At 35.0% G+C, this 144179-nt stretch overlaps 6 protein-coding genes across 14 annotated transcripts; 4 read left to right on the top strand and 2 right to left on the bottom strand.

Annotated features, from left to right (window-relative positions):
• The first annotated feature begins 2197 nt into the window (after positions 1–2197).
• On the top strand, positions 2198–12209 carry LOC130052803 (uncharacterized). The gene is made up of 4 exons (XM_056158836.1): positions 2198–2340; positions 5300–5346; positions 5722–5871; positions 11150–12209. Exons 1-4 carry the CDS (start codon positions 2252–2254, stop codon positions 11437–11439), a joined length of 576 nt encoding a protein of 191 aa, XP_056014811.1. The 5' UTR covers positions 2198–2251; the 3' UTR covers positions 11440–12209.
• Positions 12210–27821: 15612 nt separating this feature from the next.
• LOC130052802 (uncharacterized) lies at positions 27822–52819 on the bottom strand. Of its 8 annotated transcripts, none has more exons than XM_056158828.1 (9): positions 48605–49108; positions 44958–45073; positions 41711–41863; positions 40957–41043; positions 40261–40420; positions 35019–35229; positions 28460–28573; positions 28201–28330; positions 27822–28092 (listed from the first exon to the last, which is right to left on the bottom strand). In XM_056158828.1, exons 5-9 carry the CDS (start codon positions 40402–40404, stop codon positions 27930–27932), a joined length of 762 nt encoding a protein of 253 aa, XP_056014803.1. In that variant the 5' UTR covers positions 40405–40420; positions 40957–41043; positions 41711–41863; positions 44958–45073; positions 48605–49108; the 3' UTR covers positions 27822–27929. The 8 variants fall into 8 exon arrangements, with proteins under 8 accessions (XP_056014803.1, XP_056014804.1, XP_056014807.1 ...); XM_056158829.1 differs by having other exon boundaries at positions 49052–49106; XM_056158832.1 differs by lacking the exon at positions 41711–41863 and having other exon boundaries at positions 49052–49106.
• A 9752-nt stretch (positions 52820–62571) lies between these two features.
• On the top strand, positions 62572–66080 carry LOC130052801 (P2X purinoceptor 7-like). The gene is made up of 4 exons (XM_056158827.1): positions 62572–64019; positions 64885–65106; positions 65198–65351; positions 65843–66080. Exons 1-3 carry the CDS (start codon positions 63802–63804, stop codon positions 65349–65351), a joined length of 594 nt encoding a protein of 197 aa, XP_056014802.1. The 5' UTR covers positions 62572–63801; the 3' UTR covers positions 65843–66080.
• Positions 65103–70641, bottom strand: LOC125672425 (uncharacterized). Its single transcript, XM_056158826.1, has 9 exons — positions 70491–70641; positions 69993–70083; positions 69541–69760; positions 68753–69290; positions 68385–68571; positions 67970–68227; positions 66789–66960; positions 66201–66349; positions 65103–65977 (listed from the first exon to the last, which is right to left on the bottom strand). The coding sequence occupies exons 2-9, from the start codon at positions 70063–70065 to the stop codon at positions 65778–65780; spliced, it is 1797 nt and encodes a 598-aa protein (XP_056014801.1). The 5' UTR covers positions 70066–70083; positions 70491–70641; the 3' UTR covers positions 65103–65777.
• Positions 70642–74943: 4302 nt separating this feature from the next.
• LOC130052800 (uncharacterized) lies at positions 74944–108514 on the top strand. The gene is made up of 10 exons (XM_056158825.1): positions 74944–74977; positions 82283–82359; positions 91316–91523; positions 96210–96317; positions 99856–99949; positions 102580–102767; positions 103120–103173; positions 104502–104567; positions 104843–105013; positions 105353–108514. Exons 2-10 carry the CDS (start codon positions 82291–82293, stop codon positions 105508–105510), a joined length of 1116 nt encoding a protein of 371 aa, XP_056014800.1. The 5' UTR covers positions 74944–74977; positions 82283–82290; the 3' UTR covers positions 105511–108514.
• Positions 108515–114470: 5956 nt separating this feature from the next.
• On the top strand, positions 114471–137190 carry LOC125675837 (cell death abnormality protein 1-like). 2 transcript variants are annotated; one of them, XM_056158824.1, is made up of 5 exons: positions 114471–114619; positions 134212–134267; positions 134562–134711; positions 136319–136434; positions 136596–137190. In XM_056158824.1, the coding sequence occupies exons 1-5, from the start codon at positions 114495–114497 to the stop codon at positions 136635–136637; spliced, it is 489 nt and encodes a 162-aa protein (XP_056014799.1). In that variant the 5' UTR covers positions 114471–114494; the 3' UTR covers positions 136638–137190. The 2 variants fall into 2 exon arrangements, with proteins under 2 accessions (XP_056014799.1, XP_056014798.1); XM_056158823.1 differs by having other exon boundaries at positions 136319–137190.
• The last annotated feature ends 6989 nt before the right edge of the window (positions 137191–144179 follow it).

Below are 144179 nucleotides of genomic sequence, written 5' to 3'. Positions count from 1 at the left end.
TGTCAGTAGTCTGTCTCGGTTTTCAAATTGATCACTCGCAGATCATGCTTTTGCATATCGACTCATTTGAAAAACATAAACACCATATGCAGGTGATAATTCATTATTGCTACGCAAATATAGGAAATTGACGATGTCATTTAAAGACAAGTATATTATCTTATCCAAATCGGAAAAAACCCCACAAGGTTGGAAAAGTCCAAGACATTAAAAAATAGTAACTGGTGAAATGCATCTGGTATTTTTTGTGTGTGTCACATATATATTTCGCCACATGACACACTTGTACTCTATATTTATTAAGGTACCAGAAAAGCTACCATCCTTTCATGCACATACATGTACAGACAGCATTTCACCCAATGACAGGCTATCCATTCTTGCTTTTTAAAAGAAAATGTATCATTTTTCAAAAGTCATTCAGCAATAAAATATACAGCATTGTTTATTTACACACGTCACTACAATGATTTGAATTATATGTTTATCATAGTAACGTATTCCTACTTGTTCGTGCACCCACGTGTGACTCAATAGATATTGCTTAAACACACAAATATGCAATAAAATCATACAAATAGGAAATAACTCATCACAAGTTTAGAAAACAGGACGGAAACAAAAGCAGCAAATTAATGGGTTTCCATGTAGTGATTGATGCAAGTGTCCCGTGGTATTTCCGTATTTATACGAGAGTAAGTAGAACAAACAAATATAAATATGGTAAAGTATACTCTCTCTCTCAGGGTACGTTTTATTGTCGTTCTGTATTGTGTAGCGTGTTAAGCATAAGTTTGTATCAGTTTTCCCGATGACATTTACCTGTAATCAAGATGTAAAATCAACATCAGAACCATTATTAGGTGAGAGAGAGAGAGAGAGAGAGAGAGAGAGAGAGAGAGAGAGAGAGAGAGAGTAATTGGTCTGTAAAATTGTTAAGTTTATACTAACACTTTAGTAATAAAAATAAGCTAGATCTAATACTGCACCATGTTGTTTGAAATTATCTCCAAAATCAAATTAAGTGTATCTCTGTTTTGATTATTCATCTCGTTTAATTTCATATCAATGCAATATATTTTAAAAGTTTCTAGGAATTTATTTTGGATCCCATTTTCTTTGGGGGCAAGGGGGGATGGGGCTTGCCTAAAAGGAAATATTAACTTGACCATTCATCGAGACAAAATGTTAAACAATTCAATATATGAAGCAAGTTATTTGACACACAAGGACGTTTGATCACAAATTCAAAGTTATAGGAAAGAATATGCATACATTTTGAAAGCAAACTACTTGAAAATACTTAACATGATCACTCAATTGGAAAATATAGGTCAACTGCATCAAACATTGGTAAGCTGTGCAGCATCTGAATAAAGTATGTTGTTTAACAGGGTTTCTGTACTCTCTTCTAAGATTATTATTCTTTTTGTTTTTTAACAATAAGTACTAGAATATACATGTAATTATCTGTATCGCTTTCTGTAATATGTGTGAGAGTGTGAGAAAAAGGTGTATATGTATTGGTGTTGAAAATGATGAAAACAAAACAAATGATAATTTTAAAACATCAAGTTACTTAGAACTGGATATTCTAAAAATATTCTATGTCACATATCATAATAGATCAATTTCAACATCCAAAAACACAGTAGATATCTACAGATTAAACACAGTCATTTTATCATAAGATCATAGTCCTAAAACCTTTACTGTATAATGATTTTCATTGATAAAACATCGTAAGAATTCGTCTTTGTCTGATCTTCATTCGGACTTTCAGGACCTACTTCCAAGTATTTTTAAAAACGTTACTGTAGATCTTCACAACATGTTCAGTGATCTGAGAACACTATACCCATGGAGAATGATTGACAATGACGTGTAACAGATGGACGAGTGTGAACATTAAGCATACTGGGTACATCAACGTACTAATGAAATATATGTAAAAATAGTGTGAAATACCTCAATATAATATTACTGCATTTTTCAATGAAAATAGAAAAGATAATTAATAGTGATCAATCTCATAAATCCTATAAATATACAAGCTTAAAAGTATTTTGAAATTATCAGATAACACTTGTCGATAGTTTCCTGTTCATAATTTCGAATAATTGGGTTTCAAAGTGACTACATATGGTTTTACTTCCTTTAGTACATTACACATTATTATTTTTACACAGATCAGGTGACTGATACATGTGCCTTTTCGCGTTCATTGATCTGTTAGTGGGAATTTGGAATAATGGATGTTTTTGTCGCATCACTTTTTATGGCAATTTTACTAAATGGTATATGTCACAGTAAGAAATGCACTGGACTTGCACCAGGAATGTGAGTACATTTTCCATCCACGTGGGATAACAAAACGTTTGTTTGAATCAGCAATTTTGTAGCATTACTTACACAATCATTGTACAAAATGCTTTTGTCAAATTACAAATATATGCAAGGTGAAGATAACGAACAGTGATCAATCTCATAACTCCGATAAGCAATACAAAATAGATAGTTGGGCAAACACGGACCCCTGGACACACCAGAGGTGGGATCAGGTGCCTAGGAGGAGTAAGCATCCCCTGTTGACCGGTCACACCCGCCGTGAGCCCTATATCCTGATCAGGTAAACGGAGTTATCCGCAGTCAAAATCAGTGTGCCAGGAACGGCTTAACAATCGGTATGAAACATGTCAGACAGCATTTGACCCAATGCGAGGTTTTATTGACGAACTAGATCGTTATAGCGACCATAAAATTTGCGAAATGCTGACTTCTATCGAGACTGTTGAAACCCCTGCACCATCAACTTGTTTATCAGTAGCTTACCTCGATTTAAAAACTGACTATACGCTGAACAAGCTCTTGCATATCGAATCAGTTGAGATATATAAACACCATATGCAGGTGATAATGGAATATTGCTACATAAATATGGGAAGTTGACGATGGAGTATAAAAAAAAATGTTAGTACAATTGTGTACCTGTAGAATATTAGTTTGAAATACACTGATCAGAAAACGCTATTGTGTCTCATTATGCATATTTTTGACGAATCTTCAAAGCGTCGGCGGACCCTTTCTAAACAATGCTTGAAACACATGTTTAATTTTCACGAAAACAACCGTGGAAGTACATATATCATTAAATATATACTTCAGAAAGGTTTATGTTTGCAATGGGTGGCTCTCACAATAATTCTCAATGAAATGCTGGAAAATTATTTCTCTATTGTAAATTAACGAGATTACAAATGCCGGTTGGTGCTGGGTGAGAAAAATAATTTATATGGCACACAAATATTTCCGGCCGTATTACACCGCAATTCGTCGCCCGTCCCAAATCGTCACCAGCGACGATTTGGGCATAACCTCATACCCCAAATTGTCGGTTCTATTGCTGCAACTATTTGGAAACATAATTTACATACAAACTGACCCTGTTTGTTAACTCCTTTTTCTTCCCCTCCTCTTTCTTTCTCTTGTTGGTTTTGTTGGTAGTGGTTTTATTACTAACAATTGGTAGTGATTTTATTATTAACAAATTAAAATAAAACCTATGTACCTCTGTTTAACTTGTTGCTCTCTCTCTCTCTCTCTCTCTCTCTCTCTCTCTCTCTCTCTCTCTCTCTCTCAATAAGTAAATGAACAAACAAACAGATAAATTAAACCTATGTGTTTAGTTCAATTTAACCTACATACAAAATTTCACCTCAATCGGTTCACAAACACCAGAGTGACAGTCAAAAATAGCTCGCGGCGCTTTGAGCTATCAAGAGAGTTCATGTTATGAGAAGCACATACCAGGAACACATGAACCCATATATCCGTTCACAAACACCAGATATATTACAGATTGCTGAAAAGTGTGCACTGTTTGTGGCGCTTTAAGCTTTCATTCCAGAATTCTCATTTTTGGGGAGGTATGTCAGAGAGTCACTTGTAATCGACATACAAAATTGCATCCAATAGGTCGACAAACACCAGAAATATGGGTGTGGAGAGACAGACAAACAGACCAAGTGAAACCTATGTAATCCCATATAAGAGGGTGTACAATAAAATAACTTCTGTGTAATCTATCCAAAAACGTCAATAAAATAATATATAGCGGGCGACGATTTGAGGTGTTCAATAGTACATCCTAAATTGTCGCCCCTAATGATAGTGCAGTCTTGTCCCAAATCGTCACCGGAGCGACGATTTGGCATGCGGAGTGACGATTGGGATGTAACAGGCCGCAGCCTTATGAATATCTGGGGGTCGCCAAAACATATCCAACGCCGTAAAAACTTGTTTCTGTGGCAGTCGTCAAATAATTATGTGACGTCCGACAGATATTCATAGAACTGTCGGCACATACTTTTATACATAAATATCTTACGGTTGCCGGATGAAACATTATTTCTCATCAACTGCCTTCCACACGAAATCCTTTGTGAACAATGAATGAAAGATCTCCTGAAAAATCGTTTGGAAATTTTCATATCTCAAATTTTTCAATCTCAACTTTTTTCAAAAGTCTCACCAAAGCCTCGTGAATAAATCTGGAGCACCGTAACCCTTAAACGTAAAATGGATATGCATTGCATAATACCCGCATATTTGGGAGGAATTATATCTTAAGCGGAAGATTATGTTGAAAGCCTACAGCATAATTTATCCCTACTGAATTTTTCAGCATTATTTAAACTTAAAAGAGTAATTATCTCATAATTACTAAAAGGAATACAAAATGAAGAGTTGGGTAAACACGGATCCCTATATATACTGTACCAGAGGTGAGATCAAGTGCCTGGGAGGAGTTAGTATCCCTTGTTGACATGTCACATCTGCTGTGAGCCCTATATCTTCATGCGGTATACGAAGTGATCCGTAATCAAAATCGGGGTGTAAAGAACGACCTAATAATTGGTATGAACAAGTCAGACAGCATTTGACCTAATGACAGGTTCTATTGGCAAACTAGATCGTTATAACGACCATATAATTTGTGAAATACTGACTTTAAACGGGGCTTTTGAAACCCCTCTAATGTTGCAGGTCTTTGTTAGATTTCAACATTGAATATCTCATAAAGTACAGTAATCGTTTTTATATCAGAATGAAACTCGCCTCTTATGCACATTAATTCTTCAAACTACAATAACAAATATCAATGAAATTATTGCATTGAATATTAAAGACAATTCTAAGCGCATTCCATTAGTAGCACACATCATAATTTTTTCGTATCTTTGGGTTATTAATCCACTGTATTGCGATTATTAATTTACATTCTAACGAACTTATTCAGGTGCTGTTCGGGACAGGTATGGGACAATATTTCTAAGACTTGCAAATGTAAGTATAAAATCAATTCTAAAGTATATTTATCCATTTCATTTTCATTTTTAACGTCATTTCCGGGCGATTTCGCATAACTCAGTTTTATTGTCAGCTGCCTGACGAAAGAATTGTTATTATCTATTTCACTTTGTGTCTCATTTTCTTTATGAATGATCGTACAGCATGTGATAGTATGGCGCTAGGCCTAAACTCATCATCATTCGAAAATAAGTTTTATAAATTACTTAGATGATCTAAAGGTCTAGCGGGCAATGGTTGCCTGCATTGATTATAATTATCCCAGTGTTACTGAGCAAGAATGAACGTCTTTACCGAAGGGTGTAATGGTTGTTTTTCGTTTATTTATTTCTTTATTTTTTTTTTTGTCAGATTGTCCTCCTGGTTACTTTGGGAATACTTGCAGCACTCTCTGTAAGCAGTCGTACTATGGAATGCGCTGTATGAATAAATGTAATTGTTCCGAAAGCGAGTGCAATCCTATTTCTGGCTGCAACGATTCAGTTACGTCACCAATTCCAGGTATTACATTACTCCGCATATTTCATCATATTGATTCAGGTTTAACTATCAATCGTGTATGCTACATACACAGTGGAATAAATTGTCAATGAGTAACCATTGTCACAGAAATATCCAGTCTTTACGCATATCATAACAGGCAATGCCATAATTTATAAAAAGACAAAGTGTACCATCTTAATACCTGTCCAACTTGTACCTCTAAGGTCTCAATAGGTATACCAATTCTACTTTCATCAACTCTAATGTGAACAACAAAAACGTAGAACGTGATTCCCTATCTTAACTATTTAAAACAGTATACGTACACGTAAATTGTGAGATGTTTGTGTCAGTTGAATATTTGCTGATCCAAAATTGAACTGGTTCAGTCCCAGTGACACTACACATGAAAACATTACATTGCGTCCAATGGATAACAAGTCTTCAATCCTTTGGTCTCCCTACCCATGCGTTCTTTTATTTGGAGAATTACCATTTCTCATTCGGTGAATAAAAGGTGAAGGTAACAAACAATGATCAATCGCATAACTCCTTTAAGCAAAATAAAATAGAGTTGCACAAACGCAGACCCCTGGACACACCAGATGTGGGATTATGTGCTTAGGAGGAATAAGCATTCCCTATCGACCAGTCACTCAAACCGCGAGCCCTATTGTAATCGGAGTTATCCGTAGTCAAAATCACTGTGCTAAGAACGGCCTAACAATCGGTATCAAACACGTTAGACAGTATTTGACATAGGTTCCCTGTCCATCAAAGTCTGGTGAAATCCGTTCTAGTGGAAAATTTTGAACAAGTTCAAACTTCGGAACATACCCTACTTGATTTATCATCTTCTATTCCAATTCTGCTGTAATGGTAGTGTACAAACTAACAGAATCAAACGTTATCAGATTAGTGTTATAATTGATGTTGGTTGGTAAATAAGACAGCAAATCCTGATTATCCCTGGTAAACTAGATACAGTAACACAAAATCGTTTATGTAAGATGTCCAAAGAATGGTTTGGTCAGTGCTTGAGTAAATCAGTTCGTTCCTCGTATAACACATCTAAAAAGGGGATGCTTTAGATGAGAATTTAATTTATAACCGATCCATTGCTATATTAGAATTATCATTAGAAGGGGACGCTAATAATATGATAGGTACGATGTCTTTTTCATCAATATACATTATTAATTCCATCCCTCTGACTATGAACATAAAATACGCAACACCATTCTGCGCAAGATCATGACTGTTATATAATTCCCTTATAAATGTGAAATCCTCACACTAAGGGTGTTTATGGCTAACTTCATACCTCTACAATTAAATACTAAAAGTGAAAAAGTGAAGAGTAATGAACAGTGATCAATATCATAAACATAGGAGCCTAGGAGAAGTAAACATGCACTGTTGACCGGTCACACCCACTTTGACCCTTATATGTGGTAATTATAGCACATATGAAAATTTCTACATTTCTACATGCAGAAGTAGATAAAACCTCACTATCCCTTAATTTCCATACAGCATACAAACATAAATATACATGACAAATACAAATATCTACATCTATTGAACTCTTTATTTTGTATTCCTTATAGGACTTCTGAGATTGATAGCTGTTCGTTATTTTCACCTCTTCATATTAGATAATTGTGTGTTAACATCATATTATCATTATATGTTTACCAATCGAGGTATGGGACTCAAGACGGACGTGACCGGTCCGCAGGGTGCTTACTTCTCCTAGACATATCTGGTGTGTCAAGGAGCCTGTGTTTGTCCTGCTCTTATATTTGTAGTCTATATAGCATTCATAAGATTGATCACTGTTCGTTATCTTCACATTTTCATTATCGATGAGGCGCATTTTATGAATCCTGTGGAATACGTTAGGTCATTTTCAATGACCTGTCATAAGCAAGCAGTAAGTACAATCATCCACATGCAAGTATAGGAGTTGATTCACCCTATAAACTAGACGTTATCAGATAACAGCATTGTTTTTTATAATAACTGCATGATGTAATGTTTTAACTTTTAAATGTATTTCAATTCATCAGTCTGGATAATTGACTCTGACAAGAGAAACATTAACTCCGCACAGACTCTGAGTAAATGGACATTGCTTATAATAGTTTAGGTCATGTATGCCAATTATTCTTCAGTGCTGTCAACCCAGAGCCTGGGTATTGCTTAAGTATCATTAATAGATTTGTAGTGTACGGAAGCCCATTAGTGCAAACCAAAGCTAAATAAAAAGCGAAATTGTTAAATAAAAAACGAAATTATTATATAAAAAACAAAAACTAATTAAAAAACGAAATTATTATATAAAAAACGAAATTATTAAATAAAAAACGAAATTAATAAATAAAAGCGAAAATATTAAATAAAAAACGTAATTAATATATAAAAAAAAAAATTAAATAAAAAAACGAAATTATTAAATAAAAAATGAAAACTAAATAAAAAACGAAATTATTAAATAAAAAACAAAATCAAGAGCAGTTTTTGAGAATATAATGTGTGTGTGTCAGTGGAGCTTAACAAGGAAGGAAATATGGCTCCTAATTCTTTGATTTACTGCGATTTCAGCATCGCTAATGGAGTTTTACAGAAATCTAATGACATTACAAATTAGCCAATTTATCCATTCACTACACGTTTATCTACTATGTTCGCTGAAAGATCCCAAACCTCGTGTATCAGATTACAGGATTTCTCCAAAATTACTTCAACACTAGCCCCCATAAATCTAGTATGAATATATATGGCTCCCATCAGCCACATACCTCAACAATCACTTGACTCTACACTAATTAAGTGTTTCGGCGGTGTGAAAATTGAGCAAATTGATTGGATTGATCGATAGATTGAAGTTTAGCTGCATGCAGATCCACCTCATCAGAAGTCTATTTGCACTTCACAATTATCATGCAGGTTGATTATTCTGAAATGAAGGTGTGAGCATATCCCTTAAATTTTTATTGCGTTGGTATGAACCACACTATAGGTACAATGTAGAACAGAGAAAACGACTTTGTCTCTCTGGAGGATGTACCATTAATTTAAAAGCTTTTGCTTCATGGGTTGTATTTGGTGATAAAAACAAGGGGTATACCCGGTGTTTTGTTTTTTTTTTGCTTTTATTTACACCCGATAACAGAGGTGGCTCGATCGTAGTTATCAAGTACCACTTGTACTTTTTTCTATTGATTTAATTATCACTATAGCCCCTCTTTAGAGGGTTTGTTTTGAAATCTTTAAGAATTTCTTCAATCAATTCAATTAATTTATTCACTCAAATCATTCATACAATGGTACACGAGGTACATAAATATATAAGTTAGTATTTAAACAACATTGCCAAGGGTACAAGTATATAACTAATACATACACATGTATGTGCATTAGCACAATATAAAGGTGGAGGACATAATGCATATAATTTAATATATATACATCTTAGGAAGGACAGCAAACTAACTAATGGATATACATAGCTGTTTTTTTTAAAAACTGTTTTAGGTTTCATGTTGTCATTAACTCTCCACATTTCAGTGTATTTGGTACATGACAATATCTAGGAACCCAAAATTCTTTCCGTAGAGCGGATAGTAATTTACATTCTAAGATAAAGTGGTATATTCGTCGGCTAATTTACCAGTAAATATGGCAAATGGTTTCACCTTTTATAAATCCCTTATAAACTGAAGGATTATGTGCACTTTTTCGTTCCAATTTGTAGGTTTGATGTACGTTTTCAAATCTAGAATGTGAGTTGCCTCAAACAATTTCCTTTATACACCGTACTGCCCAAGAAATGCATTTTATTTACAGATATTTCACACGTGAATTTAAGCAGTTGATGAGCAGAATTTGCTATAGCGAATAAAGCATGGCCGGATTTCTTTTTCTTCACCATGAACATAATAAAATAAAGCCATCGTCATGATAACGCACTTGTACGTTATGCGATGTTTACCTGGAAATCCTTGGTTATCTGATGTAGTCGGATATCGCATACAGATGGGGAGCATTTAGACCCTTATAACACATCCAAATATCTGTTTATAAACTTTTGAATTAAATTTAAAAGCATTATTTCCCAAAATTAATCTGAAGAGAAGGCTCAGATCGCCAGTGAATGATGTATTTTGTCCGATTTACTGTAGTATGTTTCTACTGCAGTCATTAATTCCTCAAATTGCATGTTTGTGTAGAGCGGTGTGATATCATAGGCTAGCTGACCGTGTATAAGTAAGAAAATATATGGCTCCCATCAGTCAGGTACCTCAACAATCACTTGATTTTACACTAATTAAGTTTCGGTGGTGTGATACGGTACCAGTGTGGCTGCTAAAACTGGTGCCAGGCGGCCTTCGTTTATGCCAAGTACTGAATACTTTGCCCTGTCATGTATAATTAATGACTTACATGTATCAGTTCACATCAGTACAGTACGTTCCTTTTCTTATTTAATAATTTCGTATTTTATATAATAATTTCATTTTTTATATAATAATTTCGTTTTTTATATAATAATTTCGTTTTTTATATAATAATTTCGTTTTTTATTTAGTATTGGTTTTTTATTTAATATTTTCGTTTTTTATTTAATAATTTCGTTTTTTATATAATAATTTCGTTTTTTATATAATAATTTCGTTTTTTATTTAGTTTTGGTTTTTCATTTAATATTTTCGTTTTTTATATAATAATTTCGATTTTTATATAATAATTTCGTTTTTTATTTAATAATTTCGTTTTTTATATAATAATTTCGTTTTTTATATAATAATTTCGTTTTTTATTTAGTTTTGGTTTTCATTAATGGGCTTCCGTAGTAGTGCAAGCAATCACACGTGTTGTTTTTCCTTTTGAGAAACAAGGAACATTATACATATCATGCCCAAGATTATGATTTTTTTTTTTTTGCATAATCAATCATGCAAGTTACTGGCTGGATTCTGAATGTTAATGTTTGATACATATTTTATACTATATAGTATGTAGTTATGAAAATGCAAAACTTAGTCATAAACAGTTTTAAAGTGACAAAAAGCAATGATTAGATGATAATTTTTATTTTCAGGGAAGATGTTAAGTGTTTCTGTGTATCAAAAAATAACAGTGAAATTAGAAATATGCTGATCTTGTGTACAAGTAGCATGAACAGGATTGTAAAAAAAAATGTACCTGTTGTGATACCAAATGGCATGTTTAACATTGGCACGCTATCAAAAAACCAATTTACGTGTAATATCAGGATTTATATTTTCAGATGCACGTTCTCTCCGAACAGAACAGACGTCTAATGACATCAAAAGTGCCTCGGAGTCACTCCCAGTGTTTGCACGAGATTCATCATCAGTCACGGCTACCAGCTCGCCACTGGAGATCATAGTTACCGGCCTAAGCGTTATTCTTTGTCTCGGACTTATCGCTTACGTTGGAATGGCCATATTCGAAAAAACTGTTCACATTCGAAACGCATTGCACATGGGAAACACAGAAAGAAATGTGCACTATGAAAATGCGTACGGTGCAACAGATCCCATTAACTTCTACTGAAGTTAATAACATTACCGTTCACATATTTTGATGATGTTATATGTATACTTTGTAAATCATTTTAAATCATCACACTTACGTATCTATAAGCTGTACGACATGTCATACATTATTTCACTGTTTTACTCAGAATCATTTTGTTTTGAATAGATGTTTACAAACAACTGTCATTTGACCATTCCTAATACATAGTCAGACGATTAAAGGACATTCAGGTGTCCTTTTCATACTTTCAGAGGTAAGATCATCGGTGGTCTTATCTCTGTAAAGCTGTGTAACTTGTTACTACAGTACCGTGCCATACGTTTGACAAAAACAAAATATCAAATATATCTTAATGATTCCTTTTACGCTTTTTCAAACCAAAATTTAGAGAGTTGTGTCTAAGTTATATACAACATTTTGGTATTCCCCTCATGCGCATGGGGTTATTTATAGACGCCGAATGGACTTACGAACAGTAGATGTATTCATCTCCCACTAAATTTACTTTTCAAATAATCTTTGCACTGTTTTCTTTTACATGCAAACATTTTTAATCATGTAAATTAAGGGGAAATTAACTTTAAAAAGCTTATCCATCTGCTTTAAAATAATTATGTACAAAAAATGATCATACGCCTTTAATGTTCTTCTAATGCAGAACACAACAAAATCAACATTAGAGATATATATTTAGACATAGATATAATTAAACATAGATTCAATGAACAACACCAAAATAGTTTTAGATAAACTGTATTTTATTTACTTAATGATTATGTCATCTGTGAAGCAAAATAAATTCGTTTCATGACAGCCTCTTGATCACTCAAGACAACCAAGTCTATCATAATAGAGGTGCATGTGCTTAGTATTGCTTTCCTCCCTTTGGATTAACCAAATAATCCCTGATTTTACGGAAGACTGATTTATCAGACAGCAATATTTCTAATTAAAATGTAGCTCATTTATCATACGAATGTGATAAATTAGAATTCATAAACAATTTTGGTGCATGTGATATTGTGAATAATATTGATTAGATCTGTTTCACTAGTGGATGCATATCGTGCTACAGAGAGTCATGAAACAAATATAATTCTTACCCAAACTGTGTATATATGAAAATGCAGTGAAATTCACTATATAATTCATCGGCACGATGTGTGCTCCTTTGTTAGCTGGCCTGTTTCTGAATTCTTATGAACCAGGGTTTACACTTATACATGACAAGAAAATAAATCTTGATGTTGCTTTCAACTCGACATTTAGATATATCGACGACGTTTTACCTATCAACAAAGCTGTCACATGCTCCACACGGTCATTGAAAATGGAAATGGGATGCATTAATTTGACATAAATTGAAGGCATACTATAAAACCTGGCCTGGCCTCATTGGCCTGGCCTGGCCTCATCATGCACACTGCGTTTCAAATATTTTATAACTCTAAAATAAACAGAACTGCTCAAGGTGATGAAATATTGAATATAAAACACAGAGAAATTCACTTTATACATTGTATGGATACCCATCTCCGTCGTTGCCCAGGGACTGCACTCAGGACCTCTTACCATGAAACATTAATCATCAATAGTGCAATCATACAAGCGAACAATTAATGAACAACTGCAAAAAATGATTATCATTTTTTTATGGAAGTTTTAATACTTGTAAGGAGAAAGAATTAACTCCCAAAAAGGGAAAGAGCAAGTATTAGCAGGTGTTTGGAAGATTCAACTCCGTATAAAGGATAAATGGTGTTTGTGTGCATAATTAATGTAAAATTTCTGGACTTTGTGTCTTCACGAAAATATTTATAGGTTATAGACTTTGTATGGTAAAATATGACGACCGAGTTTTTTGGCGCGTAGACGGACCGAGCTTGCGAGGTCCGTCCGCGACAAAAAAATGAGGTCGTCATATTCCTCATACAAAGTCTGTAACCTTTTTATCATATACTTTCAACTTCATTTAGAAACTAACAACAATTTTATTTTTAACAATAACTTTATCGGTTTAACTGAGTAAAAGATGAAAAACACGAAAAATTTGAAAATTAACGGCGTAGAAATTTTATTGTGACGTAATGTTTGCGGGCCGGAATGTTTGCGGGCATATATCGTGTGATATATGCCCGCAAACTTTTAAAGAAAAAAGAAGGGATGAAATTGAAAGTATATAATATATATATATATATATATATATATATATATATATATATATATATATATATACGGTGTGACCGAAGGGCCGAGCGAAGCATGAAAGGGTCATTGGCGTTCATCATTCGATGAAAGTGGTTCACACCTAATATTTGGAGTAATGTCAATTTTGGGGTAATTGTATTTTTGATTGCTACATTGAAGGAGAATTAGGAAATTAAAATGAAAAACTGAAGTCGCAATGCTTGTTATTGAGCTACAGTGTTTTAAACATGACCTTTTTGCACTCTAAATTGACAGTAGATATATTCAATCAACCTTGATTTGTCTGTTGCTGTCATATACCGCACAATCATTACATAGAATGGATACATAATCATGTCTTCTAACAATACAGATAAAAAAGGTTGAATACAAGTAATGGAAATAAATAATGACCATTTTGCACTTTTCATGATATCAAATTTTAGAGTTTAAAAAGACATATTAATACTTTGTTACTAGCTTGAAAGTGTGGATGTATATTTAATTGCTGAGATAAAATTTAGAAATTCATTTCAAATTTAAGGATTATCTCTCTCATGCATAGCTCTTATCATTGGACGAATTTGGCTCTATTTTTAGCACATACAAGATGATTGCTTTTTTTCGAATTTCCAAAATTTTGGCTTGATCATCACTGAAGAGACATTATTTGTCGAAATGCGTATCTGGTGCATCAAAATTGGTACCGTATAAATTTTCCATTAGGAGTAATGTCAATTGATAAAATTTCACATAACTTTCAAGGCCTTGTCTTAAAATTTAAATTGGAACTAACAAAAATAAGGGTTGGATATCAAATTGTTAAATTATTAGCAAAAATGTTAAATTTTCATACAAAGTAAGTAAATTTAGACTTTTTTAAGAATATGTGTTCTATTTGGAAAAAAATGTATTAACCAATTCAATAAATTTCAACATTTGAACTAATTTTATCATAAATTATAAAACCGAAATACACGTATAGGTATGGAACGCCGTTTCTGCCTTATAGTGTAATTCAGCCGTACGTTATGTCGATACATCTTTATGGTATGTGGTTACATCATTATGTTATGTGGTTACATCATTATGTTATGGTACTCAAATAATTGTATTCTACTGAAGAAATCGTTTTGTGTTATTGTTATACCAGGCACGTTAAAACAGGGGGTTGGGGTGGGCTATCCCCTTTTTACAATTTACTTTTTCGTTATTTTAACACACAAATCCCATATTTTCTACATGCAAAGTTCGATTGATTTGCTGCCTCCTACCTATTTTTTTAAAGTAGTAATGAAAGGCAGTTGATGTTTGAAGTGCTGGATTGATTTATGAATTAAATATATTGTTTAGCGTTCCTCTCGAGAATATTTCACTGAATATGGAGCTCGACGTCACCATTGTTGGTGCAGGGCTGCAAAATTTAGGCCTATGTTCGGCGCTTACGGCCTATGAGCAGGGGAGGGGGGGATCTTTTTTCGTGCCACACCTGCTGTGACACGGGACTTCGGATTTTGCGGTGTCAACCGAAGGACTGCCCCATTATGACAAGCAAGGGCTACTGAGTACCTATTCTAACCCGGATCCTCACGGGAAGTGCTGAATTGAAGAATACGTGTAGTGAACTAATCTTTGCCCCCCCCCCCCCCCCCCCCCCCCCCTCTCTCCCTACGATTTATAAGACAATGAGATTTCGACAGAAGTACTTCATTGCTTGTCAACAATTTTAATGCTAGTGCGAAGTAAATCCGGCTGACCCTTCCCCTACTTTGAAAAACCATGCTACGTGCCTGTATATCACAATATCAAGAAGGAATTGTTAAACTTAGAGTTTCGTGCAACTTGAGAGACTTTTAGTACTTTACAATTTAATTTTTTTATGTTCAAACCCAAACTATTAATTACAAAAAAAATTCTATTTGATTTCAAATATGAACACCGATGTCACTCATTACGAAAGCCGGCTAGGCTCATTTTGAAAGAGTAAAAAAAAATATTTTAATTCGTTATAACGAGTTAATTATCTCGTTATAACGAGTTAGTATCTCGTTATAACGAGATAATTATCTCGTTATATCGAGTTAGTATCTCGTTATAACGAGTTAGTATCTCGTTATAACGAGTTAGTATCTCGTTATAACGAGTTAATTATCTCGTTATAACGAGTTAATTATCTCATTATAACGAGATAATGATCTCGTTATAACGAGTTAGTATCTCGTTATAACGAGTTAATTATCTCGTTATAACGAGTTAATTATCTCATTATAACGAGATAATGATCTCGTTATAACGAGTTAGTATCTCGTTATAACGAGTTAATTATCTCATTATAACTAGTTAGTACCTTTGGAAATGTTATGGGCCTGTTCAAAATTTAATCATAACGAGTATGAATTAACAAAATCCGCAAAATTGAATATATCATATTATGATAACTACATGTATTACATAACAATTTTATTCGTCGTGAAGATGACAAGAAAATGTTTATTTCTAGCTGCAAACAAATGAATAGGTGACGATATATTTTCTTCTATTCAACAAAAATACTTATTTTCCATTGTCATGAATAAATTTAGGTTTTATTGTTTTTTATACCACAATGGTTTGACAACATGTTCGAGCTAACTCGATATTTGAGCAACAAATCAGCCAGCCTAGATGTAGATTATTTTATTGAGAATATAGACAGGCCCCTTAAAGGGGGAGTAATCACGATAATAAGAATTTAATGAATCTAAAAACCTCTCAAGAACCAGTTGGCTTGAAAATTTGTATCTAAATGAAAGCTTTCTCACATAGTGCGGATTCACGTTTGCTTAAATTATGGCCCCCAGAAATAAGGTGGGGGTCACAATAGGGAATCAAAGTTCTACATGCAAATATAAAGGGATAATCTTTTAAAATATTCTTTCCAAAGAACCACTGCGTCAGAAAAGTTGAAACTTGAAAGTTCCCTGATATAGAGTAGATTCTAATTTGTTCAAATCGTGGTCCCCGGGGTTAGGGTGGGCCACAATAAGGGATCAAAGTTTACATTTAGATGTATAGGGAAAATTTGGAATAATCTTCTCAAGAACCACTGGGTCAAAAAAGTGGTAATTTACTTGAAAGCTTCCTTACATAGAATAGAGTCCAGATTGTTCAATCCATGGTCCCCGGGGTTTAGGATGGGGGTTACAATAGGGGGATCAAAGTTTTGTATGCTGATATATTTAGGAAAAATCATTACAACTCTCTTGAACTACATGTATTTAAGCTAGGTCTTTTATATTTTGTATATACATTCTTTACAGAAAGACCTTTCATGTGATTTCATTGTGTGTGGTCTTATGACATTGAAATGGAAGTCTGACTTCCTTTTAATAAAATTCTGACCTATACAATATGCCCTGATCTATTCAAGATTGATCTTTCATATCTTATATACACATTTCTTATGGCAAGACCTTTCATTTCATATCATGTCCTTTGATCTTGTGACATTGAACTCTTAGTTTGACTTACTTTTTAGAAAACATATTTTGTGTATATATTCTTTGACAAGACCTTGTGACACAATGGTGTTTGATCTTTTGACCTTGGAGTTTGACTTATGTTTGAAAAAAAAACTAGTTAATTTCTCCTGAACTATTTAAGATAGGGCTTTCATATTTTGTATGTATACCTTGTTATACTTTGTTGTTTGACCTAATGACCTTGAACAACGGCAGGGCTAAGATGGCTTCTAGGTGAGAGATGTGGCCCATTGGCCTCCTGTTTGACAGCGTACATTTCCCATTAATTTTTACATTAAAAACTATCTTTACAATTCAAAGTAAAATATATTGGGTTATATTGGGTTATAATCCCCCTCTTTTCAAAGTAGTATCGACTGTTAAGGATGTAAGCTTGTGGCGAGCGTTGACAGTCGCACCCCGCGGTAAGCCCATGTCTTGATCAGTCAATCGGAGTAATCCGTAGTCAAAAATAGTATATAAAGAACGTCCTCACAATTGGCATGCACTGTAACTCGTCAGGTAGCATTTTACTCTATTAATTGAACCCGAGTAGAGGAGGACGAACACTTGCTACCCCCCCCCCCTTCCCCGACCCTTTACGATTTAAGATTGTGAAGTATGAGTTTTGAGTAAAAATCGTTGTTTACTTGGTGTGTGCGTGCGGGCTTTTCCTTGCCCCTCCCTCCCCCCCTCCAGGATTTTGGAGGTTGGGTTTATTTAGATTTTTAAATTTTTATGGATTTTTATTTATTTATCTATTTGTAAAGAATTATAGAGAACCGTGAAGTCAACTTCTCATAACACTATCCTCTCCATTACTTTGAAAAACAGGGTTACGAGCCTATAATGCCAATGCACCAATAAAGTAAACTATCACTGAAAAATATCATTCAATGTACTTCATTTCTTTTATATAATAAATGTAAACACAGGCTGACCAAGCTAACAGCAGCTGGAATTTATTTCTGTTGTTAAATATCACGAAAAAATATTCTAATATTACCGGTAAGATATATAAACTTACAAACATCTGCAAATTTGATATACTTTGATGATTTAATTTATAAGATATGCATTTTTACAAACACTTACGAAGTTGACGTGGGGTCTTTTTTAATCTTAGAAAATTCTAGATTAAGAAAACATTTTGTTTATTTGTTTAAGTACATGGAAATGTATCAATGCTACTACTTGAATTGTTTTCAAACTAATCTTAGATTTCGGGAATAAAAGAAGGTCTTACAACGTTTCCGTAAAATATATCATTTTAACGATTTAGCTATCTCGTTATAACGATATAGCTAATTCATTATAACGAGATACTCAATTCGTTATAACGAGTTAATCATCTCGTTATAACGAGATGATTAACTCGTTATAATGAGATACTAATTCGTTATAACGAGATAATTAACTCGTTATAACCAGATACTAACTCGTTATGACGAGATAATTAACTCGTTATAACGAGATAATTAACTCGTTATAACGAGATACTAACTCGTTATAACGAGATAATTAAGTCGTTGTAACGAGATAAATGTAACTAACTCGTTATAACGAGATAATTAACTCGTTATAACGAGATAACTAAATCGTTATAACGAGATACTAACTCGTTATTACGAGTTAGATATTTTTTTCACTTTTCAAAAATGAGCCTATCCGGCTTTCGTAACTCATCTAAGATTGTAAATTTTAAAAAAATTAAATAGTTGAAATTCATGAATGCGTGTAAGCTAACATTTAGTGATCAGTGTTCTTTCCTCCTGTCGAATGACATTGTACATTGAAATATGACATATCTCTCTCTATCTCTCTCTCTCTCTCTCTCTCTCTCTCTCTCTCTCTCTCTCTCTCTCTCTCTCTCGCATGTATGTACATGCAAAGTGACGGTAAGTAATTGTCAATCCCGAAGAGACAACAAAGTTTGAATGTTGCACTATATTCCCTCTTATATACATGTATATATTTTTTGTGTAATCAAATGTCTATTTTGGATAGTGCATGTCATACCCGTATCACTCCCAACATGTATGTTATCGATTATTAATCTTGCTTGTATATGATTATCTATAAATATTGAACTGTGGATGCAATTTATCCAAATAGATGCACTGTGTACATGCGTATGCATGATCAGAAACTGCTGCAAAAAACCTTGAGCGGTCAAGTATTGAATAAGAGAAAAATATTCGACTTTGATATTTCCCGATTCAACTGGAGACATCCTTATTGGCACGGGTTCAGTCACAGGCACCTAAAGTATGGACACTACTACTCACCTACCACCACCACCACCCCACCCCCCCACCCCTCCCTCACATACACACTTCTGATTTTTCTTTGCAGCGACAATATCTCCGAAATCTGTGGACTCCCTGTCTATCCCATGTGTAATCTTTTCACACGTTTTGCAAGTTTCTACCGTTATTTTATTATACCGATAGAACGCCAATCTCTAAAGCTTACAAAAAGCGTGAAACGATTACATGAATCGAAATTGGGATGGGATAGACACGGAATCCACACATTTCGGAGAAATTATCACCGCAAAAAAAATCAGAAAGGAGGGGTGGGGGGTGGGGGGGGGGGGGTAATAGTGTCCATAATTCAGATCCTTGTGGGTTCAGTGTGTCGCAATCTGTATAATAGAATCACAACTGTCGAGATAAAAACGGATTTTATGATTTTGTTTCGTAGATTTATCAGCAGAACGAGGATCTAACATTTTAAAAGTACACATACATGTAAATAGCTGTCTGCGTTTTCTAGGTAAGCATGCTATGTGCATTACTTATGTGTATGTACTGTATTTTGCAAGCATTGAATGTGTTGTATGATTACGATGCTCTTTGTGTATTTCTTTCTGTCAGTATGCAATTGGCAAATAATTTCTTCGCTTTTATTTCATGTTATTTACATGATACAGTCGCTTTCATTTTGTCGTCTTTTCGCCTCGAAATATATATTGAAAAACCTGGCCGGAATGGACCGAGCTCGACAAAAATACTACTCTAAAACTGATGGAATAGACTCGTTGAACTCGCACTATCTCCTCAAATACTTTGTGTATTTTCATTCGGTAAAGTTTTCGCACATCTGTGAAACCAGGGCTATTAGAATATATAAAAATATTGGAAATAAATTAATGAGGTATATTGAAAAACCTGGTCGGAATGGAACGAGCTCGACAAAAATAGGGTTAGGGTTAGGGTTGCAGTTAGGGTTAGGGTTACAGTTAATGAAGATTGAATTATATCAATGTTGTCTATTTGTGTTTGAATGCATGATGGTGATGATTGTACATTGATAAAGTGGCTTTTTATAGGATCCGAAACAGTGACATGTGAGAAAGTTGGTTGCCGGGGATTTCTACTTTCACTTTTGAGGATGCAGTAAACGGACGAGAGGAGGGGAAGCTGCGCATTTCCTCGTTGGATGATTTGTGTACATGTGTGGACGTGGATGTCATTTCAGTGAGTTCACTTGGATTTGAGAGGCTGAGCAAAGGCACAAAGAAATTGTTTCCTGAGTATAGAGTCTGAACAGAGGATATTGCATCATTCCTGATCAGGCAAGTCTGGCTTGTTCATTTATTTTATTTATCATTTCTTTTCTTTTTTGAATTATTTTTTATTCATTTATTGGTTTACAATATTACAGAAGGTGAAATGTACATGTTTAACTCTTTATGTGTATCATGTATGTGTATTTGTTTTAATTTTCTTTGGGGGGGGGGGGGTGTTATCAGTTTGTGTAAAGTATCAATTTTGTGTATTGCTTAAAGATCAGTACCAGTGTCCTACTGTTGAACATTGGGCAGATATGTAAATTGGCACTTGGTTGATTTATGCAGTGCTCCCTGACATTGACAGGGCTTTCCCATAGAGACTGTTTTCCAAGTTATGCGTAGAATGTCAGTCATCTGTCTGTGTCTCGCAAGTACTTGGTGCAGACAGCTATCATGCTGAATCCCGTGAAGGAAGGGGATATAGACTTCCTTTGGAATGACGTACATACTCAATGTTGCGTCGCTTGTGGAGACCCGCATCTTGAAAAGTGACCTTGACTTTTGACCTTGACCCCATTTTTAAAGGTCAACCACCTAAGACCTTGTGGAGGAGAAAGTGATATTGACCTTTGACCTTGACCCACTTTCAAGGTCATTCAAGGTCACCAATCCTAGAATATCATGTGACTACTCCTAAAGATGTAGATGGAGCTTTATGATAGAAAACGTCATTTTTCGGCCCCTATTTACCCCCTGGGGCCAATATGAAAATTCCAAAACCTTATTCCACATCTACAGGACATTACTATTCAGCTCCTTGAACATCATGTGACTATTCCTAAAGATGTAGATGGAGTTAAAGTGACAAGCTTTGTGATAGAAAACGTCATTTTTCGGCCCCTATTTGCCCCCTGGGTCCAATATCAAAATTCCAAAACCTTATTGCACATCTACAGGACATGACTATTCGGCTCCCTCAATATCATGTGACTATTCCTAAAGATGTAGATGGAGTTTAAGTGACAAGCTTTATGTTAGAAAATGTCATTGTTCAGGCCCTATTAGCCCCCTGGGGCCAATATGAACATTCTGAAACCTTATTGCACGTCTACAGGACTTTGCTATTCAGCTCCTAGAATATCATTTGGATTGCGCTGTAAATGTGGACACAGTTTTAGTGACAACAACCGGGACGGATGGACGGACGGACCGGGATAAAAACAATATACCCGAACTTTCTTTAGAAAGTGCGGGTATAATGAATTTCCCTAAAATAGCTGTAGCAAGTTTATCGTTATTTCGGATTTCAAACATTTCGGTTAAGCATAACTGAAGATACATTATTTGTCACATTTTTGGCGTACAGAAATTTGACTAATTTAAGGACATAGTGCTACATTTCTGTGAAATTATTTTTTCAGCTCCTTGATATGAAAAGTTCTTGCATGATTTACAAAATAATTTCAAAGGGGCATTAGTTGTCATTTTGTCACCATTAAATTAATTCAATGAAAAATGTAACATATATACAAAATAGATAGTTTGGCAATATATATTATTTGTTGAAATGCGCATCTGGTGCATCAAAAGTGGTACCGTATAAGTAATATATATATATATACGGCGGGTGTGACTGGTCGACAGGGAAAACTTACTCCTCCTAGGCACCTGATCCCACCTCTGGTGTGTCCAGGGGCCCGTGTTTGCCCATCTATCTATTTTGCATTGCTTATGGGAGTTGTGAGATTGATCACTGTTCGCTATCTTCAACATTCATATATATATATATATATATATATATATATATATATATATATATATTGTGGTAGTTTGGGTTTTACTTTTACTTTTATTTCTGAATTTCGATCCCAATGTAAATTATTCACCCGTTGTATTTGACCACGCCCACTTTATCTTTTAGCCAATAACTTTAATGACAGTTTCTATTGTTTAATTTGCTATATAAAGCCATGCAGCTTACTATTCGTCGAAGCGAGATAGCTGGCCTTGCTAGCTACTCTTCTCCTTCCATTATTCCTATTTTGGTATTACGTTTTGTTCGTCTACTTTGCCCTTTTTACTTACTAAATTATTACATTACCTTTGGGTTGGGAAATTTCTTGATAGTTTCTAGGCTACGTTCTAGGCTTTAGGAGTGTGTATTTGTCGCATCCATACTGGTAATAAATTCGTAAAGTGTTATTTATCTTATTTTCATTTCTATTTGAATTTCTTTTCAAGTTTAAAATCATAGTGTAGTTGGGTCGTTTCGAAGTCGCCACTATCAAAATAAAATAAAACAAACACAACGCGAAGTACAGACTATACGAACGCCAGACCTGCTACATTATTTGGTGGACCGTGACCAGGATAGGATTTTCATTCTTGTGGGGGGAAGTGGTTGTTAAAGACACGTGCTTCACGCAGTGAGTCCTATTCAGCGATACGAACTGCTACATTATTTGGTGGACCGTGACCAGGATAGGATTTTCATTGTTGTGGGGGAAGTGGTTGTTAAAGACACGTACTTCACGCAGTGAGTCATATTCAGCGATACGAACTGCTACTTTATTTGTTCGACCGCGACAACTCGGGATATAACTTCTATTGTTATTGGGCAGTGACTGTTATAGACACGTGCTTCACGCAGTGAGTTCTGTTTAGCGATTCGGACTTGGCTGAATTCTTTTGTCATATTTTTAGTCAGGTTTTTTTCTCTTGACATTTACCTTTATATTTTTTGGGATATATATTCAACGGTGAAGTATTTTTGCTCACCATGCAGTTATGCAAAGGGGTTTCAAACCTTTATCAGATTTAGACCATAGGATAGATCTCTTAACGGCGAAATGTGCTTTGTTAGAAAGCCAAATCAAAGTTAAGTTAGGACAGAATGGGGGTTGTTTTCGAGAGAGAGGATTTTTGTATGAATCGTTCAATTTTGGGAAAGAAATTAATCCACCATTGTTTGATGGGAATTACGATATTCGAGAATTTTTCATTCAGTTTGAACATGCTGCTAAGTGGAATGGCTGGAGTGAGAGAGAGTGTGCCAGTCAGCTTCTCATGTGTTTACGTGACTCAGCAAGAACATTATATCTGAAATTCCTTTAGCCGTATCCTTAGACTTTCAAACATTGAAAGATATTTTACGGAATCGTTTTTGTCCATCAGCATTTCGGGATTTTTACAGAATTCAATTCAAGAACAGGGTTAGAGAAGGAGAAACTATTTCAGACTTCGGTCATTCCTTGCGGAGACTTGCATTAAAGGCGTATTCTTGTTCTTTTAGCTCGATAGAAACTCACGTTATTGACCAGTTTGTATTTGGGTTAAGAGATGCCGACTTAATGAAACATGTTTACTTTAGTCGCCCTGCATCTTTAGATGAAGCCATTGCATCTGCTGTCGAGTTTGAAGATTTCATTGAGCAAAATGCCTATGTTAAACAGAACATTGCATGTGATTCCGACACACCAGTTAATACATATTCAGTAAGAGCCATTATTCGTAGAGAAATCCAAGCCGCTCTTGATTTGTATACGGTCGATGAAAAGAACAAAGTACTGGAAACAAATGCCATATCTCAGATTAAGAATGATCCTGACTGTGCGTCAAAGTCAACCCAAAATATCGGGAAACTCACAAGTTCTGATGCTGGGGCCGTGTCATCAGATCTAGAACGTTCAAACATTACCGAACACAGTAGGCCACCCGACATCTTGACGAGTAATGCACAGAACGAACTCGCTGAAAACCATATCGATGGAGAGTCATTTCATTCGGATGACGAAGTTCCTATTTGTAACTCAAATGATATTCACGATATTTGCGAGTCGGAGTTGAAATCAGTTTGTGTTGCGACTTATTTGAATCCTGAGGCAAACGAATTCATTCCTAGATCGAAATTTTATTTATGCTAGAGTTCCTCATTGACAATATCTTCGTGGTCTTTGGTGATCAGGTCTTCCAACAATCTGTTGGAATTCCCTTGGGCACGAATTATGCTCCTTTGTTAGCTGACCTGTTTTTATATTCATATGAAGCAGAATTTATTCAAAAACTTCTACGTGAGAAGAAAAAATCTCTCGCTGTGACCTTCAATTCGACTTTTAGATATATCGATGACGTTTTGTCTATTAACAATGATAGCTTTCATTCATATGTCGATTTGATATATCCCTGTGAGCTGGAAATAAAGGACACCACAGAGTCGTCCACTTCTGCTTCATACTTAGATATTTTATTGAAAGTAGACATTAACGGCAAACTAACAACTCAACTGTATGACAAACGGGATGATTTCAGCTTCTCCATCGTCAACTTCCCACAATTATGTAGCAATATTCCATTATCACCTGCATATGGTGTTTATATGTCTCAACTGATTCGATATGCAAGAGCTTGTTCTGGGTATAGTCAGTTTTTAAATCGAGGTAAGCTACTGACAAACAAGTTGATGGTACAGGGATTTCAACAGTCTCGATTGAAGTCAGCATTTCGCAAATTCTATGGTCGCTATAACGATCTAGTTCGTCAATACAACCTCGCATTGGGTCAAATGCTGTCTGACGTGTTTCATACCGATTGTTAAGCCGTTCTTGGCACACTGATTTTGACTTCGGATAACTCCGTTTACCTGATCAGGATATGGGGCTCACGGCGGGTGTGACCGGTAAACAGGGGATGCTTACTCCTCCTAGGCACCTGATCCCACCTCTGGTGTGTCCAGGGGTCCGTGTTTGCCCAACTATCTATTTTGTATTGCTTGTAGGAGTTATGAGATTGATCACTGTTCGTTATCTTCACCTCGCATTTGTCTTTAAGGGGGAGGAATGTGGTAGTTTGGGTTTTACTTTTACTTTTATTTCTGAATTTCGATCCCAATGTAAATTATTCACCCGTTGTATTTGACCACACCCACTTTATCTTTTAGCCAATAACTTCAATGACAGTTTCTATTGTTTAATTTGCTATATAAAACCATGTAGCTTACTATTCGTCGAAGCGAGACAGCTGGCCTTGCTAGCTACTCTTCTCCTTCCATTATTCCTATTTTGGTATTACGTTTTGTTCGTCTACTTTGCCCTTTTTACTTATTAAATTATTATATTACCTTTGGGTTGGGAAATTTCTTGATAGTTTCTAGGCTAAGTTCTAGGCTTTAGGAGTGTGTATTTGTCACATTCATACTGGTAATAAATTCGTAAAGTGTTATTTATCTTATTTTCATTTCTATTTGAATTTATTTTCAAGTTTAAAACCATACTGTAGTTGGGTCGTTTCGAAGTCGCCACTTAGTCTATCAAAATAAAATAAAACAAACACAACGCGAAGTACAGACTATACGAACGTCAGACCTGCTACAATATATATATATATGTATATATATATATATATATATATATATATATATATATATATATATATATGGATTTCAATCACATAATATCATTTATTTCCCTACAGGCTGTTTTGTAAGGAGATAGTTTTCCTTCACTCGTCAGGAGAAAAATGACACCTAACCAAAAACACCTACATGACTGGGTACATGTTACACAGAAACATACTGAATAGTTGCTAAGCATGATTACACACATGATTGAGTAAACAGAATTTACGGGAATGACGGCAAGTAATGACAAGTTCTGAACGCTTATTCAATGAAGATTTTTCGGGATATATATATATATATATATATATATATATATATATATAAATGATTTACATTCAACAAATTCTGTGTTTTGTGTTTTCTATTATCCTCAAACCTTGGCGAGGGGATAGAAAACACACAAACAATTGAGTATAAATCAAATTAAACCATAGGAGTTTCTTTTTATCACATGCTAACCCCCACGGTTATTCATTTACGTTACTGTATTGATAGAAATTTTGCTTTGCTCTTATTTTGTAACAAACTACGTAAAATTGTAAGAATACATAGTTTGATTCTCTCCTTCTTATTTATACAACTTACTGCAGTACATGTTAGCTGACTTTCCATTTTTATTTCCCACAACCAGGAATCATCAAAATATGTTAACTCTAAATCTAAAAAGAAACCTGAGAATATAACCCGGGGTGTTTTGTAGGAACACAATAGCATGCAAGTGAAATGTAACCGAAATGTCACAAAAAATATACACTACTGAGAAACGCGTATGTTCTCAAATGAAACTGACCACAATACATTCTTGGTTAAAGAGTATTTATTTATGTTTTCAAAAGAAGGACCAAGCTCATAATGGGTAGTGAAGAAATACTAAAGTGAAGATGGGGTCATTTAAAATCGTTTTATCAATATGGACTCTTGGGTTTTTTATTATTAAAATTAGAAATTGTAGGTAATACTTGCTGATATCTTCCAAGATATGGTGTAGATAAATACACAATAAAATCAGTATTATCACAATTTTACAGTTCATCTAACTAACAAGCGTGTTACATGTATTTTTCAAGGCTCGTGTATTTCAATTACAGTTTAATGACATTTGTTTGAATCAATGTAAAAACTTATATTCTTTAGGTCTATGGGTACAACGCTGTAATGGCCTGAAAACGAGAAGTGCTCATCCGTCATTACTATGATTGTGTAAAAGGACGAGCATAGGAATGATTCGAAAATATATGCCAGGACTGAGAATACAACCCAAAACCTGTAGTCTGGTACTCTTCCGCGTCTGCTCAACTATCTATTTTGTATTGCTTATAAGAGTTATGAAATTGATAATGAGCTCACGGCGGGTGTGACCGGTCGACAGGGGATGCTTACTCCTCCTAGGCACCTGATCCCACCTCTGGTGTGTCCAGGGGTCCGTATTTGCCCAACTATCTATTTTGTATTGCTTATAGGAGTTACATGCATGAGATTGATCACTGTTCGTTATCTTCACCTTTCATTGATCACTCACTGTTCGTTGTCTTCACCTTTCATATATATATACATATATATATGTATATATATACATATACATATATATATATATTAAAAGAAATAGAATAAACAGTACACAAAGTTAAAAATTTAACGCAAGCGCTTTCATTTTATAATCCTCAGGCGTTACATTTTAAAATAGTTTGGAAACCATTTCAAAACTATTTTAAAATGTAACGCCTGAGGATTATAAAATGAAAGCGCTTGCGTTAAATTTTTAACTTTGTGTACTGTTTATTCTATTTCTTTTAATATTTTATACCGGACACTGTGATTTTTTTTAAAAACACAATTTGGACATATATATATATATATATATACAACGCCAAAGAGATATTGTTTCTGATGTAGTTGTGCTAGTTTATCATTCATTTTTGTTACACAATGCAAATGCTTCCGATGGCTGGTGTTCTTGGTGGTCATTTCTGTGTCGTTTTTTAATTCGAATAAAGAAAAATACCATGGCACTGATTATCATTATCATTATGGCTACAGAAATGACTATTAGAATCTTCCAAAATGTTCCTCTGAAAAAAAAAATTTATAAAGAATTCATTGGGGTAATCACCTAATAGTATGTATCTTATCTATATATCAAGTAAATTCATGATAATTATATTGCAATACAATCTCACGTTTTATCTAGATCCGGCAAAGGTGAAATGATGGATGTAAAAGGTGTCGATTGAGTTATTTCTATAACTGACTCCTTGGATGATGATGACGTGGAGGAATCGTTCTTCACGTTTGTATAGCATTCTTGATCTAAATAATATTGTGATCTCATGAAGTATATATGTATATACATATATATATAAATAGATAGATAGATAGATAGATAGATAGATAGTGACAATGAAAAAGAATTGCTTTACAATAAATAGTCAAACTTACATTGATGAGCATCAGATGAGGCATACATGAACGGACATCTTGAACAATTCACTGGTGTAGTGTAATGTTCTTGCACAAACTCTCCTCCTTTATTAAACTCTGCGCACACATTGCCTAAACAAGAGGCCCATGGTCCACATCGTTCACCTGAGTCACCTTGGCCCATATCTGAAGACTTTCCATATATACCTTGGTCCCTATTATGGCCCAAACTACCCTTTGCAAACTTGAATCTACACTATGTCAGAAAGCATTCATGTAAATGTCAACTTCTTTGGCCCAATGGTTCTTTTAAAGCTTTTTTCTATATTTGTATGCAAAACTTTCACCCCCCCCCCCCCACTTGTGGCCCCATCCTACCCCCTGGGGACCATGATTTGAACAAACTTGAATCTGCACTATGTCAGAAAGTTTTCTTGTAAATATCAGCTTTTCTGACTCAGTGGTTATTGAGAAAAAGATTTTAACTATATATTTGTATGTAATACTTTGATCCCCCTTGTGGCCCCATCCTACCCCCGGAGCCCATGATTTGAAGAAACTTGAATATGCACTATGTCAGAAAGTTTTCATGTAAAAATCAGCTTTTCTGGCTCAGTGGTTCTTGAGAAGAAGATTTTTCCTATATATTTGTATGTAAAACTTTGATCCCCTATTGTGGCCCCATCCAACCCCCGTAGCCCATGATTTGAACAAACTTGAATCTGCATTATGTCAGGAAGCTTTCATGTAAATCTCAACTTTTCTGGCTCAGTGGTTCTTGAGAAGAAGATTTTTAAAGTTTTTCCATATATATTTGTGTGTAAAACTTTGATCCCCCCTTGGGGCCCCATCTTATCCCCGGGGGCCATGATTTGAACAAACTTGAATCTGCATTATGTCAGAAAGTTTTCATGTAAAAATCAGCTTTTCTGGCTTAGTGGTTCTTGAGAAGAAGATTTTTAAAGTTTCTCCCTATATATTTGTATGTAAAACTTTTATCCCCCCTTGGGGCCCCATCTTATCCCCGGGGCCCATGATTTGAACAAACTTGAATCTGCACTATGTCAGAAAGTTTTCATGTAAAATTCAGCTTTTCTGGCTTAGTGGTTCTTGAAAAGATTTTTAAAGATTTTTCCTATATATTTGTATGTAAAACTTTGATCCCCTATTGTGGACCCATCCAACCCCCGGGGCCCATGATTTGAAGAAACTTGAATCTGCATTATGTCAGGAAGCTTTCATGTAAATCTCAGCTTTTCTGGCTTAGTGGTTCTTGAGAAGAAGATTTTTAAAGTTTTTCCCTATATATTTGTGTGCAAAACTTTGATCCACCCCTTGGGGCCCCATCTTGTCCCCGGGGCCCATGATTTGAACAAACTTGAATCTGCACTATGTCAGAAAGTTTTCGTGTAAAAATCAGCTTTTCTGGCTTAGTGGTTCTTGAGAAGAAGATTTTTAAAGATTTTTCCTATATATTTGTATGTAAAACTTTGATCCCCTATTGTGGCCCCATCCAACCCCCGGAGCCCATGATTTGAACAAACTTGAATCTGCATTATGTCAGGAAGCTTTCATGTAAATCTCAGCTTTTCTGGCTTAGTGGTTCTTGAGAAGAAGATTTTTAAAGTTTTTCCCTATATATTTGTATGTAAAACTTTGATTCCCCCCTTGTGGCCCCATCCTACCACCGGGGGCCATGATTTGAACAAACTTGAATCTGCAATATGTCAGGAAGCTTTCAGGTAAATTTCAGCTCTTCTGGCCCAGTGGTTCTTGAGAAGAAGATTTTTAAATGACCCCACCCTATTTTTGCATTTTTGTGATTATCTCCCCTTTGAAAGGGACATGGCCCTTCATTTGAACAAACTTGAAAGCCCTTCACCCAAGGATGCTTTTGGCCAAGTTAGGTTGAAATTGGCCCAGTGGTTCTGGAGAAGAAGTCGAAAATGTGAAAAGTTTACAGACAGACGGACAGACGGACAGACAGACGGACGGACGCCGGACAAAATGTGATCAGAATAGCTCACTTGAACCTTCGGTTCAGGTGAGCTAAAAATCGTTTTCATTTTTTGTTTCCTTTAATAAGGTCGTTCCAAAGATTAAAAGTACTAGCATACACTCATCTATACATATTTCCTTCTTCCAATACATTTACCTTTATGTGTTAACAGTAATCTATTTACGCTAGACACATATATGTACATGTATCAAGTGTAGTTTTATTTGGTGTGATACTTGTTGTAGAATACCGCCTTGCCTGTAGACAACCTTGTTTGCATTACATTACGTCACTGTGGGAACTTTTAACCTCACCAACGTTTTAATTGATGTTCATGGGACAATCACAACATGTGCTTCTTTACTCTTTCCTAATAACTAAATTGACGTTTAGTGAACAGTTACTGAATAGCGACCCTTTATTCACAACGCACACCCCTAACCCTAACATCTAATAATTGATCGAGAAGTTATTTTGGAACTATTTTATTAACAGAATATTATACGTCTTTCATATTCTTAAAATTTAGTCTCATTCTTGCCAATTGGATCATACAGTGGAGAATCTACATGCATAATGCATAAAGACTCGTTCACATCGAAGTGACGTATTGTGTAGTCTTATGGTTAAAGAAAATGTACTTTTCACAGACCTAAGAAAACCTCGAACCCTTACGACGACCCCGCCTTGATCTAAATGCGTGAATCTATGCATGAATTTGAATAATAGTATTCATGCATGTGGATTTTCTGAATATTTTCAGATCAATACGGAATTATTTTAAAAAAGACGAAAAGTCGTGGCTCTGCCTAGACCTTGACTACTTGCATATTAATATGACAAACTTATTTTCTCTGGGATATTTCTTATAAATATTTCGCCTGAAGTAAAAAATGAAATTCCCACCAGGACACTGGATAAATGGGATGATTGATTGTGCATTGTTTAACGTCCTTCTCTAGTATTTTTCATTCATATGGAGACGTCACCATTGCCGATGAAGGGCTGCAAAGTGGGGTTTTTGGTGTTTTTTTTTTGTAATTCTGTTTATTTTTTGCTTTCACAATAAATAAACATTTACATATTAACAATACATGATATTGTAGTATATACATATTTCAAGCAAGAGCAAACATATATGTGTATATTTAGGAGTGCATATGTACATGTATAATGTGAAAGGTATTTAATTTCGAAAAGATGGGGAGAGAGAAGGAGAGAGGTAAGGGGGGAGAATTTTGCCTGGTCTACTGGGCTGCAACATTTTGGTCTATGCTCGGCGCCTTTGACCTTTGAGCGGGGAGGGATCTTTATCGTGCCACACCTGGTGACACGGGCCTAGGCTGATGCGGTCTCATCCGAAGGACCGCCCCATTTAATCGCCTTTTACGACAAACAAGGGATATTGAGGAGCATGGATAATGGTTTGAACTTGAATCTTAAAATATATATTTCAAGAAATATATACTTTAAAATCTAGTTATGAGTTTTTCTGATCTAGTTATTTTAACCACTCCACTCTAATGTAACTACATCTTAGATATACAGTGAAACTTCTCCAAACCGGTCCCTCAGAAAACCCACTCTCCTTGAATATCGGCCGATTTTTAAAGTCTTTACAGAAATCTTAACATTGCCTTGCAAAGAAATTCTTACAAAAAGGGCCACCCCTGAAAACCGGACACCGGCCATTTTTTAAAGAACATTTGTTAACAAACATGTGTAATTTACCCTTAAATGTGTGGTCAAGCAATGAAGATATTATTTCTGATACTCAAGTTTGGATTTAAATCTGGTTTTAGTACAACAGATGCAATTTTTGTTTTACATGCATTAATTAATCAAAACATTGCTAAGGGTAAGAATTATATTGTTGCTTCGTAGATTATCAAACAGCCTTTGATAAAATAGACAGGAAAATGTTATTTTTCAAATTAGCGAATCATGATATTGACTGTCAAATGTTAAAAATTATCAAGTATATGTACTTTATCATTAAATCATGTGTAAGACACAAACAAGTTATCAGAACTCTTCAATTGTAATAATGGCTTGATGCAAGGGGAATCACTCTCACCGTTTCTTTTCTCTCTGTATGTGAATGATTTCGAGATGGAATTTATTGAAAACATGTGTATCCCAGTTGAAATCAAAGATATTATTTTGTTTTTAATTATGTATGCTGATGATACGGTACTTTTTTTCAGAGACAGAACAAGGTTTACAAGATATGTTGAATTGTTTACAATATACCTCAAAGTGGAATATAAAGGCTAATGCGGACAAAACAAAAATAGTTATATTAAGAAAAGGTGGGAAATTAAAAAATTATTATTGTTGGAAGTATGATAACAAGTTGGTTAGTATTGTTGAAAATTTTAATTATTTGGGTATAACATTAAATTTTAATGTAAAATTTCACAAAACACAAAATGTTTTAGCAGCGCAATGTAGAAAAAGTTTAAGTAGCCTATTAACCAAAATGAGAAAAAAATGCATTTAAATGTAAGTACACAGTTGTCATTGTTTGATACGTACATTGGAAGTCTAGCAATGAAATCATGGTTGTGAAGTTTGGGGCTCACATCCAGCAAATGATTTGGAAAATGTTCATTTGCATTTTTGTAAAAAAGTTTTCTGTGTCAAGAAGTCTACTATGTCTATAATGGTCTACAATGAATTAGGACGGACACCTCTACACGTGCTAAAAAAGTATAGAATATTGAAATATTGGTTAACACTAAAAAAGACAAATAATTGTATTTTAAAGAGTATTTATCAGGAAATGTTACATGTTTGTGACTCAAATTCCTATACTTGTTGGTTGACATATGTAAGAAATTTATTATATTCTTTAGGATTTGGATATGTATGGAATTGTACTTATGATAAAAATGAAAACAATTTTTTATCTGAAGTAAAACAAAGACTACAAGATGTGTTTATACAAGAAATGTATAGTGTTTTTGAGACGTCACCAAAATGTAACTTATATAAATATGTCAATGAAGGTTTTAAATTACAATTGTATCTTACAAAATCTGTTCCAAGTATGTATGTTCAAAATATTAGTAAATACCGATTATCCTCACATAGATTAGAAATTGAACAAGGTAGATTTAGCAATATTCCAAGAAACGAAAGAAAATGTAAATTATGTTCAGATAGTATTGAAGATGAATATCATTTTATATTAATATGTCCTTTTTATAATGATTGTAGAAAACAGTATTTAAAGAAATATTATTAAAAACACCCCTCCACTTTCAAGCTTATCCAACTATTATCAACTGGAAATATTACGGAATTATGTAAATTTGGTAAATACCTATATAAATGTTCATCTGTTAAATCTCAGTTATTATAAGATTATCCTCAGTATCTATTCTATCCTGTCCATGTACATCAGTATGATATATTACGTTTTGTTACTATTTTATTGTATAAGTTGTTGTATATACTTTATACCTATGAACTGTATGGTTCTTGGTCAATAAACAATACAATACAGTACCCTTATAATATCGGCCACTTTTTGAAAAAAAATGAAAATTTAACCAGATGGTGTTCAAGATCGGTCAGATATGGAAAATGACTGACCAACTGGCCAGGTGGGAAATTATCGAGCGGAGGTGTGAAATACACAAATGGCCTCTATAATTTCGGTACTTTACCTGTACAGTCAAGAGTGTTACTGGACACTTGACTAATCCAAGCGACTCTTCCAAATTTCGTACAAAATGTAATAAACAGATATGAACATATTGAATGAATACAGTATCAAACGCCATATTGTTGCACCATAGTATAATATTGATATAAGCGCTAATTAATAAAGAACAAACCCATGACTGTTAATGATATTTATCAAAATATAAGTTGATTTTCTTGGTTTCCATAGACTTAAAATTCCCAAGAAATATTAGAATTACAATTTCCTATAAATTTACTACTGTACTTTTCAAAAACGTCAAAACAAATGTGTTAATGACATAAGCGATGGATGTAAAAGGAGTTTTTATAGGTACGAAGGATTTCAATAAAAGGCCTCAGTATTTTCTTCATGTATCCTGTTATAGATTTTCAGTTTAAAATTAGATAATTTCAGCGAGAATATTTCTTGTAATAATTACCTGTAGGTATAAGCGGAATAATTTGATCTTCACCGATAATTGATCATAGATCACCAGATAAAAGTGAACAACACCTACTTTGTGAAAATTGAGATAATTTTTCTCTAAATGCTAAATTTTCGGTAAACCGGTCACATCTGTCAACCGGTCATTGTTTTTTTTTGGTCCGAGAGCCAGCCGGTTTAGAGGAGTTTCATTGCATCCCACTGGAAGGTGTTTCGTCATTCATTTGAATACTTTCATTCGTTAATACGTTCTGCTAAGTGTTGTTGAAGTTGGTCATTTGTTCTTAAATTTGGAAGGACTAGTTTTAAGTTTACGGACAGAGAGATGGACGTACGGACATTTGTTTATTAGATCGTCTCCCCTGTCCTTGCAGCTCAGATGAGTTAAAATGGATCATGTTGTATTTTAGTCTAATGCATGATTATTACTTTCCCCTTACCTATGATGCTGGTAGCAACTGCACAAACTTCAATAGATTGGTTGGCATATTCATTCAGTACGCAGTGGTACCGAAAGTTGGCGGGTTCAGTACAATTCTGGTGAACAGTTTGACAGCTTAATGCCCGTTTCCTCTCTCCCAATGTGGATGAATCACTTGGACATCCTGCACTAATCATTATTGTTGTTAGCGAAGCCTTGCATGATATTCTCTGGTAGAAAAATAAAATCAAGAAATGAAACCAAGCTTTTCGTGAAATCATTGACAACACATCGCTTAATCCATCAAAGACCACATTTGTCTTTGGTTCTGGTAATCTGAGTTGCTTTATTATGGAAATAAAAAAGAATCTATGATGAAAAGCTAATAACCATTCAATAGAAAATTTACTTACAATCACGAAGTTTCACCTTTTAATCTTTTTCTTCCAAATACATGTATGATATCTCTACTAGTAACACAAAACTTTGTGGGCTGTCATGGGAGTTAAAGTATGCAGGTTTTAGCATATTTCGCTGATTGTCGTATATGTCAGTTTTCAGAATAATGAAGAACAGGGGCTCACCAACGTGCAGATTTTGGTAAAATGATACATTGGTACAATACACAAGTTTGAAAGATAACAATGGTTTAATCCAAGATAAATTAAGATATGCATACCTTACAATTTATAAACAATTCTTCACAAATAAGGAAGGTATAGATATGTAGCGAATAACCTTGGTGCAAGTACATCAAATAATATTTATATTACAAATCACATTTTCCTCTATGAACCAATCAATTTCAGCATGCGACACAATCCGTTCATACTGGCCATGAATGGATTATAAACTAGTTTAAAGCACGCAACTGAGAGAGCGTAATGATTTGAAAAAATACGTGTTACAAAGATCTCGCAAGTCACACCTCGTATTAAGATTGTGAACTTACGTGGATTATCATTCCAATCTTGTGGTCTCCTAGCTCCAAAATGCAGTGCAGTGTTGATAAATAGAGGATATCTATATTGCGTGTTTTGATATTTGGTTTATCCAACGAGTTGATAATTATGGTGTATTTATTCGTGAGGCTTGCCGAGCGAATAGATACACCATATCAACGAGTTGGATAAACCAAATATCAAAATACGCAATTATAGATGTTCTATTTATCTCATGTGTCTTCTTTTCGCTTAATTTTGAAATGATCCCCAGTCTGGTAGAAACAGCTGATTGAATTTGTTTTGAATCCGTTGCTCAGACGTCGTGCTTAATCTGTCTACCTTACGCGGGAAAAATAGTGTGCTTATAATCCATTGATACACAGTACAAAAGGGCATTTTTATAAGAAAAACCATGGATGAAAATTATTTTTTAGAAGGAATTATAGTCTATAATTAATAATTGTTTTGACATTCCAACAAAGTAACATCTATTGACCGAGTATCTATTTTTTTTTTACGTAGGCCTGACCTTCTGATAAAAGTTTGATGTTGCCGTCTTTTTGAAATAAACATGTGTAACGTTACAACGATTAATAAAAGTAATATTTTAATGCAACGTTATTAGAATGTTCAACAGTTTACAATGAAAAGTAGAAGTATTTGTGAATTTGGATTTTATTTACGCAGTTTCTTTGGATCTGAGGGCGAGAGGAGATCCTGGGTCACTTTAAATAGGCCTAGCCTAGTAGGTAAAGCTGTTGAGATTTGTTACATTCAATATGCTCCAGAAAAAAGAGACTGTGCTTGTGAATACTTGGTACCGCAGCATGTCGAGGTACTTTCGATTATGCTTGTCCAGTAGGCGGTCGATTCCTTGTCGATGATAATAGTGAGCACATCTTTTTGTTTTCTGATCTTAATGTTTGAGTAGTTATTGATCGAGTTGGCATTTTCATGACCGGTAACCTGCATTGTATGTCAGTGGGGGCAACATCATTTTAATTTTGTTATAAAATAAATTCTAAATAAATACAGAATGACAAGTTTTACGCTTTATTTCATGCATCGATATAAATAAACACAGAAAATAAGTCATCCAAGCGGGGACAGTGTCAAAAGTAGTTCGGACCGGAAGTGCTTTATCAAACGGGCGTGTGATAAAGCTAATGTTTTATCTCACTTTCAATATACACCACATGTATGAGATAAAAGGCAGGATAAGACGAAGTGTGACGTCATGTCTATGTTTTGACGTACGTCACAATGCGACTGGGACAGAGGCGGATCTAAGGAGTTCGTTTTATGCAACAAAAAGGGGAAACAATCTTTGTTTTTGTTTTTATGTCAAAAAATAACAACTGCACAAATATATTTATCAGATTCAAATCCTAGGCACGTTCCGCTATTCAGACCGAACATCGAGCCTCCACAGTACCCAGGAGTTACTTAAATTCAGGATAAGATATTAAAGTTACTTTTGTTACATGAAGTTTCATTTTAAAAATTATAATCCTTCAATTAAAAAAATCACTTGCTTATTACATTTGTTGAATTAACAAACCAATTTGTTCACTCTATGTGCCCTATATTTTGACGTGCAAGTTCACATTCCAGGACGCTGTTCCAATAAGCAACCCCTCCCCAACCCCAACCCCGAAGAATATTGCATGACTTATAGAAGCAATGTAAAGGAACGGTAAATTAGTAACTTAATTAAATATAAGAATTGAACAGCACTTTCGAACTGTTCGTGGTTCTGGCGCGATTCACAGAATTTGCCTCAAATCCAAATCCGATCAAAATGACAATGAACAGTTCAAAAGTGTTGTTCAATTCTAAAAGAAAAACTATTAGAAATCAAGAAAATGAGGCACATTCCCTTGTACAATTGCGCGTTGGCGCTTCATGAAAAGTATACCAGTGTGAAGCGTTGCAGTTCACCTCATGTACTTTCAAAATTGAACTTATTTCATATCTTTAAATGCTGCTTTCATTTCTGTCGGAATTCCCCGCCATTGAAATAAACGTGCTATATTTAACAAGATTCATGTACACATTCTTCACAACTTCGTGCATAAGGAGCCTGCTTCGATCACAGCTGGTAAAACTACTGAGCGCAAAACATTGGAAATGTAATTAATAGTTTTGCATATGGATAAAAGGCGAATATAACGAACAGTGATTAATCTCATAACTCCCACAAGGATTGCAAAATAAAGAATTTGGTAAACACGGACCCCCTCGACATGCAAGAGGTTGGATCATACGCCTAGGAGGAGTAAACATCCTTATTATATACTTTCAATTTCATCTCTTCTTTTTTCTTTAAAAGTTTGTGGGCATATATCACACGATATATGCCCGGAAACATTCCGGCCCGCAAACATTACGTCACAATCAAATTTCTACGCCGTTAATTTTAAAATTTTTCGTGTTTTTCATCTTTTACTCAGTTAAACCGATAAAGTTATTGTTAAAAATAAAATTATTGTTAGTTTCTAAATGAAATCGTTTTTTGTCGCGAACGGACCTCGCAAGCTCGGTCCGTCTACGCGCCAAAAATCTCGGTCGTCATATTTTCCCATACAAAGTCTATAACCTATAAATATCGACCGGTCACACCCGTCGTGAGCCCTAAATCTTGATCAGGTAAACCATGTTATTCGTAATCAAATTCAGAGTGATAAGAACGGCCGCACAATTGGTATAAAACATGTCAGACAGCATCTGACCCAATGATAGGTTGTAATGACAAACTAGATCGTTATAACAACTATGGAATTTGCGAAATACTGGCTTTAACTTTGATATCAATAAATCAATATCAAAACTAGGTGAATTTAATGTCTTGTACGTTGAACATCCTTACACATTTCTACTTACCTACATTTGTATATGTAGTCAAATCTCAAAGGGGTTTATCGTCAGGGCAAGAAAATCATAAGTCTAATCTAAACCTCATATAATACACGCCAGACAAAATGAGCTTCGATCATTATAAAATCGTTGTGTTTAAACTTTCCAAATGTAAATCATCACTCCAGGTGTTGAACACCTACTTCTTATAACATATTTGAACAGTTTCTGAATATGAAATCCCTGCATCGATGACTATGCCACGAAGGCACTTTAATTTCAATATCAAATTGGAAAAGAGATAGTTTAGAAAATTAATTAGATCTAAAATGCAGTGCATGTACCTTTCTCTGTCGATATAGTTCAAGGAACATCTTTTATTTTGAATATGGTCATACCCATTAATCTGTGATCACAATTTGCTGATAGCATTGATATCAATGTTCGGTATATAAACGATATTAGGAGTGCTATTCCCAGCAATGAATCGGAGCTAGTGATGGGCAATAGGAAAACAATAATGTATCGATGATTGGATTAATCGGATGCACCTTTTTGATTGATTCATCGAAAAATAATCGATTTTTACTTATTTCAAATCTATGGCATAAATATATTAAATTTACTTTATTTTTTAACCTAAATATTAAATTAATTAGAATAAAATCATAAGATTGATTGATTGCATCTTGTTTGACGTCTCTCTCGGGAATTCTTCACTCATGTAGAGACGTCTAAATTCATTAGAAATTTGAAGTTAATGACCCCATACTTTCGATTTTGTTTTCCCGGGATAGGGATAAATCTTTCGACTTTTGTTGTTGTTCTTATGAGATCCGGTATAGAATAGAGCCTCAATACCCCTTGCTTGATGTTAGAGGCCAAATCCGAGGCCCCAAGCCGTGTCACAGCAGGTGGGGTTCGAGAAAGTACCTCCCTGCTCAAAGACTGAAAGCGCCGAGCATAGGCCTAAATTTTGCAACCCTTCACCGGTAATGGTGAAGTCTCCATATGAGCGAAAGATTCTCAAGAGGACAATAAAACAATATTCAATTTTATAGGATGATTCAGCTTCGTCAGGCATTTTGGATTTTAGTTAAGTCGCGGCAGGGATATTCGTATCATTAAATAAAAAATTCCGACGTCGGCGATTTTCAAAAATGGCAATCGATTATTCACATCGTTTCAGTTATAGCAACCGACAATCGAAAGTCGGTGATAATCGGTACATCACTAATTGGAGCACAATACATCTTAAGCACTAGGCTTTTTGTTCATAATGATGACATCTTATAGCGAAAAAGGAAAACTGTTTGAATATAATATGCCTGAAAAGTCGTAAAGCAAAAGTACTAGCAGGAATTTATCGTTGATTTTTATGTGATAAGTTTGGATTTTATTCTTTCAAATCTAATTTTTTGTGAAAATCCAATGAAGCCTATGTTATACGTGTTTACTTACGCTTACTCCTCTCTTTAGCCTTTCTCTTTCACTTGAGATGCATCCATTTGTTATAGTTGAAAATATCAGAAGCAGTAAAATGAATTTATTGAAATAAACATTTGGTCCGAAATCCGATGGTATGTTTCCGTTTGGTTCCCTCATCTGAGCAGGCCCGTATCTGCCACAAAATATCATAAAGAACATGTATTGCGATTGAAATATACATGACTACAAAAAGGGAAAATATTGAAATGTATCAATTTTGATTACTCATTTCAAGATGACCGATGTCCAACACTAGCTAATTTCATTTTGTACAGATTTTAGACCGATAACATTGACAGCATGGTAAATCAAGTGCAATAAAAGTTAATTTAATAATAAATAGATATTATATTTTCACTTTATCCAACTTGGATCAAATATAAAATAAAAGCTGCGAGTGTTTCTTATGAAAACGAGGTACATATTTATTTCCCTTTCTAAAATTCAATAAAATGAAATAACAGTGGACAAATTGAGAAGTAACTTTTCTTCAAAGATTAATAAAAAAGAAACTGCCGCGCAAACGTTACACAACACAAATCAAACGTCAATAATTTTTAATCTAAAGTAAGTAAAATTTTATTTCATGATAGCATACACATTTCCAAGCAATTCACAGTTGATTGAACTCGGTCACAAAACTCGTGTCCACGAGACATCAGTGCATACCTTGATTAGCAAATGCACGAATACATGTACGGTTTACACGTCACAGCATTCTACTCGTCTCATAACTCTTTGTTACCTTTCAGGAATCTGGAAAGAATATTTGTTTCTCATGATATCTTGAGGATAATAATGATATTATCATAATATTTACGAAATAGTGCCTTATATACAACTTACTCTAAGGCGCTTGTACAAGGGTACGAAGAGGAATACAATGATATATAAAACAATATAACGCAATTAAGTGAAATTGAATGACAGTATGACATAAGATCTTATATCTGTAAAACTATCAATATATAACATTATACTTAAAACCAAAAGGTAAAAAGTATTTTTATTTGATGTAGAGCATCATGCGATCAATAGTTTTTTTTTATATGTCAAACACTATGCAAGGTATTAGAAATCAACGAAATAAAACAGTAAAAAGAATTAGAAATTTGCATTAAAACAGCCATTGACAAGATTTATACTGTGTAAGAAGCTTAATTGTCAGGGAAAGCAATCTTTTTTTAAAAGTGGGTTTTAACAGTTTTTCAAAACGTTAATGTTTTGGCAGCTTTAACATATTTCGGAAGGTCATTCCACAAACTGGTTGCAGCTTAACTAAACGTGCGTTCTCCAAAACACTATGTGCGATTTTTGGGGGGCACAATGAGTCTAACTCAGTGATGGTTCAGATCTTAGTGGTCGGGTTGGGTAATACACTTCCATGAGTTCCTATAGATATTTGGTAACAGAGGGTTAATACCAAGATTTTTTTATTGTGGACGATACTGCACTGAAAGTCAATGCAGCTGAGCTAAGACTGGGGAAATATGATCCCGCGTCGTTGTCCTCGACACAAGCCTGGTTTCGGTGTTCTGTTACCTTCTGTAAGCGGTCCAAGGTGGTCCTGTTGATTCTAAACAGAAGAGAGTTTGTATAATCAAGTATTCATGTAACGAGTGCATGGACAAGAGTCTTGCACGCTTCTGTAGTTATGAATGACGAATTCGACCCATATTGCTAAAATGAAAGTGACATGCTTTCACAATAGATGACATATTGTTCTCAAAAGTGAGATAAGGATCAAAGTGCACGCCAAAATGTTTGACCCACGATGCACCAATTATGCTTCTTCTCCAACTTTAAGGTGGTGTAATGGAACTTTTGCTGCAGTGTGTTTTGAAGAGAAAATGATCAGCTACGTTTCATCCTGATATCTTTGATATTTGGTATGTTGGTAAGTTAATTTACTATCATATGTTCACAACACTCTTCCCTGGTTGGAGCACATATATACATATTGTTAATTGTCATGTACCGTAACTCTTAAGAGAGTACAGTAAATGTAGATGATAATTTGTAGCTTATGTACTAGAAGGCTTTACAAGTTACAATAATTCACAGTAATAACTAAAACAAGAGGTTCGTGAGCCTGAATACAACATCAATAGAAATTAATTTAGATATGCAATCAGGAAAATTATTATCGATTTCATAGCCTTTTCTGGGTGGCTATACTGTTAATACATGTAAATGCTCGGGTTAACAATAAGGCCTTTGGACCTCTTGTTAGATTAATGATTTAAAATGTCAATCTAGTAATTTGAAATAACAAATTGATAATCCGTTATAACAAACTGGCAAATTGAAATAACAAATTTATAATTTGTTATATGAGATTGATAATTTGTTTTAACAAATTAGTAATTTGTTATAACAAATTATCAATTGGTTTTAACAAATTAATGATAAAATTTTCATCAAGTTATAACTATTAATCAGTTATAACAGATTGATAATTTGATGCAATAGATTGATGATTTGTTTAATAATAATTTTCATCGATATGTCGATTCGATATATCCCTGTGAACTCGAAATAAACGACACCATAGAGTCGTCAACTTCTGCTTCATACTTAGATTTTATTGAAAGTAGATATTAACGGCAAACTAACAACTCAACTTTATGACCAACTGGATGATTTCAGCTTCTCCATCGTCAACTTCCCATATTTATGAAGCAAGATTCCATTATCACCAGGATATGGTGTTTATATCTCTCACTGCGTATGATCAGTTTTTAAATCGATGCAAGCTACTGACAAACACGTTGATGATGCAGGGATTTCAACAATATCGTTTAACGTCAGCATTTCGCAAATTCCATGGTCGTTTTAACAATCTAGTTTGCCTACACAACCTATAATGTGACAGCTCAACGATATGTTGTCACTGTTTTGCATCCAGTCGTCGTGTCGTTTGTCTTTCATCTCAATTTCATTTTTCAAGAAGACATGCTGGTGTGATATGCCGCGACGTGCAATGGAACATCTTCACTAAAACTATGTCGACACTGTACTTGAATTCCAAAAAGCCCCGATCTCACAAGTAGAACGCATTTAAATCCACCAGGGTTTATGCACGCTTTAAGTTAGGCACTTCTAGAAGTGGGGCAGAACATCCCTATGGCATAAATAAACTGTGTAACGAAGTCGACCAGCACCAAATGGTAACAGAGGCATATTCGTTATTGAAGTTGAAAATTTTCAGTGGCTACCACCTCTTTAGATTTTACATTCTCCGCCAAAGTGATGATGATTTACTCTAAATTCATAGAGGATATCTATATTGTGTGTTTTGATATTTGGTTTATCCTACGAGTTGATATGGTGTATTTATTCGCGAGGCTTGCCAAACCAAAATATCACAATACGCAATTATAGATGTTCTATTTATCTCATACGTCTTTTTTTCGCTTAATTTTGAGATGATTCCCAGTATGGTAGAAACAGCTGATTGAAATTGTTTTGAATTCGTGGCCCAGACGTCGTGCTTATCAGTCTTCCTTATAATCCATTCATATAAGTACAAAAGGGCATTTTTATAAAAGAAACCATGGATGAAAATTGTTTTAGAAGGAATTATAGTTTATAATTAATATTGGTTTTGCCATTCCAACGAAATAACAACTATTGGCAGAGTATTTATTTTTTGACGTAGGCCTGCCTTTTGATAAAAGTTTGATGTTGCCGTCTTTTTGAAATAAACATGTGTAACAACGATCAATGAAAGTAAAATGTTAATGCAGCGTTATTAGAATGTTCAACAGTTTGCAATGAAAAGTAAAAGTCTTTGTGCATTTGGATTTTATTCACGTGGTTTCTTTGGATCTGAGGGCGAGAGGAGATCCTGGGTCACTTTAAATAGGCCCAGCCTAGTAAGTAAAGCTGTTGAGATTTGTTACATTCAATATGCTCCAGAAAAAAGAGACTGTGCTTGTGAATACTTGGTACCGCAGCATGTCGAGGTACTTTCGATTATGCTTGTCCAGTAGGCGGTCGATTCCTTGTCGATGATAATAGTGAGCACATCTTTTTGTTTTCTGATCTTAATGTTTGAGTAGTTATTGATCGAATTGGCATTTTTATGACCGGTAACCTGCATTGTATGTCAGTGGGGGCAACATCATTTTAATTTTGTTATAAAATAAATTCTAAATAAATACAGAATGACAAGTTTTACGCTTTATTTCATGCATCGATATAAATAAACACAGAAAATAAGTCATCCAAGCGGGGACAGTGTCAAAAGTAGTTCGGACCGGAAGTGATTTATCAAACGGGCGTGTGATAAAGCTAATGCTTTATCTCACTTTCAATATACACCACACGTATGAGATACATTGTGTTATCCAACAGAATAAATCTGTATCTTCTGTTATATGTACATGTAGTTGTAAAACTTAAATATCATATTTGAGTGAAAGTATAATGAAAATATTATCGCAAAATTGTTGTTGTGTTGTTTTCTAGTGTCAGTATATGATTTATAAAAATATTTCACTTACTTTATAACTCCGTACAGTATGCTGATATGTATATGTGATATAGTGTTTCACTGATGAAATTCCATGTTTAATAATTGGGAACCTTGTTTTTCAGTACATGTATACATAAATATCTGCCGTCTACCAATATATACATGTATATTCCTCATAATTCAGAAATACCTGTACATTTTTCCCATAAAAAAACCTTCAGAATTCCATGGGGAAAAACTAATTTGCTCCACATCCTTTGGTGGTTGGAAAGCCTGTGTGGGTTTTGTTTTCCATTTACAAGGAAGCTAAAACGAAATTTTTATAAAATGTAGAGAGCACGTCAATACTATGATTACTGAGGGGGTTTCCCAGTTATTGCCGGAAGAAGGAAATTGAAAGGTGACCATTTCCTTTTACAATCATTTATTACATCAAATTGAAATGAATGCCTACTAGATGGTGTAGTGTACATTTGTGAACTTTTTGAAATGTTAAAAGCTTTTGGTGATACTTAAAAGTTCAGAGCATTTTGTAAAATAATTTGAAGAAAACAAGAAGGGAAAAGGCCACTCTGTGCGATAAAATCATTTATGTTTACATGTATCTATGTAAAAATCAAGTTAGAGAAAGACTGGTGTATGAAGAAATAGCTACAAGTGACAGCTCGACTTGTTTCTTAATTAAATTTCAAAGGAGTTTATTTTATCTGAATTATTGAAATGCACATCGTGAAAATGTACAAAATAAAATGTACATGTATGATTGTATATATGATATTAATACCAAACACACATGCATGGCCAAATACCATGCACGTAAATATTTAAATTACACACAATACATGTATACATGTGCGCATATATATATATATATATATATATATATATATATATATATATATATATGTACCATATATATAAATGTACCATAATCTAATATTAAGCCCCGATTTCAAAAAGCCTAGGTAGTCACGTGGTACGGTGACGTCATATATGCAACCTTCGTCGATCAACTTGTAGAAGTAGACCAATCTCTACCCAGAGTTGTCGTTCCTTGCTCTCACTTACACTTCTGTTAACGCCTCAAAATAAGCAATGTTATTCCACATGTAAATCCACTTTTTTACGGCTAATAAAACTAAGAACTATTTTATGAAATATAGGGAAAATGTAGGACAAGAAACTATTTGTAGATTTTTTTCCATTACTATATATTCTTCATGTACCTATGTATAGGCCTGGTGCAATAGAACTACCCAATATCCACGCTTCAACCCAAAGCAATGCTTCTTGTGTCACAAAAAGACTTGATATCTGCTCAATATTTATTTATTTACGTATATTTTTGTAACTGAAGTCAAAACCGTACTTTATTTGAGTAAACATGTCATTTTACAAAAATCTTGTAAAACCCTTGAGACGTTGACAGAGGTGTAAGTGAGTGTAAGGAACGATAAGTCTGGGTAGAGATTGGAAGTAGACGTGTAAAACTCGGGTTTTAGAGGCCTAATTTAATTTAACTAAACACTATTTGGTAATGCTATTCCTTTAAGCATTTGTATAGCGTTGTTGTTTTTATCTAAAATAAACAGTGCAATTATTATTAAAGGCATTTTTGGATAAGTGAGAAGGAATAGATTATGATACGATGTATCATTGACAACTAGGCCTACTGTCACGGGTGCATTTCGGGAAAGGGGGGGGGGTAGATAAAAATGATCAAATTTATAGTGAACATCACAATACTTTTAAATTATTTTATTCAAGCAATTTTAGTATTATTATATATTATCTAATTTAGTATTATTATATATTATCTAATTTAGTATTATCATATTTTAATATTATTTTTTAATCTACATGTTGTTAGGAAGTGGGAGTGCGGCGTACTACTGTTGTTACATGTATGTATACGCGTAATGAAATGAAATCATTATACATGTAATTCAATTCAATATTGTTACAAGGTGAAGGTCAGTTGGTGCGAGTGTGTATTGAATTTGAGAGCAGAACGGAAAGCATATGCCGTAGGTCGATATGTAACAGTGGGTAACTTCGATAGAAACATTTTCTCGCAGTTTATCCACGTCATTGTCCAAGTGCTTTTTTGAAAAAGTACAGGGACAAATGCTACTGGTTTTTTATGGCAAAGTCGTTGTGCCGACAAAAAATATCCACGTCTTTTCCGTCATACCTTTCCTTCAAAAATTGAAAGGAAAAAAAAACAGTCTAAATCCTCTCTATTGACAGCAAGTACACCCTTAAACGACACAAAATACCCTAATGCAGTGTTAATTACAAGCTGTGAATGTGATAATTGATTATTTATGTCAATTAAATCTAATCTGTTTCTTCTCGCTCGATGTCACATATGACGTCACAGATAATGGCGCATAAAATATCGAAGAAAATATGCATATCTTAATATTGAATTTCATCGTTTTCAAACTCGAAAACTGTTTCATTTAAAACACATGTAAAGTAGTTTTAGACATGCAATGAATTAATTTTGCTGAAAAAAATAAAAAGTTTAGAAACATGTGATGTGTCCTTTAAACAGAAGATAGAATGAACGACAAATAATGAATTCAAAAGCAAGACTAAACTGCAGCTCCGCAAAGGTGTGAACAAAGTGTATCATAAAATGCATCAAATCCAACAGATCAACCGGTAATTAGACTGAAGTTCTTTTAAAGCTTTAATTCTGTTTGAATTATACTGAACTATGTGAATCTGGTTAAATACTTTCAAATCTATTTATAGCTTAGCGCAGACGATTGGACATGTTACAAGCAGTGGTGATTTTATCGGAAACAACATACACAGCAACTACAAAACACTACACTGTATTGATTAGCTTATTCAAAAACGACCATTTAAAGTCCTCAGTTTTCGGAAAATACAATATCATGTATACCTGGTCCAGTAATCATGTCAATTTACCGACATGTAATTGTTAAAGGGGTATGTTAATTTATATATAATAGTGCACTTTCGATTTATAAAAGATAGAGACTTGGGGAAATACAATAGATACGTAAGCTACATATAGAGGCCATTTACCTTGTCGTAGTTAATGGCCTGAGTGCATGGCCATGAGATAGTGTCTGCTATGATAAGCGTGTGTAACTCTATCTTTTAATCTTAACCACCCACACATCCACACATCCACACACCCAATCACCCATCCACACACACACACACACACACACACACACAAACGTGTCTACATGTATATACGGCTATTTTGTGTGTAGAATTTTTTTAATCATGATATGATGGGCAGAATTATATTTCAAATTTTACGAAGTGTGTATCAACTACATGTATGTATTGAAATTAGAAGAAAATGTACATTATGCCAATATAAAAAAAACAACAAAAACAAGTATAGTATATAGCAATGCAATTGTTCCTTTGTTATTATTTGTTATTACTTGTATGAATATAGTTCAATATACTGTATTGATATTCAGCAATATCTAGAAAGTACTAATAAATATTAGAATTCTCCCTTTTCATGATTTCATTACATCTACAGTACTAGATTTGATCATAAAACCATTGCCTGTCAAAATGTATACATAATTATCAGTATAGGATTAGATTAGAAACAGTCAGTAAATCTGTTTAATGTTTTAAACTGTTATCACCAGTAAGGACCTGTTAGAGAAAGAAACAATAAATACTTTAAAATGTGAATTGTAATGCACTAGCCAATTTAGTGTGTCATCGACAGGTGAGGGTCAAAATACACCATGCAAGAAAGCACACCAAAGCTACTCAATGCTACATGTAAATGAAGAATGGAAAACCAGAAGGAATATAGTTGTTTACCTTAAATTGTCAATGGACCATGTGAATGTGCGTATATGTAAGAAAGAAAAAAACAATACGAACAATCAGCATGGTTAAGAATATCATGTAATAGTTTTGTTTTCTTTTTAATCAAAAGTATATGTATATTTTCTCAGCCTTTTTGGGGTACTTTCCGGACATTACGATGATCTTTTGAATGTAAACTGGTTCTCTGCTTTTCTGTTGTTGAATGGGAGGGGCTTGCAGGTAGTAATACGGACGCGATCATACTTAAAAATGCGAACCAGATTGTGTTTCATTACACAAAGCCTGTCCATTGTTTCACAGTTAATTGTATATTAGCGGGAAATAATGCAAACTGTGAAGACAAATTGGTATGCTAGAAAATATTTTCTATCTTACTGACTAGATGCGGAGTTATATCGACTGTGGGTATGATAGACGTAAACAAAATAAAGCACTTACTTTGCACTACTTTCCTTATGATTCAGTTGTTTTCAAGATTGCCTGATGTATGAATATAAACAGGTGCGAACCATTAGTGGTACGGACAAGGTCAGTGAGTGTTTATGTAAGTGGTAAAACTTTAATTTAACTATTTTTTACAGAAAAATCTAAACTATTTTCTTGACTAAAGCTTCTACAGGTTCTCCCAATCAAGCAACTTTTGCGTCGTAATAATATCCGGCGATTGTAAACTTCTACGTTGATACTAAATGCAGAATGAACATGTTTTCAACAAGTGTCCACTATGCAATTTTGCGAGGGAGAAAAATAAAAACGGTGACATGATGAATTCATATATATATATATATATATTTATGATTAGTAAAGATAAAACTTTTGATCCGGTTGTTAGAAAAATAAATGCCGTGTTCATATCTTAATATATACGTTCATTGAATCTTTTCTCTTATATTTCTTTTGAAATTGACATTGCTTTAATCATGCAATAAATATATGCTTGTTGCAAACTAGTTCGATCCGGTTTTCTGGTACCACCTGTCTGCAAAATCATTACCATATATGGATCGCCATCAAGGTCAAAGGGTGCATTGGTTGTTCCATTTAACGTAACAAATAGATCAACCATATGATATTTTAGATCTTAATTCTAGTTTATATTTTTAAATAGTACATAAAAATACAAAATCAAACTTAAATAATACCCAAAGATATAAATATAAACAATAAAATGTCTTTCGATGTTGTTTCATCGGATAACGAATTAATTATAAGGTAGCAATCATTGCAGAAAAATTGCATAACCTGCGTAAGTGTTACATAACAGGTACATGGAATCTGTTATTTTCATATATTGGCTGACTGCCCCACCCCCCAATCTAATTAAAATCAAATCCTAGGATACGCTCACAGTCGCAGAGTATACGGCGCGGATTTAAGAAGTCTGAATTTAATTAAATTGCCCCACCTCTATTCTTGATAGTAGTAGTGAATGAAAAGAATGTAGGCTTGAAATTTATAATTTGAAGCCTTGTAGCAAAGAAAGGACGAGCGCTCCCTCCCTTCCCACTGCATACATGTACCTGGGATGTGAAATCGAAGGCTAGGAAATATCTCTCTCTCTCTCTCTCTCTCTCTCTCTCTCTCTCTCATGATTTTGAAGATTGAAGATCGGGAATTTGTTTTATGCATGTAAAGAATTTCAGAATTTAGTTGTAAGCCAACTTCCAACTTCCCCTGTTGCTACCTCCACACAGCCACTTTACATGAACTATTTATATATACATTGAATGAATAGTGTCCATTTACCTATCCTGCATTATATTAACTTTATGTATAACCTTTGCTTATATTTATGTTTATTCATTCTGTGTAAAAACGTTAAACCTATGAATTGTTGGTTCTTGGTTATAAACAATACCGATACGGGCGGTCAGGCTATCAGGTATATTTAGTATACACACAGAATTCATTAAGAAATTATACTCTGTTAATAAATGGTTGCATATAAAGCTTATCGATCATTATACATACACTTAGTCCCAAATTCTGAATTTATGAAAGATTTAAACATTTGTTCTAATGCGAGATATTTCTACAACTTTATTTTTAAAAGTCCTAGCATTGACCGTAACATAAAACACATGCCCTGCATCCTCCGGTAAACATTCGGGCGATTGTACACATTACAAACTACAAATGTAACCTATAGACAGTTGACTGTTATATAATTCGTGAAGGACACCTACCATGTAATTTAGCCGGATTATAATTATGAAGTTTTATGAACTTTAAAAATCTTATGGACTAGCTTTTATTAATCTTTAAAAGTGAATATTGTATACATTTTGTTCATTTTACTCTGCTATGTAATACATGATATAGTGACTGTGACGAACAATTAATTAAAGAAAGAACGAATCAGCCAATTCGTTGCATTCTATTGAAATTAGGGAAGTCCATTAAATTGGTCATTTTGTCAGTTATTTCAAAATTTTGTTGGAAAAGTTTACAGGACGGAGAAGGTAAATATCCCTAAGTTGGCTCTTAATTATCATTGATCTTTTAGGACCGGTCAGTAAATGGGCTTTTGTGCAATAGTACCTAGAACGTCAACTGTAGCCGTGTGAGATGGGCAGTTCTGACATCCACCTGTCAAGCCGCCATCTTCTCGCGTCCCTAGAGACGAGAGGTGTTTTGTTGGTTATTTTTTTTACAACCAATGACCAGTATTTTTACTATCGATATTTTATTTTTTCTGTTAAAAGTATGAATACCTAGACTACCCTGGAAATGGTTAATTCCGCTAAATTCTCGCAAATTCTTATTCTAACAACAATCTCTCTTACTTCCCTGAATCAGGTGTTTTGAACTGTAGCCTTTATATTTTATTTGAGCTTGCATTTAATCTTATATCAAATAAAGATCTTCACGACCTGTGATGTGCAATACTCTGAAAGAAGCGGAAGTGTTATACTACACTGCACTTATTAAGCAGAACATGTTGACAGTATAACACAAGTAACACAGCGACCCGGTTACAGTTGCTCAGGTTACCATATTGACTCGGTATATTAATACAACTAGACCAAAGTTTTGTCAGTATGATCAACTATGAAAAGATACGATTTGACAATTAATATGATTATTAAAGAAGTACTGGTCTACTGAATGTAAGGGGAAATTATTTTCTAGTGCATATTTATGAAGGAGTAACGTTTAGGTTAGTGGTGGGCAAGTGCGCGAAAAAAATATTATTAGAAATCATGGGAGGAACGGTATATAGTCGCACTGAATGGTGATTTCATGCTAAACATAAAAGCGGTTCTCTCTACCCTGTATAATTCCGTCTGCCTGTACTGCAAACTGTGCCCCGTCATTAGCCTTTCACGTTGTCTTGTAGTTGTCCGCCTGCAACATCATAGATATATTCGAAATGGAGAGTGCACTATCCGACTCGGAGTAGATATAATTAAGGAATTTTCTTCATTAATTTCTAATCGGATTGAGTAAATTGTATAAAGTGTATACCTTATGTAGCTTGATATAAAACACGTGCTTTTTATTCATACTGTGATATCGAAAGAATACGACACAATGACTGACTCGTTGACCTATTGACACGTCGTATTTTGCGGAGACTGCGGTACGGGAGATAACCGCTCATACTTCTCGTTACGAGGATTGACGGTTTTAAAACCCCTGCTTTGTAGTGGGAATTCAATGAGTCGTTTTTTGCATGTAACTATATCCCACGATACGAGTATCTTTGAAAACAACAGAAAATAACAAACGGGGGATATTTTTATACGTCTTGTAATGTTTTGCTGAATTTCTTATTTTTTACCCTTGTGTATTAGAAAAACGAGTGATCAGATACACAGATAAAAAAAATCGTTCTCTGGCTGTGTACATATAAGTATTATATACAGACTTTGAGATGATATGCTGTATCTACTTTTGCTGGTAGTAACATAAATTTTTATATCTAGTACCTTTGTAAAATTTTATGTTCAGACAGCTAAATATTTAAACTGCGATAGACAAAAGAATAGGGGAGTACAGAATTATGTTCATCGAAACATATAGCAGTTTGGAGAAACTGAGACATACCGGAGATCTATAGATCCACCCTTATAAGATCGAACGATATATTTACAGCACAGGTTGTTCCCCTCTCATTGATGAAATCTTGTATCGCTGTATTCATGCTAAACTATCTCAAAATTTCAATATGAAAACAACCTTACCATATACAGATCTACCGTGTACATTCCCACCATATTCATTAAATCTCCATTCATGAAAACTCACAATTGTGTTTGTTGACGTTGTTAGGTTGTCCCCATGCCCATATCGTTCGATATTTTCTCTGTATATTTTGATCACCATGAATCCCTGCCTTGCTAAAAAGACATTCCATTCCGTCTCTACAAATCAGTTTCATGTCAGGTATTAATTTATAGTTTGTAGTGGTTCCTTGTCAAAGGTCTTTGGTAAAGTAGAAGTGATGCGGATCACATACACTACAGAGAGACTACATGCCTTTATATGCATGGGCTCTAATCACGGACTTGATTTCTTTGCTATTTGCTCAGGATCCATAGATAAGTGATTTGGTTTTGAATATTCGATTTTTTACATGTCATCTGATCAATGCAGGCATTCCTGTTTATTATTTAATATCCACATTATTTTATTTTGCGTCTGCAGATAAAAGAATTAAGGAAAACCATTAATTCCATGTTTACTAAATATACCACTGGGTGCCGGTAAAAGAAGTACTAATATTTCAATAATCTCTGAATTGGGTAGATATCCTATGTTCTGCTCTATAATCCAAAGTATTTTACTATATTGGCATAGACTTGAGAATTGCACAGAATCATCCCTATTATACAGTGCTTATACAGAGAATATCAATCTGAATTCATATAATATAAATTGTTGGTGCAAAAACATTAGTTATTTTAAGGAAAAAATGGGCATTTTGGTACCCAATTGTAAAAAAAAATCCTCAGACATTTATCAACTACTCTCGTCCCTTTACTAACCTTACAAATGTTTACGAGATCTCGCTTACAAGTAAACATGGCTGTCGATAGGCGAAAATTTCGAACGTATGACTTTCCGAGACTGATCAGAGCCATTTAAAACATTTGTAAGGTTAGTAAAGGGACGAGAGTAGTTGATAAATGTCTGAGGATTTTTTTCATTTCGTGCTTTTGGGTAGATTGTGTAAGAAGCTGGAGAAATAAACCTAGAACCAAGCGCAGCTTTTCGTGCGCAATAAATATACAGTTTTTACTATGAGTGGCACTGTAGCTCTCCGGTCTGTCAACATAATTTTTTTCGGAGAGCTACAGTTCTGCAGCTAGTCCCCGCCCCGCCACTCATTGATCACTTGTTTTGGAGTCGGGCAACTATCGATGTCATTACAAGATGACGTTCTGCAGTCGTCTAGATGCAGGATTTTTGCAACAGAAATAATAAAACAATTGTGTTCTTATTATAGCACAGTAAGTAAAACGAATGGACAGAAAATGTTAATAGGAATATTCTTCGTATTTGTATACAGCTTAAAATGTTGTTATAGCTTTGATTATGAGCCGACACAAGCCGGTTCATTCTATTGAATACGGACTAGCGTGAACTGTGTATACATGTAGCTACTCTGAAATAAATCTAGCTGCATTATTGTCCGACTGTGTTAGCAATGAATAGCAGCTACTTTATATGATAAGCGATATTTTTCTCACTTCGTTCGTTCATCTTCGAATTTATGGAGAAATGCCGTACGCGTAATCCATAGATATTATCGTAGGAATAAAAAAGAGATGTATCTTATATTAAGCTATAAGTTATACACTTTATACAAATGCAATTTAACTTAATCGGATTAAAAAGTAATCAAGCTCATTTCCTATTTAATTAGGTATTCTCCGAGTCTTCCTATGCATATTCATTGTGTGGTAGCAATGAGTCTGGCTAAAAGACCATGCTTGCTTTAGTCTTAAGGATGCAAGACTCTTCTGGATAATAACTGTATTCATAAGAACTGTGCAAAAGTAGTGTTTAAATTTTTGAAACTTAGTGCATTTTTAGACCATATATTTTTAAAGAAAATCCATTTTGCACCCTTAAGATTTTTTGCAGTACTATAAATTGTTTGTATATTCATTCAGCTTGTTATTTTGAAGTAAATGTATTATTGCACCAATTAGTTGTCATTCATTTACACATGTGAATGTCTTATTTGTCTTTTTCTTCCCATTTCAACAGGATAATAGTCAATAAAACATAAGCCTCATTAAAGAGGATGGTAAACCATAAGTTAAGGCTTTATATAAAAAATGTATATTTTGTTACATTGATACTAACTTCACTAAAATATGAATCCCACTAAAATATGTTTTCCTTGAGCAAAATCTACGGGCATGTTATGCCACGTTGGCGTTGCTCTTGTTTCATTAAGTTGTATGTCATGATACTTACTATATCTGTAAAGTGATATACCCAGTTATAGTTGACGCTGGTTTTCGTATAACATTAGCTAAAACATTGTCGAAATCCAATCTAATTAAAATCAGACTTCTTCATAGCCGTAGCTTGGGTTCGAATATTACCGAGGCAGCTATCGACATTTTAACAACGTAAAAGGTGTTTTTTTTTACCGAGGCAGCTGCCTCGGTTGCCTCAATGGAAGCTACGCCACTGTTCTTAGATCCGCGTCGTATACTCTGCGTAAGAAGAGATTGTGAGCGTCGCCGTATCCTAGGATCTGATTTTAATTAGATTGCAATATATTCATAACATAATGTAGAGAGACTATAAGCAAAGATTAGGTACGTAGAAATGGATGTTATTTTCATATGTAATTGGGTGACTGAACATCGACATCTTGAACGCACATGGTGGCCTCGCGTAACTCCCAAGGCCACGTCTGTCTGAGCGTCGGCGAAACTAATAATGGGACACCGGATGTCCGCCTTGGGTCGTCCTAGCGGAATACCACCCCCCTCTCCTATCTTTGACAGTACTCTTTTGTGAATGAAAAAAAAATGTAGGCTTGTACATGTACATTATGAATTAAAGCGAAGGAATGATGAACGCCCTTCTCCACGATATAAGAATATCGTGGAGGCTAGGTAAAAAAAAAAAATCGAGGAAGCTCTCTCTCTCTCTCTCTCTGAAGATCAAGAATTTTAGAAAAGTCAACTTACAAATTCTCCGGCTGTTACCCCATCCCCTAGGTCTTCAGCGATATAACCAGTACAGATGACCAGCTTGCCTTCTCAATATATTGTTTATTTAGTATACTTATGAATTATAAGAAATATCCTTTTTCCATTTCCACTTTGTTATAAGATTCCAAATAAAGCTTATCATTATCCATGCACTTAGTCCTGCATGTATCAAACTCGGAATTAGCATTGTCCGGAGTTGATGTTAATATGACCGAAAGATAAGACCAGTAAATATGCGGACTATACGGCACTTTATGCTATAAAATACAAGTAGTACAGCGACTCGGTTGTCACGATTACTGGTGTTAGACGGCAACTTTCGCAAGTTTAGCACTCCTAGCCAATCAAAAGCTGATAAATTCAGTGACTTATTTACGAAGAATTTTCTTCTAACATCTGCTTATGCAATTGACATGTCCTCAAACCCTGACTGAATTGGCAGCGGAAGCAATGTAAATTTCATCTAATTTCCTCAAACCATGACTGAATTGACAGTGAAAACCATGTAAATTTCAACCAGCAATGTAAGCAATGCACTTATTGAAAGGAAGAATAAACATGACTGAAGGTACATATTCATTTCTGCACATAATGAAGTAAAAATCAACATTTTTACAATCAAAATTTTATCAAGGGAACTCTATAAAACACAGTTTACAGTTCAAGCTTAATTTTGTTCTCGTCTTTTAAAACAATTAAATACTTCACACTATTCGGCAATTGAATAACACACGTTTCATCATTCTCGGGGGGTCACCGTCGCTGAATGTTCGGGAGCGGATCCATTCGGTTCGAGAACTGAATAAGAAGGCGTCATCATCAAAGGATCGGGAGCGGATCCAGAATATTTCACACTATTCGGCAATTGAATAACACACGTTTCATCATTCTCGGGGGTCGCCGTCGCTGAATGTTCGGGAGCGGATCCATTCGGTTCAAGAACTGAATAAGAAGGCGTCATCATCAAAGGATATCGCCCAGGTCAAAATCCATCTTATCTTGTCCAGGTATAATTTCAAAATGTGTAAAGTGTACAACTACTGGCAGGTGTTACGTCATGCGATCGATAGTACTGTGGGCGGGGCGAAGTGATCAGTAGGTCTATATGCAGGCGGGGCAAAAATTAGTCGTCCAATGAAATGCCGTCTAAGCCGGTTAGATGTTATTTTGACGTTTCTTCAGGATTAAGTTTTGGCTTCGCTGCGCTACGCCAAAACTTAATCCTGAAGAAACGTCAAAATAACATCTAACCTATACTTAAAGTGACTCATCACACTACAACTTCATCTGATGGCTCGTTTAAGCACCTTGTCACCATCGAAAAAGTAATACAAGCCCCAAATTATTTTATAGTTTGTGTGACTTTTTTTCGAAATGATAAAAAAGTGTTTTGTTTACAAATAAGAGATTCTAGAGTCCAAATTTCACTGTAATTTGGTGCATGGAAGGGCCAGAAAAGCTTAAATTTACATGAAAGCTTCCTGACAAAATGGAGATTCTAATTTGTAAAAATCATGATCCACAGGGTTTGGATTGGGCCATAATTAATAAGTGATCAAAATTTTACATGCTAATGGATAGGGAACCAAACTTGGCACAAAGCATCCTTAGATGAAATTTGTTAATATGTAAAGCCATGCCCGTCGACAAGGGCATATGATAATTGATGAATTTGTAGTCAAGTTTAATAATTAAGTTTGATAATTAAGGAATTTTAAGTCGGTACCTTTGAAAAGTTGTTTTAAAGTTGAACTAAGCTGCTTGTATAATGGTATTTTTGTTCAAGTTTGTTTATTGCTAGGAACTGCTCTTCAGATAAGCGATGTGGTCGATGGGCCTCTTGTAATTCCGATCGTGCTTGGTTCAAATTTGAAAAACCGCAATATTTCGTAATTTTTACCATTTCATATCAATTTCTTTTAAAAACATATTTCTCCGATATATTAAGTTTTTAATTGACATGTCTTTTCTTAAAAGATTTTATCCGTAGATTTAAAAAAAAATATTAACAAAAAGCGTTTTTAGTTTTCATAAATAATATATTTTTTTTAAATTAGACCGTCTACCTGAGTTATTTAGGCATGTTTTATTAATTATTCATATCATGAATCAAATGACAGCGAAATTTGGACTCTGGAATCTCTGATTTGCAAACAAAACACCTTTATTATCATTATGGGGAAAATCTCCCTAAATTCTTATTTTAAAAAATGAGAGCTTGTATCACTCTTTCGATGGTGAAATCATGCGTCTTAAGAGGTGTTTAACTGTTGACCTATTTTTTTTCTCTCAGTAATTTGGAGGTATGGTGTTCGGGAGATAACCCCTCATATTTCTCACTGCAAGGATTGACGGTTTTAAAACCCCTGCTTTGTAGTAGACATTTTAATGATATTCGATTTGTGTATGCAACTCTATCCTAGAATGAAAGTTGAAAACAAGAAATAGCAATAAGGTAATTTTTTAATTTTGTGTTGCAATGTTTCGTGAATTTCTTATTCTTAATCTTTTAGAAAAAGAAGGTACATACATGTATTTATCACGCCTCAGACAAAATTGTTGAAATCTAATTGGTCAGATCTTGGTCACATGACACCGTGAAAAAAACCGTATCATGCGAGTAAAATCCGTATTGGGCGAGTAATTTTATTCATCGTCGGGTTCGACTTGCAGCCGTGTCAAAAGGAAAGACATTTGACTAAATTGTATGATATAGACCCCCAAATATACAGTTAGAGGTCTTCGACGTGATAAATTCGTAACACAGTTAGTTAGTGACCTGATACGGAAAAATACATGGGGTGAAAAGAAAACCCGTATCGGGCTCGGCTTCGCCTCGCCCGATACGGGTTTTCTTTTCACCCCATGTATTTTTCCGTATCAGGTCACTAACTAACTGTGTAACTAATAATGCAGATAAAAAAGATGACCGTTCTCTAGTGTTTTTACATGTGAATTTCCGTACAGACTCTGAGATGATACGGCATATCTACTTACACTGACAGTAACATACCTGTACATGTTTAGTAAACGTTGAAAAACACATCTATACCTCAATAAATTATATCTTCATACTGCGACAGACAAGAGAATATTTTGTATCTACATCTTTCATATGCTGTGGATTACGTTTATGGGGACGTAATTGTGAGGACAGAATTTTGTCTCATAGTGCACTTATTCTGTCCTCACAACTTCTGTCAAATGGTTAAGAATTGTCCTCTCTCTCTCTCTCTCTCTCTCTCTCTCTCTCTCTCTCTCTCTCTCTCTCTTATATATCGCTCTATTCTTGCTGCGCAGTCTCCAAATCTCAGTATGAAAAACTTCTTAATATATATATATATATATATATATATATATATATATATATATATATATATATATTAAAAGAAATAGAATAAACAGTACACAAAGTTAAAAATTTAACGCAAGCGCTTTCATTTTATAATCCTCAGGCGTTACATTTTAAAATAGTTTTGAAATGGTTTGACGTCATAAAGGCGTCCTAACATTTCACGTACATAACGACGTCATAAACGAATGAAGGGAAAAGGATTTTAGGTTAAGCATATTATGACGTCATAGATAATAACAGTAAACATATTTTACAGTAAGCTATTGAGAGCCAGTTTTAAAGTCTTAATAAAGTGTCTTTCTTTTTCTCGTCGGGAAATAGTATTTTCTGTATACAGTTTATAAAACGGAAATACACTGAATTGTCCGTGGCCACACATATCTATATGTTCACTAACTTTAATTTTTCTGTATTCGGGTGCTGAAATGTGTTGTTTATGAACTCGTATACGAGTTCGCAGAGTAGTTCCAGTTTCACCGATATAATGTTTTCCACAGCCAGCACATGTTATAACATAAATTAAATTTTTGGTGGAGCACGTCATATCTGAATTTACCGTAAATTCCTTGTTGTTAAATTCGAACGAACTTCCTTCCCTTAAGTATGGGCACGTTCCGCATCGCTGATCGTCACATTTGGTAACGGTGAAAAAAAATTTTGTTGGACTTCTCCTGAAAATTAGATTTACATAACAGTCTCCTAAGATTTTTCGGTTGTCTCTTGCTGTTGATAAAAGTATATTTCTTCATAATTTTCCCCATTTTTTCATCTGTTTTTAGTAGGTCGTTGAGTTGCCGAACGATAGGTGTAACATTAGAGTTCCTTGGGTTGTATGTTGTAACAAACGGTAAAATGTGTGAATTTGTTGTGGGATTGATTTTGGATTTATTGATAAGATTTTCTCTATTGAGTTCTCTGGCTTTCTTGATTCCGTCGTTTATAAGTTTGATTGGATAATTCTGTTTTTGTAAATAACTATTTAATTCCCCTAAACGTTGTTCTCTGGTAGGTTCTTCGCTAACGATGGTACATATTCTTCTGGCGAGGTTGTAAGGTATGGCACGTTTTGTGTGTCAAAACGTGCCATACCTTACAACCTTTATGACGTCAAACCATTTCAAAACTATTTTAAAATGTAACGCCTGAGGATTATAAAATGAAAGCGCTTGCGTTAAATTTTTAACTTTGTGTACTGTTTATTCTATTTCTTTTAATATTTTATACCGGACACTGTGATTTTTTTTAAAAACACAATTTGGATATATATATATATCCCCACATTTCTGTCCTATCAGACGTTGAAACATTCATTAAAGCCCAATGCGATCTCAAAATTTCGTTTGTTGACATAGACATGTTAGGTTGTCAATTAAATCCAACCCTGCTGATTCTCATACTCGTATTAATTGATATTTTAGTAACCATTATATATAGCAAACGCATTCACTCTATAGACAGACATGGCCTGGACAGAACTGCTTTACTTGGCAAAATGACATTCATCTTGATCTTTAAAAAATCACATTCATATTAGAAGCAACTTTTATGTCACGTATCAGTTTATAGTTTGGTTTAGCTCAACAGAGCTCAAAAAAGCTCAAGTGAGATTCTACTATCACCCGTTGTCTGTCGTCCTGTAAACTTTTCACATTTTCATCTTCTCAAGAACCACCGGACCAATTTCAGCAAAACTTGGCAGGGGCGGATCTAGGAATCGCGGTTAGAGGGGGCGCACCTTAGTTAGACAGGGGGTTTGGGGCCGTCTTGAGGCCCCTTATGGGTCCAGGGCGAAGGCCTCGTTGGGGGCGAGCCCCCGGAAGCTCCTGTATTTTACAGTTTTTATGGGGCTTGAAATATGTCTCATATCATGTAGTCCTTTTTACTTTTTTTTTCCATTTTTTGATAGGGTGAAATTAATAAAATTACGCAAATTTTAAGTGTTTGGGAAAAAAAAGTTAAGTTCTTCCAATAAAAGTAATTTAATAAATCAAAAGATTTGGTCAATTATTTCTCCGAAAGTGGAAGAAATTATTGCTTCAATTATCGTTTACATTTTTCTAAAAGAGATGTCCTTATTTACCTTAAATTTGAAAATTTTAGTGGGGGCGCGCGCCAGCTGCGCCCTCCATTAAATCCACCACTGCTTGGTACACATCATCCATGGATGAATGAAATTCAAGTTTATACAAATGAAGGGTCATGCCTTCTTCGAAAGGGATATAATAGCGAAAATGCAGAAGTAGGGTGGGGCCATTTAAAAATCTTATTAAGAACCACTGGGCCAAAAACGTTGGCATTTGCATAAAAGTTTTCCGACATAGTGCAAATTCAACTTTGTTCAAATCATTGTCCCAGGGGGTAGGGTAGGGCCACGATAGGGGGATCTCACTTTTACATGCAAGTATATACGGAAAATCTTTCAAAATATTCTTTTTAAAAACTACCAGGCCAGAAAAGTTCAAATTTACATGAACGCTTTCTGATATACAGTAGATCCAGGTTTGTGAAATTCAAGGTCACCCGGGGTTAGGATTTATCCCGCCTCAGACAAAATTGTTTAAATCTAACTAACTGGTCAAATCTTGGTCACATGACGCCGTGAAAAAAAAAGCCGTATCATGCGAGAAAAATCTGTATTGAGCGAGTTATTCATTGTCGGGTTCGACTTGCAATAATTCAAAACAACTGTTTTGAATTATTGCAAGTCGAACCCGACAATGAATAACTTAAACAAAAGAAAAGGCATTTGACTAAGTTGTATAATATAGACCCCCACATACAATGGCAGATTTAAGGGGGGGGGGGGCAGCCGGCGCGCGCCCATCCCCACTCCCCCTAAAAATTTCAAATTGAAGGTAAATCGTGGTATCTTGTTTAGAAAAATGTACTAAACGATAAAAGAAGCAATAATTTCTTCCACTCCCGGAGAAATAAATGACAAAATCTTTTGATTTCTTGAATTACTTTATTCGGAGAACTTAATTTTTTCCCAAAACCCTTAAAATTTGCGTCATTTTATTAATTTCACCCTATCAATAATGATAGAAAATAGTACAAATGACAGAAAGTAGGAGACATATTTCAAGCCCTATAAAATCTGTAAAATCCAGGAGCTTCCAGGGGCTTCGCCCCCTGGGCCCCCACCAAGACTTTGCCCTGGGCCCACTAGGGGTCTCAAGGCGGCCCCCAGACCCCCTGCCTCATAAAGTGGCGCCCCTCGTAACCGCAGTTCCAGGATTCGCCCCTGACATATACAGTTAGAGGTCTTCGACGTGATAAATTCGTTACACACTTTCACACCATGTATTTTTCCATATCAGGTCACTAACTACAATGTAACAATTACGTGGTATGAATATAATAAATAGTACCCAGTTAGTGCAGTAACTAATATAAGTCGCTCATCATAGGCTGAGTTGTATAGATCTCTGAGATGATCGTATCTAGAGGTCTGGCCCCGCCGTCACCAAAATTTCCTTTTCCTCAACCTCAACCCTCAACTCAAATCCTTGAGGTTTCCTTAACTGAGATTTTCCTCAATTCGACGCCACCAAACAGTCTGAGGAGTACCTCAGTTGAGACTGAAAATTCACACTCAACTCAGTTGAGAAAGTACACAATTAATTTCGAGTGATTTCGCGGAATATTTTAGGTAATGATTTTACGTAATAAAATTTCTCTCGTCTGCATTATTTCTCTCTCAAATTTTGTTCATTTCTTATTTCTTTTTTGTAGTGTTCATTCATTTACATAGCTAATTTTTAGTTTTTTGTTGTTTTTTTTGTTGTTGTTGTTGTTGTTGTGTTTTGTGTGTGTGTGTGTGTGTGTTGCTATTTTATTCTTATTATCTTTTATAAATTATTTATTCTTAATGCATAGTTAAAATAGAATCTCTCTGGGTACGAGTTAGCTTTACTATTTGTCAACGTGATTGGATTAACTCGTTCTATTTGAGATTAATTTTTATTTTCATCACTTCGTACATTTTCGATCAGTTCTTTGGACGAATAAGGCATGTCCTAATTCGCTCCACTTTTAACATTGATTGGCAAGCCTAAAGACCAAAAAACATGTAGTCTGCGTTGTAAATACGTTTGTAGATTAGTGTAGTTGTAGTGCTAAATGTATTTATATGTAGTTTTTGTTATTATTCTCTGTTGATATTGGCCACATTATGTAATTCTTTTCGTTTGTCCTGATAAAGGGACGGGTCGTCCCAAAAAATTGACAATCTGGTTGTTCGTGTCGTTGGTCATTTTAGTGCTTTGTATATATATATATATTTATTGTACGTAAAATCAAAATATGCATACAGTCAATATGTTCTAGTGATGTCTATATTCAACACTACAGGCTACACGCAGAAATTGCATTAAACATATATAATACTGCTATCATGTGTCAGACAGCCTAAAATGAAGATTATCTTAAAGAGTCCGTGAAGTCAAAGTCAAAGTTTTTATTAATTGGTGTAGAATAACACGAAAGTCAATATCCCAAAATTTTACAGTCAATATAGCGGCGATAAGGAAATTATTCCCGTTCAAAGTTGTTGATTTTCGCACCTGATTAAAACCAATCAAGGCAACTTCCGGTTGTACTATTATTAGCAAAATACTTGCGTGACGTCACTTTACATCAGCTTTGAAATGGCAACTGTAAACGATAACAGCGTAACCTCGGATTCTTCGTCGGATATTGACCTACACATGTCATTTGAGATATCATCCTTCGAAGAAGAACACGAGGAACATCAGCAGGACATAGTCCCATATCGGTTTGAACCTGAAGCGACTGATCTTAGCGAATCGGATGGCTCAAGCGAAGACGAAGTCGACGACCAGCACAGACTAGAAAATACAGATTGGTACAACTTTCCCTATCTTTTATTTGTTACCCATGTAATTAAATTGATAAAATATATCTATAAACTTTATAACTTCACAGCTTATGCGTGTAGAAAAAAAATAATTGTATCCACGCTATTGAAAACGTTTGGCCATTGATCAGGTCCAGCACAGTTTCTTCATTTAGCTCTCATTATAAACGTAATTATAATAGCTTGATTAAGCTAGATTAGATTGAATTTGTTAAGTGTAGTGGCGTAGCCAAGAAGTCGCATGACAATTTTTGAACGTGTTTTTACTTTGAAGTGACCACAACACTGTCCTGATTAGAGTTCATAACAAAAAGTCAATCATTTTAAGAATGTTAATGAAAAGAAAATTTCTTCTGTGTTGTTAACTGTCCACTACCCTGTGTGCGTTGAAACATACATGTAGATAACAGGGTTTTGACAAAATATGAGGAAATGGGTATATATTATAGTATAATAGTACCCATTTGCTCATACTGTGTCAAAACCCCGTGGATAAGTATGATGACTTTACAATTTGGAATTCGATCGCCAATCCATTATTATTTTGATCCTTGTTAACTTTTATTTTATTCTGATGATTGGATAAATGTTGCTCAACAACTTTTAAAATAATCCTCAACAATCAAAATACTGAAGGATCAGTTTAAGAATTATTTTTTTGTTTACAATGTGTTGTATTGACATCAAGGAAATTGCTAAATAAAGAGAGTGCTGCACCTGGTAATCATGTAATTAAGCTGCCATGTAATATTTTACCTGCTTTTCTATTTGTCTTCAGGAAATTAATTCATAGCAAATACTTCATTAACTAATGATTCAGTAATACATGTTGATAATGCAATTACAATTTTAGGTGCAATTGTGGATCATGCACACCCATGCCCACAGCATTAGAAAGCAAATGCTGCTCTGAAATTCCACAGATTGTCGAGAAAATTGAGTCTTATAGTGATGATTTAACCTGCATTACAAGACATCCTGGATTCCAGACTGTTTGTCTAGACGTCTTTGTCCTGGAGACTGCATACTACCAGTATCGTTCTCAGTATGGAGATATACAGAACAGCATGAATGAGTAAGAATGATGTTTTATTATCAATAATTATTAGGAATTCAACAAAAGTGGTGTATTCAGTTGTGTAACAATTTATACATTTTTATCATAGGAGAAACAGATATACCGCATATCGTCAACTAGCTCGTTGGTGTTGGGGCTACTTAGGAAAGAGTGTTCGAGTTCCCCTCCCCTCCTGTGCAGTAACAAAGATCCGTGAGACATTCAGCTCAGAGGAATATCACGGATATCAAGACCCAGAATGAGTAAGCATAATTTGACTCAAAGTAAAACATTTTTTAAAAAGTTTAAAAAAAGCAATATTTCTCATGATGAAAAAAATATTTATAATATTATACAAAAGTTAAAAACATAAGCAAGAAAAAGAACACTAAAAATAAAAAAATATCTGTAAAGATATCTATTTTTTAATTAGAATAATTTAAATCAATGAAAGCATCAGCTACAAAATAAATCCTGCACCCAGGAATGGGACGTGGGCCCTGCTTACATGTTTCCATGTCTTTAATGACTATACAAGGGGAATTATTTACACTATAGCTACATACTATGACACTAAAAATAAAGCAATCTAATACTAAGTTATTTACATATGCAATATACTACACAACTATATACATGATGGACGTGATAAAGTTTTGTTCATCGCACATGTTCATCACACTTCTCTTCTATACTGGTGTCTCTTTCCTCCTAAAACGAGATCTGAAATGCTGCACTGCCTCACTTTTTTCAGGATGCACAAAGTTACTGCAAAGTGGTGGTGGTTGTATTTCTGGCAAGCAGGAGACAGGTGGTTGATGGGGTGATGTAGCATCAACTGAAGCTTCCATGGATGCGAATGTCTCAGTCATCAATAAAGTTACATACCCTGAAATGAAGTCAATATGCAATAACTGTGTCATATGAGAATCTCAATTTCTACTCTTCTAGGTGCTCATTGTTTTCCATAAATTCAAATTAAATTTTTTAAATTCTTTATACTGTTTCTATTTTATTGGTATATATATATATATATACTTTATTTAGGCATTCCCATTAGTCAAGAGAGGGAGAGAGAAAAAGAGGAGAGGAGAGGAGTATTGTTGTAGTACCATATGTTGAATCTACAGTTCTCTTTCGCACACTGTACTCTCCATGCTTAAACTTGGGAAAGCTGATCTTGAACTGCATGTTCCCTTCCTTTGTAGCAGCCTGCACTCTTGACGTATTTTCATTGAAATGAAGAGCAGCAACGATCAACCTTAAAACAATATTGCTATAAAATTACTTATCTTAAACATGCTTTGGTCAATTCAACTTAATTAGTAGATTATCATACAGGAGTACAAAAAATATGGGGCAGATGGAAGGATTTTATTTTTTAATATATATTTCCCGAGAGAAAAAAAAATTAATGACAAAAGACATCACAGTGTTAATCAAGTTAAAATTCAAAGAATCCTTGGTAGAAGATACAAAACCAACATTCTGTGACTTTTATCATTCACTCATGTCACTGGGAAGCAAGTTTGTTTGAAATTGTAAATTTTGCGAAAATAAAAAAAAATCGAGGTGACTCCCTTTTTTTGAGGGGCGGGCGGGGTTGTTGATCTATCAATTGATTTTATTTGGCCTTGCATAAAATATACAAGCAGCATGGGTTATTGAACATTCATGAAATTTCTGAAGCATAAACATACCTGCAGTACATGCCATAGTAAGAGAAGGCCACCATTTTGGGGGCAAAGTGGTTAACAGTACTATGGAATGCCTCTATCTGTGATGTCTGGTACAATGGGGATAGCTTGGGAATGTCCCTTTTCATCTGATTGGACAAGATGATGTCACTAATCTTCTCACTTGCTTTTGATCCTTTTTGAAAATGATATAAGAAAAAATTAGTAAAAATGAAATCAATAAACATTCGCAGTTTTTAATAAGGCTCAACACTTTTATAAAAACCATAATATGCTAACAAAAGAAAATGTTTAATTATCAACAGACCTATGCAAAGAACAAGAGGCCCACAGGCCTTAATGGGACACCTAAGGATCATAGCCCATACGGGGTGCCTGAACCCATGAATTTCACAATACAGGTAGAAAGCTTTATGGACATCATAATCATGCCTTTAGTGTTTCTCAGTTCTGTATGGAAGTAGAAGAAGAAAAATTTCTAAGATTTAATACATTTTCACTGCGTGTCCATATTGACCCCACCAAAGGGCCAGGAGTCATAAACTTCACAAGTTAGAGATTTGCATAGACGTTAAAATCATGCATTTAGTTTTTCGCGAATGTATATGGGAGTAGAGGAGATTTCCCAATATTTAATACATTTTCACTATATGGCCCCACCTTAGGACCTGAACCCCTGACCTAGGGATCATCAAATTTACAACTTAATGGGCTACCCAATCATTCTAAATATCTGTTATTTGCAATTTAGTATCAATAGCATGAAAGAGGATGTCTTTTGAATGTTTAAAACTCTATACCAAATTTGGTCTTGTCCTGGAGTCAGAACCCCTACCCTGGGGATCATGAAAGTTACAATTTTGGTAGAGGCTTTCCTGTTCTACATTACTATGTATTTAGTTTTTCTCACACACATGTGGATATAAAGAAAATTTGTCAAATTTGGGCAGTTTTTGTCCTGCCCCTTAGACTCCAGGAGTGCAGGAATCCTTAAATTTACAATTTATGTCCACCTTGTTCAAAAAATGCTACATACCAAAGTTGAAAAGAATTGGCATGGTAGACATCAAAAAGTAAAAAATGTTCAATTGTTAACGCATGACGAAGGACGACGACCGCAGACCAATTGCAATAGGTCATTCGAGTAAACTTTGGTGATCTAAAATTTTAACAAGTGGTTCTACCTGGTTTTATCCACTTCTTCTTTCGTTCGTCGCCATAAAGCGTGCCATGGGCACACGATGGGAATAGCTCATTGTGTCCCTCATGCTTGTTGTGAACATGGTTTTCAACGGATTCCCACTTTGCCCACATCAAGTCCCCATCCCCATTAGGTGTAGAGGTTGCTACCCAATATAGGTGATTTGTCAGGCTCCTGCTCCACTTCGATAGCTGTCCACATTCACTCTGTTTGGCGGTAGCCAGGACTTTTTTCTTTAAACCTACATTGAATAAACAGGACAAACTCAGATAATTCTCAATGCATATTTTCTACAGTTGTCTCCAAACTTCAAATAATTAAGCATGCATAGCTATGTGTCTAGTAAATGTCTGCAAATGTTGCGAGCATAAATCAGAGTGAACAATTAAAAATATTACCTTTAGCAACATGCCACACATCATAGTAATGAGTGGTCTCGGGTAAATTTTCCCTGATCCACTTCTGGATTTGTAGATGGCGGTCAGTCACGATCGTCCTTATCTCCAGATCGTTATTTTTTACCCAGTAAACAGCACGCTCGAGACCTCTTTTCTCCATACCATTACTATTCTTTACTTCATTACTCTACAAAATTGTATAACAATATAAAAAAGGAGAAAAAGTAAACCACATCTCACACACAACATCAAGAACTTAAAATCACAAATACAACTTTCAAAATAAACTTCTTCAAATAGATGTTTAAATATCATACATAAAGACTAGCTAATGTCAAATCTTTCCTTTCATTCATTTATGCAAATACCTGAACTAGCTGGATGTCAATCACAATTCCTTTTTCAAGGTCAATAGTGCTGTAGGAGCCAAACTTGGCACAGTGACCAGGGGAGTCAGCTCGCCCATCTCCACCGACAATCAGTGGCTCCCCTCGTTCCACCGCTTGCCTGGCATACGTCTCCTGGTGTCTGTTCCACACACGAGCAATGAAAGGAAACGGCACAGATGCCTGGTGGGAATAAAATGTTCTACTTGTTATGGTTGCAACTCCCATCAACTGCAGAACCCGCAGAACTTTAGCAGCAAGGGCTCCAGAGAACAGAATGCTGGCAGATAATCCGAGGTTTCCTACCGGAATGTTTCCAAGGGAGGGCTGGCTACTCCATTGCCAAGTAAATCCACAGAATTCACACTCTGCACTAATCCTGGCCATCGTCCCTATCACCTGATGAACAGTGGGGGTGGCGTGTCTATGGCACCTCTTGCAGCTACTGAATAGCTCCAACAACTTTGATCTGGACACTATAAACTTTTCTTCATCCAGTGGGTTGTAGGGCTTTTCATTGCTAAAACATTTCAAATTAAACTGATTATATAGCTTAGGTTTTCCTTAGTACTTCAACTGATAGGATTTTTCAGACACTTTTTTCAACAATAGATATATAATGTTGTTTTGTTTTAATAGAAAATAGTTCAGAATTACATAATCAATTTTTTTAAAAATTTCTACAACTTCAATCTGAATTTACTTAGAATGCTAATTTTCCCCCCTCAACTAAACACTTGAATTCTCACAGAATGCAAAATAGAGCTTACTTATTATTATGAATATGAGAATCATCTGAACTGGCACAGCCACTAAATGGTTCATACAGTGAGGCAGCCTCACTCCCTACTTCCTCTATTGACTCTCCCCCACTTGACAAATCCAGGACAGGAACTGCTGCTGGTGGTACTTGTGGAGTGGGCAAGTCATCCCTGCCATTAAATTGTATACCAATGCTGCGAACACGTGGTTGGAGATTAACTTGCAGCCCTGGAGAGTAAAATGGCCATTAACAATCTGCCCAATTGTAAAAAGTGACTTTTTTTGAGTAACAAAATACAAACAGGAGAGAATTGATTTGTATTAAAATTTCTATTTTATCTAAAACTTTTTATTGTGTTTCTGGGTTTTTTTAATTGTAACAAAAACATGAATAAACATTAACTGTACATAGAATCAATTCACTGATATAATATTATTGTCTGTAAACATTAAATTTGACCTTTCTCTTTATTCTTTGCAGCCACTTGGATCTTAACACTGCGTTTCCTAGGTTCTTCTGTCTGACAGGTCATTGATATGCTACTCTCTTCCTAAAATAGATATAAATATTGAGTATTCTGTAGAATATGCAAATGCAAACACTTTTTAAACAATTTTAACTAGTTTTACTGTTTCAGAAATGTTTGATTTATTAACCTACATTTGAAAACAGATTTCTGTTTTGACAATTTTCAAACATGATCTATAACCATTTCCAATCAATTGTTATAGAAATATGTGGAAATTGTTATTTGTGAAATTCTCCTACAGAGTTTAAACTTTAAGAATTATACCATTAGTCACGCGGGCTCCGGGATTTTGCTATTTCGGAACCCACCGAAGAATTTTGTAGCCCACCAACTCAAATAATGTAAAATAGTCTCACTATCAATATTTATATATATATATATATTTATCAGTGTTCATTCCATATCAACATCAAGCAAAGCATCCCAACCTCACTTTCCTCGAACCATGGACAGGGCTCGGAATTAACATATATGCTCGTCAGTCTGTGATTGGTTAAACGTCTGGCGGACTGACATTCATCTGTTTTAGTCAGTCCGATGGAACTGGTTAAATTTCTAAAGCATCATTTTGGAAAATGTATTTATGAATATGGATTATCACAATACCGAACCCGATATAAAATACTTTTTTGAAAAGAAACTGTACTGGCCATGTGGGTTACCAAGATTTCAATGGTACTCGCTCAACCCAAATTTCACTTGCATTTGGTGAGTGAACAGGTGTTAAGTTTAAACCCTGGTTTAAATTGATTTATGTAAACAGGAATACCTGAATGGGTGCTTGCTGACTCTCAACACGCTCTTGTAGGTCTTCCTCTACTGGTATTTCTGTATTGTTGTCACACAGCAACTCTGTCAGTATCTATAATGAACCAATGCAACAATTGTTACAAGTGTAACCACATCCTTGAGGCTTGAGGAAATGCAGTACTAAGTCTAGGAAATTCTGGGTGGGGATCTGGACCCCCCCCCCCCCCCCCGCGAATCCTCAATCTGAGCATGAAAGCAACAATGAAGCAAGAAACGTAGAAACATAAGCATGCATCCCATCTCAATTTTTTTTGCCTAATGAAAAAAAAATGTTTTACTGAGTACCATAGTCTAAATAAAGGAATAATGAATTGACAAGCAACTAATATAGATCCTTAACTAAAAATTTACCTACACTCAAATTTTTGCAAGTATAATAAATTAGTAATTAATTACGAAGATGAGATTCAACAAATAATCAGATAGGTATGCTATTTGCTTATGAGACAGGTGCATTGTACCCACTGCACTTCTGTGTCACTGTCTCGCCTCACTGATGCGTGAAGTCCAGCAATTCATGAAGTCAAAATAAAGGACATCTTTGTATTTAACATGTTACTGTACATTGATTTATATTGTTTCATATGGTAAATGGAAATGATTGCATTAGACATTGGCTACTTTCAGCTAGACATGTACATTGTTTATAAAGTTATTCAGTTGAAACCTGCATCGCTGTGGGAATAATACTTCTGAGTGTGTTTGATTAAAAAAACAACAACAACGAAGAACAGAAAAGAAAATTACCATGTTTTTTGCGCGCTTTGCATATGCTCTTCGTTCGGGCGGGGGTGGGGGGTGGGGGGTCGTGAGCTGAGGAGACTGAAGAAAGGCGTCGTTGAGTTCATCCATCTTCCGCTTAGGATATATCGATGGCACAGAGCCCTTACGAAGACACTTATTCGCAGGAATGCCGAAGTCTTTCATCAGCGAAAAACGGGCCTCGTAGCAATCCTCGTTAAAATGTTCGCTACAAATCACTGTGTACTGCGATGGCCCAGGCCAGTCTGCCCTTGTTAGCTTTACAAAACGAATCCAGGCTGCTCGCTGACGCTGATCTTTTGGGAAAATATGCACCGAAACTCCATCTGCTTGTCTTTTGCTACAACCTGCCACAACGCACATCCGTCCTTTATTCTTACTAGCCATTTCGATGTTATAATCACTACCGAGCTCTACCAATTTTGCATTGAGAATGGCGCCAATGATGTTAGTTGGCGTCACTTCCGGTAGAGCCCGTTTTCGTTATCGTAAAGGTGTGGATTAGCAATATTTTGATATTTCGTGCAATAACTCACATATTAAAAAGCACTGAGTGATCAGACTTGTTTTTTTCTGTTCTTTATTATATAAACAATATTTAAAGAAGCACTTTGAAAACGGCTTCACGGACACTTTAAAATATTTGTTTTTTACTATTATTATTTTTAATTGAGCGTTGAACCTTTCTATGTACACACATGCAGACCTAAGGTTCAAAATGGCACTCTTTAAAATGCATATATTACATGTAAAATATTAGGACTATGCACATATTCTGTCAACATCTGACAACTGTACACACAAAATAATATGTGCAAATGTATCTGGCCTATACATGTAATTATATACATGTATTTGCTACATGTAGCTTACTATTTCCCAAAATCAAACAGGTACTGTGGGGTTTTGCTACTTTGAACCTAGTGTGTGGTTATGGCCCTGGTGTGTTAGAATCAGCTGAAGAATGACTTAATTCTTCAGTTGTTAAAAGTTTAAAAATTGTTCGGGTGACCTGTGAAATGCTACTGATATTAACCTTGATCTGGAACAATTTTTTGCATAGTGTCCCATCTTCCCACACCTATAAGGCTCGCTCTCAGATTCAGATCTTGATGGTGATGGGTATGTCTGTTGCTCCTTTTCCGGAGATCTAATCCCTGCCCGTCTTTCTGGGTCATGTAAACATTTAATGATTTCCTTGAGAAGTTTTGCGTGTTCTTGTTCTTCTATTTTTGTAATCCTAACCTCCAAGGCAGTCGTTTGGTTTGGTGGTGGTGTTCTGTTAGTCATCCGAATGTTTGGTTCCTCTGGTGGTGACTGGGGTGGATCATTAAAGGAAACTATTTTGATTTCTTTTTTCCCCTGTACCAATAAGCTTTTGGTTTGTGATGGCGCTTTTCATATATTGCATGGCCTCATCTAATGTATTTGGATCTTTGTCTAAAGTTACCAATGCAGCACGTTTTTCATAACAACCTCTAAGGAATGCATCTATGGTGACAGTGCTCTTAAAATACTCAGGCATGCCCTCATATCCTTCTGTAGCCAGATCTTCAATTCTTTCTGCAAATTCTTCGATGTTCTCATCTGGATGCTGTTTAATTTTCTGCAGCTGTTTCCTTATAATATGAGGTGATCTCTCTTGTCGAATCTTTCTTTCATTTGTTGGCATAGTTGGTTAAAATTACCTTGAACTACATCAGAGCAGGAGCTAAAGGATTTCAAAGCTTTGTCCCTTAAATATTCTATTAACCTCTCCAATTTTTCAGATTCTGACCAACTATATTTTTAGCAATATGATTAAACTGTATGAAATATGGTCTCCACTCGTTCTTCACATCATAGATTGAGAGTTTTGGAGGGGCTGGGTTATGTTTATCTTTAAGCAATTGATTTCTGATTACATCTGTATAGATGTTATGTGGAGCAATTCTGTCAATGCTTGAAGAGAATTTTCTATTCTCTAACTGAGTAAATTCTTTCTCTCTTTTGTCTAAATCCCTTTCTTTATGAGTGAACTCTTTCGCTTTTCTGTCAAGGTATTTCTCTTTAGCTTCCAATTCTCTTATTTTCTTTCTAAATTTCTCCTCGTGTTATTGTCTCTCTCTTTCATCTAACAAACTGATTTTTTCTTTCTCATCTAGATCTATAAATTTCTGAAGCATCTCATTTTCTCTCTTGTATTTCCATATCCATTTGCTCTCTTCATCTTGCTGATTTTTCTGTATTATTATCTAAATGCTTTCTTAACACTGCACATTCTCCTAATTCTTCAATAATACCATCTCTTTTTGTATCTCTCTCTTCTTCCAATATACTAATAATTTCTTCTCTTTTTCTCATCTCTTCTTGGTGTTCCTCAGACATCTGATCTTTCTAACTACCTAGGGCTTTCTCTATGAATGTTTCATTCACTTGATGTTGTGTGTCAACAGAAGTAGATTCAATGTTTGTTTGTTGTGTACCTACTTCTTATTGAAACATTGATTCCATCTTAATAATGCCCTGATCTAATAAAGGATCTTAAAGTGTGTTTGGAATGTTCTGAATACTTTTCAGATCTCCCAATACTAGTTTTCCCTTTATTTTGCGCTGAGCAATGATTGCCTTAGCTCTTCTTTCTCCAATTCCAGTAATTGATACCAGATCTTCAAACGATGCTTCATTTAAATATCAATGGGAGAACTAGTGGGGGTAGGCATGATTTTATCTACTACCTAAACAAAAAGCGTACTCAAAGAAAATTGAATTATGGGGGTAGTCCTGATTTTGATAAATTTTGATAAATTCGTTACACACGTTCGCACCATGTATTTTTGCATATCAGGTCCCTAACTAACTGTGTAACTAATACTACCGAAACCGAAAGTAAAAAAAAAAAAACCCAATTTCCCGGTGTTGCTAAACTACGGAACGGAACGGAAAACTCAAGATATTGTAGCGGACAGTGTAAGAGGGAACTGTCTCGTTAGTGAGCTAGCTTTTTTAGTGATGTGATAGAGTCTCTCTATTGATCACGCAAGTTAAGCAACAATTTCCCCCCATTTTCAGTTGCCTTTGTGAGTATTTAATTTGTGTTATGATCCAGCAAATTAATACTACACACAAGATAGTTTAGTAAAACAGGATTGGGGGCTTGAATGAAAAATAAGAATTCAAGCTTCATCATGTTTTCAAAGATGCCATGTAAGTAAAATTACTGAAGTGTGTATACTCCTTGTAACATTTCGTCAAAATCCGTGCCCGTCGGTTTTACATTTTTAATGCTTACAGAGAATACGTATTTTGCGCTCTGTTTTCCGTGTTTTAGCTCCATCCACCGAAACCAAAAGTGCTGAAACAGGTGGGTTTATAAATCATTTTGTTTATTTGGCAACCAGTGGGGGTAAGTTCGATCAAATTATAGACAGTACATCTGACAATGAATATATGAATGTATCTTTTCTGTTGAGAATCTTCAGGATAAATGTGCAAACAAATATGGCAGTTTAAAAATAAGAAAATATAAGATACATTAAAACATTTGAACTGTTGTCTTATTTGAAAATACTTTAAGAAAAGTTTGAAAGATCAAATCTTACTATCCCCGTGCGGATCCGGGTTAGAATAGGTTGTCAGTACCCCATGCTTATCGTAAAAGGCGACTAAACGGGTCGGTCCTTCTGATAAGAATCGAGGCCCCGTGTCACAGTAAGTGTGACACGATAAAGATGGGTGAAAAAAACCTCATGTTAATCAATATATAATCAAATCTTATGAAACTAGATACATTTGTTATCGTCATGGGAATTATAAGCGTATACAAACGATATTCCGTACATGTGAAACAGTGACAAACTACATCTTCAACTTCAAATCAAGTATTTAGGTAAACTTGTACGTAGAATATTGTTAAGTTGCAGGTGATACATGTACTGTTAAGGGATATTGGTTTAACAGTCCCATTTAAAGCAAACAGAGAACAAATTTTGAAGTTGTTACAGTATAACGATCTAATGTAGCTATTCAACCTGTCATTGGGTAAATTTGCTGTCTGACATGTTTCATACTACGCATGAATTATGTCAAAAGATTACACCAGATGATAAGTTAAATGTGAAAAAGAACTTGATACCTTGTCAGAGTGGATAAAACATATATAAGAGGAATATTAAAATCACGTTCTAGACATTTCATTGAATTCATAATATTGCCTAAAATTTCTTGACAAGTATATTTAAAATAATAATAATAATAATAATCCAAAGCTCCAGAAGACAGGCGGCAAGGGTTGATTTTTCAATTCCATTCATCGGGTAAATTTTACATTTCCACTACCATTCATGACAATGTTTTTTATAGGGGGGGGGGGGGGGGGGGCTATCCGACAATACATCTATCTCTGCACGTAAAAATAACCAAGTTTATATGTAATAATAAGAGGAGGCAGGCCCATTGTTGGTAGGAGCCCGATGATTGTTTTTGTGCTCATTTGAGTAATTTAAGTGCAAGAAGAGGTGTAAGTTGATGTACACAAAGTCTATTTCCCGCGTTATTGAATAACCCGGTCAAATTCCCAAAGTCGTGTTGCAGGATGTAAATACATTTTGATCATTTGTATGAAATGTACCGAAACATCTAAACAAGGGATCTTTAACTGTAAGATCATATACTGTAAAATAGTATCCTCTCAAGCCCAAGTCGACCACTTTCTACTTTCAAATGAAAACCAGCACAATGTTTAATATCTTGATGTTACTGGGCGTTTGGCGCCAGAGGGATTTAATAAATTAAAAATTATATTTATATAAATATGTATATTAGTTGATTCGGTTCAGTTTTAAATAAGTAACGAAAATCAGAATGACACATTCCATAAAAAACAATCATTTTTGCTAGCGCTTTCTCCATGTCTACATGGTTCATCAGGCAATTCAAATATACAAAAGTTGTTTAGCAACGTTTTTGTTATGACGTCAATTATAAGTGTTTTTCTGGTGTGTTTATTAGCAGAAATCACTTTATTGGCGTTGCCGGTAGTATATTTTGCCCACCAGTTTAAAAAAGTGACTCTGATGATTTTTTTTTTATTTACAGGGAATCAATTTAGGTTTTTAATTATTTAACTTGAGATGTTTGTTTATGTACATATATTTTTGGAGTAGCTTAGGTAAAAATGTTTGGACAAGAACTAAGTAGGTGGGCACCAGATGGTAGGAGCGTCCTGGGGTGGGTGGGGGCAAGTTGGCGTGGTAGGAGAGCCTATCAGGGACCCAGAAACAGGGCGTAACCATGAAGGGAGTGTCGGTAGCTCGAGGGTAGAACTGGTCCGGGGGTCCAAGCTGGACAAAGGGTGGTTGATAGCAGGTATGACCTCTGGGATGGCTTCCAATTTTGTAGAATTATTTGAACTGCAACGTTTAATTATGCTCGAAGGTGGGATTCCCCTGTATGAACAGTTAGCCCTTCCTCTGGTCTCAGTAGAAATTAGAGCTGCATGGGGGTCGTATGACACTGATGTCTGTGACAAAAATGATTTGATTTCGGCAGTGATACATGAGGGGAACAAAGAGTGTAACTACCAATCTCATCCAGATCATGTACATAGAGGATCATATGTGTCGAATAGTTTGGGGATATACACTCCCATGGGCTTGGCCTGGGGGGGAGGGGGGGGGGGGCAATGACCAAGAGTCCCCAAGTGGGACCGCAGACACACGAACCTTGCTTGCAATTTGAGGTGTAGGGACGGATATCCCCAGTGTGGCGAGTATCCCAAGCGATGGTCGGTTCACCCAATCCAGTGTTGGGATAGCTCTATCCCAGGGGGGTCTGTCTGGAATACAGACAGGGAGGTGTTGTACGCTCCCTCACTAGACAGACAAGTAATAAGACACCACAGTAGAACAAGGTCGCGATCTCCACTGATTAAGTATGTCAATGCAGAAGACTGTAGGGCGGATTGTCCTGAGTTGTTTAATCAATGTGTCTGTCGGTCCGTTTCCAGGGGGCTGGGGCTTAAAATAGGTCGGGACAAGTGTTCCGTAAAGCCTTAGATATCTCCAATGCAGCAGGCTGGTCAGTTGTCAGTGTGTGTCCTGAGGTTGAGATGCCAGTGAAGCAGAGTAGTTTGTAGGGGGTAGGCAATGAAAGTTTGTTGTCGATGGGTATAGATTTGAGGGCCCGCATTGATTTAAGGGTCAGGGACATGGGGTCGACACAGACTGAGGTGTTATTATGTACATGTGAGAAGTTGTGTGGTTGGACGGAGGGCACTGAGGTAGTTGTTAGTCACCAGGGTAGTTGGCTGAAGGACACCAGGGAAAGTATCGGATGTTACAGTGTTAAAACTCGGAACAACGTTGGGTATTGTCTTGGTTTTGATTCAGACATGAGTGTTGGGGCGTTCTGTGCTGTCGATGATGATCCTTCCATAGTGTCTGAAGGTTGGGATGGTGACGATAGTTTTGTCACTGATGTCAAGATAGGTGGAGTTGATCCGGGGTGCCTGGTAGGGGCACAATCTGAGACCCTGCCTGGTGTGATAGATATCTCGGCTCAGTCCAGTTTGAATGACCAGGCCAGTAGTGCTGGACAGTGGAGTATGGGAGTCTGGCATCAAGTGGATGGTCAGTTCTCGGTTGCATTCGAGGGAAGTGTTGGCGAGTCTGGGTTGCTTCAGGCGGAAACCAATGCATATGCTGAGGTTGGTGGTAAAGTCTGTTTGGGTATTCCATGCGAAAGTGAAAACATGCAGGCTTTAATGGTGGTTATATAGATTGTTGCCAAGGGGCACAGTCTGATCATTACAGATGTCCCAGCCATGGCTGAAGCATTGACCTATCAGTTCCATGGGGAGTCTGTCCCCAAGACACCTGACAAATGCACCGCTATGCGTTGTTCCGATTGTTGTTGTATTGTGTCTTGGTCTCGTGGAGATGGTTCCGCAGATGCGGGGGTTGTGTCTCTGTCTGGATCGACCTGGTGGGTAGCAGTGTTCCTTCTCTGACTGAGAGGCTTCCTCCTGACAAACCTAGGAAATGAATGGAATGGGTTTACTGCAAATGGTTTCGCAAGTTTCCATTGATCGTTGAGTGATGACTACGTGTCCCAGGTTCAAGTGAACAAGGGACAACCCAGTCATCGCAAGAGGGTACGAAATAAAAGTTGTGAGTTATTATGTAAGGGGTTTAAACTCCTTCATACTGCCACGGCCCAAAAATGCCGGATATGATAACTAACAGAGTATGTAATACTCCCGCCGTTGGTAGGCGGGGGCATTTCCTTACAGCGTTCCATTTGCTGTCCTGGAAGTTGTGATGTCCAGATGCGTCTGTACACGATGATACCTGTCCAGAGACGAAGTTCGTGACCGAATGTGAATCCGATGTGACTTTTGTGTTCATGGATTTACTGTGATGTGCTGTGTGACAATGCTGTTAACTTCTTTTTGGACTGTTAAAGTGCTCTGACTTTATAGAGTAAAGTTTATCATATTGTAAATCATAGGTGTACATATGTAATTCATTCATCTATTTGTGAGATTGTATGTATCTATTGTAAGCTACAGTGCTGCGGGTTAAACTTATTGGAATTGGGACATTCTTTCTCAAAATGGGGGCATGTAGTGATTTTCAGAGGTAGAATCCCGTGGAGATCCGGGTTAGAATGGGTCCTCAGTACCCCTTCCTTGTCGTAAAAGGCGATTAAATGGGACGTTCCTTCGGATGAGACCACAAAAACCGAGGTTCCGTATCACAGCAGGTGTGGCACGATAAAGATCCCTCCCTGCTCAAAGGCCATAAGCGCCGAACATAGGCCTAAATTTTGCAGCCCTTCAACGGCAATGGTGACGTTTCCATATGAGCGAAATATTCTCGAGAGGAACGTTAAACAATATTCAATCAATCAATCGGGGTAGATTTTAGGGTTTCCGGTCGGGATCGGAGTACTCTGAGACTGCAATTCTCGCTCTCTTCCCGAGGATACTCGAAAGATGCATTTATAGCAGAATGGAAATATAATATTTTTTTTATTTTTCGAAGTGTATCAACTGTAGAATTTTTAAAACAGATTTTGGATCAGAGAAATATTTTTTTTTTACTATTACCTTGTGATCTTGTTAATAGTTTAAGTAATTTTAGATGTGTCAGTCACAAATTACTAATTGAATGTGGCATATGTTTTAGCATTGATATATCTGATAGGTTTTATGCTATCTATAATGCAAATGCAATTGAAGATGAACACCACTACATATTTAACTGCGAATTTTTGAATAATGAATGAAAATGTTTTCACCTGCAAACATTTACAAAGTTAGAATACTATTGGTTTTGCAAATTTATTTGATAGTGATGACAAACTTATTGGTTTGGCCAAATTTTGTAGAGTTGTAATGTCAATATTCAAAAAATGATATTCCTTGCACTAGCAAACTGACAATTGTACTATACATATGTTACTGTTTTATTCATTCATTATCTGTTTGTTTTATATGATTGTACTTTCATGCCTCATGTGAGGTCAAAACGTGAAATAAATTTTCAAAGTTTCTCTCAACGCGGGGATACATTGTACATAAGACGAACAGATGTATTTTTTGAGGCCGCAGCACTATAGTATTTGTATTCACCTAGTCTTTGTAAGTTGTCTTGTTTATCAGTTAATAAATGTGTTTATAAGTGTTTCTCTGGTGTGGTTTATTATCAGAAATAACTTTACCTCTTTGGCTTTGCTTTGGCTTTAATTTCAATTCACATTTTAAAGAACGGAAACAGTTTAAAGTTACCAACTCCGCATTGCGCAAAATGTCCCCTACATGGGTGTTACGCACACTACAATCTTTAATCTTTTTCATGCATCCTAAATCAAAGGTGAATTTTTAAAAATGTGACTTTTCTAAAGAACTTTTAGTAAACTTAAAATCTCAGAGCTTTCCTCAAATCAACAACATCAAAACGTAATATGACTCTTTCAACACTTTACACGACCATTACTCACGACAAATTGAAGACTATGCTTTTTGACATCATAGACTGTTGCTTCGTCAACAAAAATGGAAAACGGAAATATTCATATTTGGTGATCAGTCATCCAAAAAATTACTTTGTTAAACACCACTCTGATTCCACGCACAAGTACTCTGAAGTCGAATTCAAAAATACGCTGGAGTTCATCATTGACAGTATCCTCGAAGTCTTTGGTGATCAAGTCTTCCAACAGTCTGTTGGAATTCTCATGGACATGTATTATGTTCCTTTGTTAGCTGACCTGTGTTTATATTATCTTGAAGGAGAATTTATTCAAAAACTTCTATGCGAAAAGAAAAACTGTCTTGTTGTGACATTTAGATATATCGACAACGTTTTATCTATTAACAGTAATAATTTTCATTTATATCTCTATTCAATATATCCCTGTGAATTCGAAATAAAAGACACCACAGAGTCGCCCACTTCTGCTTCATACTTGTATATTTTATTAGTCCCCTTCCGACGAAGTCGAATGGGACTTTAGGTTTGAGCTCCGTCCGTCTGTCCATCAGATCAGTTTTCCGCACTTTTTTCTCTGCTCTTGTAGATATTTATTTTAAATTTAGTACATTGCTTTGCTATATCATGTTACAGATCATATTCGAATTTCATCTAATTCCGTTCTTTTTTCACTTAGTCATGATCCTTGGACTTACAAAAAATAGCTTGAATTACCAGTTTTCCAGACTTGTTTCTGTTGTGCCTGCAGATATTCATTTGATATTTGGCACATTGCTTTGCCATAACAAGTTACATATGAAGTTTGATTTCGTCTCGGTCCGTTGATTTCTGACTTATTTATGGCCCTTGGACTTAGACAAATAGCTTGCGTTATCAGTTTTCCAGACTTTGTTTTGTTGTGCCCGCAGATTTAGTTATAGATCATGTTCGAATTTCGTTTCGATCCATTGATTTTTCACTAAGTTATGGCCCTTGGACTTAAATAGCATGAATTTTTATTTACATGCAAATTTCTTATTTCTGTACATAATAGTACTACACTCATTAAAACTTCTAGCATAGTAATACAACAATGTAGTTAATTCCTTCACGATCACCAACATTTCATTGACTTGGTTAAAGACTTCAACCTAATTATAAATTTGTCTTTTTTCCTGATCTAGTCTTTGTACCTGAATAGTAGTTAATTTACAACCATTTCTATCCTGGTGCTTCAATTTTCTCCTTTACCATAACCTATTGAATATTGTTGCGGTACAGTACTTTTTGCGACCACAGGGGACCCTGTAATGCAATACATACTCTCAGAATGCTTGTGGAAAATAGGTAATAACGGCAAACTAACAACTCAAATTTATAAGAAGAATCGGCATAATCATTACCAAGTATATGAAAAATAGAACAGTACATGCTAAAATCGATATTATATGTCATATAAACCCTCGGGGGTCTTCGGTACTCGGGGCGATATGGGCCCACTCAGGCTGATATGACACATCATATGGATTTAAGCATGTACTATTCTCTGTGTGTATATGTTATTATGATACCTTTACATGTTTCGTGCAATGTTGCATTCTACAGTGGAGTTGGAATATTTACAGGTATTACGGGTGAATGTTAGGATTTTAAAATGCTTTCTAAAGTATCTATTGCTGTTTTCATATTTTCAGATTACCAGATGATTGTCGAAGTGGTGAAACGTTTGATCATTACACTCCCTCTCTTCTGTGTGTGCAATGTTGAAGAGGTAATGCGTTCATGTCGTCAATTTTCTATATTCATTACTCTTATCATTTCAACCACCCCACCATATTAGGTAAAACGACGCACACAGGAATGGAAACGAAGAAAGTTTAGTACGATGTAATGTTTCGGGGTATTCACATTCAAAATCTTGGTTTTGGATTGTTATAGAAACTGTAACAAAATTCAGGTTTGTGATATTCTTAAACACGTTGAGTCACGTTCAAAGAATAGGAACAATATCGAAATGACTTTAAACTATTTGTTTGATTATTTGTTTTACGTCCAGGCTAGAATTGTCCACGTCACCAGGTATAGGTGAAGTGCCACACATTTAGACCCATGCTTAGCGCTCGGGGCCGTAGCAGTGAATGTTCTCTAATATGCCAACGCCTGCCGCGACACGGAACCTCCGTTTTTAAGTTCATATCCGAAATATCCGTGCTTCTCACTTCTAATTATCGAGTGTTTAGCAGAGGGAGTAACCCCTATCTATGTTAACGTCTTAGGTTTGTCGCGACTTAGGCACCTGATCTCACCTCTGATATATCCAGGGATCCATGTTTGCCCAACTCTCTATTTTGTATTGCTTATAGGAGTTATGAGATTGATCATTGTTATCTTTGCCTTTCATGGTAAACATTTTAATGACTGGTTAACGACGAGAAATATTCGTGACGATGAGTTTCTCGCAAAATTTCCTCGCACGCGGATGAAAGTTAATTAGTTTACAGTATTTAAACTAGGATATTCAAGATAAGAAAAGGTTTCTACCCATGGATACCATAAAGCTTTATTTCAATGCACATATAATTACGTCTATCAACTACTGCTGGGCTGTATGGGGTCTAACATCCAAACTTGCAATTGGTATAGAAAGAATATCTAAGTTACACAAAAGCTGTAAGGATAATTCTGGATGCAAGACGAGATTCCTCTTCTAAACAAGATTGAAAAACTTGGTTGGCTGAGAGCTTATAAGCTAGTTGATTTACATACACAAATATATCTTATTATATAAAGATTTTCGAGGATTGTCTTGGTGCTTTATTTGAATTTCAATCCCCAACTTCTTAACGTCTGCGTTCTGAGTCAGATCACGATCTTCAATTACTAAAATTCCGCACAGTAATTCAAGACCTCTTTACAATACTCAGATGTGAACCTATGGAACAAACCCCCACAACACATGAGGCTTTTTCAATCTCAACATATTTTTAAAAGGAAGAAATATGCACTATCAGCTGTCGTACCACTATTTAAGCATTATTTTCCTTCTCATTCGTAATTTCAATACATGTATTTTATGTTTTCAATTGCAATCTAAGATATTAGACTTTGTGATTGTTTGTAACTTATGTACAATTATGATAAGTGATATAGACTGAGCTTAGTTGAATGATCCTGTGTTAATGCCTTTGACACTCTATTTGAATTCATTATTTGTCTATACATTTCAATGAATCAATTGAAAAGCCATGGGGAAAATATTGCATATACAAACCATATCACATTCTTCGAGTATTATTATTGTTATCAATGTTAGTAATATATAGGGGATGAGAAACAAATAAAATCCTTTTTAAAACATCTTGTTTTGCTTAAGATTACAAAATATAGTGAAACATTATTAAATAATATAGATAAAAATGCGGGAAGCGATTTTCTTAATTGCATACTTGCAATCATCACCGGACACCCATGGTCGGTCGCTTTTTGGGACAAAACGGCAATATTTTCGCATAACTCATTAAAATGCATGATTTTACATGACCTATCGAGGACCAATGGGAATCGGCGTAAGTTTTCCCGGAACTCAAAGTTTCAGCTATAATGGCGGCGCTCATGAAAGTGTGTGTGTTTTGTTGTGCCACTATAAAAGATATATAGATGGAAATTCCAGATTTTGCACCCAAAAATTGCTGATTATTTTGGCTGATACTTCACTTTCACATGTGCCCCCCCCCCCCCCCCCCGCCCCTTTTCGGAAACCCAGGATCCGCTACTGGTATTATTATTACCATCACTGCTACATGTCACGTGGATAAAATCAGTCATGATCTAGTTTGCCAGTACAACCTATCATTGGGTCAAATACTGTCTGACGTGTTTCATACCGCTTGTTAGACTGTTCTTGGCACATTGCTTTTCACTACGAATAACTCCGTTTACCTGATCAGTATAGGGTTCACGGCGGGTGTGACTGGTCGACAGGGTTTTTTACTCATCCTAGGCACCTGATCCCACCTCTGGTGTGTCCAGGGGTCCGTGTTTACCCAACTATCTATTTTGTATTGCTTATAAGAATTATGAGATTGATCATTGTTCGTTATTTTCAACTTTCATGCATGATACAATTTAACAATTTGGATTAAAATATGGTCTTACAATCCCCTTCATGTGTCATTTTGTAATTGGCGTAGGTGAGACATCAATTGGGTTTACACAATGTAAAGAAGGTCATAATTACTGGTTCAAATTGTGCCGACAACATAAATGGGACAAATTACGGCAGTGACGTACTTATATAAACCGATGAAATACCAAGTCCGTTAAAAACACATTACTCCCGTGTGATAGATAAAAAAGGCAAGACTACGAGTGCTGAATATGTAAACCTGTGCATAAACTCGTACGCAGTAGTAAACGCTTGGTAACACAGGCTCCCCCCCTTTCTTTCTTTTGATTTCAACAGACTCATTAGAACACCCCCCCCCTTCCAACTATATTTTTATTAATATCTAAATCTGTATATGAATCTGACATTTTATCATATCAAATAAAACATTTACACAATTGTTATTGATTTCTGAATGCTAATATCTTATATGTATTGAATACATCTGAATTTGAAATTTTGACTTACAGCGGTATGTCTATTTTCAATATATATATATCCATTGAGCCAGATCTACGACATGAAAATATCTATGAATGAATTACACTCAAGCCTGAAGGTAATCACTATGGCATGTTACAGAAACGTTAAAACAGTCATATGCTATAGTCCTGTAATGCATACATGCGATTTTTCTGAATATATGTATCTATGTATTCGTGAATGAAATTCCTACGCTTAAAAACATATTGGCCTTTACGCAATTTGTTTTGTGACTTTGATTTATCATTTCTTACACCGTGTAAATGAAGGAAAACTTGCAATTCTACACCATACAATTAGTACACCTGTTTTGCAACGCACAACACAATGTAATAACCAGTCATGTATCAATCTTTTTTAAGGGTTAGAGGCATTTGGAGAAACAAAGTATGGAAAATTTGATTCTTCAAAATGTCTTGACATACAAAATAATAATAATAAAAGATGGACGAAAATAGCAATAACACAAAACAAAAAACGCAAGATGTTTCGTCCGTTGTTCAAAGTCCTAATTCGGGGTGTGGAATGTTGAAAAGTCTTTTACTTTCACTGCCTCAGTAATTTCCCCCATACCATTTTTTTCAATCCTTAGGGGTGGGATTGGATGGTTAGAGTCCTCTACTATAAATGTGTTATAATTTTGTTTTACCCATCTTCATTTCCTTAATTGGTGGTGGTGGGTGTCTTTTATTATTATATCAGAACTTTCAAGCTAGGGTCACGTGAGGGGTCACCCAATATAATATACATTATGAAATAACAAATAATTGATATTATTGATAAATGTGGGGACAAGCCCCCTTGTCCCATTTCCCTTGATCATGTGTGCCTAATAACGACGCAGAATATGATAAACTCAATTATTACATTTTGCATTTGTACAATTTGCCTATAGTTCAACGCAAAATGTAATAACGCAAAATAGCGTGGATATATAAGATCTATTTAGCACCAAATTAGCATAAAATGGTTTAAATGAAGATATCATTATTTAATGATATGTTTGATTTTTAATGATTGTGTGCTTTAAATGAATCAAATAATTATGTAGTATCAACCAATGAGATCAATAATGAGTTACTGTTCCCTCTTCTTAAATTAACGATACCATTTGTCTTAATACGATCACAATTATTACAAGATCACCGTTTGAATTTTCTCTCTCTCTCTCTCTCTCTCTCTCTCTCTCTCTCTCCAATCATACACACTCGTAAAGTATTGTATATGCAAATTATATATGCATGCAGTTTATATACCTAAATAATTTCCCGATTTACAAATATACAACACTCCAACCTTTAAAGTATACGGTATAAGGATTCATGCACAATACAGGGTAAATATTATACTCTGATACTTCCCATGATTGGAGATAGCTGATCGACACGGGCAAAGTGTGTCGCAGTCTGTACAATGGACAATGTTGTTTACTGTTGGAATGCAAATGGAGTTGATCGTTTTGTTTCATGTATTATGCAAATAAAGGTAGTTTTACTACTACTTAGAGTATATTCGACAAGTGTACACGTACATCTGCGGTCCTTTACAGATATTACGAGCAGACCCAGGTAAATAGTCGTCCGCATTCGATGCGTTTTCATGGCGAGCATACATGGCATGTGCATAAGTACAGTAGTATTTAAATGTATTAGCATTTTGCTTGCAGTAAGTGTGAATGGTATAATTTTATGCCTTTTGCTTATTCCACTCTATCGGTATATGATAGATAAAATATTTCTCCACGTTTTTGTATAGTTTTGACATGTTTACTGCAACTTTATGTACATGCATGTAAAGAAACGTCATTTTAAATCTATTCATCCAAAGCGTTTAGACTGATCCATTACATCCCGATATTTTTATTATATTTTTGAGCACTGCATGCTGTTTCAAACCGTGATTTCATTTGTTTTTGATGTCCTATAAATAAGTATTGGGGATGTACGTACTGCTCTAAAATGTGAAATAAAACCAATAATTTGTTTGTAGCAGGGAGGGGGATATTTTGCATTAAACTCCAAGTTCACCGCTAATTCAACAATTACAATTCTTTTCACATTGACCGCTTTAAAAACAACCTATGCATTATACCATATCTTCATACGCTAGATATTTCTACAATGAGTGGTAATTGATAGTCATAAGTAATTGGAACATATTTATTTGAATTGATATCTTAATAACAACAAAAAATAATAAACCATGGAAAAAAAAATAAACAAAACCTGCCTCTTTTTTAAATTCTCAATTTTGAAACGCTTGAAATCTTTTGTGTTTAGTATGTAACAAATTCAAATAATCATCAAAACCGGCATAAATTTCCAGTATCTACCTGTACGATTATTGGTACATGGTGCAAGTGTACATGTACAAGTAGTACGTATGTTTGATAAAAGAATACAACAATGACAGTCGAGTCGTACCCAGTTAAGCAGACTTTGGGGGGGATGCAACACCCATGCACCCTTTTAAAACTTAATCTTCTAAAGGTGTGAATACAATGTCCCTGAGCATGTTTGCCGTCAAAACACGGGCGACATACAAAATCAGATATAAGGACGCGCACAAATTCAGTAGTTGGTACATGTATACAAGTAGAAAACAGGTGAAAAAATTGGAAGAAAAAGAGCCTTTATTAAAATATATGTAATAAACAATGTAATTTACTGATTTCTCCTTTCAAATTGGAATTTCCTATTTCTCAGTATGTGTTAATTACAAATAGTTGTTTGTAGACAAGCAAATGTTTATGAACTTCACATGAAGGAGTTTTCAGATTTACTGTCCTCGATTTGCTCGGCAAAACACTGTCTACTTTCCAGACTACTTAGAATGAAATTGTGATAATTTTTCACCCTTTCTGGTCAGACAAATCGCTCTTCTTCTGCCTTAAAATCGACAGCTTTATGTTCTCCTTCAAATATACTGTCTTTCCTCGATTCTTAAAAATAACTTCTTTAACAAAACGAATAGAGCTTTCGGAAAGTACCGTACGTTTTCATTATATTTAATATACGAGTCCGATAGTTTCCGAAGCTACACGATAAATGATTTTCACGATAAATGGAAAACCTGATACACGCAAAACACGATACCTGATAAACGCAAAACACGATACGATAGGATACACGCACGATGCGATAGAATACACGCACGATACAATACACGCATGATAGAGCACGATAGGAATGTCAAAAATAATGTTGCGGGTAATGTACGTGTACGCTGTTGTTGCACCCATATGGAACTGCAGTGTCCAGAATCTTGATCCAGTGATATTCTCGATGTCTACGAAAAGGGGGTACTCACAGTTAGGCTGTTGGTATGAAATTATGAGCTTAATTGCTGTTCGTTATCTTCACCTTTTGGGGAGGACATGTGTAGTGCAAAGGTGATAATTTTTGTTTCAGAATTATCATTTGACTTCGTTTTAATTTGAAAGTACGTAAATCGTTTGACCATTACGACATAATTCTAAACAAGACAATTTCAAGCTTAAAGATTGCGTTCATATTTAGATCTTTTAATTATTCTGAAACAAAGAATGACATTTAAATCCAAGGAATACAGCATTTTATCATATTCTAAACAAATACTTTGAATTATAATTCCAATATATTGATGTACTGCCGTCGATGGTATTTTCTGTCTCTCTTTTCAAAATTTATGATTAATAAGGTGGTTGAGATACGTATTGTGGTTTTATACAGCGTGTTTCATTTAAATGTTTGTTGGAGGACCTATTAAACATATTACATGGGTATGTACCTTGCAATAGAAGTTCTAATCAAAAGGTATTTGGTCATCCTTATTGGCCCTGTCTAATGATATCGTTACTGCCTTCTGCTGACTGAAGCTTGTTTTGCACATACAGGCGGCTTGGTTTCACGTTTTGTTGTCTAAACTAGGTATCTCTACTGTGGAATTTGCATCTGCAGTCTTCAACACAATTGTTTTATCATAACAAATCTTCTTTTGTTTTTGTTTACCTTTCAACTACTTTTTTAAATCTACCGAAAATCCATAAATGAAGATCACATCATGTGAATAATGAATTCTGGTGCAACAGGTTATGTGTTTCAAAAACCAGCTCGTTATATTTAGAGTGAAGCTTGTAATATATATAAAATATTATTAAAATATTTATATGAGAAGATATCTAGCTTTTTGAAAGTCCGTCAGTAGGTATGAGAAATTCAAAGAACATTTCTTTGATATGAAAATACATTTAACAGGTTTTCTATATATATACTGTATAAAGCACTAGAATGACCAACGACATGAACAATTGGAATTGTCAAATTTTCGGGACAACCTGTCCCTTCGTCAGGACGGGAAATGATTACATTATGGAGATAACACAAACATAATTAACAATAAGCACTAAAGCTACACTACAAATAAATAATGATTAACATTTCAAGAATAATAAATTAAAAAATAGTTGGACATTGGAGGAAGAAAGAGATAAATGGCTCGGGGAATACATCAGACAAGTCAAAGAAGACCTACTTACTTATATAAACTGCAAACCCATCGATAAACAAATGTACCTTTATAAAACCTTTAACCAGCCCAAATCTACAAAAAAATTTATTCCTTTTGGGCTTGGGCTCCGTACGCGTAGAATTTTTTCCACAGAAGAAAAATGTCAAATTCAACGAAAGGAAATCTAAGAAAACGCGGTTATTTAGATAATGATGTGCAAAAACAACGTAAGAAAGTAAATAAACTCGACCGATAACGGTTAAATTTCCTAAAGTACAGAAGAAAGGCGAAGCAGGGTAAGCGTATTCCTTTCGTGGTAAACTATTCTAAAGGGCTTCTCAATATTCATAAGATTAAAAAAAAACGTCAAATTATATTCGAAAATTCTGACCGCCTCCAAATTGTTTTTTAGAGATATGCCCATAGTGGCTTTCAAAAAAGACAAAAATTTAAAGGACATTCTCTGGTACATCAAAAACACAACCTATTGTTAGGAAAGAAAATGTATTCGTGGCGTGTGGTGCTGAAATGTGTATTTTATGTCAAAATATCATTAAAACTGATCATTTAAGGAATGTAACGGTAGCAGATATCATTTACAGAATTATATCAATTGTAAATCCAGCATTGTAGTTTACGATTGTTTTGCGAAAATGCAGCATAATTGTATATGAGGAAGAAACGGTGGTAATTTTATACCAAAGGCATGTTTTGAATTTGTTATTTATTAGACGAGAAACTGATGACCCCGTTGCTATTCATTTCAATATAGATTCTCATTGTATAGAAGATTATTCTATAGTAGGAGTTTAGAAATTTACAGATGATACTTATCGTAGCTTTAGAGAAATTTTATGGAAGACCTACTTGAATACTTATGTACATGTGCCATTTGGAAAAAACAAAATAACATTTTTGTTTTTAGTAACCAATGTCTTGTATGCAAAGAGCGCCTTACATATGTATATGATAACTGATTTTATCCATTTAAATGTATACATTTATGTATTTTCGATGAAGTACTTACTGTAATATTTCATGTTTGTATTCACTTAGGCCAGAAGTTGACTGCTTTGTGATTAAAATTTCTAAAACCTTTTCTACCTTACTTTCCTAATATTAAATTGTACGCATATTCATATTTGAAGATTTCTCCACGGGGCCGGGCGAGTATTGTTTTAATTCTATAAATTTATTTTTAGTCATTATTTATTAGACTTTTTCCCTTTTCGAATGTTTTTTCGTGCAATATCAACTTTGACGGTACTTTTCAATTGTAATATTCACTGTGATGTCATACTACGTTTGTGTATGTAGTCTTGCGTTTCGTTGCTATTGACTGATAACACGATTAAAGAAGGTCGATAACATGATCTAAATATTTCAAGAAAGTGTTTAGATTTTTTTCTTTTACAAACAAGATACTTTTTTTTCTTTGTACCTATAAAACTTTGGGGAAAAAAGAACAAAACACAAAAACATGGATTAGGTACATTGTATATTTCTTTATTATAAAACGTGCTTGATAAAAAATTTTGAATCATTCAAAATATATAGGAAAATTATCTTTAGCTATTGTTCCATCTTACAGAGAAGATGTAATTCGTCATTACATACCCAGAGGGTGACAGACCACTGCCCAAGAAATGAAGACGAGTTTGAAAGAAGGGACAACAAATTCAATTGTTCCTTTTACCCGCAAAATTGCACCAGCCAATCGTCGTTTTCTTACCACTGTGTGCCTAATGCGTGGAGAAATGCGTCCGTGGAAGTATGTGCAATAGCTACTACAATTGTAGGTAAGTGGTACACATCATCAGTTCAAATGATAAACCAAGATGCTCTGATCCTTAGACAAATTTGACTCCAGTCTTTGACACTTTGTTTTTCCATTTAGTTCTTACAAGTTTATTGTTATTTCGGATTTCCAAAATTTCGGCTTGGGCATCACTGAAGAGACATTATTTGTCCAAATGCGCATCTGGTGCATCAGGATTGATACCATAAGGGCTTAGCATCAATATTCCTTTTCCTAGAAGAAGTATTTGTAAATATAGTGACACACTACCACATGTACACACACACACACACACAGATAGATACCTAGATGGTCGAGCGGTCTAGCGTGCTGGTTGCATGCTGGTAGGGGATTCAGTTCCGCAGGTCGTGAGTTCAACCCTGGGTAGGGGCGGAAGTGGGTATCCAAAGAAAGTGAAATTTTCTGTGCTTTATATTAAATATTTGTTCACTTTGAGCAGTTATGTTCATTTAAGAGTTAATTGCTATATCCATGATATATATATATATATATATATATATATATATATATATATATATATATATATCCAATAATAAATGTCAAGAAACACAAAACTCGAATAACAATTCACTGTTAGCGCTTTCGGCTTTAATGCCTCTTCAGACAGTTATAAAATGAAATAATATTGCAAAGTAATGTCAACATATCACGACGTAAGTAATTGTCCTTTGTGACGTCATAATAAATTACACTGGTAGCGGTATAATACACACAATAATAGACCACACTTGGAAATCAATTACAGAGTTCAGTTCAATGTAGTTTCAATTCTACACAGTTATATTTTATTAAATTTGGGATTAATATAAAATAATAGAAAATAACTGAAACAAAATAACACACACACACCATTCTAACTTTGTATCAGTCATGCCGAAATCCTACATCAAAAGCGAGGCGAATTTCATTTATATGTGGTAACGTTCACAGGGGCCTAAGATACTATTTTAATTATTATAATTAAAAGAGTTCAGTTATACAATCTGTTTTGTTTCGTTTCGTTAGGTTTCGTTTCGTTTCTGTAGATTTCGTTTCGTTTCGTTTCGATTTCGTTCCGCACTTTGCAGGTACCCGCCGTACATGGTTTGATTTTAAATAAAAATGATAATACAAATCTTAAAATCGTACAACATGCAGACGACTGCACAAACTTGTTAAGCGATCCAAATTCAATGAAGAAAGCACTAGAGATCATACATGAATTTAGTAATGTTGCAGGACCTAAACTGAATTTAGATAAAACAGAATGCCTACTGACTGGTTCATATATCAATACTTTCTCTGAATATCATTATATCCATGGAGTAAAAATCGAGAAAGAATGTATTAAATCACTTGGAGTATATCTTGGACATTATAAAAAACACAAAAAATATACAAAAAACTGGTAAAGTAAATTAGAAAAACTGGAAAAAATATTAAGTGTTTGAAAGAGACGAAATTTAACTATCTTTGGAAAGTGGTAAAAAAAAAAAGAATAACATAATTTGTGAATACTTTATGCTAAAACATGGTACTAGATTATACAGAAATAAGTTTGATTGCACCTATGCAAAGTATGTAAATATACTTGATAAGGAATTATTTTTATTCGAGGACAGACGTGTAAGGTCAGTGAACTATCTTAGGAGTGATTTTTATTACTTCATATTTTTGAATTTAAAATTCCATAAACCAATATATGAAAAAAAAAATGGGAAAATATTTTCAGAATATCTGGCAATCATGTTTGGAAAAATAGTTATATATTCCTAATAAAACACATATACGAAAGAAAAGTTGCAGAATTCAATTACAAATTATTACATTGTATTTTTTGTAATAATATTAAGTGTTTGGAAATGGTACAAAGATGTTTCTTCTTTATGTGAATTTTGTCAAACTGTAGAAGACAGTGAGCACCTTCTATTCACATGTAAACTTACAAGAAATGCATGGGAGAAAATTAGGCATTTTCTTGAAATTTCGTATAAGTTGAAAAAACATAGTATTGGGATTTTAATATGAAGTAATTAAAAAAACCAATTAGATTAAATAACATGTTTCCCTTATTTCTTTCACAATCTATAAATACAAAATGAAATGTAAATTTAACAATGTTAATATGAGGAAAACCTTCGAATGACACCTCTGGTGTGTCCAGGGGTCCGTGTTTGCCCAACTCTCTATTTTGTATTCCTAATAGGAGTTAGGAAATTGAATACCGTTCGTTATCTTCATCTTTCATCTACAAATTTTACTTGACATTTTGGAACTAATCTAATGTTTTAAGCTGCAACGAATTCAGTTCTGACAATTAGAATTTCAGATCCACACTGCAACTTTAATTTGGCTTTTTTTCCGCTTTTTCGTTTTCTTTTTCTCTTTCAGCTATTCAATTTTCTTTTTCTCTTTCACCTTTTTTGATATCTTTTTTTTCTAAGCTCTTTCGTTTTCTTTCTCTGCTATTTCAGTTTTTAGTTTCAATTTCTCGATCTGCGTTTTCTAGTTTTCTCTTTCGAACTCTAATTTCTTTAATGACGAGGGTACGTTAAGGCAGTCAATGAAAATCGTTACTGGGATAAAATCCGCGAAACAATGTGACGTCATAATTGAAATAAGTATATCACTAAGTATATATCAAATTCCAATTTTGTTTTTATGTAAGTTTTATTCATGCATAAAATAAACCTTGCAGCTACTAAGATCCAAAGAAATATGACGTTGACACATGTAGATAATTTGTTAAAGTGTGTCTCTGTAAATATGGATAAAATGTGGAATATTTTAAATATATGACATGGGATATATGGAACAGATATGTGAAACGCTGAGTATTTATTGATTTTATGAAGATGTTTTTGATTTCATTCATTGAGAATTTTGTTTATTAGGAAAATTATGCCATTTAGCATGTCGATTCGATTTTCCTCTGTCACACACTGTAATGAAATTACAAAAGTAACACACTACGGCACATACATTTAGAGACTTTTTATACACCGTGTGAAAGCTCATAAGCTAATGTACACGGCAAATACTGATTGAATCGTCTGTTGTGAAAACTTTGTTTTTCAAAAACTGCATAGCATCAGTGCAAAATGTAAAACATAGGCTAGATGGTTTCGTTTTTAAATGTTTAATAATCATTTCTTACGGAAATGATTAATAATAAACTATGGATGTTTTACCACCATTATCGCTAGTTGGACCAATATTTAAATCCTGGGGTAGTGTGTTACTTTACCATTTTCTATTAAGGTACATCCGTGATCTATTTATAACAGTCATGCAATGACGTCATACGGAAGCGCATGTTTCCATGTGGTTATGATACAAAATACCCTCATGTAAACATCCAAAATAGTTTTTAAAAGTTAGTTGCTCCCTCTCTCTGTGTAGGACAGATTTTAAAATTATGCAATTTACGTGTGTAAATGGAGTATGACCTACCTTAACATACCAACGTACTACTGAAATGCAAATTCTGTCATTTTCGCTGGTTCAGCTGTATGTTTTGGTAAATGATATGTTTATTTTTAAAATCCTGTTAAACTTTTTTGCAAATCTTGTTCTTTCATGGAAGTTTTTATATCTAACCCAAAGTGTACATTTAATTTAATCAACGCATCCTTTTTTAAAGCATCAGAAACCAGAACATTCGACAAAGCAAGAAAATTTCTTACCTAAACCATGTTAATTTCTGCTGGCTATGAAATTCAATAAATGTAATAAACTAGATAAAAATCTTCATAAAATGATATTATTTTATTCAGGTCAAGACCCGAATTATGTTATGAGTCAGAATAAACTATAAATATCAAATCAGCAAAAATAAATCACAAAGATATTCGAAGATTGACAGAAAATATCTGAATAACAAATTACCAGTTTACAAACGGTATACACAATCAGTGTCCAATGCTAGCAGTATGCTGAGCTGAATTCCCACACAAAAATTGAAACTGTCAGAAATCGGTGGTTAATTGCATTCAGTACCCAGACAGAATGCTTAATGAATCCGAACGAATGCTTAAATAAGTGCGTAATACTGCATAATCTTATAGTGTATTTACACTTAAAATGAAGTATCCAGACCTTTCATTTTTACGACTTACATAAATGGGACTACAGCACAACAAATGTTGAGTAATATTTCTATTGAACTGACACACCATCGTTCTGAAATATAGCATCTAGAATATTGTCTAGGTCACAGGGTGTCAATCAAGTACAAGTGCATTACACGATGAATATCACAGTTCACCCACATCAACGGCATCATATTGACCGATGTAAATATTTATCTTCAAAAACACATGTAGATGGAGATTAGGTCTACTTGTGCATAATTTGAACATTTGGCTGGCGACAATTTTAAAACCTATATATATTACTTATCGTAATACGATGGTATGTTGATAAGAAAACAATTATTACTGTTTGGCAATTTTAGCTAGTATTTTCTTAATTAATTCTTTTTCCTAAAGCTGGTTTATGTGTCATCGACTTAAATATTTGTGTAATTGTCCGCATTTTCTAACATTGACATAAATGCACACATTTTTTCCTCTTTCACATGATGAATTGTCATGAACTCTCAACATGATTTTAAATGTATCTCAAAAGACATTATCCTTGCAATGAGATAATTGATAACTAAATCATGATGTTCTTATTTACATAGGTTCTACGTGTGCAGAGTTTAACTATGGAGGGAAAATGGTTCAGGAGCACAACAAAGGAAAATGTTCATCATGTCCTTTTAGATATCCATCGACAGAGGCTTACAAATGTATGTCACGTTACATTAATTTTTGATTTTGTTCATATTGTTGCAATAAGATGTTTGTTGAATTACAGAAGTAGTGATAATTTATTATAGATAATCTCATTTAGTCTGTTCGACTACCGAGATAGTTTTAGGATTTTATTTATCGATGGTTGATGGATGTTGACCTCTTTTTATATTCTTATCATACAGTTTTACACAACAAGAGGCCCACAGGCCTTATCGGTCACCTGAATACTAGTGAAAAAGTATCACTACTTCCATTGGCTATGAAATGTAGAAAAAAAATTCCTGTTCTGAATATCTAAGCTAAATTCTAATGTTCAGCAACAGTATAAAACAAGACGTGTTCTTAAAACTTCACTGCCTTCAAAAGTGCATACACTGATGAAAGGCTTTAAATAACAGGTGTATTAACATTAAACATCAAAACATATGACTAATTTGGACTCATCCTTAAGTCATAACCCTGGGTTTTGAATAAAATTCACCATTTTTGTACATCCTATTCTGCTATTCCTAAGTATGCATTTAGATTTTATACAGTATCAGCAAACTTACACATAAATACTATATACAAAGTGTTGCACCACCATGGGGTCAGAACCCTTACTCCGGGGATCATCAAATTTACAATTTTGTTAAAAGACTACCTGCTCTATCCATTTACTTTCAATTTAGTATCAACAGTACTAACGAACATTTTATTTAAGTGTTTTACACATAAACACTATATACCAAGTTTGGTCCCGCCCTGGGGTCAGAACCCCTACCCCGGGGATGATGAAATTTACACTTTTGGTAGAGCCCTCCCTGCTCTCCATCACCATGCATTTATTTATTTTTACACGTGTACGGTTCTTGAGAAGAAGATTTTTGAAAATTGGTCAATTTTGGTCAGTTTTTGCCCCGCCCCTAATGCCCCAGGGGTGCAGGAATCCTGAAATTTACAATTTATGCTTCATACCAAATATAAAAATAATTGGAATGACAGTTATCAAGAAGAAGTTAAAAATGTCTATTGTTCACACATTTAATAACTGACCAATTTGGCCCCACCTTGATACCAAAAACCCCTACCCCGGGGATCATCAAATTTACAATTTTGGTAAAGGATTACCTGCTCTTTCTAAAAATCTATTTAGTTTCAATATAGTATCAACAGCACTAAAGAAGATATTATCTAAGTGTTTTACACATAAACACTATTACCAAGTTTGACCCCGCCCTGGGGTCAGAAACCCTACCCCGGGGATCATGAAATTCACCATGCATTTAGTTTTTCTTACACGTGCGCGGTTCGGAGAAGATTTTTGAAAATTGGTCAATTTGGGCAGTTTTTGCCCCGCCCCTAAGACCCCGGGGTGCAGGAGTCCTGAAATTTACAATTTATGTCCCCATTGTTTCAAAGATGTTTCATACCAAATATGAAAATAATTGGAATGATGATTATCAAGACGAAGTTAAAAATGTCTATTCTTCAAACATTTAATAACTGACCAATTTGGCCCCACCCTGATACCAAAACACCTACCCCGGGGATCATCAAATTTACAATTTTGGTAAAAGACTACCTGCTCTTTCTAACTATCTATATAGTTTCAATATAGTATCAACAGCACTAAAGAAGATGTTATTTAAGTGTTTTACACATAAACACTATTACCAATTTGGGCCCCGCCCTGGGGTCACAACCCCTATCCTGGGATCATGAAATTAACAATTTTGGTAGAAGACTTGCTGCTCCCCATCACCATGCATTTAGTTTTTCTTACACGTGTACGGTTCTTGAGAAGAAGAATTTTGAAAATTGGTCAATTTTGGGCAGTTTTTGCCCCGCCCCTAAGGCTCCAGGGGTGCAGGATTCCTGAAATTTACAATTTATGTCCCCCTTGCTCCAAAGATGCTTCATACCAAATGTAAAAATAATTGGAATTATAGTTATCAAGAAGTTAAAAATGTCTATTGTTCACACATTTAATAACTGACCATTTTGGCCCCATCCTGATACCAAAACCCCTACCCCATGGGATCAACAAATTTACAATTTTGGTAAAGGACTACCTGCTCTTTCTAAATATCTATTTAGTTTCAATATAGTATCAACAGCACTAAAGAAGATGTTATTTAAGTGTTTTACACATAAACACTATATAACAAGTTTGGCCCCACCTTGGGGTCAGAACCCCTACCCCGGGGATCATGAAATTTACAATTTTGGTAGATGCCTTTCTGCTCTCCATCACCATGCATTTAGTTTTTCTTACACGTGCGCGGTTCTAAAGAAGTAGATTTTTGAAAATTGATCAATTTTGGGCAGTTTTTGCCCTGCCTTTAAGGCCCCAGGGGTGCTGGAGACCTGAAATTTACAATTTATGTCTCCCTTGTTCCAAAGATACTTCATACCAAATTTGAAAAGAATTGGACTCGTAGTTATCAAGACGAAGTTAAAAATGATCATTGTTAACGCACGACGGACTTCGGACGACAACCGATTGCAATAGCTCACCTGAGTTACTGGATTTACTCAGGTAACCTAAAATGTCTGCGTGAGAATAAAAAATGGCCTTCATCTCGACATTTAAATATATTGAAGACGTTTCATCTATTAGCAACAATCATTTTCATTCATTTATTGATTTCATTCAGTGAAATCGAAACAAAAGACACCACTGAGTCTGTCACATCTCCTTCGTACTAAGATATTTTACTGGCATATATTTATGTTAACGGCAAACTAGCAACTCAACGTTCTGACAAATGGGATGAATTTAGCTCCCCATATTTATATACCAACATTCCATTATCAGCTCCATTTGGTATTTATGTCCCTCAACTGATTTTATGCGCAAGAGCTTATTCTGCGTATGACCAGTCTTCAAATCGAGTAAGGATACTAACAAATAACTTGATGGTACAGGAGTTTAACAGTCTCGAAAGAAGTCAGCAATTCGAAAATTCCGTGGTCGTTATAACGATATAGTTTGCGAATACCACCTGTCATTGGGTCAAATGTTGAATGACGTGTTTCATTTTGGCTGTTAGGTCATTCTTTACACACTGATTTTACCCATGAGTTCCTCCGTTTAAATGATTGGGAAGATGGTTCTCCGTGCGTGTGAGTGGTAGACACGGGATACGTACTCCTCCTAGGCACCTGATCACACATCTAATATGTGCAAGGCTTCGTGTTTGCACAACTTTTACTTTATATTCCTTATAGGAGTTATGCTATTGATCACTGTTCGTTATCTTCATATTTCTACTCAGTCTATCGGCTATGGTAACTCTAAAAAGGCTGTGAAAAGACATCCGGTTGTATCAAAACACTAAAAGCTGGGGAAGATGAAATGATCTTTGCTTGGGGTGGAAAGAGGAGGGTTAATCTCATTATATGCTGCATAAATTCCCCACATATGTACCACACAAGCATAGGAACATAATTTATAGAGTAAGTTACATATCATATTAATTCTATGCATGTGGAAAAGATTCGTTAGAATGTTCGACTGCATATTAATTACAGAAAATTCATTTTCAGATAGGGAATGCTACAGCCATGAAAAAGACCAATCGCCTAAAAGAAAGAACATCACCGGAAATGTTAACTCAAATGACACAGTGCTGTCTAATAAGTATGCTGATTATATAGAAATCGCTTATCCCATGTTTACGAATTGTATTGTACATCAAATCGTTCACTGAAACATCAAACCAAATGTCATTCTAGGCTTAATGGGGTTGTTTGCATATCAATTCAAACTTGATGATTGATTGACTTATTATTTAACGTTCCTCTCCAGAATTTTGCACTGATATGGAAACGCCACCATTGCCAATGCAGACCTACAAAATTTAAGCCTATGCTTGGCGTTTGCGGTCTTTCAGCAGGGGAGGATCTTTATCGTCCCATAGCTGCTGTACCATGGGGTCTTGGTTTTTGCGGTCTCATTCGCAGGACCGCCCCATTTAGTCGCCTCTTACAGCAAGGAAGATGTATATCTATTTAAACGATTTAATTCAAAATATATATCCAATGTTAAACTTTGAGTACATTGTGGCCCCACTCTGGCCCTAGGACTTTATAGCTTGAAAAAATCTTACAATACGATACAGAGTGATGCTTGCATATCAGTTGGACAATCTGCACCCCTTTTATTCTGAAAAACACATTGTGCAGAAAAGTGTCTTATATCTCCACGGTAGCCAATGTCATATTTCCAACCTTTATGACATACCGCAAGTTGGAAGTGATAAAGAAGTGCCAAGAAATGCTCAGAATGCATTATTTTGCACCATTTATCCTTAAAGCTTCTGGGCGCGTATTCGGCCCCCTGACCCCCTGACTATTGGGAGTAACCTTTAAATCAGATCCCCCCTTATGACTTTTTAGAATAACTAGAACTTTGGAAAACAATTAGTAAATAAGCAAGCACTTTGATGTATGAAAAACTCCCTCAATATATTCCTAAGGTGGTATACACACTAACAAAGGGTGTAAATGGGGTAAGGCTGGAGGGGTTGTGAAAATCACGTAATTGGGAAGTGCTAGACCCCCGACCCCTCTTTCACAAATTCCTGGGTCCGCCTATGCCACGTCATATAGTGTGAAGTCCACTAAGGCACATTTTCTGATTTTTGAGTTGACTTTACTCGGGACACCTTAACCACACTGTGTCATGGTATGAATTAACTTGAATCGGTGGTTTATAAGTAATGAAAGGTGAAGATAACCATCATCAATCTCATAACTCCTATAAACAATACAAAATAGAGAGTTGGGCAAATACGGACCCCTGGACACATCAGAGGTGGGAGCAGGTGCCTAGGAGTGGTAAGCATCCCCTGCCTGTGAACCCTATATATTGATCAGGTAAACGGAGTTATCCATAGTCAAAATCAATAGGCCATTACGGCCTAACAATCGGAGGCAACACGTCAAACAGTATTTGGTTGTATTGGCAAACTAGATCGTTATAGTCACCATATAATTTGCGAATTACTGACTTTAAACGAAACTGTTGAAACCCCTATGTACCATCAACTTGTTTGTCAGTAGCTTGCCTCGATTTAAAAACTGATCATACGCAGACCAAGCTCTTGCATATCAAATCAGTTGAGAGATATAAACACCATATGCAGGTGATAATGGAATATTGCTAAATAAGTATGGGAAGTTGCTGATAAAGAAGCTGAAATCATCCGGTTTGTCATAAAGTTGAATTTCTAGTTTGTCGTTAATATCCATTTTCAATAAAATATCAAAGTATGAAGCAGAAGTGGACGACTCTGTGGTGGTTTTTATTTCGATTTCATTGGGATATATGGAATTAACATATGAATGAAAATTGTTATTGTTTATAGATAAAACGTTGTCGATATATCTAAATGTCGAATTGAAAGACACAGTAAGGGATTTTTATTTCCCAGGTAGAAGTGTTTGCATAGATCCTACTTCATATGAAGATGAAAGGTGACGATAACGAACAGTGACCAATTTCATAACTCCTTTATGCAATACAAAATAGATAGTTGGGCAAACACGGACCCATGTACACACCAGAGGTGGGATCAGGTGCCTAGGAGGGGTAAACATCCCCTGTCGACCGGTCACACCCGCCGTGAGCCCTATATCCTGATCAGGTAAACGGAGTTATCCATAGTCAAAATCAATGTGCCAAGAACGGCCTAACAATCGGTATGAAACACGTCAGACAGCATTTGACCCATTGATAGGTTGTATTGACGATCTAGATCATTATAACGACGACAGAATTTGCGAAATGCTGACTTCAATCGAGACTGTTGAAACCCCTGTACCATCAACTCGTTTGTTAGTAGCTTACCTCGATTTAAAAATTGACCATAGGCAGAACAATATATAGCAATATATATATATATAGCAATATATCTTATAACTTTTTTTTCTTCTTAATTCTTGGGATTTGAGAAAATTCATTAATACACCACCCCATTTTTGCTATATCTTAACTATTTGGCTTCTCCCTTCACTTCAACAAATTCGATCTATGTAACCCAAAAATGCTTGGTTAAAAGTGACCTGGTGACGCCTGAGCAAAACTGTAAATGTAAAAAATAATAATCAGAAAATCTTCGGATCGTTGGCCTGAAAACAAATAGGATAGAGGTTTTTTTTTGTTTTTTTTTACATAATCAACTGTAATTGTTTGCATGCATAGGATACTGTAACAATGACCGATGAAAACGTAATATTAGTTTACTACTCAAAAGTCTAACATTTCAGTGAATCGTCGAAGTGTAACGTGGGATGTCCTGATGCTGATCCTGATGTGAATGTAAGATGGGTGGCAGTGATACTTGCATTTATATCAGCTATAGTTTTTGTGGTATCGATAATAAGGATTTATAAAAGAACCCATTGGAACCCTAGAAAAGATACTAACAAAATGGTGGAATCTCCTAACATTCAAGGCAAGTTGGAAATAGTAGATGTTTTTGATTCCCGTTGCCTGAATGTAAGATTCAAAATTAAAATGGCAAGAATACGAATGAAAAATGCAGTTTTGTTTGACTGTTTAAGGAAAAGTGTTTTTAAAGATCACGAATTAAACTAGAGAGAAGCAATATTTTCAATAAATATCTGCGATATCCTAGCTCTGCATGAAAATGGGTTTATAACATTTGAATTCATTTCACCAAGCAATACAGACAAAACTACGAGTGTGTAAGATGTTTTGAACAAAATATTTCTCAGAATGACTACTCCTACGTTGTTTTTATGGTTTTAATAGATTCAAAGAATCTCTTTTTATTTGAAATATAGGTTGTTATGAAAAGACAGAAGAAGGCAAAAGACTTTTAAATCACACAGAAAATAGTAAGAATTTTGTTTCTCGTCCTAACCTTACGTTTGTTCAAAACATTAAAAACAAGTATCAGATCATTATAATTGGTTTTTACAGTAAATCAAAGATTCATTGCCATTAATGGTATCAATTACAATACGTCAGTATTGGTAGAATATTCACTTCGTGATCAGGAAGTCGTGTATTCGAGCCCCGCGCGTTCCATGGCCGTGTCAACCCTAAGACTTTAACAATGCAATGATTGCTCCTTCACCAAATGCTCGGCATTTAGAAGTTAGAAGCACAGGTCTTTCGGATATGAACTTAAAACGGAGATCTTGTCCCGCGACAAGCGTTGGCATGGTAAAGAATTCTCACCGCTACGGCCCTGGTCGTCAAGCATAAGTATTTTGAGTGAAAAATTATCGACGGGACGTAACACAATCAAACGAGCAAATCATAGACATTACCTTAAATAATGAAATATTGAACTTGTAAAAGTGTTTACTGCACAATTATGGTAAGATGAAATGTTTGTCCCTTAGTAAACATCAATATGGAATATCTTTACCAATTGCTTAATGGTAACTTTTAATATTGGAAAACAAATGTAATGTAATGAGAGATAGGTCAGTCACATATGTAACTAGAAAATGCTTTAATTTCAAGTCGAACTTATTTGGTCAGCTTTGATAAAAATCTCAAACATTTCTGGTAGTTAAAGGGTTAATGGTACATTTTGATATGGGTAAACAAATGTATTGAAATATTTGTCAGTCACATACATGTATATCTGGAATTTTAGGCCATATTGTCACTAAACTAATTGAAACTAGTTACACACAAAAGAAGTCTGAGAAAAGCAAATTAATTCGTATTAAATATGCATTGCTTGAAATTGCCACAATTCTTTATATTAACTAAGGTTAAATCAAATCGAATTCATTCCGTGGGAATCTGAGTTGGAATAGGTCCTTACTACCCCTTTGTTGTAAGAGGGCACTAAATGAGGCGGTCCTTCGTATGAGACCGGAAAAAACGAGGCCCCGTGTCACAGCAGGTGTGGCGAAATAAATATCACCCCCTGCTCAAAGGCCGTAAGCGTCGAGTATAGGCCTAAATTTTGCAGCCTTTTACCGGCAATGGTGACGTCTCCATATGAATGAAAGATTCTCGAGAGGAACGTTAAACTATATACAACCAACCAACCAAATCAAATTAAGAGCAAGTTGGACGTTGAAAATGTTTACTGCTTTCACCTCTCTACTTTAACTTTGAATCGTGAATTGAAAAATGTTAATGGTGCCATATTGTAAACGCACTTACCAAATAGCAAAGCATTCTAATGTTTTCTCCGCAGCTGATCATACGAAGACCGGGATCCCTGAAGATGCTATACACAAAGGCTACTTTTCACCAAATAGAAGTAGGTATTACCCAAAATATGCGTGTATGAGTGATTGCAATATTATAAAGTTTAAAGTTTATGGACGCTTCTTTTGAGTAAATCTGAGTAGGGATCGAGTAATCTGCACGAACAACACCAATTACGAAGATTAGAAAATGTAAAAATGTCTGGTTTTGCAAAACAATAAAAAAAAAGTCCATGCTTCCGAGAGAGATATATATATGGCACATACAAACAGATGTTGTTCAGTTTTGAATTTCAGTTATATGTCATCATGGACATTTCAAATTCAGAAACGCCAGTCATCCCAGCACATGATATCAGCAAATCCTTCACATCGTTACACGAACCTGAATATCCGATTTACCTAACCTTCAGTATAAGGCTGCTGTCATTTTCCGAATCCGAATTCCCACTTACAGATAAAACTGAAGAACTAGCCAACGCAGGATTTTTTTATGAAGGTATCTTGTTTAGATAAAGCATGATGTAATTAACAATAGTATACAATATAGAAATGTGTGTAACACATGACGCTTTATACGCCGCAAGGTGGTTTATGAAGAAAAAGCATAGTGTGTTGCAAATCATGCCATAGTGTATACCATGGTGAAGCATTAATAATTCTTTCCAGGGAATAATTGACCAGGATATCTTGCTTGAATTCGTAATCAAAGAATTAAATTATTTGTTAAAGCAAAAGTTTAGATTAAAGAAACGTATGTATATCTTTTAAACTTTAAATGTAAATTGTTTAAGGAGATATGCTATTTTGTGTAGAAACTGCTTTCGTTTTGTTTTAGGCTTTGAAGTCTGTACACAATGCTTCCAATGCGGTTGTAGAAAGCAGGATTGGAAATCAGATGACAACGCATTATTAGAACACCTGCGTCTGAATAGCAATTGTTCGTTTGTGCTGTCAATAAAGAAAGGAAATGAAGGTGTACACAACAATGAATAAGGAGGAATATATTTAGAGGCAAATCACTTAAGAAAATTAACTCCTGAGCTTTTGAGCACAACTGCGCAGGATGCTACAACTGAGTATTTAATCGTTCAATACTGATCCCAACGGTGCAAACATATTATACATTTATTAATGAACCCTATCAAGTTGAGCATTTTTGTGTCAATTCAAAGCTTGTTGTATTTTTATATTATAAAATTATTTCATCATATCTGTAAAGTCACGTCTTGGTATCCAATATATTCCTTACGAAATAACATTGGCCATTACATTATATCAATGTATAAAGATGTAATAGCAAATGAATTATATCAAAAACTTTAAAAAAAATTATAGAGTCTACAATTGGGGGATATAAACCACACTTCAATCTTCATGTATAGAAGATCATTATATTGTATGCAATGAGATTTAAACACACAAACACATAACAATATATAGAATAAGATTTAAACACATACATACATACACACAAACACATACACACGTACACACACATTGTATACAATATATACAGATTTGGATATGCACATAAATACCGGCACTTGTGTGTATATTTCGCATTTCTCATTCGTTGAGAAGATGTAAATGTAAAAGAGTGAATTTCGATAAGGATGATTTTATGTCCACGAAATTCCAAAAGTGATAATCATACCAATCAGAATAAAACTTAAATCCTCCTAATTTCTCGCGTAGAAAAATATTTTGTTAAACATAACTGATTCTACCCACAAGCACGCTGAGGTTAACATTGAAAATATGCTGGAGTACCTCATTGGCAATATCGTCGTAGTCTTTCGTGATCAGGTCTTCCAACAGTTTATTGCAATTCATATGGGCAAGAATTGTACTCCTTTGTTATGAAAGGTGAAGATAACGAACAGTGATCAATTTCATAACTCCTACAAGCAATACAAAATAGATAGTTGGGCAAACACGGACCCCTGGACACACCAGAGATGGGACCAGGTGCCAAGGAGGAGTAAGCATCCACTGTTGACCGGTCACACCCGCCGTGAGCCCTACATCCTATATCCTGTTTATATGGGTATTGAAGGTGTGTATATGGCAAAGAGTTTGATTTTCTTCAATTTTTTTAAAAAGAAAATTACATGTTATTGAATTTAGTCAATTTTGAGGAATTATTACATAGAGAGTAAATGGTTTTTCTGTTTTTCCTTCGACAATTTTCAACTGAGGACCTTTTTATTTTACCGAGTATTTGTATTGGATGGAAGATGTGCATGTGGCGAGAATTTTGCTTTTCTTCAAATTTTAGGAAACTTACAGGTTGTTGAACTTAGTCCATTTTGAGGATATATTATATTAGATGAAGGACATGGTTTTTCCATATAACTCTTCCCAGTTTTAAAACTAGGGTATTTGTAAAGAACTTGATGTACATAGAGCATGGATTTTTATTTTTTTATTTTTATTTAAATTTTGAATATTCACAGATTGTTGAACTTTGTTGAATTTGGGGAAATATTTGACATACAGAAATTTTTGTTTATCTATCTACCTCCTGTCACAGTTTTAAGCTAAGAACTTTTATTCATATTATGCAAAGAAAGTATTGCACAGCCTGATGATGGTTGATACTACTTGAAGCAAATGTCTAAAAATATGGTTTCAGAAAAACACCCTATCTAAGCATTTTCACAGGAGTATCATATCCCGTTTGCGGTGGTCTTGTAACAGAGGATACCGGTCTATCAATATTTCATTCCAGTCCAGTATTGCTGGTCCAACTCTAAGGTTATACCTTTTTATCTGGAAATTAACTGTTTTATCCATGAAAGGTGAAGATAATGAACAGTGATCAGTCTCTTAACACCTATAAGCAATACAAAATAGATAGTTGGTCAAACACGGACCCCTGGATACACCTGAGATGGGATCAGGTGCATAGGAGAAGTAAGCATCCCCTATCGACCGGTAAACTGGTTATAAGCTAGAATACCCTTGTGAAAGCTTTCAAATATGATATGTGTATGTCACGACACAAAATATACTTTGTTGGATTTTTCGAGGTGACGTAAGTCAGCCTCGTATGTCAGACCCCAGCTTCAATGGCGCCCTGTTTTAATCACTACCATTTGCGAAATCACTTTGATTTTTAATATAATAAATTTGTTGTCACATATGCTAATGCAACGTAAAAGCTGTCACAATTCACTTTGAGATTGATATAGGATCCATATGTTTACCCTCTATGATAAGCGAGTTAAATAATAATTTATGAAATCGCAATTTTTATCCCTTCGATATGAAACAAAGTCCACACATCAAAAGGAATCGCGAATTAGTGTTTAGGTTTGTAAACAAGATCAAAATTATTTGTCGTTTGCCAACATTTTATTCCACGATCTTAGAAAAACAGAATTGGACTGTAGGAAACGATTTGCATTGCTTCTGTATTCATTCACATTTTCACATATAGACGGGGAAAACATGGTCTATTTTTCTCTGGGAATTCTGGGTAAACAGCTGTCTCCTCTTATGTCTGAAAATTATGTTAATTAGCCGATTTATCGCCTATCAAAAAATAGTTCACATTGATATTATGTTCCATTTTTATTAAACTGTTATATATAAATTCTGTTTTATGTCAGATTGAAGAAGTCTTCCTTGTATGTGATCTGTTGTATTTATCAAGCAGAAATTGTGTGTAATTAGAATTTTAATATTAAACTCTACACTATTTCTCTGTATCCATACGCGCCACGCTATCCTGTTTATCAACAAGGAGAAAACGTCTTGCCTGAGAGAACTGATATATTCTTGCCAACGCATTAACTCAAGGTAATTATCTGAAACCCAATGTGTTAATTTCGTACAATTTTACCAAAATATTTCTTTTGGACGCATTTTTTGAGATTTTAATACTAAATCTGGGTGTAAACATGTAATCTTCGATCGAAAGGGCCGAGCGCCATTTCCCGCGCTCTTTCATGGTCAAGTCAGATAACTGTAAACATTGATTAAGAAATATAAATGAACATGTTTTTGTGAATATATTTGTTATTCAAGAAAAGAACTCCATTGGAAGTAATATATTGGAAATCAAGTTTACATTTCTTTGTCACGAAATATGATTTATCTCAAGAGTTGAATGAATTATCTCAAGAGTTGACACTTGTTTTCAAGAGTTGATATTTCAAGAGTGGAAATTTTCTTGGACTGGTTTAACTTTGACTCAAGAATTGAATGAGTTATTTCAAGCGTTGACAGTTGTTGTCGTCATCAGATATGAAGGGTAGCAAAAAAAAAATCATGATTTTGATAGTCATCAAAGGGAGAGCACAAAATCTGTCCAAAAAAAAAAAAGAAAAAGTCACAATGTAAGAAAAGATCCCATAATTTTGAAATGCGTGTCTGCCAACTTTCATCAAGGGTCAGAAACTTTCTCAGAATATAGCAGAGGTAAACAATGTGTAGCAAATTCACTTGTGTGCATTGCATTTAATGCAGTTAACCAAAAATTGTTTGGAGATTGGGATGCGAATGATATTCATTTTGTTCTCAAAAAGGTGATGTTTTATACAAGCATGCAAGACAGGCCTGTCCACATGAACATCTTAACCCAGAGGACTTGCCCAAAAATGTTTGTATTCAAAATCAGTTGCTTCATGTGTCTGCTTTACCAGTTTATGCAGGGGAAATACAATCAATTTTGTTCATATGAACTCTTTTAAGCGGAAATACCCAAGAATTAGTGAAAATTTTGTCACATTTTTTTTTACAAACCTCAACAACAACCACCACAGAGTAAAAAACACTGTAACTTATGTGAAACCTTCGTTTCATAGTGTTGATTCAAGTATGTTCAAGTAATAACCCCCAGGGGTAGGGTATGCCAACAATTGGGGATCAATACTTTACAATGAAATATATAGGATTTTTAAAAAAGATCTTCTCAAGAACAACAAAGGCATCATTAAAAATATTGATATGGAAGCATCCTTAGTTAGTCTAGATTCAAGTTTGTCTTAGTTACGACTCCAAGGGGTTGGATGGGACCACATTTTTAAAAATCTTCCTACTAAACACATCCTTGGGAGGTCAGATGTGCATTGTGGCCTATGGGTCTCTTCCTCACATATAGCTTAATTATGATTGTTACTCAGTTTTAGAATGTTTCAACAGTTAACACATTTCATTACCTCAAATTGAAGGTATAACATATGCTTCTGGATTACAAATAATACCATCCAACATATTATATCCTTCATTTAATTCGATCTTGCATTAGAGTCCATGCCATTCATTGCCAAACGTCACCTCGTTTCAGTACCTTCAGTACTTTGATTATATATGCAAATAGACCTAATTAACTTTGAGAGAATTATTGCTGCATTATCATCAGTGATTACATATCGAGAAGTAACATATGCATTATGTTGAAATGCAGAAGTAGCATGACAATTTTGATGATTATTCTGGTAATACAGAGATATACTGTCCAAAAACGCAATGTATCTGAATTTTCATTTGTGTTCTTCATGGCCCAGTAAAAACTAGTTTTTAATCTAGCTGCTTTGTCTGCCAAGTGTGGGTGCCATGGCTAGCCAATATTTTTTAAATAGCAGAAGGCGATATTCCAAAATCTGTTGTAAATATGGCATAAGAATGGGTCAAATGTCAGTTTGTCAGAATGTAAATTTGTCAAAAAATAACACGAGAGCACCTTCATGGTTTCTGTTTTGATGTACATTGTAAATTGGTACCGTATACGTTTTACATTATGACCCCTGGGTCGAGACCTCTGCTGGTGGACTGTTAGTCCCCGAGGGTCTCTACAACCCAAAAGCTAAGTACTTCGTTACTAGCTTGAAAATACGGATGTATATTTAATCGGTGATAAATTTTAGAAATTCATTTCAAAATAAAGGATTATCTCCCTCATGCAAGCTCTTATCCTTGGACGAATTTGACTTCACTTTTTTTTTGGCACTCTGTTTTTTCCCTAAAATAGCTCTTGAGGACTACAAGTTTACTGTTATTTCGGATTTCAAAAGTTTCGATAGAGCACCACTGAAGAGACATTATTTGTCGAAATGCGCATCTGGTGCATCAAAATGGGTACTGTATAAGTTTTACATCAAAACATTGCCTTAATTAAATATGTATTTCTGATTAATAAATTACAATGATTGTAATAAAAATTATAGTTTAAACATGTTTCTCGTCAAATATCATGTAAAATATTGCAGTTAACCCTCTGGCTGTGACAATCTTGTTTAAAATACGTTACGTCACTGCGAGAAAATTTAACGCCACCAACAATTTATTGATTGACGTTTCCCGCGGCAATCATAACATGTGCGTGTTGTCTCTTTAGAATTTTTTGATAACTAAATTGATCTTTATTGAATCATTACTGGAGTTGTTTGTTGTATTTCATGTGAATTTTTTTTTAATTGATTAGAAATATCCATAAAATGACCGTAATCATAGAATGACAGAAAAATAATGTAAATTTAGAAAATGCGTTTACAACTACCTTGAAAATAAAATACTAGTGCCCAATGAATTTGTTCTTTTTATTTTGTCATTACTAGATATAAATAATCATAAAGTTTAACACAAATCTAAAATAAAACCCTTCTCACATCATGAACAGACATAGCTGAAAGTACTGTCATAATCAACTCATATATACCCCAATGATATCTATTGGGTTGGAATAGTAAGCGATACTATTGCCTGTGATTTACCCAAGATACATGAAAGGTGAAGATAGCGAACATTGGTCATGACTCATGTAGCTGTGTTTTCTACACGCATTTCTTGTATCAGTTGGGATGTCAACAAATTTTTCTCCATTGTCCAGACAAATCTTGCAGGGCTTTTTAATGGAAGAATCTAAAGTGTCTTTTAACATTCGGCATATATTGTGTAAAATGCTCACCAAATCTCTTTGACGTTGTTCCATGAAAAAAAATCACAGTATTGTTCATATTGCACTGGTAGAAATCAACTGCATAGTTATGCGTGTACAAATCTGAAGAGAAAATTTTAAAACAATTCGAGTTTAGCTGAGTTGATGCTACCAGCCAATCAGGATTCAAAAATGTTGAGAGAGTACTGGATTTTATGAATAACTCATCCTTCTGAAACTCTACAAACTATGGCTGAATATGAAAGAATGGACCTGTCAACATATCACTGAAGGATCAGAAACCAACTTTAACGGACGCGTAATAAAGGTCAACGCCAACATCTTGTGTGATAGTAAAATATCCTGTAGTCTCTCACATATCATGGATGTAAAGAACTTTATATACAAGCCATTCTTTTCGGGCTCGATTACGTGTCAACAAACAACATATTAACAGTCCCGGAATTGTGTGTGTGGACATTGCTGCAAGTCGCTGGAAAATATAACGAAAATTGATCAATCTCAAAACTCCTATAAGGAATACAAAATTAAGAGTTGGGCAAACACCGACCCCAGGATATACCAGGGGTTGGATCAGGGTTGTCTGGAACTTATTTAGTGTGGGAAATAATGTAATAGTCATTCAATCTATTCTGGGCTTTTGAGGGCATATGAAGCATCATGTAATAAACATTAGGGAAAAGGACAGAAAAATTCCAAATGGATGAATGTAAGACAAACATAACGTACAGTAATCAATACCATATAACTCCTACAAACAATACAAAATAGAAAGATGGGAAATCATGGCCCATGGATACATCAGAGGTGGGATCAAGTGCGTAGGAGGAGTATGTAACATCAATATGACAGAAATAAATCTGAAAATTCAACTCGCAAAATATGCTTTAACTGGAATTTAAAACATCCGTTTCATTACTTAATATATCTAGATGTTTTCATATAGAATTTCAAAATTCTGCAAACATGTGATAAGACCTTTTAAGTGTTATATTGACAAGTGCTAATGGGGTATCCCCCACTTCCATTTCATTATACGCCCGTGGGGATCCGGGTTAGAATATCTCACCAGTACCTCTTGCTTGTCGTAGGAGACGACTCAATGGGGGGGGGGGGGCGATCCTTCGGATGAGACCGCAAAAATTCAGGCCCCACAAGTGCGGCACGATGAAGAACACTCCCTGCTCAAAAGTCGCAAGCGCTGAAAGTAGGCCTAAATTTCGCATCCCTTCAACGGCAATAGTGATGTCTCCACATGAGTGAAAAATTCTCGAGAGGGACGTTAAGTAACATAGCACCAATCAATCAATCCACTTCATTATTGGTCAAATATATTGAAAATGGTTGAAACCCCTACCCTAATCTAGATATATTCTTGCTGTTATGCCAAGACACTTTATATGATAGGTTGGGCAAGTTTGTCCTGGTAATTACAACCAAATATTTTCAGAACTCAGATATCTTGAAAACGTTTCAGACCCCCTCACCTAAACCATATATTATTTTGTACTGCTTAATAGGTTGGACAAGTGCCATGAGGTTTTTTCCTACCCCTATTTAAGTGATCAATACATCTTTGATATTATTAAAGATATTTATGGGCCTCTTGTTGTAGAAAAATATTGTTTTGGTCCGTAATTGGTCACGATGATAAAATGGAAAAGTCCGAAACCGTAATGCACATCTACAGAACCCCAATAATGATTTGAATTAGAATGAACAGTGTAAGAGGAGTGTAAAAGGAGTTTGAGGAAGAATATAGTGTGACAGGCGGACGTACTAATCGGGACAATAACAATATATCGGAACTTTCTTTAGGGTTTGATTATAATATTTTATTACAATGTTGTGTTATCGCTCCAATAACAGGGGAACTACATGTACATGTACATTGCGTGTCATCTTTGTTCACGTTCCCCTTCGTTTCCCCACGTTTGGATAACAATTTCCGTTTGATACCACTACGTATATATTCTAATGGTTTTTTTTTTATTGAAAACAAACTTTTCATTCCTAATAATTTCCGAAAAAAATGCACTAGTTTTGGAAACCAAATTTTTATCCCATTATTCTAACACAAATCGCAAAAATGAAAATGAAATCGGAAATGTTAGATTGTTTTAGGAAAAGGTTTATTTTTTGCGTATTTTGATTATCAAATTGATAATCTCTATTCATGTGTAATTTTAAGACCTCAAAATTTATGAGAATATGAAACGTTCTTCTAATGAAAATGAAGTGAGTCCATATCTATACACTTATAGAAACTTCATATGGTACTTAATTAAAAACATGTTTTCTTAATAAATGGCAGTCTGCTTTTATTTGTATAAAGTTTGTCAAAAACGTATAGTGTTCAATTTAATCGAGTTTTCCACCAGAAGATGTACTATTTGATTAAGTCACATTTTGCTTATTTGTAGGGTAGGTGTACCTTTTATAATCCAACATACGAAACATATCAAAGTATGGGGAATCTTAAAGAGAAACTCTTCTGTTACACATGCAGGTCAATCTTAATGTTAATTCAATGAATATATAACTGCATCATCAGTATGGTGTTTGTAGTGTTTGTCTGTATGAATATATCCTAAATAGATCATTTTGTTCCCTTAATTTCCATTTATTCATTTCATTTCTGTTTTGGATTCTTAGAAATATCACTGTCATTCAGCATAGTTGTACATATATTTTAGTTGTTTATTCAAAGAGTAACAAACAGTCACTCTTCTGACATTTAGGCGTCTGCTAGAATCAAACTTTGTAGGAAGTGAACATTTCATCACAAATATCTTTTAATATATTAACATATCGTAGTTATCGAAGGAGGAAGTTCTAAAAGTCAAGCCCTTATCATAAAACGTTCAGATTATTTATGCATTTCTTTGATGTAATAATTCCATTCACGTAGTCGCATTACTAATAATATGCGTAAGGTACTTTGAATTTGTTTCGAGTTTGCTTTGAATTAATCTAGTGAGAGAATTATCCTATGAATAGAATGCATATATAATTGTTTCCTGCTAATAAATTCAAATTATGTGATGTGCAAGTGCAACATTCATTCAGACGAATGCAGACGATGAAAATGTGTAACATGATGCTGAAAACAAGGACCAACCATTTTCAATTGATAAGTTTAACAATGTTCATTATTGTCAAAGTGAATTGTCAAAAGGGACCATGTACAGACAATTCGTAAGTAGTGAGTTTTATCCTAAAACTATCAACTTATCATTGCATAAAACAAATTTAAGGATTGCATATACTTGCAGAAATAAGATAATGTTCATTTGACGTGACTTTCCTTGTCAGTGTGTCTTTTATTTTTCTAACCACTATAGCGAAATATTTTAGTCATTTTCATGAGTATAATGCAACCTCTAATTCAAAATCCGTTATATTGTCAAATTAACATACTTTCCCCAAGAGCATGACTAATCAGTAACAATATGATATGATAACTGTATGAAAGGTGAAGATAACGAACAGTGATCAATTTTATAACTCCTACAAGCAATACAAAATAGATAATTGGGCAAACAAGGACCTTTCGACACACAAGAGGTGGGATCAGGTGCCTAGGATGATTAAGCATACACTGTCGACCGGTCATATATATGTATATAATTCTTAAAGTGATATATGGCCGTTGGTTGGGTGATTGTATATTGTTTAACGTCCCGCTCGAGTACTTTGCACTCATATCGAGACGTCACCATTGTCGGTGAAAGGCTTCAAAATTTATGTCTATTCTAGGCGCTTACGGTCTCTCAGCATGAAGGGATCCTTATCATGTCACATACTGTGACACGGGATCTCTCTTTTAGAGGTCTTACCACAATCAGAGGATACTGAGAACCTATTCTATCACAGCTTAGTAGGCTAGTCTGAGCAAGTCCGATAGCCGCCAAAATTCGTCCCTTTTATCCCCCCGTCATGCCGAATGTCAGCTGTATGCGGAATATTTAAAACGGAATGGAACTGTTTGTAAGTGTTGAAGGGTGAAAATGACACGAGGTGACTCTAGCCCTGTATACACATATGTAAGTCAATGATGATGTAGATTAATTTTGGTTTCAAAGCTTAACTTTTTTTGCTTAGCGTATCACGTTTCATACAAACAGGAAATAAGTCTACCACTTTCAATCATTTTCTAATTTATTATTTCCTTTCATATATATATATATATATATATATATATATATATATATATATATTCATATATATATATATATGAAAGTTGAAAATACCGAACAGTTATGAATCACATAATTTATATAAGCTACATGTATATAAAATAGAGAGTTGGGAAAACACGGACCCATGAATATACATGTTTTTATTCTTCATCTTCTTTCAACTATAGTTGATATAGTTGAAAATGAGGACCTCAAATCACTTATTCTAAAAGGTATGAAATACAGAGAACCTCGGTCTTTAATTGGCGACAGAACTTCATCTCTATTATGAATTCTTTCGAAGAGTATGCCTGACGATGGGCTAAATATGAAAAAGAAGAACTTGATACATTGTCAGAATGGGTTAAAAGCATAAGTGGGATATTGAAATTCCGCATTAGACATGAAAGTACGTACCATCTATCCTTCTCTGTTTAGTAAACCAAAAGTGATAAAAGAATTAGATAGGTTATATGAGGAATATGTTTTGGTTTCAGTTGACAAAGCTAGTAAAACATTGTCTTTGTAAGGCTCATTATTACAACTGTATTCTAAACGAACTTGTCATTAATTCCACTTTTGGTACTCAAGCTTATACTCCAACTGCCCGTTCAAAAGATGAAATTCTTCAAAACCATGCTTCAGTTTTAGACATATTTAATATACCATTCAATGGGTTGAATGGATATAAGTTACCGTACCTATACTACATTCCTAAACTACATAAAAACTCTTACAATCAAAGATACTTTGCTGGATCCAGTAAGTGCTCTACCAAGCCCCTATCTTTGCTCCTCGCGAAAATATTAACAGCTGTGAAGAAGAAACTTCAAATTTACTGTGCGACTACATATGTCAGAAGTGGTGTTAATCAAATGTGGATTCTAAAAAATTCTAAAGAACTTTTAGTAAACTTGAAATCACAGAATTTTCCCCAAATCAATAGCATTAAAACCTATGACTTTTCAACACTATACACGGACATTATTCACGATAAATCAAATACTAGACTTTTTGACATCATAGACAGTTGTTCCTTCTTGAACAAAAACGGAAAACGGAAATATTCATATCAAGTGATCAGTCATTCAAAAACTTACTTTGTTAAACGCCACTCTGATTCCACGCACAAGTACTCTGAAGTTGAAATAAAAAATATGTTAGAGTTCTTCATTGACAATATCTTCGTGGTGTTTGGTGATCAGGTCTTCCAACAGTCTGTTGGAATTGAAATGGGCACGAATTGTGCTCCTTTGTTAGCTGACCTGTTTCTATATTCATATGAAGCAGAATTTATTCAAAAACTTTTACGTGAGAAGAAAATATATCTCACTGTGGCCTTCAATTTGACAGTTAGATATATCGATAACGTTTTATCTATTAACATTAATAACATTCATTCATATGTCGATTTGATATATCCCTGTGAGCTCGAAAAAAGGACACCACAGAGTTGTCCACTTCTGCTTCATACTTAGATATTTTATTGATCAGGATATAGGGCTCACGGCGGGTGTGACCGGTCAACAGGGGACGCTTACTCGATTGAAGTCAGCATTTCGCTAACTCCATTGTCGTTATATCGATCTAGTTCGTCAAAACAACCTATCATTGGGTCCAATGCTGTCTGACGTGGTTCATACCGATTGTTAAGCCCTACTTGGCACACTGATTTTGACTGCGGATAACTCCGTTTACCTCATTCGGATACAGGGCTCACGGCGGGTGTTACCGGTCAACAGGGGATGCTTACTCCTCCTAGGCACCTGATCCCACCTCTGGTGTCTCCAGGGGTCCGTGTTTGCTCAACTATCTATTTTGTATTGCTTATATTATAGGAGTTATGATATTGATCACCGTTCGTTATCTTCACCTTGCATATACCAGAGATGGGATCATGTGCCTAGGAACAGTATATATATACTTGACCAAATTTCTAACTCCCCAAGTTAATAATTTCTAAATTTTACAAACCTTTGCATTTATGCAATTTGTAATTTATAATATCGTCTGCTAACTAAAATGCTGACCTTTTAAGCACAAAGATTTCAAGAACGCGTTCGTAGCTACTGGACCGTAGCGGGTTTTGTTGAAATTGAAAATCTCGTGCTCGATTGGTTTTACTGGTTTACTTTTGAAAATTCTTTGTTTTCTTGTTCTCAATACACTCATTTGTATTTGAAAAACACAAAATTACGAAAGTCAAATGCGGCGCATGTCGACAGAGGAACGCGCAAGAGCAGTTCAATGGAACCGGAAGTGTAGCGGATCTACGCCGACGGCCCAAACGGCGTGTAACAACCCCTCAACAGGATCGCTACATAAGAGTGACCCATTTACGTGACAGACATTTGACAGCTCGAGCAACAGCAAGGCGCACATTGGGAACACATGGAAGACCCCTCAGTGATCAAACTGTGAGAAACAGACTTAGGGAAAGGGGATTGCGGGCAAGAAGACCTTATGTAGGGTTGGTATTGTCTGCAAGACATAGGCAACTTCGATTAGCGTGGGCAAGACGCCATCTGAGGTATACGCGCGCGGACTGGGGACAAGTTCTTTTCACAGATGAGTCCAGATTCAATCTAAGGCGATCAGATGGACGGTCCCGCGTCTACCGCAGAATTGGCGAACGATATATTGACGCATGTGTAAGGGAGCGAGGTCAGTTTGGAGGTGGTTCTGTCATGGTGTGGGCGGGAATATCGTTTCACACAAAAACACCAATGATCCCGATCCACCAGAACCTGAATGCAGCAAGGTACCAAAACCTTGTCCTACAGTCAGTGGCAATTCCGCACATCCAAGCAAATCGCGGAATGGTCCTTACGCAGGATAATGCCACCCCACACACGGCAACAACCACCCAACAGATGCTGCAGGGTCACAATATCCGCGTAATTGACTGGCCCCCTTGCAGTCCAGACCTCAATCCTATTGAACATGTATGGGGCGAGGTAGACAGGCGAGTAAGACAGCTTCCCCAGCCGCAGAATCTGGCAGAACTTGAGAGAAATCTTACTAACACTTGGAATAACATTCCACAAAGGTTTTTACACAATTACGTGACCTCAATGGGAAGCAGGTGCCAGGCAGTTATTCGAGCGAATGGGGGACACACACAGTATTGATTGTTGAGAATTTCAAAATTTAGGGTACTGTTAAGTTTTCATGTTTTTAATTGAATATTTAAATAAATGAACATTGAAAAAAAATTGACTTCTTTTGAAGATGTTATACTTTATACCAATCAAAACCTATGTCAAAATAATAGAAAATAAAACCAGTGGATGACAAAACTTAGATGGGGAGTTAGAAATTTTGTCTAGTATATATATATATATATATATATATATATATGTGTGTGTGTGTGTGTGTGTGTGTGTGTGTGTGTGTGTGTGTGTGTGTGTGTGTGTGTGTGTGTGTGTGTGTGTGTTGTAAGCCCTGTCAATTGAACCAGTGAATAAGAAGGCACACGTGTAAATCAACACGGGGTCGGCCAAAGGAACACGGAAATGGTGGTGTTCAGTTGGATTTTTATAAAAATCAGCATAAAATCATTAAATAGGTCATCTACCATCAAAATCCTGAAGTGTTTACTTAACAGGATTTATGAGATGTGTGTAACAGGTGTGTAAAGATTTAGCACTCGTCCATCTTTTTTCCTTGCGAGCATGGCTTACACACTTTCGAAGTGCGCATGCTCTGTTTTAAATGACGTCATTTGTGATATCATCATAATGGAGTTTTCCAGGGAAAGAAGTTGGCCCATCTGAGGTAAGTAAACACGGTTGAAAGAATTTTTTTGCATATTATCAATGGGTTTTTTATTACATAGACTGATTAAATGGTGTTTCATACCGATCGTGTTATGTACAAGCGACAGAGTACCCGAGTTACTGAAAATTTCGATGATAAAAGTGATAAATCTGCGTGAACTGTTTGGTTTTTTTTTTCTTTTTGAAATATAATCTTTGCAGTTAATGTACTCTGTATACTAAGAATTCATATTGATTTTGGATAGAATTTCACAAAAAGAAATGCGCCAGGTCCTTAGGAATCAACCCCCCTACCCCACCCCCACACGGCACATTTTTTGGATGATTGGAACGTATACCCCTTTACATCTGTCTCCCTACTTTGAAGTTTTTTCCAACGCCATGACATAAATAATAAATAGATAAATAAATAAAAATGCAAAAATAAAAAAGAAAGATGTATATGTATTCGGATTGGCATGTTCCACTTTGTCCGGGTTGAAATCCCTGAGGATGCAAATGTACATTACGCCGCACTGCTTGCAGTACATGGTACAGGCGTACCGCATAGGTATGTAACTACTAAGACTATAAACCAAACAGAATATGATATGTAAAACTATTACTCTGAATGCATTTTACTTGTTTACAATGTAGCCTGTCGGGCTGTGGTGTCACACGCGTGGTTTACACGTGCACTTTAGGTGGCAGTGGAGGAAATTCGAACGATGTATGGATTATTGTCTCCTGGTAACTTTGGCAGTTACCTTTTGCTTTCAATCTACTTTTTAAGAATAATTCAACCCTCGCTAATCATTTCCAAGCTGCATTTCGATCTTGGAAGAATGATCTTCAGCTACAATACAAAATTAAGGGATGATGTTGTGTACTGAGTTTTTCTTGATTGTTTACATCTGTGATTGTTTATGTGATGTATAAACTGATCAAGCTGTACAGTGTCATGACATATAGTGGCATAGCTTCCATTTATATGCTTGCGCATCATTTTGTCAGAAGAAGAAATTTCTAAAATTAAGATTTTTAACATGTATATGATTATATGTGTTTGTTTGATTTTAGTATAATACCTGTAGAGAATATTTCAGTAATATGAAGTGCGACACATTTAGACGCATGCATGTGGTGTTTGAAGGTCTCATCTGAAAGACCAGCAACTTTCTCTTTTGAATGCTAAATATGACGATGGAGCATTCACCTCACTACCTACATTTACACCCTAAATAAAGTACATTAGCATGGCTCGAAACCATGATTTCTTCATCATGAAGCAAATGCTCTGTTACCACTGAGCTACCAATTTTTTAACATGAATTCATAGCTAAAAATTTTTAAAATTTATAACTAATTTTTTGGTTAATTCCATAAATATTATTCCTCTCTCTAGACACAATTCTGGGTAACCCCCTGCCTTTGGGGATATAAGCACATCATTTCTTTCAGAATGGGACAATGTCAGGAGAGCTTTTGTTATTTGTTATACTCTTAGTGTTGATGGCATCTATGAACAACAGGATAATGTTTTTAGATTATTATTTCTGATATCATGTTTGTAAATTGTTTATGAGGGGTTGTTACAGTTTGTGGACAAAAGGACACACTTATTAAAAATTCAAAGTTATGATAAGTAAAAAATATAGGAGATGTGTAACAAGATTGTGGATTTGAACATTTTAATTTTAATTAATTTTTATAAGTATTGATTTCAGATACATGTATGACATTGCATGCTTGATCGGGGAGGGGGGCTACAGTTAGATAATATTCTGGTCAGCACATTCGATAAACTACAGTTGTACATGGAACTCATTAAATCACTTCTTTTTCTTTCAGTGGTCTTCAACTTTTAATCTCCAAGAAGGAAATGTAATTAAAAGATGAATAAAGTATCCCTCAGAATACCAGAAGAAAGGTTGTGTTGAGAAAAACAGCCCTTCCTCAGAACTAGATGATAGCCCTTGTTACTTTATGCTGAATATGACACAGTATAGAAGATCTGATCATGAAGAAGTTACACCATTGATACACTTGCCAACTGCCAAAACTACTTTCTGATAGTATGACGAGATTAGAAGATATCATGGTGTAGTCATGACACAAACTGCAAATCAAAGATTGTCTTCCCCAGAGGATGAACAGAGTGCTTCACATGGATAACATTTCCTTTTCGAGTTTTGAAATTAGTAAGTATACAAAATATTTTAGGCCACATAGTCATAAAATTATTTTTTAGATTTCCATCCTTGCTTGGAAAAAAATGGGGCAGGTGGTGTATTTTTTATTTTTCAGAATATATATTGCCCGTTCATTATACTCGCATGTTGCTGTAGAGTGTAGATTACTTCATATTTTTTTTTACATTGTTTTCTTTGGACAGAAAATTTTCATACAGCAATATTATAATTGTTTTTAAGTGATTTTGAAGTACATTTTCATGTAACACTGAAGTTGAACATTCTTTTGCGCTTTTTTTAATACTAGTAATTTTTAGCTCAGCTGAGCTGAAAGTTTAAATGAGCTTTTCCAATCCCCTGTTGTCCGTCTGTCTGTAAACTTTCACATTTCTGACTTCTTAAGAACCACTGGGCCAATTTCAACCAAACTTGACAAAAAGCATCCTTTGTGAAGGGCTTTCAAGTTTGTTCAAATAAAGGGCCACACCCCCTTTCAAAGGGAAGATATAATTACAAAATTGCAAAAATAGGGTTGGGTCATTTAAAAATTTTTTCCTAAAGAACCACTGGGCCAGAAGAGCTGAAATTAAAATGAAAGCTTCCTGACATAGTGTAGATTGAAGTTTGTTCAAATCATGACCCCCATAGGTAGGATGGGGCCACAATAGGGGATCAAATATTTTACATACATGTACAAATATAAAGGGAAAATCTTTAAAAATCATCTTCTCAGGAAACACTGGGCTAGGAAAGTACAAATTTACATAAAAACTTCCTGACATAGTGCAGATTCAGGTTTGTTAAAATCATGACCCCCTGGGGTAGAATGGGGCCATAAAAATCTTCTTCTCAAGAACCATTAGGCCAGAGCAGTTTACATAATTTACATGAAAGCTTCCTGACATACAGCTCTGTAGTGCAGATTCAAGTTTGTAAAAATAAAATTTCGAAAAGGTGTCGCTGTGTTTGGTGTAATTTTTGTTCATTCTGCACAAACTTGTTCACTCAGCTTGACACAGCCTAGGTGTTCATATGTAAATTTTTTATTTTTCGTAACTTAAAATGTCGTGTAGCAATGGTGACCAGATCAAATTTTCCTTCCAATGTTATAAGAGGACTAGACATGGGTATCATTTTGCATACAATTTAAAGTATGTTTTTGCATATACACATTTTTCTAATGCCTGTACACATTGAATTATTAAACACCAGGCACGTCCTCCTATCCCCTTTACAAGCTATGTTTGTGTGGGGTTTTTTGGAGTTAGATTTTAGGTAGGAGAAATCATGGCCCCGTGAGTAGGTTGGGCCACAATATTTAAATAGGGATCAAAGTTTTAGAAGCGAATATGTAGAACAAATCTTTAGATATGGGCCAAGGTGAATCAGGTGAGCGATGTGGCCCATGGGCCTCTTGTTTGAATATGCAGTTTATGCAGGATCAGGATATGCCATTGCCGTATCTGCTAATTAATGAGTCATAATTACCATCATTGTACCACAAAGCAACAGTCACTGTACTGTAGTTCTTTTGCTTTACATTATTCAATTCAGTTTGCCATCATCTTCTTCTAGTCTAAGACACGCACACTCAAGAATAAAAGTTCCAAACACAGAATTGGGAAATGGCATGGTATCGCATACTTTCACATTCAATAGCATCTCCATTAATCAATTTTAACAAGGCATACATGTGCAGTCACTTGACCAAATGCATATCACACTGCAACAGTCCTTCACAACTACCACATCTTTGGGTACCCTTATAATAGAAACAGGTCAAATATAACCACAACATGCCAAAATGTTAGGGTCAGTCATTGAAATGCTCTAAATGTTTGATATACAAGCCAAATATTTGTTCTCAACTTCTTTTTAAAAAAAAAAGGTAGAATAAAAAACAATGGGGTGGATAATTTTGAGAGGGGTGGGCGTGGATGATAATCTGTAAATATGAAATTCTATGTGGCCTTAAGTACAGTAAATATGAAAGCAGATCTTAGTATTTAACAATTTTGTTGATCCATAATTTATTTACAGATTTTATATGATCTTATTTTGTATAATTAAAATCTTAGATGATATATGTAGAATAATTATATCATTTAGCAAAATGTAATGATTTGTAAACTATAGATACATATACATGTAGTAAATTTGTGTAACAATTAATACATTCAACCCAAAAATGAATTTTCATATTTTAATTGATTTTTAGCTCACCTGAACCAAAGGTTCAAGTGAGCTTTTCTGATCACATTTTGTCTGTCGTCTGTCTGTCTGTCCGTCTGTAAACTTTTCACATTTTCGACTTCTTCTCCAGAACCACTGGGCCAATTTCAACCAAACTTGGCCAAAAGCATCCTTGGGTGAAGGGCTTTCAAGTTTGTTCAAATGAAGGGCCATGTCCCTTTCAAAGGGGAGATAATCACAAAAATAGGGTGGGGTCATTTAAAAATCTTCTTCTCAAGAACCACTGTGCCAGAAGAGCTGAAATTTACCTGAAAGCTTCCTGACATATTGCAGATTCAAGTTTGTTCAAATCATGGCCCCCGGTTTTACATGGGGAAAACTTTAAAAATCTTCTTCTCAAGGACCACTAAGCCAGAAAAGCTGAGGCCAAAAATAAACATTGATTTGTTTGATGTACTCCGACCGACCAATCAAATTTGCTCCTACCCGACCATTTTTTCCAGCAATTTAAAACTTTTGGGGGGGGGGGGGTCCCTTGAAAAATAGAAAATTCTCCTTATTCTAAAAGAAAATATTACAAATTTTCATGACGTTAAAAAAAAACAAAAAAAAAAAAAAAAACCCTACCTACCGACCCACCTTGAAAAATGTGAGTCAGAGTACATCAAACAAAAATATTTTTAATGATGGCCTGAGATTTACATGAAAGCTTCCTGACATAATGCAGATTCAAGTTTGTTCAAATCATGGGCCCCGGGGGTTGGATGGGGCCACAATAGGGGATCAAAGTTTTACATACAAATATATATGAAAAATCTTTAAACATCTTCTTCTCAAGAACCACTGAGCCAGAAAAACTGATTTTTACATGAAAACTTTCTGACATAGTGCAGATTCAAGTTTGTTCAAATCATGGCCCCCGGGGGTAGGATGGGGCCACAATTGGGGGGGGACCCCATCAGTAAGCACGCCCCCTACTTCCGGTGTAATGGCAGTAACTGCAAAAATGACGGTCATTGTGTACAATACTTCATTATCATTTAATGTTGTTCACATTCTTCTGACCCAGGGATTGAATATTTTCCTACAATTTACAGTGGATCAAAGAGAATTGTTTTATAGTTTTCTTCTTCTTTATGCATATATGACCCAGTATGTCTCTGCAGAGCACAGATCTACATCTGGCATTTTCTAATTACTTATTAATGTTCACTATTTTTAGCGATCAATTAAGTTTTTTAAAATTAGTTTTTCAATCAAAATTAGCATAAATATAAATCTATAGCTAACCAGGGGTATGATGCATGTGACCCAAATTTGTCATTATGCAGGGGCCTATATCTATTCTACGAAGTATATTTGATGCGCATTAAAGTTTGAAAATTTTAATTCAAAATATGCATTAAAACCACTGTTTGAACAAGGCGTAAGTATCATTTTAAAGTTACATATGTACGTAAGTATCTTTGCTAGATATGATGTTCAAAAAGATTAATCAGTTTTTTTAATTACTGATTAGATCACCTGAGTGGGTATAAGGATTGATAAACTAAGATTTTGAATTTTTAAAAAAGCTAACAGACAGATGAAAGAGCTTGATAAATACCATAATACAGTCCATCATAACATGGGTGCATGAAAATCAGGTTCTAGAGCAGATATTAATATATTGGGTAGAACATTGATGATACGTCTTATCTGGTATATGTAAGTTGTAACACCCTCTTCATTAATACTGTGCATTTTGACAAAATAGTATATGAAGTCCAGTGGTTCCATTGAATTTGAACATATGTTGAATAAATATATAGTTAGTAGTGGTAGGGAACAGGTATTGCTTGAATGTGTCTACTAGATTTCTTGTTAAATAACCTTCACTTTAATTTCAGTCAAACATAATTTTGCATCAAAGAGAAAAAGTGGCTTTGACATAACCTAGAAAATACAATATTCATTAAAAAGAGCATGGCACCAGGATAGCTAGATGCCCATATTCCCAGCAAAATGAGCCAGTCCTAAAGAGAGTCCACTAGAGATGAAATAAAACGCAATAATTCCAATGTTATTTATTACAAGTGTTTTGATTGGACAAAAATAAAGCTGAACAAGAGTTTACACATCAATAAATCCGAAAACGCGATGTATTCATACACGCCTGAAAACAAATAACATAGTGCGGGGAAACTAACTAAGCCTCCAACTGAAATACAGTCAAAATATTGCTGCAGTACTGTAATCATGTCTCCCCTCTTTCAGGGGAGACATATTGTTTTTGTACTTTCTGTCCGTCTGCCACAAAATCTTGTGAACACTTCTCCTATATGGCTTATCGGATAGACTTTAAACTTTGTACAATGCTTCATTGCCATTTGTAGATGTGTATATTGGTGGGACAGAAGGATCCAATTATTTTCCTAAAAGTTAATAGTAGATCTTAGAGGGGTGGAGGATGTAAAATACCTTGTCAACACTTCTCCTCCTATATGGCTTATTGGATAGATTTGAAACTTTGTACAATGCTTCATTGCCATTTGTAGATGTGCATATTGTCGGGACAGGAGGGTCCAATTATTTTTCTAAAAGTTAATAGTAGATCTAAGAGGTGTGGAGGATGTTAAAATAGCTTGTGAATACTTCTCCTATACGGCTTATCCGATAGACTTGAAATTTTGTAGAATACTTCAATGCCATTTGCGATGTGCATATTACAGGGACAGATCAAAGATCCAAATGTTGTCCCTAATATAGTGGATTGTAGGGGTGGAGGGTGTAAAATAGTTTGTGAACCCTTCTCCTATGTGGCTTAATTATTGGAGTTCATAATGTCTATGTTCCTGCTCATGCTTTATCTTCCATACCATGCAGTACATTAAGGGGTTGGAGGTTTCATTTGGAGCACTTCCAATTTGGGGAGCTGGGGATACATTTGTTTTTCATAAAAACAATCTGAAGTTATGATATATTTGTCATAAAATGTTTATGATATCTGTATCACTTTGAATCTTTAAAAATGATAATTGATGTGTGAATTAATATTTACAGCTGATCATTTGATAAACACTTACTTCGTAGAAATAGAAATTATGATTTTTATCTAATTGTACATTTCTTGCTACCTTTTACGAAGACATTTTACTAATCACTTCTCTAAATATTTTTGCAGATTTGTCAGAATGTTATGCATCATGATCAACAGAAAAGAACTTCACAGGTAGACCAAAGCTGACATGGGATGAAATCCTAAAATGAGACCTAGAGTTTAGAGGATTGGATAGGATCAATCCACTGGGTCGCCAAGTGTGGAAGTACAAACTTCAACCTCGACAGGACAGCCAGGCCTCACCCTTGCAAAAATATTAATTTGGCCTGGATAGTCAAAATGAGTGATGATGATGATATCAAGGTCTGACACTGTAAGCTCAGTAAGGGTAGATGCTGGCAATGGAGCTGTTAAGCAATACAACAAATAGGTTTAACATTGAACATGTTTATATACTTTTTTAGCTCACCTGAGCCCAAGGCTCAAATGAGCTTTTCTGATCACCTTTGCCTGTCGTCTGTCTCTCTGTAAACTTTTCACATTTTCATTTTCTTCTCCAGAGTGAACCACTGGGCCAGTTTCAATCAAACTTGGTATGCATTATCAATAGATAAAGGGTATGCAAAATAGGATGGGGTCATTTAAAAAACCTTTTCAAGAACCACTGGACCAGGAAAGTTGAATTCACATAAAAGGTTCCTGTTTTGTGCAAATCATGGTATCCGGGGGTAGGGTGAGGTCACAATGGAGGATCAAAGTTTTACATTCATATATAGTACATATTCAAGTTTGTTAAAGGTCATGGCTCACAGGGGTAGAGTGGGGTCACAATAGGGGATCTAAGTTTTATATGTGACATATATACAAGGAAAATCTTTTAAAATCTTCTCCTAAAAAACTAGATGCAGAACTAAACCCAAAATCGTAGCTCTTTGAGAAGATATTGGGGCAAGTCAGAGCGCTAGAGCTTCAGATGAGCCCCTTATTAAAAATCTTCAATTTACGGCACAGAAAAAAAGTGCATGGTTAAGTCCCTCTATCACTGCATTCCTGCATCGCTGTCTCATGAATTTAATATTAAATAATTCCTAACATATTTTCCCACTATACTTGTTTCCAAGCATACTTTCAAATATTCCTTAAACCCACATATAACCTAAAAACTCACAGCTTCAAGTGATTTTCTTTGTTGATGTAGCCATGTTAGGTATACGTAGCCAGTCAATTTGAACCCCAGTTCATTTCCATACTCGTACTCATTTTGAAACATAATGTCTGTGTGAACTAATATCCCCACAAATATTTTTAGTGAAATATTTTGGATGAAATCATCCCAGTTGGGTTAAATACTTATTATTCAAAAACTGTAGGTTTGAATATTGAACTAATCTCACAGCTTTCTTAAGTTTGGTCCCCATCCACTACAGTCTGTTTTTACGCTTAACTATTGAAATGGAGTGTAAGGGATCAGACTAGGCTTTAATAGCATTATCAATTTTCAAAAGCTTTAGAAAAATTATACAATTTTAGGTCACTTAAGTAAACTCAGATGACATATTGCTATTGGTCTGCTTCCGTTAAAGTCCGTCGATGTTAACAATTGAATATTTTTAACTAAATTCTATAACTGAAAGGTGAAGATAACGAACAGCGATCAATCTACGATTCGAATAACATAATTCTTTTCAAATTTAGTATGAAGCACACAAATTTACATTAAACCTTTCTGACATAGTGCATATTCAAGTTTGTTAAAATCATTTCCCGGGAGGTATGGTGTGGTAACAATAGGGGATCAAAGTTTTATATGCTGATATATTTAAAGGAAAAATCTTTAAAGATATCTCTTGAACTATTTAAGCTAGAGCTTTCATATCTTGTATATACAATTTTTATGGCAAAACAAATCTGACCTATTCAGTGTGTCCTGAACTACATTGTGATTAAGGTAAAACTTATATGGTACCAATTTTGATGCACCAGATGCGCATTTCGACAAATAATGTCTCTTCAGTGGTTGGCGTGGGTTCGAATCCTGCTTGCACCGGTAAGTGAGAAAGTTTCCCAGTTTACTCTCGGAAGGTCAGTGGTCTCTTCCCAGGTACATTGTATCTGGGTTCTCTCTTCCACCAATAAAAACTGGGCACCACCAGATAACTGAAAAATTGTTGAGTGTGGCGGAAAACAGCTAAAACAATCAATCATATTATGTTCTTTGACCTTGTGACCCTGAACTCTGAGTTTGACCTACTTTTAAAAAAGTATAACTTATTAAGTATATCCAGGACTATTTTAGATAGGGCTTTCATGTATTGTATATAGATTACTTATGGCAAAGTCTTTCATATCATACCAAGACCTATGACTTCATACCTTGGTCTTATCCAGAACAGCAATATCATGCTTGTCATATCTTTGTGTTATATGATTTCATTTTAGTAATGTTGTGTTCTTTAGAGGTAGGTTTGGGTCACATTATTCATGAGAATAAAGATTGATAAAATAGCATTTAAAAATCAAAACATCAGGGCCAAGGTGACTCAGGTGAGCGATGTGGCCCCTGGGCCTCTTGTTGATTTTGATATTTGTACAGATATCATTTGTATGAGAAATGGAACTCTTTTTTTTTTCTTTTACAAATACATGTATTATCATATGGATCCATCTGTGTTGATTATTTAATCAAAGGACTACATTCAATGTATTAAATGCAAATTTATTGATATGTCTGTGGTTGAATTACTCATGTATGTATACATTTTTTTGGCACATGCAATTACATATATAATGTATATATATATATATATATATACTATATGACTGAGAATAAAAGACCTGCTGTTTTCATTGCTACCATGAAACATTAAAATATTAGAATAATTCAAATATCTTAATGAATTCTGTAATATATGAATTTGATATTTGTATACAATTGCCTCACTGGTGTTCAATGTGAACTTTGGTTTATCATTTCAGTTTGCTCTTTATATCAAATCAAAATTTAAGACAAATAAGGAATTATTTCCGAAATTGATTAATATGGTACATTGTAGTAAAATAATCAAAAGTTTATTCATATGAGATAGCTAAAGTCCACATGGATAACCAGTGACTGATTCTTAATTGTCAACATTTTCACCAAACAGTTTAGAAATTACCCCGGTACATACTATTGGGGGATTATAAAATTCCTTGAAAAGTGACATATTTTTAAATATCACCTTTTCAAGGAGAAAAATCCCTTTAAGTATATGAATCCTATGAAGAAATTAAAAGAGGTGGCTATAGGTATATGCGACCCACCTGATCTTTATTTTTCTGCAACATATTCAAGTGTGTTTTTATCACTTGTATGGTGAGATTCATTTGTGGCAAGAGCTGTTATAATGTCTCGAGTCAGAAAGCTCCAGAATCCACTAGGAATAGTTTTAGATCTATGGAGCGCCAAATTAACAAACTCAAATATTTGAAGATATCTTTAATTATTTGAAGATATTATCAATTCATTTCATGCACGCAACATTGCAATCAAAGATCTCTTCAAATAATTAATATCTTCAATTCTGCATTATATATATATTGCGAGCATGAATTGAATTATTGATATCATTATTTATTCTGCTGAATTGATGCACGCAATAATTTAATTGTTGCTCTCCTCAAATGAATTATAATTTAATGATACCAACAATAGAATTAATGCATGCTACAATTCAATTGAAGAGAGCAATAATTCATTAATGCTAACATCACTTAATGTGCACAATAATTGAATTATTGCTCTCTTCTATTGAATTAATGATATCATTAATTAAATTGATGCGTGGAATAATTATTTTAGAGAGATTATCTAATTGAGAAATAATATTCAATTCAAGATATCCACAATTGAATGATTTCCTTAATTGAATTGTTGCTCTTTTAAAAAAAAAATGATGCGCGCATTAATTGCTTATGAAATAGCCTTGTATGTATAATTAAAAAGATCCTCCATTGAATTAAAAGAGATAATCAAGTCATTCATACAGAGCTCTAAATTAATTTTTGAAAGCAATATTTCCACCACATGGATGTGCGCATCAATTGAATTAATGAGAGCGATAGTTGATTTGATGCGCGTATATTATTGGACTTCAATTTGAGCTTATGTAAAACATTAATAAGATTTTAAAAATCAACCTGGTGAATTCATGTCAAAAGTCAACAAAAAACTTAAAGTGATACAAAAAATGTATATAATTATGAATACTTGTTTTAGATCCTTTAGGCACTGCATTACAGAATTTTGATTTTATTTATCATACTTTTTGGTCGAATTATTACAGAGTCTGGCCCGTACAGCATTCATTGGCAAACGAGGGAGTCTATAATCATAGAAGTATATATATATATATATATATATATATATATATATATATATATATATAATAATGATGATTATCATAAGTTATTATTACATTAAAAGTCATCATTATGGACACTACTACCCCTCCCCCCGACCGGTCGCGGTAGCTCAATGGTAGAGCGTTCGCTTCGTAACCGGGAGGTCGTGAGTTCAAGCATCGTTCATGCGTCAAACCTAAGACGTTGAAATTGGTAGTGTTAATTGCTCCTTCGCCAAACGCTCGACATTTAGAAGTGAGAATCACGGATCTTTTGGATGTGACCTTATAAACGTATATCCCTTGTCGTACATGTAGTAGGTGTTTGCACGATATTTCAAAGAACCCTCACTGCTACGACCCTGAACCCTATGGATACATTAGATAGGTCTAAATTCGTGGTATTCCGCTTAAAGCTGGTTACGTCTCAATATGAATAAAATATTCTCGACGGGACGTAAAATATATAATCAATCATCCAATCAATACTACCCCCCCCCCTTTTTTTATTTTCTTGCGGCGATCATTTCAACGAAATGTGTGGATTCCCTGTCTATCCCATCCCAATTTCGATTTATATCATCGCTTCACGCTTTTTTGTAAGCTTTAGAGATTTGGCCTTATTTATTTAGCGTGGTGAGAATGATTGTTTGGATGTTTCAGAGTGTTTGATTGCCCGTGTGTATCAGAGTGTTTAACTAGCTGCGTGTATCAATGTATTTAATTGGCCATGTGCGTCAGAGTGTTCAATTACACGTGTGTGTCAGAGTGTTCATTTGCCCGTGTGTGCCAGAGTGTTCAATTGCCTGTGTGTAAAGGAAAGTGTTCAATTGACCGTGTGTAAAGAAAAGTGTTCAATTGCCTGTGTGTAAAGGAAAGTGTTCAATTGCCTGTGTGTAAAGGAAAGTGTTCAATTGCCCTTGTGTAAAGGAAAGTGTTCAATTGCCCGTGTGTAAAGGAAAGTGTTCAATTGCCCGTGTGTAAAGGAAAGTGTTCAATTGCCCGTGTGTAAAGGAAAGTGTTCAGTTGACCGTGTGTAAAGGAAAGTGTTCACTTGATAAGCAAAAATTCAAGGAGTGAATAAAACGATATTTCACAAATTTCGACCGCAGCAATGTCTTCTATGTTGTTTTTAGTACCAAATAGTAAATTTTCGTACTAAAATACCAATAACTGTAGAAGTGTTCAGTTGCAGGTGGGAAGTTAAGGTGTTCATTTGACACGCGTTACACGTATGTGTGTGTGTGTGTGTGTGTGTGTACGAGGTTTTATTCACGACTTGCTAAACCGAATATCCTAGCAGTTTGTGGTCAGTGCTCTAAACCGCTCGACCATCTACGCAAGACAAATAAAACTTACTTCCAATGCACATAGCGCACACTGCGCTCAAAGTTTTTGTAGATCATAATATTCTTCATAATCTTCCAGCAAAATGATAGTATTCAAAAAGTACCTGTCATACTGTTTGCATATGATTAATATTTTGTTCGGATAAATGGTTTCATCAATTCCTCACAAGAATTTACTAAATCAATACTAGAGACACAAAGATCATAATAATCGCGTTATATACATCGTTTTCCTCATACAAATATATCCCCCATAATGTTCTTATGTAATAGCTGTAAGACTATTCTGCGCTAAAACAAAGGTGGATATCAGTGTTATTTTGATAAGATTTCCATCAGATGTTTACCCGTTTTGGTTTTTAGAAGAAAAATACATTCATTAGTTCTATGTTATGTCCTAGACAGGTTCCTACGACATCTCCGAGTCGCATACTTTGCGACCAATTTTTCTTGTAAGTACATGTACCTATTTAAGTGATCACATCAATTGTTCGAGTTAGCACATTATTAATCTATAACGACCAACTAAATTAAGCTACGCTCTATTCAGGGAAGTCCCATCAAGTTGGTATAAATTTAGCTGCATACCCGGAGCTCTCTGGCATATTGTGACATATCAGAGTGCTACATATCCACCCTTTATAAATGGCACCAAACAAATCCGCATTGTTGAAGCCTTATATCGTTGTATCAAACATTTAATAAGAACGAATTCTAAAGATATTTTCCCACTATCCTTGTAACCTGATACACCTTCCAACTTTCATTAAAGTCCCATGCGACCTGAAAACTCACGGATTCTGTTGATTCTGTTTGTTAACGTAGTCACAATATTCAACGAAAGTTAAGTGATATGGGCCCATGCCATATGATGAAAGGATTTCAGGGGAGTGACATTCTAGTAACATCCAATAAAGATCAATGTAAAGACAAGAAAACATGACAATTTAACCTTTGTGGATATTTCTGCTTTTAGATACCAAAACAAAACGAATCGTACATTTAAAAGATTTCGTAAATTTTATTGTCGTTAAAATGATCTAGTTTGCTAATGAACTTGCCACTGGGTCAGACGTTGTCTGACGTGTTCCTTGAAAACTGTTAGCATGTTTTTACATGGTGATTTTAACTTCAGGTTACTCCGTTTACTTGATCAAGATATAGGGCTCACAGTAGCTGTGACCGGTCGGCATGAGGTCCTTACTACTCCTAGGCACCTGGTCCCACCTCTGGTGTGTTCAGGGATCCGTGCTTGCTCAAGTTTTGATTTGGTACTCTTTGTAGGATTGATTGAATTAATTGTATATTTTTGCTACCCCCTCGAGAATCTTTCACTCATATGGAGACGTCATCATTGTCTTTGAATGACTGCAAAAATTTAGGCCTATGCTCCGCGCTTGTGGCCATTGAGCAGCGAAAAGGTGTTTAATCTGCCACACCTGCTGTGACATGGGACTTCAGGTTTTGCGATCCTATCCGAAGGACCGCCGATTTAGTTCCCTCTTACGATACTGATACTTGCGGCGCTGATGACCTCTTCTAACCCGTACATCACGGGATCTAGAAGCTATGGCATTGATAAATATTCGTCATTGTCACTTTTCTGTACTCTTAAAAAGGTATCGTAAAATATAGAGATTTAATGACGTTTTATTTTCTACTAGACTAAACAAGATAACATTTGATATTTTGCAGAATAACTGGATGTTGTGCTGGTACGGCGTGGGATATTTCCTTAGGAAAATGTGTCGGTAAAATCCTATATTTTCATCAAATTTGTTACAGTTACCAAATATTGAAATGCTGTTTTGCATGACAGCCCATTTGAATTCAACTTTGATTGTTTGTCTCGTTAGTCGCAAAACATGACATGCCCCTATCTTATCAGTGGTAAGTGTGATAACATTTTAGCGTCCGTGTTTGCCCAACTATCTATTTTGTATTGCTTGTAGGAGTTATGAGATTGATCACTGTTCGTTATCTTCACCTTGCATTTACGATATATTGACGATGATATTATAATAGAATATATTGTTCAAATTCAGAATGCAGGCCAGGCTATGTTGGTTTTCAGTGTGACACTCTTTGTCCGTATCCTTATCACGGAAAGCTCTGTTCAAGTACGTGCAATTGCTCTAAATATGAATGTGATCCGTCTGTAGGATGTGTAGATGATACCACTGGACAAAATACTTGTAAGTATTTATTCTCATTAGAATTCAAAGAAATAATGTTGCAAGACTTGCAAAATATCTTTCATCTCATTTCAACTGGCTGTGGTAACTCGGTGGCCAAAACGTCAACTTCGTGACTGGGATGTAAAGGGTTTGAGCCTTGTTTCAAAGTAGGCCGCGTAAAACATTGGAAGTGACTGCTCCTTTGTAAAACGCTTTGTATTTAGAAATGAGAGTCATGTGTCTTTTTGGATACAACCTTAAAGTGGAGGTTCCATGTCACAGCAGGCGTTGGAACATTAACGATCCTTCATTATTATGGCCTTGGATGTCACGCATAGTTAAAATTTCTTATACTTCACCTACTCTTGGTGACATCTTGATATGGGTGAAACAAATATGGAACATAAAACAGTGAACGAAAACAACATTTATCTAATCTAATCTAATTAGATATTTTGTGTAAGATTTTGGATGTTTAGGATTTTCATACACGGTCATTTGGATTTAGGGAAGCCAATAAATGAATATTCCAATGTAGTAATCAGTCATACAAAAAATTACTTTGTTAAACGTTACTCTGATTCCACGCACAAGTAATCTGAAGGTGAATAAAAAAAATATGCTGGAGTTCCCCATTGACATTATCTTCGTGGTCTTTGGTGATCAGGTCTTCCAGTATGTTGGAATCTCTATGAGCACGACTTGTGATCCTTTCTTAGTTGACCTATGAAGCAGAATTTATTCAAAAACTTCTACGTGAGAAGAAAAAATATCTTGCCATGGCTTTCAATTCAACATTTAGATATATCGACGGTGTGCTATCTATTACCAATAATAATTTTCATTCATGTGTTGATTCAATATATCCCAGTTAACTCGAAATAAAAGACATTACAGGTTCATTCACTTCTGCTTCACAATTATATATTCTATTGAAAGCAGATATTAACAGTAAACTAACAATTCATCTTTATGACAAACGGGATTATTTCAACTTCTCCATCGTAAACTTCCGATATTTATGTAGCAATATTCAATGATCACCTGCATATGGTGTTTACATCCCTCAACTGATTCGATACGCAAAAGCTGGTTCTGCGTATGGTCAGTTGTTAAATCGAAGCAGGCTATTGAAAAACAAGTTGATGGTGCAGGGGTTCCCACAGTCTCGTTTAAAATCAGCATTTTGCAAATTCTATTGTCGTTACAACGATCTAGTGTACCAATACAACCTATCAATGGGTCAAATGATGTCTGACGTGTTTCATGCCGACTGTGAGGCCGTTCTAATTTTGACTGTGGATAACTCCGTTTAACTGATCAAGATATAGGGCTCACGGCGGGTGTGACCGGTCGACAGGGGATGCTTACTCCTCCTAGGCATCTGATCCCACCTTTGGTATATCCAGGACCCCATGTTTGCCCAACTCTATATTTTGTATTGCTTATAGGAGTTATGAGATTGATCACTGTTCGTTATCTTCGCCTTTCATGACGTCTGTATTTCATATCCTAGGTTCAAATTTCAGTTTCCTTTAAAGAGATAGCTGATTCTAATAAATAGAAGCAACATTAGCTTTGATATTGTATATCTGTTTTCAATTAACCACTGCAAATTTCTGCAGATTCAATCCAAAGCTCTACGTTCGACTTCTCTAGCAGACCTGCCAAACGTCTCAATAGCAGTGCTTGTGGTTTTTCGATTCCAACTTATGGCATAATCATCATAGTGTTGTGTTTGGTAAGTGTGGTATTTCTCACTGCTTTTATAACTTTCATCGTTACAAAGTTAACTTCTACAAACGCTAAGAAGAAAAATGTAACCACTGAATATCAGGGCGTTCAGAAAACACAAAATTCTGAGAATTCCTATGACAAAATTGAAGTTCCCAACGTTTTCAGAGGAGTGTCAAATGTTCACATAATATACGAACAATCAAATAAGATGTACAGCATTAATCTTGATCAGAAACTATCCGATAAAGAGAACATTGCAACTGGGCAAGGAAATCCTGAATATGACGACTGCGTAAATGTTGAATCAGGAAAAACAACAGGAGCTATGAACACAGTAGGAGATAATGGTTCTGATAACAAGTTGTACGAATCCCCATTTTCGTCAGAGACTATTGATTTCTGTGACTGATATAGTGTTTATTCTCTTCAAACTAAAATAGTGGTAGTGCTTTGTTTTGAACTTAGAGCATGTATATCTTTACTGGAAAAATGAGTGAACAGAATGACTGAATAATTAAGAATGATAACATAGAACATATAATTCAAGATTTTGTTGTGTTTGGTGTGTTTATTTTGTTGTTTTAAATTTTAAATACTTGACTAAAAAGTCAGATTGCACAAGATTGTCATCTCTTCTAAATGTACATATATTTGTTCAATTGTTTTCAATATATCAATCATTGTTTTAAATTTGTTGTAGGTTATTTATTACTGCATGTATGTATCATGCATTTCAAGTTTAATATTAAATATTTTAATTCTTATTGCATCCTTGTCTCTGATTGGTCAAATTTCAATTGAGGAACGCAGGTTATTTTTGTATAACCTGGTTTGGTATGGGGACACACCCCCTTGACAACCACAAGCCGGGACTATGTTTTTCTCTCCATAAATTTACATCGCAGCACTGTTTTTAGCCTTCTATGGAATAGAAAGTCAACGTGTACAATACACATACCGTTTTCTCGTTGTCAATTAGCATCTACTTGTACACTAATCACTGTTGTAAATCATCTTTCTCTGTATGATGATCGAATAATTTTAAAATAGATTAAAACAAAGATATTATATTCAAATTAATGATTTACCAAGTAAGAATTGTCCTGTTTATTTTCAAATAAATTTCTCACTGGGGAAAGGGGGTGTTACATTGCTGATCCACCATTCAACAAAGCAAAAAAAAAAAATCATACGTCACATTTTACCACATGACGTCAGTCACATTGACATGTGGATCGCGATTTGTCACTTACTGACATATTTTCTTGTGTTGAATTTACTATTAGTGACAACTTTGCATGCAAGGGTAAGTTTTCATGTAGAAGAAATTTTTACAGAGTTAAAAGTCGCAAATTATTGCATTTTCTGATATTTTAAGACTTACTTTGGGTAGATCTAGGCCTAAACAATGCAATTTCCCGTATTTTCTCAATCTGACGGAGATGAACGACTTCAAAGTCGATCTCTAAAGGGCAGCGAAATAAGCATTCCATGCATAGTCTACACATATTTTCTGTCATGACAGACTTCACCTTCGATGCAATAACTTAATAAATAGTCTAGGCTCTGTTGAACTAAGACAAATTGACAACGAGTTAAGATGGCGACTTTCTATAGCTACATGTAGACGCTTCGTCGTTGTTGCTAAGTGAAGCATTGCGCGGCTCAGTTCCCTTGTATTTTTCCGAGTTTATGTACATTTTGATAAACGAGGGTTAGTATCTTTGTCTCCTGCATTAAATTATAAGGAATGACTTTAATTCTGGGGCAAGTTATACGAGTATAACCTGGCTTGGGTCAGTTTACGGGGTTTTTTTTAAATCCGCTTGCCCCAGAATTAAAGTCATTCCTTACACCATGCAAAACACCAGTGATCAGCGCTTGACTATTTGTACATACACATAATTCATAAAACACTATTGAAAACAATGATTGTTGACTTATATTCACTTTGCTCATGCAATATGCCAGATAATGGTTGAACATCAAGATCTTTGAAATTAGTGTTTTCTGTGCACTATCATTCGAATTGTGTTCTACTTCTTCTACTTATGAGCAATTACTTGGTATTAGCGTTCATAGTTTGGCCCCTCGTTCAAGCTATTTGAAATGCTTATGTAACTTCCCATGCATTAATTGTCTTAAATTGGGAAAGGGGATTTAACATACGTGTATACTCACGATGCATAATATCGCAATTAATGTTGTTGCAGTCTATATGCACTTTCGTCATTGCATGCTACTTTAAATCACATTAAAATTGTGATATTTTTCACGATCAAGCTATGGTAAATATAATTTTATCGAGCAATGCGTTAAAATACAATCAGACATCCGTGAAAGCGTTCTTTAGATGAACGAACGTTTTCGAGTATGGAATAAAAAGAGATTATTCGACACTTGATTTTATGTTCACTGTTAAATATCCCAATTAAATTCTCGAACGGAAGGGTAAACAATGTGCAATTAATCAATCATGATTAGATAGCCATGCCTAACGACTATCGACAACAAATATTGATCAGTATATTGGCTTTTTGTATGAAAGGTGAAGATAACGAATAGTGATCAATGTCATAACTCCTACAAAAAATACAACATAAGGAAATGGGCAAAGACGGATCCCTTGACATACCAGAGATGGAATCAGGTGTCTAGGAGGAGTTAGCATTCCCTGTCGACCGTATACATCTACGGTCAGACATATGTCTTTGGCCTGTGCACGATGCACAAGGTTGTAGTAGTGTGGGTTCTTTATCATGCCATAAGTTTTATCTTGATTACATATTACTCCGTTTATCTGATTAAGAAATAAGGCTCACGACGGGTGTGACCGGTCGGCAGAGTGCTTACTCCTCTTCGGCATCTGATCCCACCTCTGGTATATCCATGGATCCGTGTTTGCCCAAATCTCTATTTTGTATTCCTTAAAGGAGTTATGGATTAATCAATGTTCGCTATTTTCCTTTTTCTTTATTATGAATAATGTTGAAGATGATGTCCGGGAGGACTAAATACGAAGACCTTCAAACTCTGTCAGAGTGGATTGAAAGTAAAAATCCTGTATTTGGCATATCGAAATAAAATTGTGTACCATATATCTGTCTGATTTTATTAACCAGAAGTGATGAAAAAGTGGCATAAGTTACACAAGGACTTTGCTTTGGTTCTAGCTGACAAAGCTTGAAAATCACCTTCAATTTTATACATGTTTAACATATCAGTCAATAGGCAAATATATTTGAGTTACCGTACCTATACCGGATTCCAAAACTACACTAAACTCCTTTTATCTGATCAGGATATAGGGCTCACGGCGGGTGTGACCGGTCAACAAGGAATGCTTACTCCTCCTAGGCACCTGATCCCACCTCTGGTGTGTCCAGGGGTCCGTGTTTGCCCAACTATCTATTTTGTATTGTTTATCGGAGTTATGAGATTGATCACTGTTCGTTATCTTCACCTTTCACTAAACCCCTTATAAAGGTAATTTGCAGGATACAGTAAATATTATATATACATGGTTTTCCTTCTTTCGAAATCACTTGGAACAAATGAGTGATGTAAAATGTGATAATATATATATATATATATATATATATATATATATATATATATATATATAATATATGGCGGATGTAAGGGGGGACGCAGCCAGCGCGCGTTCCTCTAAAATTCCAGATTTAAGGTGAATCGTGGTATCTTGTTTAGGAAAGTGTAAACAATAAAAGAAGCAATAATTTCTTCCACTCTCGGAGAAATTAATGACAAAATATTTTCATTTTTTATTGACTTATTTTGTTAAGATAAGTTACATTAAAAGAAAACCCTTAAAATCTGCGTCATTTTATCAATTTTACCTCGTCAAAAATGAACGAAAATAGTAAAAATGACTACATATGAGACATATTTCAAGCCCTATAAAATCCGTAACATCCAGAAGTTGCCGGCAGGGCTTCGACCTGGACCCACTGGGGGTTTCAAGACCCCCTGCTTCATACATGTATAAAGTCCCACTCAATTCCTGGACTCCCCTGGGAACAAAAGAAGATGGTGTCAACATAATATGGTGTATGCAGAGCTGTCAATTTCCCTTGTAAGAAAATTAGGAATGAGTTCAAAACAATATTGGTATGACTAAACAGTTGATAATAATGACTAGTAAAATTAAGCACTAAAATTTTACATTTATTAGGTTTTGGTCATTTTGGGGAGGAAGTGAATGTGGATTTTTAATTTGTATACAATAATTGACGGAAGAATGCGTGAAAAAAAGAAACATACAAAAAAAAAATATGGGATTTATTGAACTCCAGTAAATGTGCTTTGTATCAACATTTTATTGATGATATTGATGTTCGATTATTGATTGACAAAACAGATAGTAATCATGTATATAATCTATAAAAATATATCACGAATAGTGACTATATTTTATATCTGCACATAATGTATTTATATGAAAGGATCATCATAGTGGCTTATATTTCTCCAAAAATCTGGTCCAAATTTCAATCATCCTGTGTTAATTCGACTGTTAGAATTCATGCTAAAGCGAAGATCGATTCCACCAATGTTCATATTCTTGGATAGTCCAGCTTTGTTTAAATTCAAAATAACTGATCGAATTCTGAGCGACAATCTACGTCCACCTTTCTTGGATGTCATAGCGGAATCACTTGCACGTTCTGAACGTTCTGCACGATTCTCGGGGCGTGACTTGAACGGTCTGCACTCTTTTGTAGTCGTGGCTACTGCACGAAACGTTTCTTGCATGGAACGATTCTTGCACGAAACGGTTTGCACGCTTTGCACGGAACGGTAAAAGGTTTGTACGAAACGCTGAACGGTCTGCACGGAACGCTGAACGGTTTGCACGGAACGAAACACACACACACACACACACACACACACACACACACACACACATATATATATATATATATATATATATATATATATATATATATATTAAAAGAAATAGAATAAACAGTACACAAAGTTAAAAATTTAACGCAAGCGCTTTCATTTTATAATCCTCAGGCGTTACATTTTAAAATATTTAAACTATTTTAAAATGTAACACCTGAGGATTATAAAATGAAAGCGGTTGCGTTAGATTTTTAACTTTGTGTACTGTTTATTCTATTTCTTTTAATATTTTATACCGGACACTGTGATTTTTTAAAAACACAATTTGGAGAGATATATATATATATATATATATATATATATATATATATATATATATATATATAAGCACTAAGTTCCAACAACACCCGATACCTAAAAGTGTCGGATCCACAGCATGGATACAAGGTCAAGTACAAATATATATATATATATATATATATATATATATATATATATATATATATATATATCAAGCGCTTTTTTTTTTACTTCTCATGAAAATATTAACTATTGTAAAGGTGAAACCTCTGACATATTTATAGTAAACTTAATATCACAAAACACTTTTCTATAATTCAGAGCGTCAACACGTACCATTTTTAACACAGTTCAAATCAACTCTTCGTCACAATAAATCAAAGACTAGGCTTTCTAACATCACATTTGACTGTTTCTTCAATATAAATACAACTCGGAAACATCGTGTCTTTTGATCATTCAACGCATAAAAATCCTGAAGCTCGTATTTAAAAGATAATGGGGTTCCTCATTGGCAATATCATCGCTGTGTTTGTAGATCAAGTCTTTCAACAATCAGCTGGGCTTTCCAAATACTCCTTTACTAGCTGACCTGTTTTTGTATTTTCATAATCCAGAATTTATTCAAACATTTTACTTCAGAAGAAACCCGACTCTGTCCTTCCGCTCGACATGCAAATGCATGTACATTTTACCTGTAAACAGTGTCAATTTTTTCGCATGTTGATTCGATATATCTCACTGAACACGAAGTAAAATACTACAGGCTTTTACACATCTGCTTAATATATGAATATTTTACTGAACACAGATGTTACATGTAATGACAAACTAACAACTAAACTTGTGACAAACGGAATAATTTCAGTTTCTCTATCGTTAATTTCCCATATCTATGTTGCAATATTCCATCACCACCTGTCTATAGTGTGTATGTCTCTCAGCTTCTCAGCTTCTTCGATATAACTATCCATAAATACCGAATTACAGATTGAATACAATTTTATTTTTTTTAAAAACATGTTTTAAGTTCCCCTGATTTGATGAAGAAACAATGCGACCGTCAATGCGACCGTGTTTATATCGATTTGATCAGAATTTTCATTTTTATCGAGAATGTGTTTGTCATTCATGTTGTCTACTGCAAGGAAAGGCAGAACTGACGGAAGATGGTTACGGGGCCAAAATGGAAAACTAGGTGGAGGACTGATGATTCTTTAAAAGGATAATGTCCCCCGTGTCAGAGTTAGTATAACATGGGGATCACGACATTGAAAAAAGGAGAATATTGCTGACAAAATCCTTCAACTTTACGTTCTATAAATATGCGAACTGTTGCAGAAGTACGTGTAAAAAGAAAACAAAAAAGGTGACATAACGCGCTTCTGTCCAATTTCAATTGCAATCCTTTATTGATTTTAAGCTATACAGCTCATCAGTTACATACATATAGGGCTCACGGCGGGTGTGACCGGTTGACTTGGGATGATTACTCCTCCTAGGCACCTGAACTCACCTCTGGTATATCCAGGGATCCGTGTTTGACCAGCTATGTAGTTTGTTTTGCTTATAGGAGTTATGGATTGATCACTGTTCGTTATTTACACCTTTCATACATCATTAATGACACAGTTCTAGGCACCTGATAGCACCTCGGGTGTTTTCCTGAGTCCGTGTGTGACCTCTTCTCAATTTTGCATTCTTTATATTATTATGCCAATACAACTATGGTGTATGCATAGGTATGTGCTTGCCCTGCTCTTAATTTTGTATTCTTCCGATAATTTTGGAGATTGATCACTGTTCGTCAACTTCATTTTTTATTTTCAACGATGAATGTTCGGTCATCTTCACTTTCTTAATTTCGCCGATCACTATTCGTTATCTTTACTTTTTTTATTTAGCGCTACCCTAGTTCAAAGGAGAGCATTAGTACATTGTCAGTAGTTATGAAATCGGTGTATCATTAAAGTTATAATTCTTATTACTTGAGAAATTTCAGGTATGGTTTAAGAAGTATAGCGCACTTGGTATGTAATTTCGCCAACATATAAACTTTTTTTCTTGAATATAATGTTTTTTACAAATTTTCTGCTATACAATGTCAGTTTATACTTGTGTTTACCCAAATTACTCAATAAAGATATCTATATGTTGATAGTATCTTTATTTGTTAAGATTAAACATCGCTGTGATTATATAGAGTATATAGTAGATGTAACGTAAAACGCCTAAAAAAAATAATGCAAACTGTTGCAAAGGGCCACCCTAAACCAGAAATAAAACACATAAATTGTTTTACTTGAGTATGACTGTACATAAGTCCATTTGAGGAAATTTGTTTAAGGTGGCCTTGTTGAAAATGGCTTCTAATTGCAGGGAGCAGTACCACCTGTGTTTCTGCCTTAGAATTGACGCAGGACAACTGTAGGCGAACGTTTTATAGTCCTGTCATGGAATAATGTATGAGACAAGAATCCATGACCAGGCTTTATATAGTTTACATGTTAATGACAGTCTTTGCAGTACTAGTCATAGCTGTTACTTACTAGTTATGTTATTGTGATTTTATATGAA

This window comes from Ostrea edulis, chromosome 3 (genome assembly GCF_947568905.1).
Source record: "Ostrea edulis chromosome 3, xbOstEdul1.1, whole genome shotgun sequence".
Classification (NCBI taxonomy): domain Eukaryota; kingdom Metazoa; phylum Mollusca; class Bivalvia; order Ostreida; family Ostreidae; genus Ostrea; species Ostrea edulis.
Note: the sequence above shows the minus strand (reverse complement) of the source record. Positions and strands in the feature narration are given on the sequence as shown.

What these genes read in the sequence shown, in the direction of transcription:
- LOC130052800 (XM_056158825.1), top strand. Translation starts at nt 82,291, where the DNA reads ATGATTGTCGAAGTGGTGAAACGTTTGATCATTACACTCCCTCTCTTC. An exon ending in GTGTGTGCAATGTTGAAGAG is followed by an intron (nt 82,360 to 91,315) that starts GTAATGCGTTCA and finishes TCCATCTTACAG; the next exon opens with AGAAGATGTAATTCGTCATT. An exon ending in AATAGCTACTACAATTGTAG is followed by an intron (nt 91,524 to 96,209) that starts GTAAGTGGTACA and finishes TTATTTACATAG; the next exon opens with GTTCTACGTGTGCAGAGTTT.
- LOC130052802 (XM_056158835.1), bottom strand. Translation starts at nt 40,404, where the DNA reads ATGAGGGAACCAAACGGAAACATACCATCGGATTTCGGACCAAATGTT. An exon ending in GGCTAAAGAGAGGAGTAAGC is followed by an intron (nt 35,230 to 40,260) that starts GTAAGTAAACAC and finishes TTTTTCTACCAG; the next exon opens with AGAATATCATGCAAGGCTTC. An exon ending in AGTTGCTACCAGCATCATAG is followed by an intron (nt 28,574 to 35,018) that starts GTAAGGGGAAAG and finishes CCTCTTGTTTAG; the next exon opens with GCAATGTGTGCGCAGAGTTT.
- LOC125672425 (XM_056158826.1), bottom strand. Translation starts at nt 70,065, where the DNA reads ATGACCTGTCAGACAGAAGAACCTAGGAAACGCAGTGTTAAGATCCAA. An exon ending in TGCAAAGAATAAAGAGAAAG is followed by an intron (nt 69,761 to 69,992) that starts GTCAAATTTAAT and finishes TTTACTCTCCAG; the next exon opens with GGCTGCAAGTTAATCTCCAA. An exon ending in TGTGTGGCATGTTGCTAAAG is followed by an intron (nt 68,228 to 68,384) that starts GTAATATTTTTA and finishes TATTCAATGTAG; the next exon opens with GTTTAAAGAAAAAAGTCCTG.
- LOC130052801 (XM_056158827.1), top strand. Translation starts at nt 63,802, where the DNA reads ATGGCAACTGTAAACGATAACAGCGTAACCTCGGATTCTTCGTCGGAT. An exon ending in AGACTAGAAAATACAGATTG is followed by an intron (nt 64,020 to 64,884) that starts GTACAACTTTCC and finishes TTACAATTTTAG; the next exon opens with GTGCAATTGTGGATCATGCA. An exon ending in ATACAGAACAGCATGAATGA is followed by an intron (nt 65,107 to 65,197) that starts GTAAGAATGATG and finishes TTTTTATCATAG; the next exon opens with GAGAAACAGATATACCGCAT.
- LOC130052803 (XM_056158836.1), top strand. Translation starts at nt 2,252, where the DNA reads ATGGATGTTTTTGTCGCATCACTTTTTATGGCAATTTTACTAAATGGT. An exon ending in TATTTCTAAGACTTGCAAAT is followed by an intron (nt 5,347 to 5,721) that starts GTAAGTATAAAA and finishes TTTTTTTGTCAG; the next exon opens with ATTGTCCTCCTGGTTACTTT. An exon ending in AGTTACGTCACCAATTCCAG is followed by an intron (nt 5,872 to 11,149) that starts GTATTACATTAC and finishes TTATATTTTCAG; the next exon opens with ATGCACGTTCTCTCCGAACA.
- LOC125675837 (XM_056158823.1), top strand. Translation starts at nt 114,495, where the DNA reads ATGCAGACGATGAAAATGTGTAACATGATGCTGAAAACAAGGACCAAC. An exon ending in GGACCATGTACAGACAATTC is followed by an intron (nt 114,620 to 134,211) that starts GTAAGTAGTGAG and finishes GATATTTTGCAG; the next exon opens with AATAACTGGATGTTGTGCTG. An exon ending in TACCACTGGACAAAATACTT is followed by an intron (nt 134,712 to 136,318) that starts GTAAGTATTTAT and finishes AAATTTCTGCAG; the next exon opens with ATTCAATCCAAAGCTCTACG.